The 144179-nt window shown below is 43.8% G+C and overlaps 1 protein-coding gene across 2 annotated transcripts; it reads right to left on the bottom strand.

Moving 5' to 3' along the window:
* Nucleotides 1-26130: 26130 nt before the first annotated feature.
* On the bottom strand, nt 26131-105298 carry LOC311248040 (spermatid perinuclear RNA-binding protein-like; the record flags this gene model as incomplete). Of its 2 annotated transcripts, none has more annotated exons than XM_084337958.1 (18): nt 105190-105298; nt 80866-81025; nt 77906-78315; nt 77359-77524; nt 74285-74432; nt 69760-69884; nt 68299-68394; nt 65034-65145; nt 63162-63259; nt 56279-56372; nt 56127-56195; nt 47624-47832; nt 43619-43768; nt 42006-42140; nt 40373-40513; nt 39938-40061; nt 32302-32412; nt 26131-26219 (listed from the first exon to the last, which is right to left on the bottom strand). In XM_084337958.1, exons 2-18 carry the CDS (start codon nt 80866-80868, stop codon nt 26131-26133), a joined length of 2280 nt encoding a protein of 759 aa, XP_084194084.1. In that variant the 5' UTR covers nt 80869-81025; nt 105190-105298. The 2 variants fall into 2 exon arrangements, with proteins under 2 accessions (XP_084194084.1, XP_084194083.1); XM_084337957.1 differs by lacking the exon at nt 26131-26219 and adding an exon at nt 27098-27477.
* Nucleotides 105299-144179: the final 38881 nt, after the last annotated feature.

Genomic DNA, 144179 nt, shown 5'->3' with positions numbered 1-144179 from the left:
ATAAAAGGAGAAATAAACGATCCAGGACCTCACCCCCGGTACCGCCAGGAAATAGTTTCAACCTACTCTCGGAAACACGCATATCAACACCCAAGGCAAAGAGACATAGAAGCGTAGCTAACAACGCTAACGAAGAAAACAGCGAGCGTAACGGAGCTCACGCTAACGACGCTAATAGCAAGAATACCGGAGCTCACGCTAACACTAGCGAAGCAAACAGCTGGCATGCCGGAGCTCACGCTAATGCTAGCGAAGCACACGCTAACGACGAGACGACGAGGAAAACAGAGCCACTAGCGACACGGCTGGCAAACACGACCCAGACCGAGCGAACGGCTAACAGCGAAGAGACTATCATGCGCCGAGAACGTCGCGGTAGCCAACGCCGAAGGTACGGGACCAGCGTTAACATGCCGGCTACTGAAAAGGCTAACGAGGCTTCACCAAGGCCACAGGACTGTGGAAAGAACCGGCAGACTAGGCCTAGCCCAAAAACAAACGGCCCCAAAACTGTTGGAAAGAAAAATGCTAACCTCACACAGAAAATAGACTGCATACTGATTGGAGATTCCATAACAAGGTATGTGGAGATGGCAAACACAGAAAATATCTGTCTAGACAATACAACTGTGAAAGAGCTAGCCGAAAAACGTCCAACACTAATCAGACCAGGAATAACAAAAATTGTCATTCACTCTGGATCGTTTGACATCCTGCGAAAGAAGACTGGCACAGAGACTTTGAAAGACGATTTCACACGTTTAATGAACACACTAGACAAACATCAGTCTGTGTACACAAACACTGATGTGTCCATCAGTGGACCAATTGCATGCTTTCGCAGAGGACAGGAAGCATTCAGTCGACTCCTAAATTTTAATTCATGGTTAGGGGCTGCATGTCTCGTACACGGCCTGAAATTCATTGACAACTTCAATGTTTTCTGGAATAACCCAGAACGTTTTCAAAGAAATGGCTTCTTCCCAAATCGCCTAGGTTCAAAGCTCCTATCAGCAAACATGCGTCATGCCTTGATGGCCTCCAAGAATATTAAGCTCATACCAGCACGAGAGATGTCATGAAGGACACAATCTCACCACGAAGTACAGCACAAGACGTCCCCCCCCCCCCCCCCCCCCCCCATATCACACAAGGCCATCTCGTCTGATCAAATGTCCCCGAAAGCACAGTGCAGTCAGTACGGTACAGTATAGCACAATTACCATGCCATCTCTCAAAACATACAAGTAATCATAACTAGCCAATGGCATGGTGAAAAATATACGCCACCAATGCGTTTACCTGCTATTAACCTCAGGGCCATCACGGTCAAACCAAAGCAGACCTCCTCTAAAGAAGTCCAACAAATAAAATTAGCTTTCCTAAATGTCAGATCACTGAATAATAAAACATTCTTAGTAAATGATCTGATTAAAAAAAATAACTTAGATTGCATCTGCCTAGTAGAGACATGGATAAATAATGACACAGCTACATCAATAATGATAGAAGCTTGTCCACCAGACTATAACTTTTTTCAAATACCCAGAAAAAATAAAAGGGGCGGAGGAGTTGCAGCAATCTTCTCCTCAAAACTCTTGTTTAGAATCACAGAACTAGGCGAGTTCATGTCAATGGAATATCTTGCCATTGAACTAAAAACAGAATCAACTATTATTGTCACAATATACCGCCCGCCTAGACACTCACCAATATTTATACAGGAGCTCTCTGAACTGATCTCACTATGTGTTACCGGATATGATAAGGTGATCCTAAATGGAGACCTGAACATCCATTTTAATAAGAAAACAGACTCCAAAACTATGGAACAAAAAAATCTACTGGATAGCTTTGACCTAATACAGCATATAACAAATGCAACTCACCGGCTTGGGAATACACTAGACTTAGTTATAACAACAACTGGGCTAAGCATAACAAATATCTCAATAACTGAATTACCTCTCTCCGACCATCACTGTATATTTTTTGATACTCAAATAACCCTTACTAAAACAAAAAAAGAAATCATAGTTAAAAAGAGGCTCCTAAACGACAAAGCTGAATCAAAGTTCATTGATCTTATCAGATTACATGAACCACACAATCATGACAGCTCTCTAAATGAAATGGTAGAAAATCTCAATGATGCAATGTCATCTATATTAAATTCTGTCGCCCCATTAAAAACGAAAAAGAAGAAAACTAGAGCCTCGCCCTGGTTAAACTATAATACGGTCAACGAAGAAAAAAGGAAATGTCGTGCAGCGGAGCGAAAATGGAGAAAAACAAAAACCACCATATGCTGTGATATATACAAAGATGCTTTAACTGCTTATAATAAAACCATCCGCTTAGCAAGGAAAGATTACTTCTCTAAAATCATTACAGAAAATGCTGGAAACTCCAGAATCCTTTTTTCCACTATTAATGTACTACTCAACACTGCCCCTACACCTCCTCAGTCATCAACGGTTAAGTGTGAAGAACTTGCACTATTCTTTAACAACAAAATAACCTTGATCAGGGCCAGCATTACTCATGATGGAAATAAAGTTGATTGCGGCAAACCGTGCAATGTAACCATGAGAAGTTTCACATGCATCACATTAGATGTACTCTGCAAAACTGTCTCAGAATGTAACTCCTCCACCTCAGACATTGACCCTATACCTACAGCTTTCTTCAAACGGGTATTTAATAGTGTTTCAAGCCCTGTGCTAGATATCATAAACACTTCCCTTAGGACTGGTATTTTCCCGGATGCCTTTAAAACAGCAGTTGTAAAGCCATTACTAAAAAAACCTAACTTGGATAGTAATGAAATGGCAAATTATCGTCCAATATCCAACCTACCATTCATTAGTAAAGTACTTGAAAAGATAGTTTCAGTTCAAATAAATTCCTTTCTTGAAGAAAACAACATCTTAGAAGAATTTCAGTCAGGATTCAGAAAATATCATAGCACTGAAACTGCCCTCACCAAAATAATCAGTGACCTCAGACTAAACTCTGACGAGAATAAGATCTCCATCCTTATCCTGTTAGATCTCAGTGCAGCATTTGATACAATCGATCACGATATTCTAATCGATCGTCTTGAAAACCATGTCGGTTTCTCAGACCATGTGCTGGGCTGGTTTAAAACATACATCAGAGGGAGGAAATTCTATGTTAAACTAGGAGATCACATGTCTGATATATACGACAACAACTATGGAGTTGCACAAGGGAGTTGCTTAGGTCCTTTACTCTTCTCCCTTTACATGTTACCGCTGGGTGATATCATCAGAGAACATAATGTAGATTTCCATAGCTATGCGGATGATACACAACTGTACATATCTGCTGAACCAAATGATGCAGCGATTAGCTCCATTACAGACTGCTTACTGGCAATAAATAAATGGATGAGTAAGAACTTCCTGAAACTAAACGAGAACAAAACTGAAATTCTAATTATCGGCTCCAAAACTAATAAAGAAACATTAATAAAGAACCTGGGGGGACTAACCCCTTGGATCAAATCTGAGGTCACTAGTCTTGGGGTTATCATAGATTCAGAACTGAACTTCAATTCTCATATTAGCAAAGTGACGAAAACATCGTTCTTCCATCTCAGAAATATAGCAAAAGTACGACCATTTATTAATCAGAACGATGCTGAGAAGCTAATTCATGCATTCATATCTAGCCGGTTAGACTACTGTAATGCACTTTTCACAGGTCTCCCTAAGAAAACCACAGAGAGGCTTCAGCTAATCCAAAACTCTGCAGCCCGACTGCTAACTAGAACCAAAAGGAGAGAGCACATTAGTCCAGTCCTAGCCGCTTTACACTGGCTTCCTGTAACATTTAGAATTGACTTTAAGGTCCTTCTCCTTACATACAAAGCTCTAAATGGACAGGGACCTAGCTACATCGCCAACACTCTAATAAATTACACACCAGCAAGAACACTGCGATCATCAGCTGCTGGACTACTAGAGGCTCCCAGAAGCAGTCAAAAGAGGATCGGTAATGCAGCCTTTATCAACTATGCCCCAAAACTATGGAACAAACTACCCCAAAACATCAGGGAAGCCAACTCGCTAGACATCTTTAAAAGACAGCTTAAAACCTATCTCTTTGCTCAGGCATTTCACTGATAGATATCTGCTACCACCTAGTGGCAAGAGGAAACATCAGGGATATCCTGACACAACTTGTATTTATTCTTACCCTGCCTACTCTTTTACACTGCCTATCAAATTCATGTGTCGGTTATTGCACTTTTTACTTCTTACTGATGACTATTTTTAAACTGAATCATTTTAAACTATTATTATTTGCTAGATCCAAATGTGAAACACTGATTATTTATGACTATTTTTAAACTGAATCATTTTATTCTTATTATTTGCTAGATCCAAATGTGAAACACTGTGATTATTTGTTCATGAATTACAGGAGTATTACTGAATAGAGAGCCTATTAGGATGCTAGATCCTAATGTGAAACACTGTGATTTGCCATATCTTGCTATGCTCGCTCATGCCTGTATTTTTTATGTCCGTTCTATTTTATAATTTTTTGACTATTTTTAAACTGAATCATTTTAAACTATTTTTACTATTTGTGTTACTGAAAACTGTAAGCGGAGAGCCTATTGGGATGCTAGATCCTAATGTGAAACACTGTGATTCTACCTGTCTATCTTTTTATGCTCGCTTATGCCTGTATTTTTTGCTGTTGTGAAGCACTTTGAACTGCAACCTCTGTATGAAAAGTGCTATACAAATAAAGTTATTATTATTATTATTATTATTATTACATGGCACTACAGGGAACTACTGTCACCCCTCCGGTTCTAATGGACCGGTCATCGGACTTGCAGCACCACTCATGAACAATACACCACTGCATTTGTGTTTGTCTATGTTAATTAATTTGTTATCTGTTATGCTCACGTATCTGTTGTCTGTGTTGTGCCCCATTGTCTAGTCTAGTGTATTCTCCCCTTGTGTCTGTATCTATGTGTTATTTAGTCTCGTCATGTTTCAGTATGTTACCCCAGGTTGTTTCAGTCTTTTCCACACAGCTGTGTCTTGTTCCCAATCACCCTCATGTGTCAATTAGTCTGTGTATATTAGTGTTGTCTGCCCTGCCCTCCTGTGCTGGATCATTGTTCATGTTACCCTCGTCCTGTGTGCTGTCAACCTTTTATGTTCTCCGTATTCCCCGTGAGTCAGTTTTGTATTGTTTTCCACGTTCAGTAAAGAACTTATTACTTTCATCCACGACTCGTGCTTCATCTATTTCATCCGCCACTACCTCAAGTCTGCATTCTGGGTTCTACTCCTCTCTACCACCGACATGCCAGCGAAACGTTCCAGGAATCGTAACACTACATGGCAATACAGGGTACTACATGGCAATACAGGGTACTACAGGGTACATGGCAATACAGGGTATTACATGGCACTACATGGTACTACAGGGTACTACAGGGTACTACATGGCACTACATGGTAGTAGTAATACCCTAAGTGTGACTGACTAGATGCATCGGGCATATGTCTAAAAATGGACACTATGTCAATTCACCTGAAGGGGCATATGACCGTTTATGGCTTCACCACTTTTTAGCTAACAACAAATCCTGATTTCACTAATCCTATGCAAAAAACACCTATCCCATCCTTTACAATGATTGTTCAACTGCAAAAATGAGTAAATGTTATCAATTCACCATGACTTGTTGAGGAAATAATGGATTTTGAAGAGTAGAAGTAGAAGGAAGTTGCAGATCCCCAGGGTCTATCCTGATTGGTCAGATGGGATGGTGACAATATTTGTGTCATAGCCTGACCTGTGCTGATTGGCTGGAAGAAGTTGTTTTCATAGATTAAAGATACCCCCTCTCCCACCTGGCTAAATATATTGTATGGGGAAGTGGCCAAAAATGGTTACTTGGCCGATAAAGGGTTAAGAATACTTTGACTTGTTAAGCCCAGCCTCAGGCTATTATTATTAAGAATACTTTGACTTGTTAAGCCCAGCCTTATTATTAAGAATACTTTGACTTGTTAAGCCCAGCCTCGGGCTATAATTTATTAAGAATACTTTTGACTTGTTAAGCCCAGCCTCTGGCTATTATTATTAAGAATACTTTGACTTGTTAAGCCCAGCCTCGTATATTTATTATATGGCTATCATATTTATTGATGGCAATGGTGATAGTTGTACTGTACCTACTTAAATATGCGTAGGCTTGTCACTTGTGGTTTCGTTTCGCCGATGCTCTCACACGGTGCTACACAGTGTGTGTGTGCGCGAGTGTGTTTGTGTGAGAGAGAGAGAGAGAGAGAGAGAGAGAGACTGTCTTATCTCTTATGCGCACTCATGTTTTGAAATGTGTGTGTTGGTTTACGGGAAATTCGTTTTCTGAAGCCTATATTTTATGTCACTGTTTGAGTTCTTGAATGGGAATGTATGCCTCCCGCTGTTACCATATGGTCTGACAGCAGTGGAGGCAATACAATATTATGTATGAACTATGAACCAATGTGTACCTTGCATTCATGCAAATACTTGAATCCCTTTCATGTCATGGGGCAACTTGATAATTGAGTGAGAAAACACTTGTTTAAAATACTTTTTGTTTGATTTGTAACCAGTTGGTGGCAGTACAATATTTGAAACGATGCATGTACCTTTCACTCACATGCAAATACTTGAATTAATATGAATGAATAATTTCATGCCATGGCCCATGGGGCAACTTGATAGAGTGATACAATTAATTTAGTTTATTATTAATTAAATGTATTGAGTGATAAAACACTTTAAAATACTTGTACAGCACTACAATGGCTAACATGTTTTAGGTTGGTTAGACAGCCCTTGGGTGACCAATTATTGTTGTAATTAGGAATCTCTTTTGTAATGTCTATCAATATAATTACATTTGTATTTCTGTTTTAATTCTATTTATTCTATTTTATCTCTATTGTCTTGTCATTGTTGCAATACGTTTCTGTCCTGTGATGTCTTATGTATTATTATTATTGTGTTGTTGTGTCTTTCATGTGAAAAAAGAGACTTGTACAGCAGTGGTGCCAATAAAATATTTTCTATGAACCCCAATGACTGAAGAGTTGTCTGATCTGCTATTGGTCAAATAATGTAACCTAATATACTTACCTTTATACCTACCTGCTACACTTAGGCTACCTGTCTAGATACACCCAACTTCCTTTATACTTACCGGTCATATGTAGCTATTTTTTTTGCCCCCCCCATACTAGCTCATGCCCCCCCCCCCCCCCCCCCCCCTTGTTAAGAAATTATTAGAATCGCCACTGCCGGTAAAGGGTTAAGTGATGTTGTGTTTCTTTTTCAAATGTAGCTAAGAGTAAAGACAAATCAAAACAGCAGTCAAAGTGTATATTTTCAGCACTACGTTTGTTTAGCAATGATTTTAAGTGTTATTAGCTAAATATGAGCTTGTAAAAAATCTCCATCATCTGTGCCTGTCCCTGTCCCTGTGTCCACCAGACCTGTGTCGGTCTGTGTGGTGGCTCCACCTGGAGTTGACAATGATAATAACGGTCTTCGTCTTTCAGAAGAGAGGTAGAGGGAAGACTAAGGAACTCTGAGTTTTTATTATTTTTTATTTAACCTTTATTTAACCAGGAAGTCCCATTGAGATACAAGATCTCTTTTGCAAGGGAGACCTGGCCAAGATGACAGCAATAACATTTGCAAGTTGAGGAGTTGTTGGACGACCTTGACTATCATCCTAGCCACTTGATCAGCAGGATGATATTATCTGTTTAGTTAAGTCTCATTGTGATTTGTTTTCTGATGTTCCTTCGCGCACTACAGTGTTACATCATGATTTAGATGTAGGTGATGCACTGCCTATCAAGCAGCACGCGTATCGTGTAAACCCAGAGAAGCGTGCACGTTTACAGAAGGAGGTTGAGTACAGTACATGCCCCCTAATAACGTTGCTGAGCCCAGTTTTAGTCCATGGAGCTCACCTTGTTTATTGGTTGACAAGTCGGATAAGACAGATCGTTTTTGTACTGATTTTCGCCGTGTGAATAATGTCACTAAACCTGATTGTTTTCCTTTACCTAGAATGGAGGACTGTGTTGATAGGTTGCTCTGACACTATACACTCCATCACAGTGACAAGTGAGACACCCCATATTGCCTCATCACTGGAATGATGGACTTGAACTTGATCAGTATTACATAGTATTACTACTATTATATAGTATTAAAATAGTATTACATATTTATTACATTAAAAGCTCACTTTTGCCTTCCCACACGTATTGATTATATGGTAATAGATTTTCTGATGTTAAACACTTATTCCCTGTACTTATAAGCACGGTGTAACAATGTATTTTGATGCAAATCAAGATCTACATGGGGTGCTTCCTATGTGACCAAGTTAGACTTATTAAAAGGCTACTGTACCACTTACTGAACGGGCTAAGTTAATTTCTGCGTTCATGACTCCAGACAGTTTCCTCCAATATACTGTAATGCCGTTCGGCATGCGTAATGCACCCGCAACTTCAGAGGTTGGTTTACTATGTGTTATCTGGTGTATCTAACTGTGAGGCCTATCTTGACGATCTTGTGATTTATTCTGACAAATGGGGTGGGCATATGGATAGCCTGAGGGAGGTTTTCGACCGGCTTAGCCATTCAAACTTCACTTTGAACTTGGCCAAGTGCAGGTTTGGCAGGGTGACAGTCACCTATCTTAAGTTGGGAAGGTAGTGGGACGGGGAGAGGTCCGTCCTATCCATTCCGAGGTAGAAGCTATACTTGCTTTTCCAGAACCTGGTACTCGTCGAGACTTCAATCTTTCAGCTGTAGCCACACCCTTACGGATCTTTGAGCCCAAATATTCTTTGCCAGTGGACTCCTAGGGGCACCTTTGCATTTCAACATATCAAGTCCATCTTGGTTAGTGCTCCTGTCCTTGTTGCGCCCAATTTTAACAAACCCTTTAGATCGGCTGTGGATGCTAGTGATCTTGGTGCAGGCGCTGTGCTGCTCCAGGATGATGAAGCTTCCTGTTTCTTACTCAGTGGCGTCATTTTGGTATGGCAAGGTATGGCTCTCGGAATGCAGTGTGCACTCCGTAATATGATCATTATGATCATTATGATCCACTGGAATAAAGAAATTGGTTTACTACTTACATACTGTAGTTGTCTCCTTTGTTCATTAATGTTACCTAAATGTCATATAACTTAGTGAATTGTATAGAAACAACTCACAAAAATGTACTATTGCACAACTGATTTGACAAAAAAGAATCCCCCCTTCACATCCTCCCTTGCCATACCTTGGCTTTTACTGAAATGACGCCACTGTTCTTACTTTTCCAAAAAGTTCAACAGACACCAGTGGGTCTGTTTATGTCGGTTCATCCCAAGTGCCACTTAAAGTGCACACTGACCACAACCCATTGGTTTTCATTGGTAGGATGCGAAACGCTTGATGCGCTGGAGCATTTTTCTCCAGGCCTTTGACATCGAAATTGTTCATGTCAAAGGTAGAGATAATGTGTTGGCCGACGCGCCGAAGTACCTCTAGTTTTTTTTTTATATTCATTCCCACTGTCGATTCAACCACGCAACCATACAAGGTGCCAACCTGCTCATCATGAGCAATTAGGGGTTAAAGGAACACGCCAACTTTTTGGGAAATTAGCTTATTTGCCATCTACCCACCCTGGAGTTAGACAAGTAGATATACTTTTCTTCTATGTGCATGCATTAGGCTTAGGGAACAGAACTTTCCTGTAAACATGTTGTGACCTGTGTTTTCTAAGCAGATATATACTCTTTTTTGCAGAACCACTGCTGCAAAAAAAAGCCCTGTTGCTTTTTGAAACTGTATGAATGTTTCCTGTAGCCACATTTGTCATGGCTAAATCACAAATTATATGTGCTTGTTTTTCTTTTTGACACACTCAGTTACTTCCAAATCCATCCTCTCTCCATTCCTTTTGGGGGCTTAGGAGGGAGACCAGATGACTTCAGTGGCCCAGACGGATCGCTTTGCCCCTGGCTTCTCTGTGTTGGCCAGCCCAAGCCTACAGGCTCCCTCAGTACAATACCGACCAGTGTTGGGTAGCAGGGGCATCTCCACAGTTTGAACTTCAGGGCTTAGCTCCCTCTACTAGGGGGGCCCAGGGGCAAAATACTGTTTAGGATCCACAGTATGCAGAAATGGGCAAATACACTATTTTTAAAATAGGCAAATGGGATGCTGCATGGGATTAGCATAACTCGTGCATGTATGTAAAGGGGGGACTCATGGATATCCCATGTTCATTCATTTATTGAGGTGAGAAGTCAAGGGACCCCTTTGACAATGGTCTTGCAATTCTTTTCCCTCTCAAAAATGTTGTCTAACTTTGCGACAGGCTAGCATGACACGCTTGACATCTATGGATTCTTTAGATTGTCTAGTTTGATATCAACCCCAGCCTGAGCCATATTTTCTGAAAATGTGCCTAAAAGTACATACCTAAGTAAATAGAATATTGCTCCACTTCTACAAGGTCCATTTGCATGTTCTTGGTATCTAGGGAAATCTATGGACCTCTGGGAATGTATTCCTGGCTAGTGTCAGAAATATTGTGTCTGTTACTAGGCTTGAGTAACTTGTAATGAACCAAAGGAGAATATAAATTATTCTTTTTTATTTCCCCCCCATATTTGACAGTGAATAACATCATGCTAACATTGACCAGATGTGAAGAATTGCCACTGAGCTCATTCAGCACCTTCTTGAGATCAAGTGTACAAACAATTTAAGCAAATTAATAAAGGGCAGATGATTTACAGGGTTTTTTGTAGATATAGTACTGAATTTTGCCATCCGGACACATGCTATTTTAAATATGAATATAGAATATCATATCAGGCCTATAAATGACCATATTTTGGCCAGGTCATATATCTATGGATTGGGTCAAATCTCCTCTTTCCAATGGCAGAGTTAAATCTGGATTTAATACCACCAGGTGCCCATTACAGAGCAGCAAAGATTGTGAATGAAATCTACTGTAAGTAACTTTTTTATCCAAAGCTCCGCCATTTTTCATCAGATTGAGACATTCACAGAAAGGTAAACAATATACGTTGTATTTTATGGCAATAACGTTCAGGTTTGCTCGACCTGTGAGCTATAATCATGAAAATAACGTAAAATCATCATTTTTCCGCAAAGAATATTTTCAACAGCTTTGATAGAGGCTGGTGTGAGCTGGGTCGTGTCGTTTTATGAAAGCCCTGGGTCTCCTCTCTCTTAGGACTACAACGATTTCATGACGCGTTATTTCCTTGCGTCTAATTCATCCAGTTTCCACCGGGATGCGCTGAGATATTTATGGACTCATATTTAGCTAATAACACTTAAAATCATTGGTAAACAAACGTAGTGCTGAAACAGGGTTAGGGTCTTTACTCTTGGCTACATTTGAAAAAGAAACGCAACATTAATTAATACGGACTGTATTGATCTATTTATGACGAGATATTAAGCTTAAGGGGTTAATAGATGAGCATGTTCTTTGGGGGAAAGAATATTTTTAGGGGTGACTAAAATGAATTAAAGGGGGGCTTGAGCCCCCCTAAAAAGAGTCTTTGGACACCACTGTTGGGTAGATGAGACAGCTGCCCCCGTTATCTACTCCACAGTCTCATGCCATGACTAGCAGGTGCACTAACTGCAAACCCCTTTGTGCATGATTTAAGAGCTTTGCCTATGAGAAATACAGAGAGGATTTATGGGCAGCGGTCAAAGCAGCTCATTCACCCTTATTGACTTTTGGAAATCTCATAAATGCTGTTCTGTGCAGAACCAAGCGATTTCAAAAGTCCATTGATTTGCTGGGTTCTATTTCAAGTAGGCTACAGTTTTAGCTGCTTTGTGAGTTTCAAGCACAGCGTGTTCTCTTGGCCACTTCCTGATGATTCAAAGTCTAATATTTTGTGAAGACAATAACGTTTATTATTTGCGCATTTGACTGTAGGCTTCATCAAAAGTCATGTAGGGGATTGCTTAGAGAGATACACAATGTTTTCAGTATATCCACAGAGGACTGCATTACACTGTAGGACTCCTATGGAGGACTCTATGGCAGAGATATGTGTTGCCATCTAGTGGCCAATATCTGTAGGAAGACATTGTAGCATCCATGATGCTGCAATACAATGTCCTAAACACAAAGACAAAATGAGACGTCTTTTCCATAAAATACCACCTCAGTGGCTTTGGTGAAAGGCAATTGTAAAGCTGAGGATCAAAGGGGTTCTGGTTTAACCTGTTAATCTGTAGACTTTTTTCCAAAATTTCGCCTAAAGGTACATGCAAGTAAATGGAAGATTGCTCCACTTCTACAAGGTCAATTTGCATGTTCTTGGTATCTAGGAACATAGAAATATTGTGTCTGTTACTAGGCTGAGTAAATTGTAATGAAGAAAAGGAGAATATAAATTATGATTTATTTTTGCATCTTTGACGGTGAATAACACCATGTTAAATCTGCGGGGTAAGCAGATGAGCTCACTGAGCTCATTCACCACCTTATTGAGATCATGTTTACAAAAAATCTAAGCAAGTGGATAAAGGGAAGATGATTAAACAGAAGGATTTGTAGATACAGTAATAAATGATAATCGATTTTAATTATAAATTCATATTTGACCTTGAACTTGACCTTGACCTTATTATGGCCAAATCATACATCTATGGATAGGGAAAAGGCTCCTCTTTCCAATGGCAGGGTTACATCTGGATTTAGTCATTTCCTCACGTTTTACGATAAAAGAGATATAATTAGCAGTTTTCCGATAAATTCTTATTTTCGGTAAATCGTACAAGACATCGGTAAAAATGAAAATATACACTTTGACTGCTGTTTTGATAGGGTTATGGTCTTTATTCTTGGCAAAAAAAACTAAAAACATTAACCTCTTAACACATGTGGGCCCTCATGAGGACGCACCACTTTGCTGACCTCTAGCGGCTCAGGTGTGTATTTCTTTTGATACAATATATAGATAGAATTAAAGCCCTATTTGTTGCCTGTCAGTTGCCCTTTCAGATGACAGAATCCGTTCAGCGGTTCTCGAGTTACATGCCGATATGTGAGGCGTGCGCCAAAGTACACATTACCACCCCCGAACTCCGGGGGCTCTAGCTCCGTCAATCATTTGGCAATCTCAAAGAAATTTGGACAGCGTTGTAGCCAATGAGGGTGGCTTTCCAATGATACCCCATGATATGATAATTGGGGATCTAATACGGTCTCTATTGATCGATTTATGATAAAGAAAAGCAGGGTCCCCCTATAGGGGGACTTTAAGTCTTAACAATTAGTGATACAAACGTAAACAAATGGGATTCATAAATTAGGGTTAATTTATTTGAGTTTCAAATTTCAAGTCCCAAACACGTACTGGTGAGTTCTTTACAATGTAATGCCATTTAAAAGCCAACAGTCATAGTATACTACATTTAAACTGACGCACAACTTCCTTCTCTGCTCACGCAACTTTGGTGCAAAGTGGAAATGTAATCAGGGAAATTAAGTTGATTAACTTTTTGGGGGGGGGGGGGGGTCGAGTCTGAAGTCATCAAATTTCAAATCATGTGACTTAAGTCTACACCTCTGTTAAATTGTAATTGCTGTATTTTGTGTCTGTTGCATCCTGAGATGCGGGTTCTCAATATCAATAAGTCAGCTTCACTTTAACCTCGAGTGTCCATTTATTTTCTTTAGTTACTCGCAGTACATAATGTAACTCCTTCAGTTCCCTAATTATCACAGACCGTGACCGCCCTTACCTCAACAGACCGGTCCCTGGCTGTTTCAACCAATCACCATAGAGGGCATCAAAACAATTACTCCGATTGGTTTTATACGACACAGTTTTTAAACCGGTAGAACGCTTATTGGTTTATAACCAAATACATACACGATTTCGTATTTCAATACACCATATTATTTTAGTGTCCGTAATAATTTTTTATCAGTAATGTTTGCAAACACTAACATTAGTGATTTTTGCACCCTAAGATGATGTTGCACTCCTTCCTTTTTGATGACTACTACGGTCCTCATCTGAACCGGTTTAACACGTGAATTCTCGTAAATTAGATCTATATTTTGATTTACAACATGTAAAGTTCCAAAATAGCGTATTTTTCATCTACAGATCAAGGTCTTCAAAAATGTACACGAATATACGGTGGGTGTGTGTATTCTTTGATTGATTGATTGATTGAAAATGTTATTAACAGATTGCAGAATGGGTACAATACAGTACGGCTCAATACACTTGCAGGGGATGCAGACCAGAGAAAGACTTTCGTCTTGTTTACATCAGGGTCCCCCATTTTCAATTCATCATAACATAATATGACATACATGACATACAGATAGACAGTACTGCTACATCTATACATTTATGACATACCAGATTTACAAATACAGTACGGTTTGTGATACAAAAAGAGTCTAAAAAAGACGAAGAAACTGTACATTGGAGGAGGTTGGGTAGGTGGGGTGGGGGGGGGGGATTACATTGGAGGTGGTTGGGTGGGTGGGGTAACTGTACATTGGATTATCGACGAAACCTTACTTGGTCCCAAGAAGAGGTTCTAGTGTATTATTGGGTTAGGACATTTACTGTACATTGGAGGGGGTTGGGTTAGGACATTTACAGGGGCCAGTTTCGAATTGCAGTCTCCTTTCTTAGGCGCCTAAGGAAGTTCAAAGTGAGTCAGAAGATCCTTAAGAACTTCTACTCATGCACAATAGAGAGCATCCTGACTCGTAACATCACCTCCTGGTTTGGGAATAGACTACAGAGAGTGGCCCGATTGGGCTTCCCAGGACATTTATACCAAGCGTTGCAGGGCCAAGGCTAAGAGAATAACCAAAGACTCTAGTCACCCAAACAACTGCCTCTTTGCACTGCTGCGGTCAGATAAGCGCTACCGGAGTCTCATGGCCAGTACAGAGAGACTCAGAAGGAGTTTCTATCCCCAGGGCACAGTGTGTATTGTATGAATAACCTGGACAGAACCGCTTGCAGGTGCACGCAGCATGCGCAAGCAAAAAAGGAAAAGGGAAGAATGTTGCACGCTCCTCGCGACTCCCAACTACAGAACTACAGCCTCCCCTAATGTCCAGTTCACCCGCCGCCTATGAATATACCCCATCATGCACTGGCACAGCACTATAAAGTAGTGCGGAGATACTGTAGGTCTGGCCATAATGAGACTAATCCCACATTGATATGGTGTAAAAGAAAAAACAATACATTTTCAAGTCAATATCCATGTATGTTATTGTGGTCAACTGAGTCCAGAACTTTGCTGCCAATGTCGATTGAGCTGTTTGGTGTGAGCAGACTGATTATACTAATGTAGCCTCCAGTAGATCTACATGTCACGGCCTGTAGAGGGAGCCACGATCTCGCTCCAACTACTAAAGCTTAGTTAGAAGAAGTCACACTCCCTTTGGGCTGGGGGGGCGTACTGTTGTGTTCAAACAGTATTTGGATAATACTGGTTCATCTCATCAGTCTCTGCGTCCACATTCTAATTAGGTTCCTACATTTAATTTGTGTTCCATTACATTCATATACGACAGGTGGTCTAATAGACCATAAACTGACAGTTCACCTCGTTGACAGACACTCTAAAAGAGCACCTACGAGAGACTGCAATTCGAAACTGGCCCCTGTAAATGTCCAAACCCAACCCCCTCCAATGGGGGACCCTGATGTAAACAAGACGAAAGTCTTTCTCTGGTCTGCATCCCGTTAACAATTGTGTGTATTGAGCCGTACTGTATTGTACGGTTGTACCCATTCTGCAATCTGTTAATAATGTTCAATCAATCAATGACCATTGTCCCCCAATATGTGGGAGTAGCCTACCTCGGTACATCTTTGCATTTATCAATACATCAAATAAAAATACATATTTTCATTGCCAATAGAAAACTAGAGACCATAAAAGACAAAGTCAATCTTGTCAAATCAATCCTAATAAATTCACCTCTACTTTGCGATGTTTGAATGAATGAATGAATGAAAACTTTATTTAACAGATTGCAGAATGGGTACAATACAGTACGGCTCAATACATACAATTGTTAAGGGGATGCAGACCTGAGAAAGACGTTTGTCTTGTTTCCATCAGGGTCCCCCATTTTCAATTCATATAGACATATATGACATACATGACATACAGATAGTCAGTACTGCTACATCTATACATTTATGACATACCAGATTTGCAAATACAGTACTGTTTGTGATACAGAAGGAGTCAAGAAAAGGGAGTATATACATTTGACGTAGAAACTGTACATTGGAGGAGGTTGGGTGGGGGGGGTTGGGTACATTGGGATATTGACAACCATACTGGGTAATTTACATTGGAGGTGGTTGGGGGGGGGGGGGTCCGGGGGGCACACTGTATAAACAAGTAACACTGTACATTGAGGGGGGGGGGGAGGAGACACTGTACAAACAAACACAATTGTACATTGAACTATTGACAAAACCATACTAGGTAAATGACTGTACATTGGAGGGGGTTGGGTTAGGATATTTACAGGGGCCAGTGTTGAATTGCAGTCACCCGTAGGTGTCCCTTGAGAGAGGTTTTGAAAGTGGGTAGTGATCCACATTCCTTTACAGCTTTGGGTAGGGCGTTCCACATTGATGTGGCATAATTGCGAAACGTGTTTAGTCCCTTATTTGAGCCGAATCTGGGTTTAACATGATTTGTGGAGCTCCCTCTGGTGTTGTGATCGTGGTATTCACTGACCTTTGGGAAGTATTTTGACATGTACATGGGTACCTTGGTCGTGTAGTGTATCTTGTAGACCAGGCCCATTGCAAGTTGTTGTACTCTGTCGTCTACTCTAAGCCATCCTAGGTTGTCAAAGTGGGCAGGGGTGAGGTGGGTTCTAGGAGTAAGGTCAAGCAGTAGTCTGACCAGTTTGTTTTGAGATGTTTGTAATTTAGTTTTTAGCGCCTTTGAGGTGCTTTGGTACCATGAGGTGCAAGCATAGTCGTAGTACCCCTGAATGAGTGCTCCTGCCAGAGTCTTCAGGGTGTTCTTGTTTACCAGAGAGGAGATCCGGTACAAGAATCGAGTTCGTTGGTTGACTTTTTTTATTACATTGGATGCCATTTTGTCACAGGAGAGATTAGCCTCTAGGATGGAACCCAGGTAGGTAATTTCATCTTTCCTTGTGACAATATTGTCACCCACTGTAACTGAGAAGCCGTCGGTCTTGCTGAGTTTGTTATTTGAACCGAAGAGAATGGACTCTGTTTTGCCCATGTGTAATGATAGTTTGTTATCAGCGAGCCATATGCAGATTCTGCCTAGTTCCGAGCTGAGGGTTTTTTCAACCTGTAACTTGTTCTTGTCAGAGACCAGCAGGGCTGAGTCGTCCGCAAACAGGAACAAGTTGCAGTCACAAGCTGACGACATGTCATTTGCATAAATTAGGAACAGTAGCGGTCCTAGTATGCTTCCTTGTGGAACACCACAGCTCACTGTGAGGGGGGGGGATAGGGTACCGTTTACCTCCACCATCTGTTCCCTCCCCTCAAGGTAGGATTGCATCCAGCTCACTGATAGACTATCAAAACCAATTGCTTTTAGCTTGTCAATCAGAATGGAGTGATTGACCGTGTCAAAGGCCTTTTGTAGGTCCAGCATGACCATGCCGCAGTATTTGCCTGCGTCCACCTCTTGTTTGATGTGGTCATTCAAATAGAGAAGGCATGTGTCAGTGGAGTGGGATGTTCTGAAGCCAGATTGGAATTCGTAGATTAGATTTTTTTCCGCTAGGTACTTTTCGACCTGTTCGTAGACTATTTTTTCCATGACTTTCGAGATGGAGGTGAGAATAGAAACAGGGCGGTAGTTGCCTGGGTCTAATTTGCTGCCCTTTTTGTGCAGAGGGGTCACCCTCGCAATTTTGAAGTCCTTGGGGACGTGTCCCTGTTTTATGGAGAGGTTTATTATGTGTGTGATGATTGGTGTGATGGCGGCTGCTGAGTCTCTGAGGAATTTGGAGGGGATGTTGTCATGGCCAGTGGCCTTGTTAGGTTGGAGGGCGCTCAGTTTATTGAGTACCTCATCTGTTGTTACCATTTCCAGCTTGAAGTCGTCCTTGCGGACCCCTAGGTTTTTGTAGTAAGCTACTATGTGTTCTACCCCATAAAGCCCTGAGTGGGAGGGTAGTTTGTTTACCAGTGTTGTGGCTATGTTTGTGTTGGCGGTCTCGAAGCTGTTGAGTTGCGAAACGACATGTTTTTAATTGGGCTGAAGTCATCGGCAGGGAGGTTGAGTGACACACGGCCATTATGCATAGGGTGCATGCGCCAGCGTTGCGTAATCGTACACCTTCTGGCTTCGCTCACACCGCTAAAAATACCAGTAAGATCTGGGCATTCATTCGATAGGAATGGATCCTTGCGAGCAGGGCCGTTTCTAGCTTTTTGGGGGCCCTATGCAAAATGTTGTTTGGGGGCCCCTATTTTGTGAAACTATGGTAGGGGGATTCCAAACCCTCTAAGGTGGGCATGCATTTAACATATAAATGCATCAATCTGGTGCACTTTAAGAGGAAAAGAGGCTAGATCCGTGAAAAACGTGTATATCTTTTTTTCCTCACAAATTCAAATCAAACAAGTTGACCCTAATGGGGGAAAATGATAATAAATGTGAAACACTTTTCCAAATCGGCATAACATCTCCCAAATGACAGATGTCCTTAAAATGTTTATTTTAAATGTTGAGAAACGCCCAGTTGCGGTCATAAGCAGTTGCCTATCGGTTAAATGTTTTAAGCTGATGATTTGTTACATCCCTACAGGATATTGTATATAATATATATTTTTTAGCATATAGGTGCTTTCACTCAACACACGAGAGTGCTTGGCTACCAAGAGAGACTGGAATTCTTTTTTTTTAAAGGGGAACTATTTTACTATTTTTTTCACTATTTGGGCACTTTTACACAATTCCTGTGAGTCTATGGAACACCTCTGTAATATATATATTTTTTTTATTCATTGTTTTGTATTTCTAATCAAGTCCTCAAAAACAGCATTTTTCTACCTCAAGATCTCGAGCTGTTTTGAGCTGATGTGGACTGGGGTGCAGGTGCTGGTGCCTGAGGAGCCACATTAACATGCAGCAGTGACTATATGACATCACATATAGGCACATTTTCAAACGACTCAGTTCAGTGAGGGTGAATATTGTGAGAGGAGAATTGGAAGAATGCGCCAATATGAGAATTTTGAGACATAGATCATATTAATATAAGTTCACATAGCTAGGAAACAATGCTAAACACTCAAAAAGGCCATTTATAAGATAGTTCCCGGCTAAAATGGCAGCTTCGGGGGCCCTATGGCAAATGGCTGCATTTATATAGCGCTTTTATCCAAAGCGCTTTACATTTTGTTCCTCACATTTTTACCCATTCACTCACACATTCACACACCGATGGCAGAGGTTTGATTGATTGATTGATTGAAAATTGTATTAACAGATTGCAGAATGGGGGTGGCTACGTGGCGTAGTGGGCAAGGCGCTCGCCACGAATGCGGAGACGCTGGGCTCGCCTGTTCGAGCCCAGCGCTCCACATTGCTTTCAGTTTAGCTGGTCGTTCATACTAATACACATTGGCCGTATTAGGGGGTGGGAAACTGATGGGTGGGGATCGGGCGTTGTGGACGGCGACTCCTACAGGTCGGTTGGTGCGCCTGCGCAGTAGAATCAGGAAGTGTCGGGGGCAGCGTGAGCCTCCCACGCGTTACTCCTCGCCACTGAGAGATCGAGCTGCGCAGGTGAAAAGATGCGACTGCTGTTACCTCAAGTACCGGAGGGGACTTGTGCTATGTATGACTTAGTCCACATTGCAGCCGGCTTGTGGGAGGCGAGAAACAGCGTTCGTGACAGGGGAGGGTTGAATTGGATGATACGAAATTGGGATGGGAGAAAATATAGAGAATGGGAGAAAAAGTGGATACAAAAAAAACAGATTGCAGAATGGGTACAATATAGTACAGCTCAATACACACAATTGTTAAGGGGATGACCAGAGAAAGACTTTCGTCTTGTTTACATCAGGGTCCCCCATTTTCAATTCATCATAACATACAGTATATGATATACATGACATACAGATAGACAGTACTGTTACATCTAGACATTTATGACATACCACATCTACAAATATACAGTACTGTTTGTGATACAAAAATAGTCTAAAAAGAGAGTATATACATTTGAGGGGGAATAAACTGTACATTGGAGGAGGTTGGGTATAGGTGGGGTGGGGGGGGGTGGGTAGGTGGGAAACTGTACATTAGAAGAGGTTGGGTAGGTGGGGTGGGGGGGGGGGGGTTGGGTAGGCGGGGTGGGGCAACTGTACATTGGAGGGGATTGGGTTTGGACATTTACGGAGGCCAGTTTCGAATTGTAGTCTCCCGTAGGTGCTCTTTGAGAGTGGTTTTGAAAGTGGGTAGTGATTCACATTCCTTTACAGCTGTGGGTAGGGCGTTCCACATTGTTGTGGCATAATTACGAAACGTGTTTAGTCCCTTGTTTGAGCCGAATCTGGGTTTAACATGATTTGTGGCGCTCCCTCTGGTGTTGTGGTCATGGTATTCACTGACCTTTGGGATGTATTTTGACATGTACATGGGTACCTTAGTGCTGTAGTGTATCTTGTAGACCAGGCCCATTGCAAGTTGCTGTACTCTGTCGTCTACTCTAAGCCATCCTAGGTTGTCAAAGTGGCCAGGGGTGAGGTGGGTTCTAGTAGTAAGGTCAAGCAGTATTGTATATTAGTATACTGCACAGTATTGTATATTATATGGTAACTCAGTTACGTCTATTCTGCATCGAACATTGTACATATGTCTATACTGAACACTGTGACCTAATTTTTTTTACTTCTAATTTACATGCTATACTATGTTATTTTATTTCATACTTATCTTGTCTTGCACAGTCTCTGGAGCGCAACAGTAAGAAGCATTTTGTATAAAAGTATTCTGTACTTCTGTATGACAACTATTAAAGAAACTTGAAACTAGTCTGACCAGTTTGTTTTGTGATGTTTGTAATTTAGTTTTTAGCACATTTGAGGTGCTTTGGTACCATGCGGTGCAAGCATAGTCGTAGTACCCTTGAATGAGTGCTCCTGCCAGAGTCTTCTTGTTTACCAGAGAGGAGATCCGGTACAAGAATCTAGTTCGTTAGTTGACTTTTTTGATTACATTGGATGCCATTTTGTCACAGGAAAGATTTGCCTCTAGGATGGAACCCAGGTATGTAATTTAATCTTTTCTTGTGACAATATTGTCACCCACTGTAACTGAGAAGCCATCGGTCTTGCTGAGTTTGTTTTTGAACCGAAGAGAACGGACTCTGTTTTACCCAGGTGTAATGATAGTTTGTTATCAGCGAGCCAGGTGCAGATTCTGCTGAGTTCCGAGCTGAGGGTTTTTTCAACCTGTAACTTGTTCCTGTCAGAGACCAGCAGGGCTGAGTCGTCCGTGAACAGGAACAAGTTGCAGTCACAAGCTGACGACATGTCATTTGTATAAATTAGGAACAGTAACGGTCCTAGTATGCTTCCTTGTGGAACACCACAGCTCACTGGGAGGGGGGGGGGATAGAGTACCGTTTACCTCCACCATCTGTTCTCTCCCTGATCGGCCTGTTTGAGGACACCAACCTGTGCGCCATCCACGCCAAGAGGGTGACCATCATGCCCAAAGACATCCAGCTGGCCCGCCGCATCCATGGAGAACGCGCTTAAATCGGCTTTGTTTTTCTACATTCATAACCCAAAGGCTCAAGTCAAGTCAAGTCAAGTCAAGTCAAGTCAAGTCAAGTCAAGTCAAGTCAAGTCAAGTCAAGTCAAGTCAAGTCAAGTCAAGTCAAGTCAAGAGTTTTATTTGTCACGGCATACAAGTATACAGTGAAATGCGGGGGGGTCTCTTTTAAGAGCTACGACCGTAATCATGAAAAGTACATTCCATTAACTCATTAATTCGACATGCTTTTTTCCCCCACCTACCCAACCGCCTCCAATGTACAGTTTTATTCCCCCTCAAATGTATATACTCTTTTTAGAAACTCTTGTCTATTAATCAGACGCCAGGGTCTATATGAAAGGCGTTGCAATCTTAAACAGTACTGTATATTTGTAGATCTGGTATGTCATAAATGTCTGGATTTAATAGTACTGTATATGTATGTCATATGTTATGATGAATTGAAAATGGGGGACCCTGATGTAAACAAGTCTTTCTCTGGTCTGCATCCCCTTAACAATTGTGTGTATTGAGCCGTACTGTATTGTACCCATTCTGCAATCTGTTAATAAAATGTTCAATCAATCAATTCAATCAATCCCCTCCAGGTAGGATTGCATCCAGCTCACTGAATGGAGTGATTGACAGTGTCGAAGGCCTTTTGTAGGTCCAGCATGACCATGCCGCAGTATTTGCCCGCGTCCACCTCTTGTTTGATGTGGTCGTTCAAATAGAGAAGGCATGAGTCAGTGGAGTGGGATGTTCTAAAGCCAGATTGGAATTCGTAGATTCGATTTTTTCCCGCAAGGTACTTTTCGACCTGTTCGTATACTTTTTTCCCCATGACTTTCGAGATGGAGGTAAGAATAGAAACAGGGCGGTAGTTGCCTGGGTCCAATTTGCTGCCCTTTTTGTGCAGGGGGGTTACTCTAGCAATTTTGAAGTCTTTGGGTATGTGTCCCTGTTTTATAGAGAGGTTTATTATGTGTGTGATGACTGGGGTGATGGCGGCTGCTGAGTCTCTGAGAAATTTGGAGGGGATATTGTCATGGCCAGTGGCCTTGTTAGGTAATTGGAGGGCATTCAGTTTTTTGTGTACCTCAGCGGTTACCATTTCTAGTTTGAAATCGTCTTTGCGGACCCCTAGGTTATTGTAATAGGCTAGGATGTGTTCTACCCCAAAATGCCCAGAGTGGGAGGGTAGTTTATTTACCAGTGTTGTGGCTGTTTGTGAATAATCTTTTTAAATAATTGGCCACATCCAGCTTGTCCGTGATGAGCGATTTATCGGTCTTTATGTTTATGTTTGAAAATCTGGTTTTAAGTTTTTTACTGCAGCCTAGTTGATTGAGTAATTTCACAGGTTTATTTTTGTTTCTCAGTTTTGTCATTGATGAAATTCTTTTTTGCAGTTTTGATCATGGAGTTTACGTCATTTCTTAGTCCGTTTCTTTGCAGTTTGAGTTCAGTCACGTGGGCTTGGAGTTCACTGCTCACGCTTTTGGTAACCATGCAAGGTGCCAACCTGCTCACTGGGAGCAATTAGGAGTTAAGTGTCTTGCTCAAGTACACTTCGACATGCTGCCCGGGAATCGAACTGGGAACCTCCGGATTACCAGACAACTGCTCTACCTCCTGAGCCACTGTCGCCCCTATGCAACCACATATGGCAAGAAACGGCCCTGCTTGCGAGTGTGTTTGCATCCCTCTCTAGTGTGTATGTGCATATTCTATATACTAGGATCAAATGAGTTCACCATTCCTCCGTGTCAGCCGGCCGCCTGCCAGGTCAGTTTGCGCCGGAGTAGCATTCCAGGTCAAAGTCAGGACATGAGGAGTTGGTGGTGACGAGGGAGGGCCTTTGCCTGCTCTATGTAGCTGAGCACTTATGCAGATGACAGCCTGCCTCTTTCAGGTCCCACAGCCTCGATTCACTGGGACGACTGCCAAATAGGATTTATACACAAGTACATAATGGTCTGTAGTATACATAGCCTACACAAATAACACATAATATTCTCAACAAAAGCTGTTGGGCAGGTGTTGTTTTGTTTTTTTCTCTCCATACAGCTGGCCACACAAAATCTACGGCGGCAAAGAACAAAACACATAAAAGTCCTGAATTGATATTCAGCATGTTGCACAAAATGGCTCCCAAAGGGATTTTGAATGTTTATTTAATTGTATATTCCGATCACAAACCCGCCACACAAAACGTCCATTGTTGAATGACTGGTATTTGAATTATCCACCCTTTATTCTAACAATGAAGAGAATAGCACACAGTTCAAAGGCAACAACATGGAAGCTACACTGACAAAAAGGTCCCACTGAATGAGAGTTATGTCATTATGCGAAGTCCCAGCTTAATTGCTTACCCTGTTTTTTTGTAGTGGCTCAGATATTGTAGCGTTTACATTGTTCAGATTTGTGTATATTTCAGCACCCTAGTGAAAATATGAGGGGAAGAGTATAAGCTGCCTAGAATGTTGCTTCTTCTTTTGTTACAGATCAAATGGCTGTGATTCATGAAGTGAGGAAGAGACCCATGGTCATTTTACTGTTAAATCCACCAGAGAACAGGAGCAGGACAATAGTCTTCATCACATGACACTATATACGTATGTGTGTCTTTACACAAAACGGTACTTTGGTTAATACATTCCACCAAACATTCAATAATCAGCAATACAGTAGCCTACTCATAACAATGGGTAATCTATGGCAAATATCCACGAAAGGCATTCACATTTTCTGTCGAAGCATTATAGGCCGACATGACTGAACAAGGTACATTTTGTCTCTCTGGTCCGTTTTTACACCAGTTTGCTTGCATGTGCACATCATGCACAAGGGAAAGATGCAGATTAAGTTGCAATTTTTTTTTTAATGGATTGATATTAGAATACTGTAAGCTTACTGTAAGTGTCCTGCCCTGAGTAGAGTATTGCTTTAGAGACGTTGTGCTTCCCAGCCAGGCTACAGAGGAATGATGAATAAACGTAAGAGATGGATACAAATAATATGTAAATCCAAAACATAGTGCAATTGTAGCAGAGTGCAGGGTAGGCTAACATAAACCTCCAATTAAAAGGAGCTTATTGGTTGGACAAGTTGTTTAAGGTCATTTCGTTGTGTAATTATTACTTGGTGCTTTTGATTGGTAAAACTACCCATTTATACACAATAAAGGATCATTCGTTTTTTTAATACCACTAACAATTATGGATGGGAAAATATATCGCAATTCAATAGATCACGATACAAAAACATGACAATATTTATCATGGGGCAGAAAAAAATATGTCAGCTAGGCTACATTTTATTCTGCCATGGTAGTAATCACAAATTAAATGACTTGCCATCACATTTACAAGCTCTCCATTCCCCATTAGCCTACAGTTTGTACAGAGTACACAATCACCATTTTGTATGCAATACATTTGCTTGATGTAAATTTACAGCATCAGCTCCTTCATCTCATGAACCCCATTATTGCGTATCAAATGGCATCGTGACATAAGCATATCGTCCCATCCCTACCAACAATACATTGTTAGATTTTAAAATGTGTTAAAATGTAGAACTTGGATTGTTAATTCAGTTATTTTTGAGATTAATTTGAATACAAAGCTATATTTCATTCACTATTGTATTTACATTCAGAGATATAATTATAAATACGTTTGTTTACCCGTCCTTGGGTTTAACCATTATTCAGAAAACACACACATCCATTATTTACATATACTGTACATACATCCGTCACATTTTGTGAATATACCTGTATTGTGCTCAAAGTCTTTTTGAGATCTGCCCCCTTCGCCGTCTCAACTAGAAAAGGTTAAAAAATAAGAGTGGAATATTGCGATGTGTCGGGGAGTTCCTCGCCTGATCCCACGGCGGAAGATGCAAGTGCTTCTATCTATTCCTCTTTTCATCTACGCTTTCTCAGCGAGGCGGGTTAAGCCAAGTATTGAGGGTGACCTCCACCTCCTCGTCTCCGTTCTGCATACAACAGCCCGACCGGGACTGTACGAGTGGATTCACTTCTGTATTGCTTTCGACTATCCGCATATCCTCAGATCGGTGGCATTTCAGGGGAGAGAGGAACCCGAGGAGGAGGCCAGAGAATAGGAAGAAAAAGGAGTCAAAGGTTGTGGCTTTTGCTACATCTCGTCCCCCGGTAGGGTTAGGGGTGAAGGTGGGTCGGTGGAGGGGTCAGAAGAGATCCTGAGGGCCCAGATGTATGATTATAGGTGTGGCTATGGTCTGTGGCTGATAGTAGGCACTGTCAAGGTACAGACCGCCTACAGACAGAGACAAGAGCATCCAGGGTTAAAACTACCATACATCATCACAGGGCATTGTTGAGTATTGTTATTTTGACTAGCCGCCCCACCCCCTCCCTTACAGATCACATGTCGACTAATTGGTTGTTAGGGTGCTGGGTGAGGTATTTCTTGGTAAACGATTAGCACATCTGGAAACACAATGATCTGGAAACACAATGATGTTGGTAGATGTGCTTCGGCCGTCGAAGAGATTTAGTTCTAAAAAGGTCCTCAGACTGCATTGGGTCTATGATGACTATTAGACCATGAGTTTCCTTCATGGAGGAGGAGTAGGACGTAAATCTGACCATGGAATGATGTGGTTTTGGATGATGAATTGAAAGTAGGAGCGTATGAAACACAGGTGAAGCATGACATGAATCTACATGAATAGACCCGTTCGCTGTATAAAAACAAACCGTGTTCGAGCCAATCAGCAATACCAACTGAGTCACGTGACCAAGTCGTCCCCTACCTGCGCGAGCTGCTGCGCTGCAAAACCATGACACTCCCCCCGGACTAAAAGTTGTTTAAAACGAAAACGGCTGGATGTCATTTTGCCAAATCAGCATGGCTGTGAGTGCGAGTCTTTCACCTTTTACAGATCTAGCTTTGGCATGGATTGATTGTTTAGATCGCTAGCATGGCTAACAAATGCAAATATATTGTAGTCTGCCCTGTTGTTCTGACTGGGATTACCTTCCTTGAGTCTGACGTATACAGCAAACAGGTCTATATGACACGCTATATGAAACAGTGTACTCAAAGCTGTTGACAAAAATATTTATTTATTCTTTTTCTTCCAAAGAACATTATCTACAAACGGAGCTCAAAATCAAATCTCTTCCCCCAAAGATATTATCAATTGAACACAAACACAGGTCTATAACACCATTATCATAATCAACAACAACAACAACAACAACAGAAAAATCTTGGACAATCAATACCCAAAGAAATAAAAAAAAAAAACAGTTTCACAGTGCATCCAACCTTTGTAAACCTATAGCTTTCCATCTCTATATAGAAAGATATGTCTGTAGAAAACAGAAGAAATATACCATAAAAAAAGATTTTTTTCCTTCCATTCATGAATGAACGTAAAAGAAAATGTGCGTCTCTGAAGCGGGTGGGAGGTCCTAGTAAGGATAGAGGTGGGTGACAGGGTACTGAGGGTAGGCTGTGGGGAATCTCATAACTGGGACTATAACTGAGGGCATTCTGGAGGGGAAACCTAAAAGAAAAGGGAAAAAATAAGGAAAAATAAATAACTCAAAAGGTTGGGATAAGACAAATGGTTTGTATGAATGAATGACTGAAATGCTGGAAATAATGGTTTTACAGGGTTCCCACACTTCTTTTTCACCTTAAATCCCAAAGCCTTTCCATGACTTTTCCACTAGTTCATACCAAATTTCCACGACTTTATTTCTCTGGTGTATTGAATGAACGACCATGGTACATTTGTTAGAAAAGCTTTACTGTAGCTAGAGGTTGGAAGCGCCTAAAAATATTCAAACCGCCTCTCCTCCTTATAGTAAGGGCATTTTATCAGATATTTGACCGATCTGCAAACTAAATCCTTACCAATCAATTTCTTCACTAATGTGTTTGTAAAGGTGTGTAGCAAGATGTATTAAAAAGTTGAAGTTCAAATCCTGTATGTTTTTTCGTAACAACTACTCAAAGTTGAGGTACCGAATACCGATTTTCGAACAATCTAAAATGTTCAGTTTGGCCTTGGGTAACTTGTGAGGGGTCAAACTAGGGGGTTTTCATGATTCTGAGTTGATTGCAATCATTTATTTTTCACTAAAATCATTCCTTTGTGGAAAAATGGCTATGCCCACCTTTCCCGCTCGGCCCCCCACCGCCCCACAATGCCTTTCCACTGCTAGCATAAAAATTGTTTGATTACTTTACTATTTGCCCTTTTAGGACTTTATTATTATTATTATTATTATTATTATTATTATTATTATTATTATTATTATTATTATTATTATTATTATTATTATTATTATTATTATTATTATTATTTATTATTATTATTATTATTATTATTATAGTTGGTTGGCATTCAGAGTGAGGAAGTTTAGAGTTAACATGCTGAAGCCATTTGCAACCATCATTTGATCATGGACAGACTGCTTTTTACGCCCGATATGCAAGTATTATCTACATTTTCTACTTGAAATATTTCATGTCACTACTTTGGTAATGAAATGTAACATACTGTACAAGTTGTCAACTTTGCTTACTTGTTAGCTGTGTAACAGTAGGCGCAATAATATGGTTAGCTAGCTAACGTGAAATCCATGATGTATTACTCCATGATTGTATCCAACTACCATGTATTACACACCTCAAACTGAATCTTATGATCATTTTATTTTCTTGAATGCTAGCTTTCTGGCCCATTAGGTTACAGTGGTGTATTGTCTGACAGGATCTTTTATGTTTAACGTTACTGTGAAGCAGATCTTCTATTTTCCTTTGCAATAATATCTATTACAATGTTAATCATCTACTGTACATGATATTGTCTTTAATGTCACAAAATAATGATATTATGACTGAATAATACAATGTTTATTCTACTTTGTAGGACATAAGTCTAGCTGCAGTATGGATGGACTCGACTCCACCTTTGCTAAATTGTTTCATCTGTGAAAGCCCGGAGACACCAGCTCAGAGGCTGATACAGCCAACTCCTAAAGGCTACCCTACTTTTTTGGAACAAGCACAAGTAGTTGAAAATGCTAAGATTTTGGAGCGTTTGAAGGAGGCTCAGAACATAGGAAGACTCAGGTACCACAAAAAGTGTAAAGATGATTTATACAACAGATTTGTTGAAGTTACCAAGAACTCAGGCCAAACATTAAAGGCAGAGAAAGAGTCAGCAAAGAAGAGAAGATGCACTTGCTCTGACTTCAGTGCAGCTTCTGCATGCAGTTCTACAAGTTCATGGTCCATTCAGCTTCTGTACAAGAATGTATGCATTCTTTGCAACCAACCTGCACAGATCTACAAAACTTCCAGAGGAAGCTAGAAAGAGATACAGAGTGCCAGATAATTTGACTGCCGATAGACTGAAGGCAAGCTTGCGGAAGACAGCACAGAGTCGCGGGGATGACTGGGGCACTGAAGTTGTTGGACGTCTGGAAGGGATCAATGACCTTGTGGCAGAAGAAACCCTGTACCATTTGCGCTGCAAAACTCTTTTTGAGACAGGTGGCCATTACTCCAAGACTGAAGATAGAGGACAAAGGAAGAAATTGATGAGGAACGAGAGGCTGTTTTTGTTGAATTCTGTGATTGGTTAGACTCAGAACGCGAGCATGGGGTGATGACTCTTGACCAAGTCCACAAAAAGCTACAGCAGTTTGATCTGTCACCAGATAAGAGCCTCTCTTATTCAAAGTATTGGCTAAAGAAGAAACTACAAGATAAATTCCATGACACCTTGTATTTCACATCACAGGAGAGAAGGGCAGATGTGCTCTGCCTCAAAGATGACACAGACAACATTCTGTGAGAGCATCATGCTAATATTGAGCATGGAGATGAGAAGACTCAGATCATAAAGACTGCACTAAAGTTTGTATGCAACGACATTGCCATGGTCGATCTATACCCAAAGTCATATCCCACAGCACACAGTATGACTGACATCCTGTCATAGTCACGGCGAGAGCCTTCCTCACCCCTCATCCTCTCACACCCTTGTATGGGCAGCATCCGACCCCAGGATTCCCACGCTGCCAGTGGGACACTAATTGACACGGCTGAGAAGGATTCCCTCGTCAGCGAACTACTACTTCAGCCTACGGATCCTGCTCTACCCTCGTCACAGTGTTAACCTAACTTCCTAGGTACGACAACGAACCCTAGCCTTGCTACTCTATCCTTGTTGAAATACCTTGTCCTAATCTTGTTCTCTCTGTGCCCAGGACCACCGCTCTGGTACACCTCCCACCTGGGCACCCTGTGCTGCACAAGGAGTGCACCTGCTCTCGTCCATTGCACATTCTTGTACCTGTTGCACATTCTGATGTTGTAAACCTGTCTGCTTGGGGGTAAACATTAAAGCCAACCTAAAACGCTCCATTCTCTCTCCACCTGTGTTCTGCTATTGGGCTCCGCCAACCCCTGCCCTAACACATCCAGAGTCAGATGTTCCTGAGGCCAATAGTGAAGACCGACGAAAGAGTAGCCATTTGGGGGCAGAACTTCATAAAGGCCTGTCGGCCTCGATCAGGAGTTTTGCCATAGATGGGGCTTGCCATACAACTTGATCATAGATTTGGGTCAAAATGGATGCTCAACAAGTTACACCAGCTGGGATACACAGAGTCGTATTCCGAGACACAAAACTACAAATACTGCTTCCTTAATGACAGGAATGGAGATGGCATCCAAGATACTTCTGATACTCTTTATACCATTGTGGAAGAAACTGATGAGCAGATCGATGATGAGGTTGCCGTTGACCTTGAGGATCTATCATTTACGATAGCCAGTGGAAGTGAAACTAGCCATCACAATCGGGTGGTCATGGAGGTTGGGGAAACAACCAATGTATTCACTCAGTTTGTCGGAGACAATATAGATTTAAGAATTGTCTCTATTCAGGGAAACATTCCTTTCCATTCAGTGGGTTGGATCAAAGTCACCTCTCCGGCACCATCTTTGCCAGATCCCCAGACGACAGCAGCTGTGAGTGAAGTTGAAGGCACTTGACAGAGCTAAGATCCTGAGAGGAGCTGAAGTGAAGATTCTTCCATTCACCAACAGAACAAGGACAGGGATAAACACCATCACATTTCTTCCCATTACTAAGCTCGCCTCTTCTGTGACACAAGACCAGCTACTCCTCACTCCGGGCGATACACTCTGGTCAGCAGAGTATGTCTCTGAACCCCAGTGACTATGGATGGACATTAGGTGTACATGGCTATGAGCCAGTCCCAACACTAGACCCCATGGCTCCTGAGGAGCTACTGCAGTTCACAAGCTGCAACTGTGACAGAGATTGCAGCAACCGGCGGTGCAGCTGCAAGAGGAATGGCGTTAAGTGCATCTCAGCATGTGGAGTCTGTAAAGGAATTTCATGCAAGAATTGTGGTCATGATGGTGGTGAGTCTGGAGAAGACTCAGAGATTGACTCCTGAAGTGATCAGCACTTGTAACTACTTGTAACTACAAATAAAGCTACTTTCGAATTTAAATATAAGAGTGGGCGTGGCCTTTTTTCAACCAAGGAATGATTTGAATAAAAAATAAATGATTGCAATCAACTCAGAATCATGAAAACCCCCTAGTTTGACCCCTCACAAGTTACCCAAGGCCAAACTGAACATTTTAGATTTTTCGAAAATCGGTATTCGGTACCTCGACTTTGAGCAGTTGTTACGAAAAAACATACAGGATTTGAACTTCAACTTTTTAATACATCTTACTACACACCTTTACAAACACATTAGTGAAGAAATTGATTGGTAAGGATTTAGTTTGCAGATTTCCATATATTTCCCTTACTATTACATCTCCAATAATTCAATATTTTCACATACAAATTTACATGAATAATAAATAGGCCATAAGGGGAAGCCTGAGAAGTGGCTAGAAAATTATTCTCGTTCCCACCTCGGGGGACTACGCAATTTTCACTCTGGGTGAAATATCTATTGGTGTAGATTTAGGAATAAAAAGTTCTCCATTTAGAATCCACCCAGTTTTGTGCAATAATAATTTAAAGTCAGGACTAGATCTTTCCTCGCGAACGGATACTTGAGTCATCGCGTAGTTATATTTGGTGTAATTGGAGCGCAAAACCGGGTGGATTCTAAATGGAGAACTTTTTATTCCTAAAACTACACCAATAGATCTTTCACCCAGTGTGAAAATTGCGTAGTCCTAGTCCCCCGAGGTGGGAACGGGATGAAACGATAACAGGCTTCACCTTATGGCCTAAAAATTATGATTTGTTCATTTTCCACAACTGTTGCAGGATTGCCAAAGTGTGGGAACCCTGGGTTCATAGAGAATGACTTACCATAAGCAGGGCTGTAACCCGCAGGGCTGTAACCCGCAGGGCTGTAACCCGCAGGGCTGTAAGCCGCAGGACTGTAACCAGCAGGACTGTAACCATAGGCAGCGCCAAAACCTGGAAGGAAAAAAACATCTGTGTGAATGTGGTAATCCAACTGCATCCACCTATAAAATTGATCATCAATATTGATCAGATTCATGTATATGGCTGTGATTGCGTTCATGTATAAATGTAGCAGTGTGATGCTTTAGGAGTGAGGAATTGCTACTGTAGGTTACAAGTGCATTATGGGATTTTGGCACACGTTGAGAGTGTATCTCAGGCAATCGTAATTTGGTCAAATATTATTGTAAACCGCTCATGCACACACGCCTGCACACATTTGGTACAATATAATTGTGCTATTCCATTGATTTACATTGATTCCCAAACTGTAACCCCTTTCAGGAGCGACAAAATGTCTCACTTTGGACGCATTTCCTCATCCTTCTATCCTTGTGAGGATACATTTTCTTACCCTTCTATCCGTGTGAGGACACATTTCACACTAGGGCTACAACTAATGATTATTTTGTTATCAATTAATATGTCAATTATTTTATTGATTAGTCAAATAATCTAAATCAGCATCCAGAAAGTACGGCTATGCGGACGATCTTGCCATCATGCTGAGAAGACCCACATGGAAGGCACTGGAGGACGGTCTTAACCAAGACATGGACATCCTAGTAGCCTATAGGATGCCTACAGCTCAGCACCAGCAAGACCGTTTCAGCAGCATACCATCTCTGCAACAGAGACGCCAAGAGGGAACTGGAGGTATATGCTGACCACAAGCGTCTGGAGTCCCAGCAAGCCCCTAAATACCTTGGCGTGCGTCTGGATCGGACACTGTCCTTCAAACAACACCTCGAAGATGTCAGGGCAAAGACAACATCAAGGGTTGCGCTGATCCGACGCCTCGCAGGTACAACCTGGGGAGCCACTGCCAAGACCCTTCGGATATCCACCCAAGCCCTGGTCTTCTCGGCAGCAGAGTACTGTGCCCCAGTCTGGAGCAGAAGCCCACACGTTAAAAAAGTTGATGCGGCTACTAACAACGCCCTCCGGATCATCACTGGATGCCTGAAGGCTACACCCGTCTTCCTGCTGCCAGTCCTTGCAGGAATCGCACCAGCTGGCCTACGACAAGAGGCTGCCACTCTCGCCCTAGCAAGGAAGGCAGTGAAGCATGACTGGCACATCCTACACAACACCACAACAACAACAGCACCTATGAGCAGACTCAAGTCCCGCCACCCCTACAACAAGGTGGCACAAGAGATGCTCCGTTCCACCACTGAGGACCTATCCAAAAATGGATGGCTGGCGGCAGCCTGGAAGAGAGAGTGGGAGAGTGCTGGGCCAACCCGTATCCACCACCACATCTGGGATCCAGGAGATGGCGCCACAGGAGACGATCTTCCACGCCGGCAATGGGTTCTGCTGAACCGTTTAAGATCTGGGGTTGGTCGCTTTAAAGCATCATTAAAGAAGTGGGGCCTGGCAGACAGCGCTGCATGCGAGTGTGGAGACCCTGAGCAGACTGTTGACCACATCCTGACCATCTGCCCCCTATACAAACCACCCTCGGAAGCCAGCCTCTTTGATGTGGGACCAGAGTTAAGGGCATGGCTACAAGATACGGAGTTGGACCTCTGACGTTACACGAAAGAAGAAGAAGTAATTTGGTCAAATATTATTGTAAACCGCTCATGCACGCACGCCTGCACACATTTGGTACAATATACTTGTGCTATTCCATTGATTTACATTGATTCCCAAACTGTAACCCCTTTCAGGAGCGACAAAATGTCTCACTTTGGACGCATTTCCTCATCCTTCTATCCTTGTGAGGATACATTTTCTTACCCTTCTATCCGTGTGAGGACACATTTCACACTAGGGCTACAACTAATGATTATTTTGTTATCAATTAATATGTCAATTATTTTATTGATTAGTCAAATAATCTAAACAATTAATTTACCAGAATTTGCAATTGAACATTTAAATTGATTGACATGTTTTTTCAAGTGCGGTACTACCATCCCACATGGGTAGTTGCCTCTCTGACACCACTTACTGAATACCCAGAGTAGGAGATGAGCCATGAAGTTTATTTATGTCTGTAAATTCTGTGTAGTGTGTATGCCTACTGTACCCGAGTAGGGTGAGTAACTTTACATTCCATTACTGCTTTTTATCTATTGACTCATTATAGCTACTTTATTATCTTGAAATAATATAACACCAGTTACTATGATGTTGTTTATCTATCATTGTTTGCCTGTAGCTAAATGCTGAAAAACTAAAACTTTTGGGCTTTATTCTTATTACTTGTATTATTGCACAATCGCTGCAGGCATGACCGCCCGCATTTTACTGTATGCCCTGTATGCCGTGACAAATAAAACTCTTGACTTGACTTTAGATTTGAAAAATCTAGAGATTTTTTACCGGCCAAAAATGATAAATAGGTTTTTAGTATATCTCCATGTGTTATGTATTATGTGTTATCTCTCCACTCCACGCTATGGTAGTACTTGTGCCAGCACAGGAGATATGATTATAAAAAAAATAATCCCGACATGTATACATATATGCATCCTTTTGAATAAAAATAGCCTCAGGAATCAGGATTGCTAAAGCTAATTTGCCTAATCCATGTCAAACACACACACACACACAGTCAACTCATTGCTGCAGCCCTATTTCTCACCCTTCTATCCTTGTGAGGACACATTTTCTGACCCTTCTATCCTTGTGAGGACACATTTTCTCACCCTTCTATCTCTGCGAGGACACTTGTTTGAAGTACTGTATGTCTTTGTTCTTTAGAGCTCATATTTATTTCTGAAACAAGGCTCTAATGGACCCTCACTACACTTCCTCTACAGCTTCAACCATACCGTCTACCATGCTGTGAAAGATACTGGTGTACATAGTATTAGTGTGTGTAGCAGCATATGACTTGCACTGTATGTGTGTAACCTATGTGTTAGTATATGTTGTGTTGTTGATGTTTGCAGGTTTCCGCAAAAAACACTCTACTGAAACTGCCCTCCTCAGAGTCTCAAATGACATTATGATGTCATCTGACTCCGGCGAATGCTCTGTCCTGGTCCTGCTGGATCTCAGTGCAGCGTTAGACACAGTAGACCACGGCATCCTGTTAGACAGGCTCAGGGAGTGGGAGGGCCTCACTGGAGCGCCTTACGTTGGTTTACCTTCTACCTTCAGGAGAGAAGTTTCGTCATTGGCTGTTGGCCCTTTTAAATCTGACCCTTCACCCCTCTCGTGTGGTGTATCACAGGGATCTGTGCTTGTGCCAATCCCGTTTGCCCTCTACTTAAGAAACCTCCGGGTCATTTTCGAACAGGCCATGAATCTGGACAAACATGTCAAAACTCTGACTCGCAATTGTTTCTTCCATTTAAGAAACATTTCAAAACTCCGGTCCATCATATCGCACAACGAACTAGAAATGGCTGTACAACGCCTTCATTTCATCCAGACTCGATTACTGCAACTCACTCTTTACCGGTCTAAATAAAAAAATCCATTGATCAACTTCAGTTGGTCCAAAACGCAGCTGTTGCCAGGCTGCTCACTAGGTCAAAGAAATCATGCCACATCACCCCCATCCTGGCTCCCTGTAAACTCCAGGATCGATATCAAGGTCCTAGTGTATGCCTACAGAGCCCTCCATGGGCAAGCCCCCCCCCCCCTACATTAATGAGCTCATCCATCCACTTTCCTCCAGCCGGTCACTGCGGTCATCCCATCAGGAGCTCCTGGTGGTGCCCAGGACCGGACCGAAAGGGCACCGAGCTTTTGCGGTCCCCTCTGGAACACCCTCCCTTTCTAAATCTGAAAACCGCTCCCTCAGAGCTATTTTTTTTTAAAAGGCAGCTAAAAACGTACTTCCACAGGCAGGCTTTTTAAACAACCATAGGCATTTCTTTCTGTTTATATATTTGTATAGTCTATTCTGTTGTTTTAGCTTATTTTAATGTTTTTTCTTCTCTTCACATTTTTTATTTCTTGTATTTTGTTTTAAAACTCTGTGCACTTGTGCTGAGAAGGGCGCTATAAAAATTTAGTTTTACAGACTTACTTACTTACTTATGGGTTTCTGTACCAATAGATAATTTTTCGCAACAGAATGTTTGCGTTAGTCGTCTCTCTTCCAACATGGCTGCCTGTAACTGGTAACCCCTTTCGAAAGAAAACGCTTACTTTCTGTGCAGTGGTAGGGTAGTTAAAATACTGGAAAAGATATCACTGGGTCTCATTCTCGAACGAAGTTAGGACAAAATATTTCGTCTTAGCCAGATTTCGGCCTATTTAAGACATATTAGGGCTGGGAGTGGGAGTCCTCAAATTTTCCTGAGATCTTATTTGAGAGCAGATCTAAGAGTGCTGAGGAGCACACTTAAATATGCTCTCAGCCCACGATCAAATCTCATGATTGATTGACTAATTAAACATTTTATTATAACTTGACAGACTGTGTTCTCATAGTGATTCCTTCATGTTAACGCTACAGGCCTCATTGGAATTAATTACTTGATCATAATTAAAATAAATATGACAATATTTGTACGATAAGAAATTACGCATTTGATGTCGGAAAAATAAATAATATGGATTCATCTGATCACAGGGCAGCTGGATTAACCATATCTGAACCAGCTATTTTGGACAAATGTATAATTACTTTAATTACTCAGATATTCAAACACAATTATGCAATTATTGTGAAATGATTGAAAATAATAATAATTTAATGCCTTCTGTGGAATTTGCATTTCTTATTTGTTACACATCTGTTTTAATGATTAATTATATACATTTGAAAGAATGCAGGTCAACATGCAATGTATCCCATTGATTGGTATACAATGGGACAGACCTTTGTTTGATTGATTGAAAACTTTATTAACAGATTGCAGAATGGGTACAGTACAGTACAGCTCAATTACATAAGGGGATGCAGACCAGAGAATTTCGTCTTGTTTACATCAGGGTCCCCCATTTTCAATTCATCATAACATATATGACACACACGACACAGATAGACAGTACTGCTACATCTATACATTTATGACATACCAGATTTGCAAATACAGTACTGTTTGTGATACAAAAAGAGTCCAGAAAAGAGAGTACATTTGACGTAGAAACTGTTGGAGGAGGTTGGGTAGGAGGGGTGGTAGACTTACACTGTACAAGCAAAACTGTACATTGGAATATTGACAAAACCATACTTGGTCATTTACTGTACATTGGAGGGGGTTGATATACCCTAATTCCTCTAATAGTAACCGGGTCTCAAATACAAGCCGGGTCTCTATTAATGGCCGGGTGCGCTCTTGAGCTAAGCAATTATAAGCCGGCCTCCTAATACAAGCCGGGTTACTAATATACTGAGCTGCATACTGAGCTGCTGAGGTAAAGTTACTTGATTTCACTTTGAAAACGTTGAAATGACCAGTGACCACCTGTAATTGCACTGTTTACTATTTCATACAGTACTTGGTTTCAATAAATGAACCCAGTACATTTTACTGGGTTCAAACTGACACAAAATTGATTTATTCATTATGATCCGTTTGAAAATTTGAAATATAGGCCTCCCTCTTATACAGGCCTCCTCCTAATACAAGCCTGGTACCCGCTACAGTTGAAACAAATACAAGCCGGGGTTACTATTAGAGGAATTACGGTAGCTATAAACCTGCATTCCTTCGAATATATCATTAATCAATTAAACTTATATTGAAATACACTATATAGCCTATACACCAACACTGAAATGACAGTGGATAAATAAATAAGAACTAAAGCTAATCGGTGGAAATAGACTGCATTAATATTCCATAACAAGTCTTGTGTGCGCCTACGAATGAACAGTAGCCTATAGGCTTAAAATTATGGAATAATAAGCCATACTGCGTTCATTCATTACGCCGGCCGGCCCGTAGGCTATATATATTATATGTCATTCATTCATTCATATACAGTACTGCGCGCACATGTGTGTGTGCGTGCGAGCGCTGCGGCAGGTGTGTACCGCAAGCTGTATATGATGCCAATAATCTAGTTTTGATGGGCGCAAGCGTGATTATGAAACCTAGCCGCATTTCTCGGAGACGCTCTCTGATTGGCACTGACTGACGCTAGGTTTCGTAGTCACGCGGCTCTCAAAGCACTTCCGCCATTCCATTTCACACAGCTGCGTCACCAGTTGCTTTATAAGGACTGTCGGGGGCATGGTTTGTATGCAAATGACCTGAACGGGAACGCGCTTTGGAGTTTACGACAGAATGCCATTCTCCAAGCAGATATCAGATCATATAATTTCTGCGACCGTTTCAGCCACTTAAGACATATTACCAGCACATTCAGGACTCAGAGTGTACTTGTCATAGATTATGTCTCAGTGGTTCCAAGATAAGTCTTCCAGAATATATCTTTGAAAAATATTCGGGAATGAGACCCACTGTCTTTATTACTGTTGTTCACAAGATCCAGTAATATAGTTCTCATTATATCAACGCATAGTAACCATTGTTTTGCATAGCAACCGTTGTCTCTTCCAACATGGGAGGAAAAATTGAAAATCTAAACATTCTGATCCAATATTTATGGCTTAAAACCAATTTCCGACAATTAGTTAGACTTTAAATAAAAAAAAATGTATTTCTTGATTCAGAACAATTTTATAATGGATGAACAAAACTCTCACTGCGAATGGTTGATTGCAATTTCAAGGACTTTGTAAAAATTGGCTGTTTAAGGAATTCCAGGCCTCGATAAAAAAAAGAAAAATTTATCAAGCACTTTAAGCACTTCCAAGGATCTTGTGCGAACCCTTCTCTATACACCTCTAACACTCCTGTACCCCTGCTCTATACACCTCTAACACTCCAGTACCCCTGCTCTATACACCTCTAACACTCCTGTACCCCTGCTCTATACACCTCTAACACTCCTGTACCCCTGCTCTATACACCTCTAACACTCCTGTACCCCTGCTCTATACACCTCTAACACTCCTGTACCCCTGCTCTATACACCTCTAACACTCCTGTACCCCTGCTCTATACACCTCTAACACTCCTGTACCCCTGCTCTATACACCTCTAACACTCCTGTACCCCTGCTCTATACACCTCTAACACTCCTGTACCCCTGCTCTATACACCTCTAACACTCCTGTACCCCTGCTCTATACACCTCTAACACTCCTGTACCCCTGCTCTATACACCTCTAACACTCCTGTACCCCTGCTCTATACACCTCTAACACTCCTGTACCCCTGCTCTATACACCTCTAACACTCCTGTACCCCTGCTCTATACACCTCTAACACTCCTGTACCCCTGCTCTATACACCTCTAACACTCCTGTACCCCTGCTCTATACACCTCTAAAACTTGTGTACTTTTAGTGTATTTGGTGAATAAGGTAATTCTGATTTTGAAGCGCATAAGAATACATAATGGAACACAGACAAGCGTTCCATGTGTGTGCACACGCGCACACACACACACACACGCACACACAGCTTGACTTCCAAGCTCCATCTACCTGGTGGGATGTAGCCATGTGTGGGCGTAGTGCTGATATATGGTGCTCTGGGTATGACAGGAACAGTCCGAGGTCTGGCAGCATGGGCTGGGATGGTCATCACCGAGGACATTGGTCTCTTGGGCTACACACACACACACACACACACACACACACACACACACACACACACACACACACACACATACAAACTTAAGCATTGTGCATCACACCATAAAAGCAGTCAAAAACAGTCTCGGCAGTCAAATCACTCAATGATAAAAGCATGGGTAACTGCTAGTGATGGCACTGGCGTTGTGGGTGAGCTTAAAGCAAAAGAGGTACGCATGTCCCCCCCCCCCCCCCCCCCGCCCCCTACTTTCAGCTCACCCACAATGCCAGCGCCCTTTGTACCCATGTCTCCAGTGACGGGCTCCTAGTGGTCATCGTCCTCACCGGGGGAATGGGCCGTTTCTTCTTGATAGGTGTTGATTTGGAACCAGTGAAGAGGCTCTTCAGAGCAGCCAGTGCAGCGCTGGCCTTGGCTACTTTCTTATTGGGCCCCGTGCCACGGAACACCTGCTTATCCACCTCTACCTGTAACACACACCAGACACCGTTCAGTCACATGACATAACACACCAGACACCGTTCAGTCACATGACATAACACACCAGACACCGTTCAGTCACATGACATAACACACCAGACACAGTTCAGTCACATGACATAACACACCAGACACAGTTCAGTCACATGACATAACACACCAGACACAGTTCAGTCACATGACATAACACACCAGACACCGTTCAGTCACATGACATAACACACCAGACACAGTTCAGTCACATGACATAACACACCAGACACAGTTCAGTCACATGACATAACACACCAGACACAGTTCAGTCACATGACATAACACACCAGACACCGTTCAGTCACATGACATAACACACCAGACACAGTTCAGTCACATGACATAACACACCAGACACAGTTCAGTCACATGACATAACACACCAGACACAGTTCAGTCACATGACATAACACACCAGACACAGTTCAGTCACATGACATAACACACCAGACACAGTTCAGTCACATGACACACACCAGACACAGTTCAGTCACATGACACACACCAGACAGTTCAGTCACATAACACACCAGACACAGTTCAGTCACATGACACACACCAGACACAGTTCAGTCACATGACACACACCAGACAGTTCAGTCACATGACACACACCAGACACCGTTCAGTCACATGACATGATACACACCAGACACAGTTCAGTCACATGACACACACCAGACACAGTTCAGTCACATCATGACATACACACCAGACACAGTTCAGTCACATGACACACACCAGACACAGTTCAGTCACATGACATACACACCAGACACAGTTCAGTCACATGACACACACCAGACACAGTTCAGTCACATGACATGATGCACACCAGACACATTGAGTTCATGAAGTTTGTGTTTGGTAATATAATGGGTAGCTAGCCAGGCAGTTTGGCAGAGACAATGGTCTTCATTCTTGAACGTGTTCGTAAGTGCCTTTGTAAATATCTTGGTAAAAATTTCACGATTTGTGACTGATCTCAAAATGAGATTAGATTCAAATGTATTGTTATTATACAGCACAAGTACAATACACCATCGAGTGGATAAATAAATAAATGCGTGAAGGCTTAGTGAGGCAGCCTCAGCGCGCGAGCACACACACACGTACTCTATACGTGCAAAATGAATCGTTCCAGCAAAGTAGGCTTCTAATATTCTAATGACTTGTTTTATTAGGTATTATAGTAGTATGTCCTACTTTAGAACATGACATATTAGCATGACATCTCATTTAGTAATGTCAATACTGAACGACGATTGGCTGAACATTCATATATTTCAGATAACTGAAATAATAGATAGCTGCACCACTAGGTATAGTTAAGGTTCAGATAAGAGGTTTATGAATGACATCAATGCTATGTCCTCACAAGTGTGTGTGTGTGTGTGTGTGTGTGTGTGTGTGTGTGTGTGTGTGTGTGTTTAGGCCGGGCCTCACCTCTATGATGAAGCGCTTGTCGTAGCTGCTGCCGCTCTCCGATATGAGTTCATATTTGAGGCCTCTGCGTTTCTCGTTAAGCTCCATCACTGGGTTCTTTCCCCCGGCCGTTAGAATAGGACCAGGCGCCCTGGACTAGAGACACAGAGAGAGAGAGACACACAGACACAGAGAGAGAGAGAGAGAGAGAGAGAGAGAGAGAGAGAGAGAGAGAGAGAGAGAGAGAGACAGAGAGAGAGAGACCAGCACACATCACCCAGTTAACCAGCAAAGAGGAAGAACAGAGAAGAGGCTATAAAGACATAATATGCAAAAGCGACTAAACATATGTTGTATATTTTGTTAAGTTGTATATTGCTAATAAAAGAAATAACGATTAAAAAACAAGTTTTCTAGTTTTTTCTCGGGCCTTGGCACTCAACGCATGGCGAGTTAAAACGACTAAACTCGTCGTTGGCACTCAATGTGTTAATGTTGATGCATCAGGGTGTATTTGTTATTCTCGACACCCATAGATGTTTTATGTTTCCAGTCAAATAACTCACAAGTTGAAATAACTCACAAAACACACCTCTAACTTTGATCCAACCCAACTTTCTGAATATGAGTCAATCTTATTCAGTGTTTTCTTTATTTTCATTTATTATATGGGGGTATATATTAGGGGTGCCACAATTAAATAAAATAAATTGATTAAATATAATTGCATCGATGCTTCGAAACATTTCATTGGTAGCAGTTAAATGTTCCAAAGTGTCTAGTCTAATGGAAATACAAAAAAAGGAGAATCATTCAATTGAGAAGCACAGAGATTGTTCGAAAATGCTCTAAGACAAGTAGACCCTGTTAACCCTTTCACTACCACTCTACTAAAGGGTCAACCCTTTCACTGCGACAATACAGAAGGTTGACCCTTTCACTGCCACATGACAAAGGGTTAACCCTTTCACTAGCAATCCACCAAAGGGTTAACCCTTTCACTGTGACAATACAGAAGGTTAACTCGTTCACTGCCACACGACAAAGGGTTAACCCTTTCACTAGCAATCCACCAAAGGGTTAACCCTTTCACTGCGACAATACAGAAGGTTAACCCTTTCACTGCCACACGACAAAGGGTTAACCCTTTCACTACCACTCTACCAAAGGGTTAACCCTTTCACTGAGACAATACAGAAGGTTAACCCTTTCTCTGCAACACGACAACGGGTTAACCCTTTCACAACCACACTACATAAGGTTAACCCTTTCACAATCACACTACAGACGGTTAACCGTCTGTAGTGTAGTAGTGAAAGATTAACCTTATGTAGTGAAAGGGTTAACATTCTGCAGTGTGGTAGTGAAATGGTTAAAGACCCTGTTAGATTTCAGTGTGCATTCATGGGGAAAAATAAAACACAAGTACATTTACAGTAAATGTTCAATCTGGGTATTTCTATCCACTTTACATTGGTATGTGTGTGTGTGTTTCTGTGTGTGTTTCTGTGTGTGTTTCCGTGTGTGTTTCTGTGTGTGTGTGTGTGTGTGTGTTGTATGTGTTGTGTGCGTGTGTGTGCGTGCGTGCGTGCGTGCGTGCGTGCGTGCGTGCGTGTGTGTGTGTGTTCCCTCACCTCCGGTGCTTCTGTGGAGGAGGCGACAGAGTTTGAGCTGGAGCTGGTAGACATCCGGTCGTTCTTGCCCTCTCCGTCGGACCTCTCGTCGGCACTCAGCGAGTCCAGGTCGCCATCGCCGCCCCCGACGAAGCCCAGCGCCTGCAAGGCCTGGAGAGAGAAGGAGGAGAACGCTTTTAGCCCACACGGGTCCACATAGGCTTTAGATGGTAATGGCCAAATCAGAATCCATCCACTCTTGGTTTTTCCCTCTTCTGCTTTAAAGGGGAACTATTTTGCTATTTCTTTCACTATTTGGGCAGTTTTACACAATTCCTGTGAGTCTATGGAACACATCTGTAAGGTTATTTTCAATACAATTCATTGTTTTGTATTTCTAATCAAGTACTGTAGAGCACCACTTTCTGCCCTTCAAGATTCCAAGCTGTTTTTGGCTGGGCTCCGCCCATACTCGCAATGCGCTTTGAGTGACAGACTGTCACCCACCTGCACTGGCAAGATACCTTTCTTTGGGGGGGAGAGAGAGAGAGCGACCAATTAATTTTGCTGCGGGGAAAACAATGCTAAACACTGGAAAAGGCCATTTATAAGATAGTTCCCCTTTAACAACCACACTACAGAAGGTTAACCCATTTCACTACCACACTACAGACGGTAACAGTCTGTAGCGTCATAGTGAAAGGGTTAACCTTCTGTAGTGTGGTAGTGAAAGGGTTCATTCAATTAGATCACACATTTCATGGAGAACCATCAATCACCCGTGGACACCGTGGTACCAGTGTTGTAGAGGAACGCTGTCGTGTCTATTCACCTTTCCATCACAATAATCTACTCATCTCTCTCAAGTATCTATTTCTTCAAGTATCCATCAATCTTTCCAGCCTTTTCATCATTCTTTTAAGTATGTCCGTATGTCCATCTCCCCCTTCCCCACAATATTTGTCCTCTAGCCATCATCCTCAGAGACAAGTCTCTCCTGCTGTCCGTGCCATGTGCGTGAACACTAGTAGCAACGCTTATTGCATTTCTACCACCATGGAAACGTGTAAAAAGAGCTAACGTCTACTCTTGTCATATGAGATCAATAGAAGCGCTATTAACAAATGCCATTTGGTGGAACACGTTTATCCAAAGTGCCTTATAGTATCATGAGTGCCCTGCATACTGTGCTATAATACTACACTGTTAATATGTCCACACAGCTCATAGTTTTCATATTACTGTACATACTGCACCACTGACTTTACTGCTGTTGCTACTTGTGGTGCCGCCACTTTACTGCCGTTACCACTTTTGGTGCCGCCACTGCTGCTACTGTTGTTGCTACCTACTTACCTTGCTACCTAATTACCTTGTACTAGCTTGTATTTTGTACTTTTTATATTGTATCTTATAGTATATTATCGGACTGTGAAGCTCTGTATCCCCCATGCTGCTTTGACACCTGAATTTCCCCAAGGGGATTAATAAAGGATCATCTTATCTTACATTTCTTTAGCGTCTGCGGTCCCCTTGTGAATGGAATAGGGACGCACAGATCCGACACGGATATCAGGCCGATACTGGATAGATCAGACACCTCATGCTTCACTAATATCGCAGCAGCGTGTGATTGAGAAGAGGAAAATTGTGACCAGCTTCCCTGAATGAAGTCTGCTTTTTTAGCGTTTAGCATCAAGCCACGTCTCCCCCTCCTGCTTGTGTGCCTGTGTCTCTTGAGCACTACATTAACCCTTTGCCATGTGGCAGTGAAAGGGTTAACCTTCTGTAGTGTGTGTAGTGTTCTGTAGTGTCAAAGCTGAGGCAATGACTGTTCTTTAGATCGCAAGGTAAACTAGACCTACCATTGTGGCTCTTCAACTCAAACGTCGGTACTATAAGTCCATTTTCACCTTGATTAGTCCAAACAGTGCGTGCAGGAAAGTCATCACTAGGCTGTCCATCAAAGACATTGGGGAGGGACTAAACTCTTGAACTGGCCAGGCTTAAAGGCACCACAGATGCCATGAACCTGGTTACACACAATAAGTATTGGCTGTTACATTTATGTACAAATTGAAAATTAATGAAAATATCTTACTTGGGTTGTTTTTGATTGCTTTTAGATTGGTCATAATGATGCATGTAGTATGCAGCTGTTTTATCATTTGAAAAGATTAGACATGCACATAAAACAAAAACAACAGGTCACAGACAACTTTGCATATTGTTCATAGACTATTGATAGAGTTGCCGTTCCATGAGCAGAGACACCTGATGCAGACAGTGCAGGTAATGTAATTATTACTAATGGTAAATTAGTAAACCCACCATGTCACCTGTGGTGTCCCTCAAGGATCAGTCCTCGGCCCCACCCTGTTCACTCTCTACATGCTCCCCCTCGGCTCTGTCATCAGCCGGCATGGAATATCATTCCAGTGCTACGCTGATGACACCCAACTCTACCTAAAAATAAACCCTACCCCATCCACAGTTCTGCCATCATCCACTCTGACCACCTGCCTGGAGGAGACCAAGGCATGGATGAAGCACAACTTCCAGTTAAACAGCTCCAAAACTGAAGCCATTATCATTGGCACCCCACAGCAGGTTCGCTCATCCACCATCACTTTTTCACTCCTCATTGGGATCCCTAGCAAGAACATCCAAAGGCTACAATGTATCCAAAATAGCGCTGCTAGGATCCTGATGGGAGTGCGGAAATACCACCACATCACACCTATCCTCAAGTAAGTAAGTTATTTTACCAGTTTTAGCCCTTCTTATTTATTTTATGTTTTTTTTTACTCTTTTACTAGTTTTAGTGTTCTTTCTACTCCTTACTAGCTTTAGTCTTGCTTATTTTATATTCTTTTTTCTTTTACTCTTGCTAGTTTATATGTTCTTTTAAAATGTAACGCTTTGAGATTTGCTCCGCAACTGTAAAGCACACTACAAATCAGATATAATGTAGTGGGCACTTACATGGACATTTACATGGACTGGACGCGTGAATATTTTAGGCAACCAACTTGTGTTCAGCGTTTCTCTGATTGGCCAGCGCGAGAGAGCGGCAGTGCGGAAATAGGCTGCATTCTATTGCCATTCTCTGCAACAAACTCTAACCTTAACCAACTCCGAAACAATGCCTAACCTTAACCCTAACCTTAACCAACTCCGAAACAATGCCTAAACTTAACCCTAACCAACTCCGAAACAATGCCTAAACTTAACCGGCGAAAGAATGCACGTTAAAAAAAAAAGAAGAAAAAAGAAATTGAAGGGATTCGAACTTGTCACAAACACACAGCAGGATCCACAGCAAGGCGGTGAACCAGTTGAGCTAGCAGTCGATGTTAAAAGAGGGGGAATTACGGCTACATAATGCTGCCGCGGGGGCGTGGCTAGACGCAAGTTGGTTACCTTAAATAATTACGCGGACTGGACATAATCCACCTACACTGTCACTTTAAGGACACTGGGCATTGTGGGTAGCTAGAGTGGCCATATGAACTCTTTGCTTAGTTTGTTGTGGTATGCACGCTATGCTAATAAATGACACACTGATGTGTGGTCAAAGAAACTTTACTCTCTCTGGTCGTGATTTCCCATCTCCTACAATATTATCATTATTATTAAATGTCCATGGAGCCAGACATAATAAAACTGATAGCGTGTGTGTGTGACCGCGCAATATCTTGTTATTGCCGCTGCAATGTGCTTTAAGATGCGTTCTAGAAATAGATTTCCCTAAACAATTGCTCGAGCACATGCAAGTAATTAATGTGAGTACTCACTCTGGCAAAACATTACTCGTGCCCATCCCTAGTATCGGCACATATCCAAAGCCAGGTATTGGGACTGAAAAAGTCAAATCGGTGCATCCCTAGAATCAAACCCCCATCTTTGGCATAGTGCTTTGCATTATCTCATCTCAATTCATCTTAATCTCCATGAACATATCCCAAGTAATCCCTCCATTTTCTTCTTCAGATCCTATGAATCTTCAGTCCTGCTCAGATCTACCTTGAGTGCCACTTGCAGCTTGGCCGTCCTCTTGGAGTTCCCGGTGGCCTGGTGAGCGGTGCCCTGGATCTCCACAGACATGGTGAAGACCGGGGCGTGGACGGGCCCCGACTGGGACAGCAGGCGGTACTGTAGGCCCGGCTGGATCTGGTTCAGGCGCATCAGGGCGTTCATGGGGTGGTTGGGGTCCGTCATCCTCCAGTCCAGAACTAAGGGGAGGAGGGACATAATGGAGGATGGTTGAAGAAAACCAACTAAATGATGGTGGTTTCCACCCTGCTGCACTCACTACCCCACCCCAATCTGTGGTGACAAGTACACACTACCCCACCCCACTCTGTGATGACAGAGTACACACTACCCCACCCCACTCTGTGGTGACAAGTACACACTACCCCACCCCACTCTGTGATGACAGAGTACACACTACCCCACCCCACTCTGTGGTGACAGAGTACACACTACCCCACCCCACTCTGTGGTGACAGAGTACACACTACCCCACGCCACTCTGTGGTGACAGAGTACACACTACCCCACACCACTCTGTGGTGACAGAGTACACACTACCCCACGCCACTCTGTGGTGACAGAGTACACACTACCCCACACCACTCTGTGATGACAGAGTACACACTACCCCACACCACTCTGTGGTGACAGAGTACACACTACCCCACACCACTCTGTGGTGACAGAGTACACACTACCCCACCCCACTCTGTGATGACAGAGTACACACTACCCCACCCCACTCTGTGGTGACAAGTACACACTACCCCACCCCACTCTGTGATGACAGAGTACACACTACCCCACCCCACTCTGTGGTGACAGAGTACACACTACCCCACCCCACTCTGTGATGACAGAATACACACTACCCCACCCCACTCTGTGATGACAGAGTACACACTACCCCACCCCACTCTGTGATGACAGAGTACACACTACCCCACCCCACTCTGTGATGACAGAATACCCTTTTGTGTGCAATATGGAAGGAATGTGAACCACTACTAGGGCATACATTGTGACATTGATACAAATATGAAGACAATAGCATAGATCAAGTTTGAGGATGGTTAAGCAGGTTTATGTATGGGGGGGGGGGGCAGGTATAGTAGTGAGAAGCCAACTACTTTTGATTCAGTCATCTGGTAAATATGTATTTGTTATGCAAGTCATAAAATTCTTCTTCTCTGGTTTTGAGTGGCCCCCGGCTGGGGGCTGCTCATTCAGAAGCATCTGAACGGTGTGAGTGGTGTAGTGGTTAACACTGTCGCCTCACAGCTAGAAGGTCCAGGGTTCGATTCCCTCTTGGGGACCAGGTTGCCAGGTACCCAGGTGGGGTATCTCCCGGGCCTTTCTGTGTGGAGTTTGCATGTTCTCCCCGTGTGCTCGCAAGGGTTTCCCCTCCCGATACGATGAACCCAATGGAAAAACATGCACAACAGATCACCAACGCTGTCGCGTTCCCTGACGAAAACGGACAGGAGCACTTGGATTGGTCCCCGGGGGGCGGCCCCACGTCGCAGGCCCTATCTGCTCCCGGCTGCCCTTGGGGGGGGGGGGGGGACGGGATGGGTCAAGTGCAGACTCAATTTCATCGGCGACCCCAAAAGATTGCATGTGTGTGTGTTCCTGTGTGTGCCGCCCATCGCATGCGTGTGTCACTGCATGATGAATAAAGACTTATTCAAAAAAGGTCCAGTTTATTATAGTTTACATTATTATCTAGGATGCTTTTGCTGCCAAGAGTCAGCCTTGCATGAACTGGAAAATAAAGAAACGGTCCGTATGTCGGGAGACAAGTCTTGATTAGCTATATCCACTAAGTTTTCACAGCACCATCGTTCCCCTTTCTCATGGATTTAAGATTCAAATAAAAATAAAAATAAAAAAAAGTTTGTTTTGGAATAATAAAGCCTGAAGCATGAAATCAAAAACAGTGTTTGATTGCACAACAGCACTGGGCTGCGCTGGCCAGAGCTCTAGGAGCCGTTTAGTCTGGTAGCCAGTAAAGACGGTTACTCCAATAAGGTCCAATCCTCATCCAAATGTAAACAAAAAGGGAAGGCCTCCCCGCAAGATTCAAAACATGAGGATTGGAGATTTAAAATCCAATATTTGGTTTACATTCACAGCAACCTGCAATTCATTAACAAAACACAGGTTGAATACATTCTTAGATTTATTCTATCTCTTCATGATAAATCAAAACAAAGTAGATGTGAGTCACTGTGAACCAAACATGAGCATAGAAGCTACAGTACTTCAGTCCCATTCAGTTAGGAAAATATTACACAGATGTTTTTTTTCCCACTTCTCCACGTTTCAAATTTCATATTCACTTCAGGCGTAGTATCACATCCATCACAAGATTGATTTAGTAAAATAGAGTATATTTTAATTGACTATACACATTTGGATACAACAGCCTTGCATTTTCAATTATGATAGGCTCGTCTGACAAACGGGGTGAAAAGCTTCAAAAGGTCATCCAAAGGTCATCCGATCCATACCGATAATAGATACCACATATCCCAATATACTGGATTCAAGAGACAAAATAAAGGCTTTTAAAAAGGGTATTTAAAAAAGGGGCTTTTACATTTACATTTCGTCATTTAGCAGACGCTTTTATCCAAAGCGACTTACAAGTTTTGAATGACAAGTCAGTAGGAAGGGTACAACTCTATCAGCTGAGTAACAATGTTCATGTAAACATTGTAAAAGTGTTCAGACTTGAGTGCTACAGTGTTGATAAATGGGACGGATTTCGGCTGTCCTAACTGTGGTTCTTCTTCTTGTCGTGTCCACAAGACACTCAACTGTGTGAACTCTGCCATGTCCGATGCTGTGCAGGGCTGTTCTAGCAGGGGGCATATCAGGAGGTGCTGCATGGTCTGTGTTTCAGTGCCACAATCACACACAACGTCACCATCATGTAAGTATCCCCATTTGGCGCGTGTGGCTTTTGAACGTCCAACACCAGATCTTATTCTGTTGAGGCATTTCCACACTGCATAGTTGGTGTCTGCTCCAGGGGGCAGTGCCTCGCTCGCCTTTAGCTCCATTGTTGTTGCTGGTGGGAGGTTGTCAAGTCTTTCTTCCCACCGAGTGACTCTTTCACTGCTTGTGCTCGGTATTCCGAGGGGCGGGACGCTCTTCAGGAAACCGTTCCTGGATTTAAGGCGGCTTTTAGCTGGCACATGGCCGAAGAGTAGGGTTGGGCATCGTTTGGATTTGAACGATTCCGGTTCCGATTCTCCATATCGATTCCTGTTCTAAACTATTCTCGATTCCGATTCTTTGAGGTGCAGGTCAAAACAGGTCACAGCTTATTTCGCAGGAGATTTTTTTTTTGTATCTTTAAATTTGTTCATACTATTCACATTTTCAGTCGACTTGATACAGTTTAATTTGGTTGCTGTACTGTAATTAGGGTATTAATTAACAAAAAAAAAAGTAGAATCGAAATTAAGAACCGGAAGTTAGGAACCGGTTCCTATTAGAACCGGTTTTCGGTGCCCAACCCTACCGAAGAGAGGATGTCTTTGGTCAATAGACTGCTGTTGGCGCTCTTTCTTGCTTTCTGCATTTCGTCGTATCTCTGGTGGGGCTATGCCTGCCAGTCTGTACAGCCTGTTGCGTACCAGCACTTACCGTCCTGTCAAGACGGGCCCAATAACAGATACATTCCTCCTCTTTCCAGCGACACTACAGCAGTGTGCCTGAAATCATAATGCAGTCACTGTACCGTGCTGCCAGACTCAAGTACCTTACAAAGGGTATGAATATGGATGGCTCCTTAAGACAAAAGTAAAAAGGACAGTGATGGACAGGTGGTGGAGCAGAGCAGAGGAGGCGTTAACGCACACAGTGTGTCTGCGTCTCTCCTCGAGTGGGAGGAGGCGTTAATGCACACACTGTGTCTGTGACACTGCGTCTCTCCTCAAGTGGGAGGAGGCGCCGAGATCATCTCCGTGCGAGACAGAGAGACTGCCTGGAAGCCAAAAGTATTAACCCTTTCACTACCACACTACCAAAGGGTTAACCCTTTCACTGCGGCAATACAGAAGGTTAACCCTTTCACTGCCACACGACAAAAGGGTGAACCCTTTCACAACCACACTACAGAAGGATAACCCTTTCACTACCACACTACAGACGGTTAACCGTCTGTAGTGTGGTAGTGAAAGGTTAACCTTCTGTAGTGTGGTAGTGAAAGGGTTACAACCCCACTCCATCTCAGCCTCCTCCTCCTCCTCCTCCTCTCACTCCCGGTCACCTCCTTTGAACTCCGGCAGATGAAAAGTCCCCCGGGATGGTCGTCCTGGTGAGGGGCCGTTTAATTACTGCGACACAGTCTCTTGTGGCCGTGGGAGGCCAGATACGAGCTGCAACAGCCATGAAAATGCTCATCACTAGGCCCGTCTGGAAGTGTTTGGTGTGCGCTTATGGAAGGTGATATTAATTTCAAAATGGGATTTTTGGCTTTGGTTACAATAGGAGATGAAATTTGTTGATATTGTAGATTTTGAGTCCAAAAGGTAACGTTAAGTGTCGCACACACATAAAAAAGTTTATCCTGTGATTTCTCCACTGGCCTGCATCTGTATTTACAGATTTAGGAGAGTGATGATTTATATTTTCTTTGTTCCTTTTTTAACACTTTCTATGCCACTCACGAGTTTTCTCGGAATTATTAATATCACGTTGAAAGCCACTCACGAGATTTCTCTGAATTTTTTTAAGCGATCTGAAATCATATTGCATCACGCGAGCCTACCCTAGTCTACCCGAGAGCCGCCGGCGATCAGATGTGGGAAAAAAGCGCCCCCTATCGTCTCCCAGATGACATAAGGGATTTTGGAATGGACTCAATGAAAATAGATGGGTAAAAAAATCCTGTACTCCACATTTTCCAGTCCACTGATGCAGCCGGGGTTACCACAGTTCATTCTGGAGCCTCTGAGCCCCGCGGAATCATGTGTTCTACTGTACACACGTTGGATCTATACACTTATCGATTTTTTCGAATGGTGATCAGGAATTGGAATATACCAGTTGGATACCATTTGATGTCAGGTAAGGAATCTATGTTATCAGTGTTAGGATAATCAGACTCATTTTGATGAAGATATAAGCTGTTTTGTGAAATGTCCTCTATCGGTTTCACTGTAAAAATCCAAGAGGAAATGAACAAGGCTATTATCAGCGCGCGGCTCGAATGTGCGTGCGTGTACGTATAATATTGATCATCTAGCGTTTATTTGAAAACGATTCATAAATAGGCCGACAAATATCAACGTTCTGGAATATTCCAGTAAAAGACGATTATTACAGAATGGCCCAGAATGGGCTGTTTTTTACCTCAAACCGGGTGCTTTTCAAAATGCTCTCAAACGGAAATGAAGCGATAAAAAACCAATCTGCCTTGACAGCACTGACTGGAAAAGGATTCATTGATAAGCGACGGGCAGATTAGACACATAGCCATAATTTAAAACATAGATTAGGCGATATTAAGGTTAACATTGGCGCCGATGGTGGCATTCAAGCGCTAACTCTGGCGCCACCTGGTGGCACTGAAAGTGTTAAGTCCCATTCAAATGTATTGGTCTCTGCTCTGTTAACTCATTCTGCGGCAATGACGAAAAGTCGGGTTAACTCGCCATGCGATTCATGGGTGCATGAGGAAGGATAATAACTATAATCTAGCGTTGATTTCAGGAAGATTCGATAATCAGGCAAAAAATGACAATGTGATAAATGGATTCCACTAAAGGGCTATTTTCGCGTCTTTTCCTGGGATTACTAAGAATCACCCAAACTATACTCATATTCAAAACGGTATAAAACGGAAATGTACCGATGAAAAAACAATCTGTTTTTTGCATGTTGACCAGAAGCAACTCACTGACAATCGACTGTGTTATTAGATCCATAGCTATAATATTTCATATATTTTAAGCACTCGCAAGTGTGGCAGTCTCCCCATTGACTTACAGCGATGGCGTTCTACCCAGAAGGTAAACAGCGACCCCTGGCGCTGAATGAGTTAACAGGAAAGACAGAAATTTCACGAATAACCACTTTGCAGTCATAATAATAATAATGTCTTGGATTTATATAGCGCTCTTCATGACACCCAGAGCGCTTCACAGAGTCCATTATTCGTTCATACACAGTCATACCGGTGGTGGTAAGCTACAATTGCAGCCAGAGCAGTCATGGATTTGCAACCAAATATTATATACGACAACTTTATCTAAAGGTAGAATGTGTAATGTCGTCAAACAGCGACCTCTAGGCAAAAGAGCCCTGCTTGGTATTGCATTTTATTTAAATGTTTTTTGTTTGTTTTGGTCTAATGTGTGGGTTGGAGTTTAGTAACTGCTGTGAATTTCTCCAGACCTCTCTTGGCAGAGCCTGAGGTGTGGCCAAGCAGTAGCAACCCCTCCCCCTACCCCCACAATGTCTCTCTTCCCAGCTCTCCATAAAACACAAACATTTAACTCAAATGTAAAATCGGTCCTACTCTACCACAAAAACAAGCACCAATAAACTGCACGTGTTCATTAACCCTTTCACTACCACACTACAGACGGTTAAGGGTTGGCCCTTTGCCGTGTGGCAGTGAAAGGGTTAACCTTCTGTATTGTCGCCGTGAAAGGGCTAACCATTTTGGTAGTGAAAGTTAACAGTTAACGACTGCCTCCGAAGCAGACCGGGGACACGGTGGCCTGGCAAAACACCAACACGTGCCGATCTGTGGGAACAGACAAACCAGGAGCAAAGCAACATTGAAATCAAAAGGAGAAAGTGGAGATGGATCGGGCATAGACTTAAGAAAGGAATCAACATAACAAGACAAGGCTCTGGACTATATAACCCGCAAGAAAAGAGGAAGCCAGGGAGGAGTACAAACACCAACTGGAGGCCGGTCCACGCCTGGCGAGCTAGATAAGACCAGGACCTCCTGGCAGGAAGCAGAGACCACCGCTCAGAAGAGAGAGAGCGAGGTGGAGATCCGTGGTGGACGCTCTCTGCCATTCAAGGAGGCCAAGAGGATTAAGCAGAGTACGTCAAGCCTATCCCCACTCAGTTCCGCACATCAGACCGAAACGAAATAATTTAAACAAAGCGCACGACAGACCAAGCGGTGGCTCCTTTTGCCCAGAGTTTGCCGCTTGACAGCGTTACAGATTCTACCTTTAAGGTTATGTTAATTTGTATGGGCAGACTATGTATATATAAAAAAAAAAAAAAAAAACTACAATTCCTACATGGTTCAAACAATAATGGATGTAAACACCCTCAAATTAAAGAGGAAAGTCTGCACTTTAACCTCACAGTCCATTGTTCCATTTAAAATGCAATGTACTGAGAGTACAGAAGCCTAAACACTGCACTGTGTGTGTGTGTCTAACTGATCCAGCGGGAGTTTCCTGTGCAGTGGCAGATACAAAGCTAGGCTGCAGTAACACCATTCTTATCACTCTTATCCACCCATTGCCTATAAAGCCTTTTACCAACTGCCTACCCCCCCCCCCCCCCCCAATATCTGACAGACCTCCTCTCCTCCTACCAACCCTCTCCGTCCCTCAGATCCACCTCAGCCAGCCTTCTCTCCAACCCCCCAAGTCCAACCTTCACACTTCAACATGTGGTTTTGGAGACAGAGCTGTTTTCCAGGGCAACTCCCTCCAACCAACACATTAGAGACTCAAGAGTCCCTCTCCGTTTTCCAATCCCTCTTCTCTACTGCCTTCTCTTAGCCCCTCTATCTTTGTGTGTTTGTCTAGAGTTTGTCTCGCTGCCACTTAGTGTAAAGTGACGGAGTTCTAGAAAAGCACTATATAAGTCCAATTTATAAATTATTACATTTCTCAAGAAACTTGGGGGGAGGGGGCTCTGAGTTTGGGTTCGTAGGGAAGCAGCTTGGCAGACGAGTGAAATCCACTATTATTAATAAAAAGGATGGCTTTCACTTTATTGATCGTGGCGTCTGTGTAGGGGCATGTCTGCCTCTCTGTCTCTGTTCTGAAATGTAACCCTCGTCTTAGGTGCTTACATTTATACATGACATTTTTTTATTTAGAGACTAAATATGGTGATGTAATATATGACGCTGCAAATATCTGAAGCTTTGTTAATGAACCTCATTCAAAGCTTCGACTGGCAAGACATCTGGTCCAGCCCTGCTTGTTAAAACACACACTTTACTTGTCAGCCCACACTGAAGCAGAACACTGGCATCTTCCCACGGAGCTTCTAAAGGCATCATCCACAACAGAGAGAAAGTGTATGAAAGAGATGCTGACAAAGCGATATTGAAGTGGCTCTTGGGACACGGACTTACATGCGATTAGTTGGAAGGGTCTTTTTGAATTTTAACATCTTTCCCTATTTGATATTTCCTCCCATTTCAAAAAGGGAGAGGGGGAGTGTGTGTATTAGTGATGAGCTGCGTTTTTGTGACGACCAAAGTCACCTTTCATCCTCTTGATGGAGTCTCTGTCATCTCCACCTCCATCTTCACGGTGCCTCTTCTGACAGCTCCCTGGAGAGAGAAACAACATGGATCACCTGGCACACCCAGCCATACACCCAGCTACACACACGCACACACACATATACACACACCTTCCAAGAGCCTAGTTGAAGGCTTGCTGGCAGGGAGGGGATCCATATTCAAGACTTTGTAAAGCTGTCCAAAGGCCAGGAGGCGTAGCGCATGCTGAAAAAACAAGAGACACACATACACACATATCATTAAACCCAAGAATACATCACTGTATCACCAGCTGGAGACGTAGTAATACCATTTAGACCACAATCAATAAGCTTAACTTATCATGGATACTATCCAAATGCCCCCTCCCCATAATTAGCGTAAACAAAGTCACTCTATTGGCTCCGAAGATGGCCTAATGCATTATGGAACAGGATATACACATTAAAATAAAAAAATCCCAGAGTTCTGTTTTTTTTCCTCTCAACAGTTTTCATCTCGCACTAGAGTAAAACCGGAAGGGAGAGAAAGAAAGGAATGGCGAACATCTTCCTCTTCCTCCGCTGAACCCACTATTCCACCTGGGGGCAGACTTTGTTGTTTCATGAGGTAACGTGTGGTAACGTGTGGTAACGTGAGGTAACATGAGGTAACGTGAGGTAACATGAGGTAACATGAGGTAACATGAGGTAACGTGAGGTAACGTGAGGTAACATGTGGTAACGTGAGGTAACGTGAGGTAACGTGAGGTAACGTGAGGTAACGTGAGGTAGCGTGAGGTAACGTGAGGTAACGTGAGGTAACGTGTGGTAACGTGAGGTAACGTGTGGTAACATGAGGTAACGTGAGGTAACGTGAGGTAACGTGTGGTAACGTGTGGTAACATGAGGTAATGTGTGGTAACGTGAGGTAACGTGTGGTAACATGAGGTAACATGAGGTAACGTGAGGTAACGTGTGGTAACATGAGGTAACGTGAGGTAACATGAGGTAACGTGAGGTAACGTGAGGTAACGTGTGGTAACGTGTGGTAACATGAGGTAATGTGTGGTAACGTGAGGTAACGTGTGGTAACATGAGGTAACATGAGGTAACGTGAGGTAACGTGTGGTAACATGAGGTAACATGAGGTAACGTGAGGTAACGTGAGGTAACGTGAGGTAACGGGTAACATGTGGTAACGTGTGGTAACGTGTGGTAACGTGAGGTAACGTGAGGTAAGGTGAGGTAACATGTGGTAACATGAGGTAACGTGTGGTAACATGAGGTAACGTGAGGTAACATGAGGTAACGTGTAGTAACATGAGGTAACGTGTGGTAACGTGAGGTAACGTGAGGTAACGTGAGGTAACGTGTGGTAACGTGTGGTAACGTGAGGTAACATGAGGTAACGTGTGGTAACATGAGGTAACGTGAGGTAACATGAGGTAACGTGTGGTAACATGAGGTAACGTGAGGTAACGTGAGGTAACATGAGGTAACATGAGGTAACATGAGGTAACGTGTGGTAACATGAGGTAACATGAGGTAACGTGTGGTAACGTGTGGTAACATGAGGTAACGTGTGGTAACGTGTGGTAACATGAGGTAACATGTGGTAACGTGTGGTAACATGAGGTAACATGTGGTAACATGTGGTAACATGAGGTAACATGAGGTAACATGAGGTAACATGAGGTAACGTGAGGTAACATGAGGTAACATGAGGTAACATGAGGTAACGTGAGGTAACATGAGGTAACATGAGGTAACGTGTGGTAACGTGAGGTAACGTGTGGTAACATGAGGTAACATGAGGTAACATGAGGTAACATGAGGTAACGTGAGGTAACGTGTGGTAACATGAGGTAACGTGTGGTAACATGAGGTAACATGAGGTAACATGAGGTAACGTGAGGTAACGTGAGGTAACGGGTAACATGTGGTAACGTGTGGTAACGTGAGGTAACATGTGGTAACATGAGGTAACATGAGGTAACGTGTGGTAACATGAGGTAACATGAGGTAACATGAGGTAACATGAGGTAACATGAGGTAACGTGTGGTAACATGAGGTAACGTGAGGTAACATGAGGTAACGTGAGGTAACGTGTGGTAACATGAGGTAACATGAGGTAACGTGAGGTAACGTGTGGTAACGTGAGGTAACGTGAGGTAACGTGAGGTAACGTGAGGTAACGTGAGGTAACGTGAGGTAACATGAGGTAACGTGAGGTAACGTGTGGTAACATGAGGTAACGTGTGGTAACGTGTGGTAACGTGAGGTAACATGTGGTAACATGAGGTAACGTGAGGTAACATGTGGTAACATGTGGTAACATGTGGTAACATGCGGTAACGTGATGTAACGTGATGTAACGTGTGGTAACATGAGGTAACGTGAGGTAACGTGAGGTAACGTGTGGTAACGTGAGGTAACGTGAGGTAACGTGAGGTAACATGAGGTAACGTGAGGTAACATGAGGTAACGCGAGGTAACGTGAGGTAACGTGTGGTAACGTGTGGTAACGTGAGGTAACATGTGGTAACGCGAGGTAACGTGTGGTAACATGAGGTAACATGAGGTAACGTGTGGTAACGTGAGGTAACGTGAGGTAACGTGAGGTAACATGAGTGAGGTAACGTGTGGTAACGTGAGGTAACATGTGGTAACGTGAGGTAACGTGTGGTAACATGAGGTAACGTGAGGTAACATGAGGTAACATGTGGTAACATGTGGTAACGTGAGGTAACGTGAGGTAACATGAGGTAACGTGAGGTAACATGAGGTAACATGAGGTAACGTGTGGTAACATGAGGTAACGTGAGGTAACGTGAGGTAACATGAGGTAACATGTGGTAACGTGTGGTAACGTGTGGTAACGTGAGGTAACGTGAGGTAACGTGTGGTAAGCACTGCGCAGCAACAACAGCAGCAGCCACGGCGGCAGAGGCTGTTCCCACGCTCATTAGCCCACTAATTAGGCCCCCTGTTCAGGCGGTCTCCTCCGCACTGAGGGGCTGGTTAGCAGAGGTCAAGGTCTGAGGCGCTGCAGATGGCCACTCAGCTAAAGATAGTGCTGATGCGAGCAGCGGAGCAGTGCTGGAGCGGCCGGGAGGCGGCTTTAAATAAACCTCCTTCAATCAATCGGGGCGGCGGATGTATCGGGAGGGGTTACTATTGTTGTCAAAGTCAAAGTCAAAAGTCAAAGATTTTTATTGCCATGTATGGACAAATCCACATTGGAATACGGGTACATGAGCAAACACTGTGTAAACAGTACAGGTGCAGTTTGGTGCAGTGAGTGGTAGATGTACCCTAGTGAGATGTGCATCCAAGCCCGCATCCAAGCCCACACACAGCCCCCCCCTGCATCCGTTACTTTTAATGATCATAATTTCTTATTCTGGGAGTACCTATTAGGCTTGGGTTTCTAGGCAACAAGGACAGCACTCGCCAACTCTGTCTTTCTTCCTGTGAGCTTGTGACACTGTATCTATGAAAGGGATATTCTATACTTCAAAGTCTGTCAATATTTAATGGAAAAAAACGCCAAGCACCTTCTTCTGGAAGGGTTGTGCTCAGAGATGCATTATTTATTTGGTTTGAGAATATATACACACTAGCTAGCATCTTTATCACAAAGTTAAGCTGCAAGAAATAAAAAGAAAACAACAGCAGAAGTGGGTATGAGGTGGAAATGGTAGATTTTACCGCTGGCCCACAATCCACAGAGACAGTTGGCTACTAGGGCTGTCTGAATGAATTGCAATATTTGAAAATAAATGTATGCATTTGAATACCATACTCCCAGTCGAATGTAAATAAATACATAAAAAACACATTATTGATATGAAGTGGAACTGAAAATGCATCACTGGTCCCTTTTTTGCAATTTTGGAAAAATGCCTGCAATACAAACCAATAAATGGGTGTTAAGAAGCACAGCCCAATGATAGTTTCCTATTGGCATTACCAATAATAGCAAATACAATTAACACAATTAACTTGTTGTTGCTAATGAGCATTTTACGCCTGCTTTGATGTGGTAAAATTAAATTGTATTGGATACAGGAGCACATTGCACCTTCATAATAACCAGATCAATGACCCGACATCGTTGTCCCCAAGCAGGAAAGGCTCATTCGGCCAGTTCGATTTTACAGTGACAGCTTCCCAGACTTGGAACACACTTCCAGTGCATATAATCACCCACTGCGCCTTCGTGCATAATCTTAAAACCTGTCTGAAAAGCAACCATGTGCGTCAACCTAGCCTCTACATGCCTGCTCCGTCTGTCCGGCTTGTCCATCCGTGTGTCATATTGATATCTCTTCACACCAATCCCTCTGTCTGTATGGTTGTACTGCATGGATTCCAATCGTTTTATTCCTGGCCGTGTGTCGTCTGCTAATGCTCATTGTGCATAACTGTGTCTCGTCTGCTAATGCTCATGTCTTGCTGTTTATAACTGTGTCCTGTCTGCTAATGCTTATGTTTTGTTGTTTATAACGGTCTTGTCTGCTAATGCTTATGTTTTGTGGTTTATAACTGTGTCTTGTCTGCTAATGCTTACGTCTTGTTTATAACCGTGTCTTGTCTGCTAATGCTTATGTTTTGTTGTTTATAACCGTCTTGTCTGCTAATGCTTATGTTTTGTGGTTTATAACCGTGTCTCGTCAGCTATTGCTTTATTTGCTTATGTTTTGTGGTTTATAACTGTCTTGTCTGTTAATGCTTATGTTTTGTTTATAACGGTCTTGTCTGTTAATGCTTATGTTTTGTTTATAACGGTCTTGTCTGTTAATGCTTATGTTTTATGGTTTATAACTGTGTCTTGTCTGCTAATGCTTATGTTTTGTGGTTTATAACTGTGTCTTGTCTGCTAATGCTTATGTTTTGTGGTTTATAACCGTGTCTTGTCTGCTAATGCTTATGTTTTGTGGTTTATAACTGTGTCTTGTCTGCTAATGCTTATGTTTTGTGGTTTATAACTGTGTCTCGTCTGCTAATGCTTATGTTTTGTGGTTTATAACCGTGTCTTGTCTGCTAATGCTTATGTTTTGTGGTTTATAACCGTGTCTTGTCTGCTAATGCTTATGTTTTGTGGTTTATAACTGTGTCTTGTCTGCTAATGCTTATGTTTTGTGGTTTATAACTGTGTCTTGTCTGCTAATGCTTATGTTTTGTGGTTTATAACCGTGTCTTGTCTGCTAATGCTTATGTTTTGTGGTTTATAACTGTGTCTTGTCTGCTAATGCTTATGTTTTGTTGTGCATAACCGTGTCTTGTCAGCTATTGCTTATGTCTTTTTTTCCCTCCCATCCCCCAATTTCGTCGGTCTCCACTTCCTCTGATACATGGGGAGTCGTCAGCCGCTTCTTTTCACTGGGAGAACGTAATGCGTGCAGAGGGTCACGCTATTTCCCCCCAGATACCCTCCCTGCTGAACAGGCGCCCTGACCGACCAGTAAAGAGTCGCTGTTTGCAATGACCAGGACCGGCTTCCCACCCGCGAACACTGCCATTATTGTGTTAGTAGGGACGACTGACCAAGCCGGAGAACCCAGAGAGAGTGCGTCTCGTCTGCTAATGTTTATGTCTTGTTGTATATAACGGTCTTGTCTGCAAACATAATTGCTTATGCTTGCTCACACCGACAGCTTCCCAGACTTGGAACACACTTCCAGTGCATATAAATCACCCACTGAGCCTTTGTGCATAATCTTAAAACCCGTCTCAAAAGCAACCTAGCCTCTACATGCCTCCTCCGTCTGTCCTCATCTGTCTGGCTTGTCTATCTGTGTGTCATATTGATATCTCTTCACACCAATCCCTCTGTCTGTATGGTTGTACTGCATTGATTCCAATTGTTTTTATTGCTGGCTGTGTGTCGTCTGCTAATGCTCATTGTGCATAACTGTGTCTTGTTGTGCCTAACTGTCTTGTTTATAACCGTGTCTTGTCTGCTAATGCTTATGTCTTGTTGTATATAACGGTCTTGTCTGCAAACATAATTGCTTATGTTCGCTCACACTTAGCTGCTCTGCCCCGTAGTGGCATCCCACAAGCATTAGTTTGATATCTCGACAACAACAATCACCACGACGTGCAACACTTGCAGACCACACCAGCACGGGGGAACCCAGAGCTAACCATCTCAACACCCATGGTACGAAAGTAATCATTACACCCATGCTCTGGAACGCCTTACCCTTGGATCTTAGGCTAGCAGAGTCAGCGTCCTCTTTTAAAGACGCATCTGTTTTTTTTTTATGTTTTTCCTAAAGTTATGGGTCTAGGTCAGCTCTGATTGCATAAGCTGTTTTTATTGTTTTATTTTCTATTTAGATTTGTTCACCTTTCCTGATGTTTGCCGTTTGCTGTATTTAACATGTCTGTAAAGCACTTTGAAACTTTGTTTGGAAAAGCGCTATACAAATCAAATGCATTCATTCATTACATTCAGTAGAACACCATTACATTTGACTGACATTCTGAGCCGTGTTTACAGGTCAGTGACCCGAGATGTGTTTTTTCCCCCCATTTGGCCAACTTCAAGGTGGATGCGCGATATTACGTTTCATGTGCGTGTGTGTGTGTGTGTGTGCTGGCAGATCAGTGCGCAAAGTGCACTCTGAGCAGACCGTCTCCACACCACACTATGAAAGCCTATGTGCTGTACAACATGGAGCGCAGCTCGCCCCCTTAAAGCCTGCAACGCTTCTATGACACTACGTGTGCTGGTTATTCTCTAGCCGATTCAATTCTTGATACAAGAACTAGACGACAGGTAAATATGCACTGTTAAATATGTGTGGTATTTGTGGCTGTAAAAGGTTTGTTTACATTGGTAATGTTTGTAAACCGAGATTTAAAGGAGATTCATTTTAATAAAACCTTTAAAACCATTTCCATCTACAAATCAAACACTTTCTAGAATGTATGTAAATATACCCCCTTACTTATAATTACTTTATATGGTTAAAAAGATTGGATTGTGGCTTTGAAAACGACACAGTAGGGCTGACTAACCTGTGCGCTGTATGTGATGGCGTCAGCCTGCTGGGCCGTCAGTGCTGCCAGGGTGTCTGTGGGCTCCCTCTCACACGGGTCCTGGACTCCTGGTCCACCTGGAGTAACACAGCCACAGTCATTAGAACCTAGTCAAACTATCATAGTTGTCAGTTGTGCATGAATCCTTTGAATGTGGAATCCTGCCTGGTGCGCCTGCGCTGTGATTGCATTTGTGACATGATGGGTGGTGCGCCCAGCAATCACAGCGCAGGCGCATCAGGCCGCCATTTTGAAGTAAAGCAGATTGTGGTGATGTTGACAAGTTTATTAAATTATTTTAAATGTTCATTAGCAACGCAGAGCTTTCAAACCCGAGCGTTTGTCTGTCCGAAACCCCCAACTGTGAGTGGGGTCATCCCTATGTTCCCCGGGTTCTATGTTGCCCACTCACGAAAAAAGGGTTCTATGTTCCCCGGGTCCTAGATCAGCCATTCTCAAACAGTGGGCCAGTGAGCGCCATCGAGTGGGCCGCGGAGGCAGCCTAACCTACGGCCAAAATCAATGGTTACATTTGTGCGTTAGTAGTCGCCGCAACGAACGGTAGAATTTCGCCGGCACGGAAACAAGAGAAATGGAATTGAGAATGTTGCTGGAGGAAAGACAATAATATTGTTGGCTAGGTGGTAGGCTATCGATTGCGTGCGTGTGGTTCAAACGTTAAACTTCTATTCCTAAAAGAACACTAGCAACAGAGTTGTGTGAGGGTGTAGATTGTGCTTGTTAGATGGAGCGGAGGACATAGGACCCGGGGAACATAGGACCCGGGGAACATAGATACGCTCCCCTATGAGTACCTTTGAAATTTCTGTGCGACACCTGACTTAATTGTAGGATTTTTTACATCATCGTATAAGGGACTGTGTATTCACGGAGAGAGTAGCGCGTCCAACAATGTTGCCGTGATTTACAGTCCCGAAAGGGGCTACATGGATACCAGCGGTCCTGTTTAGCTGAACAGGTAACAACATGGATACCAGCGGTCCTGTTTAGCTGAACAGGTAACAACATGGATACCAGTGGTCCTGTTTAGCTGAACAGGTAACAACATGGATACCAGCGGTCCTGTTTAGCTGAACAGGTAACAACATGGATACCAGTGGTCCTGTTTAGCTGAACAGGTAACAACATGGATACCAGTGGTCCTGTTTAGCTGAACAGGTAACAACATGGATACCAGTGGTCCTGTTTAGCTGAACAGGTAACAACATGGATACCAGTGGTCCTGTTTAGCTGAACAGGTAACAACATGGATACCAGTGGTCCTGTTTAGCTGAACAGGTAACAACATGGATACCAGTGGTCCTGTTTAGCTGAACAGGTAACAACATGGATACCAGTGGTCCTGTTTAGCTGAACAGGTAACAACATGGATACCAGTGGTCCTGTTTAGCTGAACAGGTAACAACATGGATACCAGTGGTCCTGTTTAGCTGAACAGGTAACAACATGGATACCAGCGGTCCTGTTTAGCTGAACAGGTAACAACATGGATACCAGTGGTCCTGTTAAGCTGAACAGGTAACAACATGGATACCAGTGGTCCTGTTTAGCTGAACATGGCCGGTTAGCCTTCGGTAGAGGTGTTAGTTGGACAATGCCTAGGCTAACAGTCCATGTCCGCTTCCATTCATTATGCTAAGCTAGGCTAACGTGCAGCCAGATACCGGTAGCTTTCTACTGAACGCACAGAGAGGAAACTGGTATCTATCTTCTTGTCTCTCTCTCTGGAGAAGACGGTAAGCTAATTTCCCAAAATGTCGGCGTGTTCCTTTAAGTCCTCTGATTGGGTGCATCATGCCTACGGGAGAGTGACTGCTGGGAGCTACTGACCAGGCAGCAGGAGCCCCGTGGCGACACACTCCATCACCCTGCGCAGGGCCTCCCCGGGGCCCAGGGGCCGGTGACAGGTGGCGAGGGCCTTCTCACAGATCAGCTCCAGAGGCTGCAGGGGACAGACGAGAGAGGAGAACTCAACACATCACAAGACCTTAAGACGTTAGCAATGGTTTCCATTTCTGAAACGTTGGGCACAGGAGGTGGGGACCCACAGTCACGTGACCTGGAAAAGAGTCCAACTCGGGTCATACATTCAGACGTGTTGAGTTGATGTGTGGGGGAAGTTATGTTGAGAGATCAAATGAGATTTATGTTCCACTGAATTTTTTACTTGATACAATGACTTATGAATGACTTGTGAATTAATGAAAATATGATTTGAGAGATATTTGTAAATGTACTGTTCAAAAAGCTAAGAAAGGGATTAAAAGGAGGTGTATTTCTATTATTGGGGTTAACTTGTGGAACAATGCTGATATACAGTTAAGAATGAGTAATTCGATTTTGGTTTTTAAGAAAAAGGTTTGTAAAGCTATTTTTGAAAACTACAAGGGTGAATAACTGTTTTGTTTTCTTTTTTTTCTTTTAGAATACTGTTTTGGAATCTAGATTTGTATTTTTTTTGTAAAGCAAATTTTACAAAACTACAAGGGTGAATAATGTTTTGCCTGCTTCCCCCCCCCCCCCCTTTAGAATAATGTTTGAGTCTAAATTTTTTTATTTTTTTGGTAAGAATATAGGAAAAGCACATATAAGCACTATGCTTCAGTCTGTACCTTTTCAGTCACTGTAAAAATCGAATATTGATAAATGATGGTGTATATTGTATTGTTGTTTGGATTTAATATTATAATTATTTCACACACTATAATTTCAATCAAAAAGTGGCAATGAAAGGAACAAAGAAAATATATATTGCATTGTAAATGTTTTGAACGGTCTTTATTCTTACTAATATTAAATTGATATTGGAACCTTGGCTTGATCACAGTTTCCCCAACACCTTCTTAGCTCGAATATCAACTTAGTGTCATTCTGAGTCAACGGGCGAAGATGTTTTAGTGCCAAGATGCTGTTGGGAAACTGGGCTGACATGTACTTGATGAAACGTGCTGCAGACTCTTTGGACTTGACTTGAGACTTAGACCTCATGACTTCAGGCCGTTGTGGGAATTGGAACTCAAAGAGGGATCGATATGGTCACACCTCTGGCACAATATACTGTTCCTCTACATCCCCATGGAGGGCTTGGAACCACAGGGCCCTTAAGTGGACTTTGACTGATGTTAAGAGAGCCAGGATACATATTTCATTCTGCCTGAATAAACAAACTGCACACAGAGGACAGTTGCTTCCCTGGATCACCACTTTTAAGCTTGAAAGCTACCTGAACATTTAATTCATCACTGTTGTCGTTTACAAAAACAGGGCCCACAAAATGTATACACACACACATGGGTATTCTATTGAAGACGTATCTTTTTGGATCACGGTGCCCCAAAGTAATTTTTATTTAGATTTATGATGACCTAAGATAGTATAATCCTAAGAATGACGTGTGTAGTAGATACCTGTTTTATTATAAGTAGGGCTGGGACTTTATCGCATTAATTTCGATTAATTAACTACAGAAAGAAATAAAAGTTAAAAGAATTGATGCATTTAATCGCATGATGATTTTTCTTTATTGTGTAAGAATGTTACCTTTCAAAGAAGACCAGACTCATGCATGTGCTATAAGTATAAAGTATAATACATCGCAAATACCGTAATTCCTCTAATAGTAACCGGGTCTCAAATACAAGCCGGGTCTCTATTAATGGCCGGGTGCGCTCTTGAGCTAAGCAATTATAAGCCGGCCTCCTAATACAAGCCGGGTTACTAATATACTGAGCTGCATACTGAGCTGCTGAGGTAAAGTTACTTGATTTCACTTTGAAAACGTTGAAATGACCAGTGACCACCTGTAATTGCACTGTTTACTATTTCATACAGTACTTGGTTTCAATAAATGAACCCAGTACATTTTACTGGGTTCAAACTGACACAAAATTGATTTATTCATTATGATCCGTTTGAAAATTTGAAATATAGGCCTCCCTCTTATACAGGCCTCCTCCTAATACAAGCCTGGTACCCGCTACAGTTGAAACAAATACAAGCCGGGGTTACTATTAGAGGAATTACGGTAACCTTTTTTCTTAGTCTGGTTTGTTTTTAAAAAAAAACTTAAATAAGAGAAATTGAGATCAATCAAGAGTTTGTTTTTTTCAATGGTCAACTGTTTTGGAATGTACTTGAAAGTACTGTGTTTTACTTTTACCTCGAAAGTGCTTGAGTTTACAAAAGGTGCTTTGCGCTATATATATATAATTCCTAAAATTGCTACACTTTGTTAAAAATTGCATTTATCTGTTGGTCTGTAGTAGCTAATACAGGATTTTGCTGCTTAAACATATGTATAATGTATATTCATTAGGGATGTCCGATATTATCGGACGATATTGGCATTAAAATGTGATATCGGAAAATATTGGTATCGGTTTTCAAAAAAAAATTAAAATTAAAATCTTTTTACATTTATTTAACCTTTATTTACCCAGGCAAGCAAGTATGAACAGATTATGATTTTATTTATTGTCAAAAGTATGCATAATGTTGTGTTAATTCCACGACAAGAGATATGTAATGTTAATTACCTGAAATTATTCCGTTTTTTTGGGGGGGGGGGGACCTTGCATATATCGGTATCGGTTGATATCGGTATCAGAAATTAAGAGTTGGACAATATCGGTATAGGTAAAAAAGTCAATATCGAGCATCCCTAATATTCATTGATTCACTCGTATACCAAAATTCATTTGAATTGAAAATGTTTGCTTTTCGCATCAAATATTGATATGCAATTAAAATGGGATTAATTTAGATTAATTAACTATAAAGTCTAGAATTAATTCGATAAAACATTTTAATCGAGTCCCACCACTAATTATAAGTAATTGCAGGCTCTGCACATTGTCTCAAATGTCTCTCCCCAAAGCACCTTTTAACGTCTCCTCTTTGTGTGTTTTAATTTGTCGATTCATTAAGTTCTCGTCAACATTTCAACAACACGCTTATAGCACTGGATACATCTCCTCTACAGCTTTAATATGATGCACAGTATAGAAGTCATTATTGCCATGAATGTTACCTAAAGCCCCTTCGAGCTCCAAGGCCTCCATATCCACAAAAACAAAACACTCTTCCTGCCACCTACCCATCCCTTGAGAGGCTGCCACACGGACACCGTGTTGCACATGTCCCTGAGGACACGCGTGACGAGGATGCAGGACTTCAGAGCAGTCACTCTGGCCTGGGGACAACAGACGGAGGAGATGGATGGCGTGAGCAGCATTTCAATAAGCCAGTGGTAGTCGAATTACCACACAGTGACACGAACATAACTATAAATCAGACGTGAAAGCGGCTTTGGGCTTTAAGCGAGGCCCTGTTTAGCAAACACGAAGAAACTGTATGTTTAGAAAACTCAATCTTAGCAGGTACCGCCGTTTTAAGCTTGTATCGAGTAGTCTTTTCTCTTTAAGAAGTGAAGAAATCTGCCAATGGGGTGAGAGAATTGACCTATCTCAAACCTGCCTTCTTTTCTTGATCCTCCAATCATGACAGTTGCTTTTCATCGGAAGCAACAGTTGTAATTGAAGGGTCAAGAAAAGAGGTCAGGGATTTTTCCTGAATACAACTGAACTTAAAGATCCAGTACAATGAGGTTTTAATTCAGTCATAAATAGCTTATTGTGGAATGTTAATTTTTCCAGCTTGAGATGAATCACTTGATTTGTTATAAGTGTTTTAGGTCACCCTCTCTAAGCAGCACTAAGCAGACTGTTAGCAGACTGAGGGGGCGTGGCCTTCTGTTGACTAGACACTATAGATGCTTGATTGTTAAGGACTCAGTTTAGCCCATTATGCAATATTTCAGAGGAAGCCGATTGGATATCTGAAATGGCTCGATTTTGTTGATATCCAGGGGGGATCGACATCAAAGGGCTTTAATAATAATAATAGCTTCATTTTATATAGTGCCTTTCAAAAGACCCAAGGTCGCTTTACATAGGGGGGGGGGGATAACAAAAGTGACAACATAGTGGACAGACGCAACATACAAGCAAGAAATTAGGGGTTAAAGGCCAAGTTGAAGAGGTGGGTTTTGAGCAGTTTTCTTTAATGAGTCCATCATAAACTAAACACAACATTTTGGGTAATTTTACATCAACATACCTTCGGTTAAAAGCAACAAGACTGAAAAACACACTTTTCATTGTACTGGACCTTCAGGCAGGAAAACCAGGCAGGTCTCTGGTAATTTGTTTGTTTTGAGAAAATACCAACACTAATTTATATCGGAACAAGTGAAATGATCTCACGGCACTGGCACCATTTATTTCCAATTGTTTTAAGAAAGGAATACCTTTAAGATTCAACACGAGACTAATGCCCCTTTTCCACTGCATGGTACCTACTCGACTGTACTCTACTCGGCATTTTCGGTTTTCCATTACCAAAGTAACAGGTACCTAAAGCGAGTAGGGTAGAGTCGAGTAGGTACCATGCAGTGGAAAAGGGGCATAAATGTACTAGTCGTTAAGATGCAGATAGTATGCGGGCGGTGTACAGATGGTGAAAAGAAGAGAAACCCGTCGGTTCCAGCTGTGCCCACCTGGAACCACTTGGCGTGACGGAGCAACGCCAGAGCGGCCTGGCAACTCTGCCCATCCAGGACATCCTCGCTCTCCGCTGGCTCCTCATTCCCCTTCGCCTCCTCCTCTGCCTGCGCGGGGTCCTCTGGGGGATGGGGTGGGGGGGTGGGGGTCAGGATGAGATGCAACAGTCAGAGTGTGACCCCGCTGACCTGGCCACACTCAGAAAAAAACACAGATACGCAGGCAGCAGGGTGGACGGCTAAAATTAGCGTTCCCACTGATCTGACGGAATGAGCTTGGAGGGGGAAATTTGAGAGTTTGTGATTTGGCGGGGGGCAGAAAGGGCAGAGGGGGGGGGGGGGGGGTCGGTTTTGTCTCATGCACAAGGCAGATTATTTCATAACATTGGACAGAGAACCGGAGTAGGCGTGGAGCGCATGCGTCCTGCTGCCCGGCTGGACTCTCTCTCTCTCGCGCTCTCGGTGCAGATCAGTGGCTGGGGGTGATGGAGCGCGACAGATTAGTGTGTTATTATCAATAACGTTGCAGGACGAAAATGAGAGCATGGCACCAGATCGGGGGGGGCAACGGGCCAGATTGGAGGTTTTAGGACACTTAGATAAACTTGATATACATTTCCAGATTTGTTGTTTTGGAATCCCTGGCTCAGGAGTGTCTTATAATCAATGGAGGCAGAGTAGTGATTAAAGCATCAGTTACAAGGTGAAGAAAAGGCTGGATTTCAGCACGGGAACAACTCCGCCATCGCGTCGGGCGCCACGCTGGGATTTTCGGTCTTGCCGGTCGATCAGATGTTTATGTTTTTTTTTTAGAAACGGTCTCGACACTGGCTTCCTGTGGGAGCGGCCACTGCCATGACGAGCCATGGGAGAACGACGACAGAAGTGAGAGCAGATGAGAACATGACATAAACATCTGAGAGAAGGTCGAAGATGCCACCCTGGAAAGGAAGTGAAGGCTCTTTTTTCTCTCTGGAGCAGCTTGGGAAGGTGATCGCTGTGGGATAGTCAGGCAGACCAACAAGGAAGGGGGGGGGGGGGGGGGGGGGGGGGTCGACAGACTGCAGACCACACCACAGAGCTCAACGCAGAGTCAAAAGTGACCAGAGATATTTTCTGGCAATCTATGACACCTAAAGATTTGACTTTAGTTCAAGAGTTTGGCTGATTGTAGATGTCGCATGGGACGTGGATCAAGCTCAGTCCTGGATTAAAAAGTGTCTTACATTGGGGATCTCCATTGGGAACAAATCCTTAAGGACTAGATGCTTTATCCATATCTGCAAAACCAGCCCTTAATAATAAAAAATAAAATAACCTCAAATTGTAGCAAAAGTTATTTGGTATTGATATTTAAGTAAGTATCCATATCCGCAGACATTAAAATCATTATTTTAAATAGTTATCTTCCCAAAAGGTTGTAAGTAACATGGATACATTGAGATCTACTTTTATTTACATAACAGTCGAGCTTGTTACACCGTTACATTCAAAATGAGATATCTATTAAAATTCCAAATCGATTTCCTGCGACACAACTCAAGTTGTGTGAACTCAGGAGCCCTCTGTGGGTGTGGCGCTGCAGTGCCGTCGCTGCAGAGACCGCTGTGAGAAGCTGAACAAGATGGAAGAGGTGGAAGACCTCCTGAGACCCAAGACTGAGGACCTTCATGTTCTGCCTTCAGGGAGATCTGGGTTCATGTAGGACCTGGATGGTGGAACCATACCTCATTTAACCATTTCACTACCACACTACAGAAGGTTAACCCTTTCACTACCACACTACAGACGGTTAACCCTTTCACTACCACACTACAGACGGTTGACCCTTTGTTGTGTGGCAGTGAAAGGGTTAACCCTTTGGTAGTGAAAATACTTGACAGCTGGAAAACGTTCAAAAACATTTATACATGTAAGTATAGTATACGACTATCGTGGTTCCTGCTTGAACCTCCCTCGTCGATTCAGAATTCAACACTGCGTCTTTCTTTGTTGTTTTTCTCGCCCAGAGGCAGGTCATGAAGGAGCCATCACTCATATGTCAGGACCACATACAGATAGAGACAGCCTCCCAACTAAATGCTCCTTGACATCATCAGCTTGGGGGGGGGGGGGGGGGCTTCGATTAGTAACCAGAACCAACATATGAAATTAATAGCACTGTTTTTACAACATGAAATTATGGGATGTCATTCTGAGCGAAATATCAACTGATTAACCGCGAGCCCGGTCAGCTCTCATGTTATTGTGACACAAATTTGTCACAAATATTGATTTTCTAAGGTGCTGCTGGGTAATGTAGTTTAAAGGTCCCGTATTGTGGGGAAGCTCACTTTGGGGTATCTGATGGGCTTACTAAGACTCAAACTGTGAAATAAGACAACCCAGTCAGGTTTTGCATCCAGCCCGTATTCTGAAACTGTGCCTTTATAAGCGAGTCCATTGGTCCTGACTTGTGTGTGTGTGTGCATGCACATGTACAAAATGTCCGCTTGCTCGTAAACTTTATTTTCTCTATCTAAAGTTGAATCTAAAATATTTTCCGGCATTATTTGTACAATGAAGGTTAGCTCGTTAAGACACAGCAACAGCCCGTTGAGAATGGGACTGAAACAGAGGGGTGTAGAGAGACATGCTCGAATGCATAATTGGAGTGTTTTCTTCTGCACGTTTTCTTCTATAAGACATATTATTTAGGGGACCTCAAAGACCTATTAAAATTGTCGATTAAGGACAACAATATGGGACCTTTAACCTTTTCTTTTTTGACATGGACCAGAATTTCATGGAGTACAGCGTTCCCAGAGAAGAGAAGTCCAGTCAACAGAGAAGGGAGGGAGGAGCATGTCTGAGGCAGAGAGTGAGTGGTTTGGGTTGGTTTGTTGGGGAGGCCCCTTGTACCCGGGGTGTCCTGCGCTGGGAGGGGGAGGGGCCTCGTCGGCAGCAGGCCAGTGGGGCCTCAACGATAATCCACACAGCAGGCTGACCTGGGAGCTGTGGCAACATAACCAATAGTCAGTGAGCAGAGACTAGGAAGAGAAAGCTAACAGAGGTCAAGTCAGTGAGTCGGTCGGTTCTGCTCTAATATGGGTAGTCTTGAAAGGAACACGCCAACATTTTTGGATATTAGCTCATCGTCTTCTCCAGAGAGAGACAAGAAGATAGATACCAGTTTCCTCTCTGTGCGTTCAGTAGAAAGCTATCTGGCTGCACATTAGACTAGCTTAGCACAATGAATGGAAGCGGACAGTGCCGGTTAGCCTTCGGGAGAGGTGTTAGTTGGACAATGCCTAGGCTAACCGGCCATGTCCGCTTCCATTCAGAGTTAGCAGCGTACCCTTGTGTATCACCGTTTTACGTTGTGTATTAATGCTTCACGTTGCAGCCAAATTAAGTAATATATTTGCGCTGGTATAGCTATTGACTAAATTCACACTGTGGCAATTTTTGCTCTTATGTCATGCTCAGGTTGGGATTCTTTTCCACATGGGGAACAGGGTGGACGGGAATCCCAACCCGAGCATGACATAAAAGAGCAAAACGGCCGCCGTGTGAATATGGTAAATTGTGCCACGGCCTCAATGCCAAATTGAACAGCCGCTCTATGGGACTCTGTACCGTTTTGGCTGAATCCCATTTTCTGTCTTTTGTGAAGGCCTGACTCTCAATCATTCCCAGCGGGACCTTGGCTACAATGGGACAAGGTGTTACATAATGGAAGCTGTTCACGTCTGACTCACCTTTCATTCATTTTTTATTTGAATGAAAGGAGTAATTTTTTAGGGATTTTTTTTTTTATTGCGGTGAAAGCACCTTCTTCCATGAAGCCATATTTCGGCAGATGCTAATGCTCTGTTGGGAGCCGACAGAACGGCGGCTGAGAATATATATTTTTTTTATTATGTAAAACCGCAGTCAAAGGGTTTTTAATTTTCCTCCGCCACTAGTCAAAGAGGACGTCTCGAGGGATTACTTTTCCCTCAAATGTCTGGTCTAAAAGTGATTACTGCTACAGTACCTCCCCTCAAAATGGACGGCTGTACTTTTGTGGTGAGAAAAAAAGATGAGCAATACCCTACAGGCGAGAACACCGGAGACAGACGGCTCCTTTTACGCACATCCCCGGCCCAGAGCAGCCACCCCCCAGGTGGAAGTCATCTACCAACCATCTGCCACCACAGCTGACCCAGATCCATATCGTCGTCCTCTCCTTTTCCCTGATCAGCTCTAAAACCACCCCTCTCGGCTTTCAAACACACTCTCCGCTATCGCCCTCCCCATCTTCCCCCAAGATTCTCCCTCCGTGGCTTTTTCCAGCTCGGGTTTCAGATCTCATTTACACCTTTTACATGTTCCGTCCATATCCCGCCCACCGGCCTCCTCCTCCTCCTCCCTCCACCCCCGTCCTCTGTCCCAGTCCCACACCCCCTCACCCTCTTCCCTCCCTCAGCCCTCCCTTGTCATATCAAAAGGTCAAATACAACAGTGTATTCTCAGAAGGGGGGGGGGGGGGGTGGTCTACCTTGTTCTGCGGTCTTGTTGCGTCGGTCCCTCATGGCCAGGGAGGAGAGAGTGATCTTCAAGGTGAGCTTGGGGTCTTTGGAGTTGAAGACCCGGATGGCCGCCTCCGGTACGCATGAGCGCACCTCGTACTTGTCCGCTGTCAGCATCTGCAAGGGCAAAGCTCCTCTCCTCATCGCGGTGCTTACATTGGCACATTCAGTCTTCATACATATTTTGCTGATGTATGTCAAAATCTAATATTGGCCTGTATTACTTGTATTTTCCATTTAAAGTAAACAGATCAACATATCTCTTAATTTTCGTTTACATTTTACAGATATTTAAAGATGCACTACTGTACGTAGTTTTGGGGATAGAAAGTTTAACCTCGGAAAAGTCTAAATAGTGTGATGTATCTTTACAACTGAATGAATAAAGTATCCCTACCCTCTCACTATACAAAGAAGCATCTTCTAAAGGTAATTTATTGGATTTGTGTCGAGATAAGAAACCAGTTCTAAGCATTCATAGCTAATTGTTCTTGGTCATTTCTTTCCAAAGCTACGTAGGAGAGCTTCGATATTCACACAAAACATCGGCAGCTTCCATAAAGAAATTATATATCGATATCTGCCTCTAATAACCCATACCGGTTAAAACCCTAATGACAACATTCCAGTATTCAACTAGGGTTTTTATTTGTGTATAATTTTTTTTTAATTTCTCTGGGAGATTTGTGTTTAAGTGCATTCTCTCCTATCTTTGAAGGATGAACCAATCCTTCAGCTACTCTGCCTGACAACCTCTCCCAGTTTAGCCCAGGAAATGAGGTTCGAATGGAATCCTCCCTTGATGATAAAGTGCACGCGGCAGCCGTGGCAGGTAATTAACTGTGTGCCGGGGGCATCGGAAGCACGTTTACAGTCACATGTGGTGTTCTAGAGGTAATATTCTACTCTGGGTAGAGCAGTCACATGTGGTGTTCTAGAGGTAATATTCTACTCTGGGTAGAGCAGTCACACGTGGTGTTCTAGAGGTAATATTCTACTCTGGGTAGAGCAGTCACACGTGGGGTTCTAGGATATATAGGATTTTCTGAAAACCCCATTGTGAACAGCCATTTCTATTAAAAGCATGCTTCAAAAGAGATGTATTTTCACTTAACCCTGAAGTTGCTTTCTCAACTGCTTTTTTACGGTTAACAGAATCTGGTATCAGGCTGTTACCAGGCTAAAACAGATTTTGTATCATTAGGTAAATGGTAAGACAAGACACATGCGTTACATGGTAAGCAAGGCAAGGCTACAACATTCTCTGCATTTCTGTACACATGAAAGCATGTTAGAATCTTTAATGCATGATTTAATGCATGATTTAAATTTCTACTTCCTTCCCACTGACTGCAGCGTTCACTCTCACACTGTCCGACGCTGGCGTACCCACAAACACACACACACACACACACACACACTCCTGTCTGCAACAGCGGGGGAGTCAGAGAGAGAAGCAGCGCTGTTTTAAGTGAGCATGGTCTATTGAATTGATTGATTGGTTGATTGCTAATTTTATTACTGTACCCCTGGTTTCCAACTGGTTAAGTTTAGGCTAAAAGAAATAAATAAAAAAATAGGGCGAAGAAAACGTTTTTTTTCCTATAGGGCAAAGAAAACCTTTTAATTTGTTTTACCTATAGAAGCATCTAAGAATGAAGTTCTATGGAAAGTAGGTCTGCATTCCCTTAACAATTGTGTGTATTGAGCCGTACTGTATTGTACCCATTCTGCATCTGGTAATAAAATTTTCAATCAATCATTCCAATAATACACAGTTGGATGTGTTAGTTGGTTGGATGCACTTCAAGCTGCTTCCACATGAGGCAACTTCTCTCAATCATTCCAATAATACACAGTTGGATGTGTTAGTTTGGTTGGATGCACTTCAAGCTGCTTCCACATGGAGGCAACTTGTCTTTTTTGTAGTTGTGGGAACTACTTTTTCTGGCGGATGGTTTTTTCAATAAATCTTCGATTAATGTGTGTTTATTGTATAGAAATAAGGTTGGATGAATCTGGCAGTTGTATAAAAGCTTTACACCACGTGCAGTCGTGATTTGTGACCAATAAACCATGCCTAGGGGGGTCTAACGACCACCCCTAGGCATGGTTTATTGGTCACAAACCACTCCTGCGCGTGATGTAATGCTTAAATAGAAGTAGACAAAACTTCAAACATAAACGTTCTAAATTGGTTCCAAGTTTATTTTTTGTTTTACTAATACAATAGTGGACACAGGAAATAAACTTGGGACCCAAAGCTGTTCCCTAGCAATGCAATTCCACTGAAAAGGCCTAATCTATAATGCAGGAGTGCATCTCTGCTAGTTTGTAGTGGAACACCCTCTCTTCAGGTGCTTCAGCATCATGTCAGCCCTGCACGCTGTACTGTACCTGGATCTGTAGGGGCAGCCCTGCACGCTGTACTGTACCTGGATCTGTAGGGGCAGCCCTGCACGCTGTACTGTACCTGGATCTGTAGGGGCAGCCCTGCACGCTGTACTGTTCCTGGATCTGTAGGGGCAGCCCTGCACGCTGTACTGTACCTGGATCTGTAGGGGCAGCCCTGCACGCTGTACTGTACCTGGATCTGTAGGGGCAGCCCTGCACGCTGTACTGTACCTGGATCTGTAGGGGCAGCCCTGCACGCTGTACTGTACCTGGATCTGTAGGGGCAGCCCTGCACGCTGTACTGTACCTGGATCTGTAGGGGCAGCCCTGCACGCTGTACTGTACCTGGATCTGTAGGGGCAGCCCTGCACGCTGTACTGTTCCTGGATCTGTAGGGGCAGCCCTGCACGCTGTACTGTACCTGGATCTGTAGGGGCAGCCCTGCACGCTGTACTGTACCTGGATCTGTAGGGGCAGCCCTGCACGCTGTACTGTACCTGGATCTGTAGGGGCAGCCCTGCACGCTGTACTGTACCTGGATCTGTAGGGGCAGCCCTGCACGCTGTACTGTACCTGGATCTGTAGGGGCAGCCCTGCACGCTGTACTGTTCCTGGATCTGTAGGGGCAGCCCTGCACGCTGTACTGTACCTGGATCTGTAGGGGCAGGTTGGCGCTGATGGTGTGGAGCAGCACCTTGGTGGGCTTCTCTCTGCACATCAGCACCAGCTCCAGGTCCATGTCACCTTTGATCAGCAGGCCCTTGGCCAGCAGCCCCACGCGCAGCACACCGCACAGCACCGACGTGCCCTCCAGCCTGGGGGTTGTTGTCAGAGAGCCAAGAGTCAAATTCACTCACAGCGGCCAACGCGGATGCCTCGTGACGCGAGCGCTTTTTCAAATGGCTTTTTCAAATTACCTTTTCATGTCTCGTGTCTAATTGCAATTATATTTTCACGCATATATATTTATAATAATAATAATAGTGGGTGGATTTGGAACAAACGGTAGCAGATTTTTATTTAAACCTAAAATTAAGCCAAATCTCCCGTCTCTTTAAAAGGCAGCTGCTGCTTCCCACAGGCAGAGGCATCTGGCTCACACAATTCAAACTGTAAAATTAGGCGTTGCCAATCAAATATGAATGAAGATCCAGAGAGAGAGAGAGAGAGAGAGAGAGAGAGAGAGACAGACATACTTGGCGTCGGGGAGGTCTCCGGCCCCGGCGTCTTCGGCCTTGGTGGTGCCGTCCTCGTCGGCCCCGGCCTTGGTGGCGTCCTCGTCGCCCCCGGCCTTGGTGGCGTCCTCGTCGCCCCCGGCCTTGGTGGCGTCCTCGTCGCCCCCGGCCTTGGTGGCGTCCTCGTCGCCCCCGGCCTTGGTGGCGTCCTCGTCGCCCCCGGCCTTGGTGGCGTCCTCGTCGCCGCTAGCGGAGGTGTTCGCCTCAGGGGGCTTGCTGAGGTCGTCCATCCAGTCGGAGACCTTCTTGAGGGCGCCCTCCACAGTGGACACCAACGTCTGCACCGCCTCCAGCTCCTCTGGCTGCGGATACACGCTGGTGTGCTTGGCCATGACGTGGCGGTCATCGCTGGCGAATGATCGGAATGACCTCTGGATTTGGCAGGTGTTAAAAAGAGAGGGATTATGACCGTTAGTGCCGGCATCATCAGCAGCTCGACGCTCGCTGCAGAGCAGCGCCGGTATTAACTTGCTTCAGACGAGACTAAATCTATAGCGAAAATGGATTTCTTTGAACGTCAGTATGTCATTGTTAATTCAGCACAACACTCTTGTCTTGTTTTTTTTTTTGCTTTCTGCCGCTGCAGTCAACGAAACAGCCACCAGACACTGCATGATGACGGCAACACCTGAGATGAACTGGGCCCCGTTCCCCGTACCTGGCTAACTGAGTTAGCCGGATAATTTCCAGCATAGCCTGACTTAAGCCGGACCTTTCTGTTCCCCGACGCTCGATTGTCTAAATCACCATGACAACAGATCAAAAAGTTTGAGCCTGGTCGAGAGCAGGGTTAAGTTCAGTTAGCTGGATGAACCATGGCCACGCCCCCGCAAATAAATGCCAGCTCGCTTCCTGAAATGATTCTCACAGTCTAGATCTGCATTATACCATTCTGAATTATGTTTCTGTGCTTCGTTTTCCTAGAGGGGGCTTTTGAAATGTATAATAATAGAACTAAATGCTGATAATAAATCATATTCAGCCTATAGATTTACTTTGTCCTAAATAAAATAATGCGCGTCATATACGGCGCTCGGAGTGCGATACACGCTGCATGTGGTTATTTTAATAACGGCGCATTGCAAATGTGAATCCCGCGGGGATATTTTTAATTAATGAAACCTATCGGCCATTTGGCTCTGATTAGTTTCATATATTCTCCGCTGTAGATTTGCTTAACGGAGCGCCCGGATTGTGTTTCATTCAAGCATAAAATTGAAGTGTCTATGCGTGGATTGTGGTTTTTGTGGATTATGAATTACGAGGACTCTGAGGATTGTTGAATTGTATCATCACTCACACGTTATTGTGATATTGTAACTGGGATTAAAATGTCTGATGAGATGCGCTGTTTGACGGATTTGAGAAATTGAATGAGCCGTTGACGTCACATTAATGCATTTGAGAATAAAAAGATAAAACTTAATTCAAAAGAAAAAAATATATTCGAAACACGGGTCTCTTGTGCATTGATGGATACACAATGGATATATCCCGTCTGGCACAGTGGTGCAACGGCCAGTGTTCGCTCCTGGCAAGCGGGCGACCCGAGTTCGAGACCCCGCGTTTCCAATATAATTTTTTTGGAATATAATATTAATGATTATACGCAAAAGTAGCCTAGTTTTAAGTTAAAATATTATAAATCTACATGCATTGAGGATGTCATTCTTTATATAGCTCTCAACGTGCACCAAATTGAATTATTCCTACATTGCAAAAAGAAGAAAAAGACTAGAAGAAGTGGGATTCGAACGCGGGCCGTCTGCGTGAAAGTCAAAACGACCAACCGTCACACCACAGTGCAGATAAGTAAAACATCCACCATACATCAATCAATGGGTAAGAGAGCCGTATCCTTATTCTGTATAACAGTTGAACTAATTATTTTCGCTAGCAAGATCTCATTTGATTATCCATTCCATAAACCTACTGCCAGCAGGCAAGTTTAAAGAAATATAATCTGATTGATTGGGGTAATGAGGGACTTAAAATTAGCCTATAGATTATGCATTTACATTTACATGCATTAAGGGATGACTGCCTCTCTCTGAAGGGGAGGGGGGAAAACACAAAAAAAAACTGCTGATGTGCCTAGTAACCGCAAATGCAAGCCAAGCATCACGTGAGCCGAGGTTCAAGGTCAAACGGCTCTTTCTCTCCCTCTCCGAATCCTCTCTTTCCCTTCATCTCATCTCCTCTCTCCCTTACCCGTAGTCTCCCCGCTCTGCCTGCAGCGTGCGAGCACCTCGCTCTCATCATTACGGAGAGTTATTTATGATGGGCCTCTTAATAATTCATTGGGCGGGAGTCTCTGAAGCTGGAGGTACGAGGGTCATTTATCATGACCTTGCTAATCTCTCGCTGCGCCACCGGGGGCCTTTTTCACGGCTCTGAAGCAGCCAAGTGCAGGCTGCTGCTTCAGCAACAACCATAACACACACAGAGACACAGACACCATCAAGATTATCAGTTGTACCCCCCCGATACTGATACTGAGTGCCAGAGCTACGCCAGGCTCAGGTACCCGTGTGCCGGGGTGTTATTGAAGGTCAAACACACAGAGAACTGAGTGCCAGGCCAGCGCTCTGCTATTTGACACTGTAGAAATCAATGTCCCGTCTAAATTACATTACAGGACGGGACTGGGTGGAAGGATGTCATTTAATTAGAGAAGACACATACAACATCTTAACCAGCCTGGATCGAAAGGCCCATATATCATGATAAATACTCATTTAGCGCTTGATATTGATGGGTACTCAAGATGAAGTAGCCTTGCCAATTAAGACATACAGGGAACGTACAGGGAACGTACAGGCCGTTACAACATGTGTAACAGAGGCGTTCATACGACTTCAAGGGGAAAGACACAGATAAACAGACGATCAGACTAAAAGAGGCATTAATAGGGAGCTCACCATGTCTGGGACGGGGAAGGGGGGGGACGTGTCAGTGGGAGGGGTCTGGGTCTAGGTCAGGACCGGGGTCCCGTAACTCCACCTCTTCATGCAGTCACCTCTAGCTCTTCAGATGTCCTCTCAGCCCGGTGGTGCACTGTTGTTGTTCGACAGAGTCTAACTGAGGACATTAGAGGAACAAGAGAAAAATAAAACATTTTGACAATCATTTCACAAAACAGGCCTAAGCATAATGTTAATCATACAACTTCCGGAGCACGGCTGTGCATCAATGTTACTCTCTCAACCAGGGTTTCCGTTATTCCGTTGGTAATTAAACATTTTTAACTGGCAAAATCTGTTGATGTCTGACGGTTTTATCTCTCCAGTCATACTGTCCTGTGAAAATAATTCGTTCTCATTTTTATTTGGTTACAAGTGACGTACGTCCAGTAAAAGTGGTTGATTTTGCCACTGAAAACAGAAATCTAGCTCAAACATAGGAGTCTCTCTGAAATTCCTTTAGGGTTGTGTGTGTTTACTTTTGCAATGCAGTTGGACTTGTGAGATGTGCGTGTGGTGTGTGTGCATGCATGCATGCGTGAACCAGGAAAACAAACATGGACTAGAGTAACATTTGTTGTGTTACAGCTACCTTAGCTTTATCTAAAAAGATTAAAAAAAATAAAATAAAAAATGGTTTGCGTTTGTACTGTTGTGTAACGTTCAATAGACTATCAATATGGACGGACATGTTTAAAATTGTTGCTAGCCGTTGTGTTGCATGGACCAAAATACTCAAGCCACCCTGGTTGAGCAGCCGAAACCACTTTTTTCCTCAAGAAATCTGCCATTCAATGAGAGAGATAACTGTTGCAGTACAGACAGAGTGGAGGTAATGCAACGTTAATTATTACTATTACAGACGGACACACTGAAATTGTGGCTAACTGAGTTGTGCTACATGGACCCATCTTCCCGGACACCCTGTTCTCAACCGCCGTGACCAGTGATGCAGTGGTGGTACCACTCGGTACTAGAGATGTTCCGATACCATTTTTTCCTTTCCGATCCGATTCCGATACCTAAGCTTTGGGTATCGGCCGATACCGATACTTATCCGATACCAGTGCATACATATATATAATAAAAAAAAAAAAAAAAACGTATATAAATTATATATATATATATATTTTTTTACAGATACTGTTTTATATATACTGTTTTTTACTAATAACTAGAAAGTAATGGTATTTATTCAACAGGTGATTGTATAGATTTGTATTAGTATCATTAATCAATGAGTATGGGGCTGCAGCACTGCAGATATACCCTACTCCAATGATCCACTCGCTTTGCACTCGCTACCCAGTGGCTCTGCAGATATACCCTACTCAGTCTACAAGGCTCCGTTGAAGTAGCAGAGGAACTGTTGTGATTTTTGCACAATAAATATTCAACATTCTCTTTTGAGACTCCGCCTCAGACTCTTATCATTTGGCACTAAAAGCTAAACATTGTCGCCGATATGGCTGTCCGCAACATGTCATTAATTGTGTACGCGACGTGCAATTGTGCAATGACGACGTTACCGTGAGCTAGGTTAGCTAGCAGGAGCTACCGGTATATGGAAAGACCATAGAAGACTGTAACGTTACTGGTGACATTGTGATTTAACTTGGAATACTCCTTTGCCAACTTGCTGTACTTTGCTTGCAGGTCTGCAGCCATTATTGTTGGATTATGAATAGCCCCAACTAGGCCTGCCACGATAACACATTTTGCTGGGCGATTAATTGCCCCCGAAAATATCGCGATAAGCGATATTATTGCGACCGGTTAGAGAATTTTTTTTTTGAAATTTATTTCCCCAAACTTTTATTTTGAAGCCCACCGCTCCGTCTTTTCCGGTGTTTAGACTTTTATTTTGAAGCCCACCGACCGGACCGGAAGTATTGTTGTGATTATCCTAAGCAGAAACTATGAGCCGACAACTTGGGCTAATGATATGATGTTTTTGAGCTAATGATAAAACAAATTGTTGGTGAACAACTAACTTTAGGTTAGTTTTAACGTTAGCTACTAACGTTAGATGCAGCTACTACAGGCAATCAACGATGAGGAGGAAGCGTCAAAGCAGTATATAATATAATAGCTGTGGTGCGTAAGCACTGCAGCACGACTCGAAACTACCGGAGTGTTATAATAAATTAATTCATGTTTAACTTGTCCCCGTGTCCAGTCCTTTGACTAGCCCCACCCGTTAATTGTAAACAATGATGCATGTAATTGTATTAACGTTATTCTGTGTTGTACTTGTAGCTATGCTATACGTTGTATTTCGTTTGTAGCTAATGTTGTTAGCATTGAATGAGCATCAACGAACGCTAGATCTTTAATCTTTATTTAGCAGTCCAGTTTCTCCGGGCAGTAGCGAGTAACTACTTGGGTCTAAAAATAGCTAACGTTACACTACAAATAATGCTACTTGGTTAAAAGGAGCAACACTATTGAGAAATGTCTATGTGGCGTTGCCCCACGGAGCTCCCGTGCTGTACTCTAGTAACGTCAGCGGCCCGCCTCCCAACACGGACAGTGACTGAGGGGCACTGGTTCCGCCTCATTAAAACAAACGCGCAAATAGCAATTAATCGCGCCCGTCAAAATCATTGCATTCATTTTAATTATCGCAGCAATTAATCGATTTATTGCTTATCGCGGCAGGCCTAGCCCCAACTTTAGCCAAGGTAACGTCAAAGCTAGCTTTCGGTTAGCTGTTCAATGCTAATAACACCAGCCACCAAGCGAACTCATCAGAGCTCCCTGTCAACAGCGCTCTGTCGGGACGATGGCATTTTAAGAAAGTATCTGCTCTGCTGTTAAAATGACAAATGGCAATTGACACTTTAATTCACGGTCGATTAAGCACACGTTTGTTTTATAATGCTCACTCAGCGAGTAGGGTATATCTACAGAGCCCAACGTCCGCAGTGTTGTTGATAAATTACGTCATATGGTATCGGAGCGCAACATTAGAGGGTACTCGCCGATACCGATACCAGCATTTTAGGCAGTATCGGCGGCATTTCCGATACTGGTATCGGTATCGGAACAACTCTACTCTGTACCACGCCGTCCTAGCAGTTCGCTGAGCAGAAGTGCGCGCACGGATGTGCACGCGCGCGCACACAAAAGTGGGTTCACAACTTTCACTCTACTGTCGCACCGTGCGCCAAGTACCCGGCACTTATCACCTAGTATTTGCATAGCATAACAAAGAAAGAAGTGCAAGACCAAAATACAAGCCCTGTGGGGGGTTTGCTTGAGCTGGTCTGTGCACACGCGAGGGAACATGTATGCGCGTGCACGTGGCGTCCAGGCAGTTCTGATATTACGACTGCACCCCTGGCTGTGACCTCTCAACCACCGTGACCTCTCAACCATGTGACCTCTCAACCACCGTGACCTCTCAACCACCGTGACCTCTCAACCACTGTGACCTCTCAACCACCGTGACCTCTCAACCACTGTGACCTCTCAACCATGTGACCTCTCAACCACCGTGACCTCTCAACCACTGTGACCTCTCAACCATGTGACCTCTCAACCACCGTGACCTCTCAACGTCAGAGCACAAGCCTAGTTAGGAATGATATGGTGACCATATCGGTATCGATGCGATGAGGAACACTGGGCTCGTGGTAGTGATTTCTTTTATTGATTTTATCAGTCCGATGAGCAAAACTGTGCCGATAATAATAATCTATTATATTTATATAGTGAATTTCTAGACACTCAAAGCTCTCCCCACAATGTAGGGTGGAAAAATGGCCTCCTTCACCATCACTGGTAGCACCCAACCTTGGACTATGCAGGCTCAATGGCTGCCATACACTGGCACCAGGCACACATCGCACTACACAATGGCTGAACGGCTCAGGAGACAGGGATTGATATCAGCCAATTAAGATGATTAGGTGGCCTTGATGTCAGAGACCTGATTGGGAATTTGGCCAGGAACGTCGGGGAGCCCCCTACTCTTTGCGATAGGTGTCCTGGGTTCTTTAACGACCGAGATTCAGTCAGGACCTCGGTTTAGAGTCTCATCCGAAGGACGGCACTCACAGCTGTACGGTGTCCACATCACCGTAACAGGGGCATTGTTACTGACTAGTCAGAGGACAGAGTGCCCCCTGCTGGACAACAACACCACCACCACCACTTTCCGACGGCCTTGACCGGGGCTCGAATCGGTGGTCTTCCGGTCATGAGTCCGGAGCTCTACTCATGTAGCCATGCTGCCGGACATTTCGATCACAATCCGGTGATTTCCCCATCTAGCTGCCGTTGTGCGTTTGTATGTTTTACCTTTTTTGGCCACACAGCTCGTTTGGGTAACGTTACTTGCATGCAACAATGACGTGGCACAGCATTGTGGGCTAACATTGTTTCAGTATGTACAAAAATAGTATGTGTACTAGTTTGTTATGCTGCCGCAATTTCAGCAAAGATCAAAACAAAAAGACACCTTTTTAACCCCTGAAGAGAGAGAGGTGATTATACAGTAATGCCTTTTTAAGGACTTTTGACAAGTGCTGCAGTAACAGCAGATGGTACGCACAGCATGGGGCAAAAAGACAATGCAGATTCATAAAGACCCAGTCAGTAGTGTGAAAGCACTCCTACACAACAGGCCTGAGCAAAGAAGAGTCCTAATGTTCCTTTCTATATATATACAGTATATATACCTATTAAAGAAAGCTTTTCATCTTGACAACCCAAAACCTAATTAAAGACAGTAGAGGTTGAGTACTTTATTATCTAAAGATGGTAGGAGTTGTGTTGTTCATTCATAGTTAAAGACAATAGAGGTTGAGTACTTTATTATCTAAAGATGGTAAGTTTGAGTGTTGTGTTCACTCATAGTTAACATCATCATATCACAAAAACAAGTGTTCACAGCAATGAACGTTAAAGTAGAGAAAATTAATTTAGCCTAATTACGGTTTAGTGGCCAGGCCATACAAATGCAGCACTCTGACAGTCTGACTACATTACTGGCTTTAGTCAGGGAGAGAGAGTGGGCACAGATGGTCAGTCCATTTGAATGTTCTCTGGTAAACAAAAAGGGGGGACAAAAAGTCACACAATTCAGGTTGGTCTTCCCATAATATCTACTCCAGGCCTTCCAACCCGTTTTCCTGTCCTCCGTTTGGGGGGAGGTTGATACGAACTGGGAGGTTTATTTTAGGCTGTGTTTATTTAGGTCAATTTCACTGCAGGCAACGTTTATGAGGCGAGCTGGGCATTTATGTTAGAAGCAGGGGGCTCCAAATGATGCCCTGTATCATCCTTCTGGACAGTCGGCAGCATTGAGGTCGAATTAGACTTCAACTTCAGTCTATTGCGGCTCCCATCTCCGTGACACTAAGAAGACCATTGTCCACACCGTCCTAACGCACATGTTAAATCTTGGCCAGCTGCGCGTCAGGTCTCGAGCGAGGCTACCCTCGGGCCAAGCATCGATCACCATCAATTCGACACTCAAGCGTCATAGTTGGGCCTTCAGACACCAGGCGGGACAGGAATCGCACACGGCTCGTTGTGTGGTTAGCGTAACAGATGACCAAACATCATAATCCAAGTGTAACGGCACATTTTCATGTTCCAATGTCCTGTTACCTTGCACGTTACTTCACAGGTAGGGTATGGGAGTGATCCTACGCAGTAGACACAGAAACACACACACACAGATTGATGTCCAGTCATGATTCCAGGTGTATTTATTGCGTTGAAGTTGTACATTCCATTAACACATTCGGGGCCATTGGGATGAGTCTAATTAATGTCAAGAGGACCGGGGAATGTAAACAAACGTGGGGCTGTTTGTACAGATAAATCTATACTTTATAGTATTGCTATCTGTCCATTCTCATTGTCAATTGAGTCCATAAACCGTCCCTTCAAAATGGCTTAAAGAAAACAAAAATTCATCAATAGGTTCTCATTTTATAGCGCCGTGAATATAAGCGTTATACGGGATTTGGGACTAGTATATTTTCTGGAAGTCGAGATACAGGGCTAATAGCTAATAACGTTAAATCCAATGGCATTTCGGTTATAGATACGCTCCAGTTAAAACTCAAACTGCATATGATCAGTACGATCCTCACGCACAGGGAGCGAAATTAACTTTTTGACTCACCGGCCAGTGGCGGGTAGATGGGAAGAATCTACCCGCCAAGCATATTTCTTACCTGCCAAATTTTGTTTGATTAAAAAAAAGATATATATATTTTATATAAAAAAAAAATTAAATAAAATATATATTATATAATCATACTTGTAGTTGTATTATCTGCGAGACATCGCCACATAAGTCAAAATGCTCGCTATCTGCAAACAGCTCCACTGTCTGTGTGTATACTTGAGTAGCCTCCAGCTCCAGCAAGGATTCTCCGGCCCTGCAGCTAGACCCTATATTCAGCTAGACCCTACATTCAGTATGCAAGGATTCTCCGGCGATGCAGCTGGACCCTATTGGTATAACGCTACGGTTCTTTTGTCAAATCACATTCAACATGCCCTCAGCTAGAATACGCATTCAATCAATGTTATAAGACATTGATATCAGGAGCTATCTGTAGCTACTGCTAGCCCGGTAGATAACGTTAAGACAATTTAGTTTACTGGGACAGATAGATCTAACGGAAGCTAGCTAATGTGAGCTAGCTAACGAGGGAACGGAGGTATTATGCACTCGAGTCGACTATTGCTGGAGCATTTGTTGATATCAGCAGCTATCAGTAGCTAGCCAGCTAGATACCGTTAGACAATGCCTCGTCATGTATTAAACTAAAAGTGAATAGTTGACTGGGTCATTGTTTAAACAGTAACAGACAGAGCAGACTGCCCGCATATCGCAATGGTGGCGTTTCAGGAAGTAAACAAGCCAAATGAGAGCTTCCGATTGGTCATTTGCTTTCTTTCTCATGAAACTAGTCACGTCACTCTACTGTGATTGGACCGTTGACTTGAGTGCAATGTGGGACTTGTAGTTTTTTAACGATCTCGCGGCGGAGAAAAAAAAAGACGAGAGAGGCTATAATCTGTACTCGCACAATCAAAATAAGAGTATCGTTATGAACTACACGTCTACACGCCACACCCTCTAAGTGTCAAGCGCCAAAGGTAACAACTGAGCGCCCCTGGCGGGCGGCGGGCTTTAGTTTCGGTCCCTGCTCACGCATGTATGCATGAAAGGGGGGGGGGGGGGGGGGGGGGGGGGCGGGGGACGTCGTTTCTGATAATCGATTACCAATAACCGCGTTAGCCTCATTAGCCGAACGCCTGGTTGGCTATCAAAACAAGGCCCGATCGGGATGTACTTTACGTGAAAAAGATCCTACCGTGGTCCGGTGGGATGTCCCCGAGCATTTTCCCGTTATCGATCGCCATCTGGTAGATCGATATGTCCATTGGCTGATGATAAATCCCCTTATTGCATGGTGAAATCTGCGATCCAAAACGTAATCCAAGCTACATGCTGCACATCTAGAATCCTGCTAACTGAAATCTCCATTGAAAGAAAAAAAGACTGATCCGTTCCGCCACAGGGCACACTGCATTATCGCGATAGCGCCCCTAAGAGGATCTGGCCGGTATTGCACCTTGTCAAATTCATAGAGTAGGGTAAATCTGCAGTGCCGCTCGGCGACCTTGAATACGTTATTAAAATGGAATAAAAGCAATAACAACTTCCCACGGATTTATCCGTGCCTCTGTCCACAACGCATGGACTCGAAACACGGAGATCTCCGTGCTTGGGCGGGATTGTGTTAATGCCAGTGTGGGTTCTGTAGGGATTCTCGTTATTCTGTATTTATTTGATAACGTAATTTATTCACAACACGGCACAGCCGGCGCCTCATACCACCAAGTGATAACCTTGGCCACTATGACTATTTGGAGCAGGGTACATTATTTATTGTTCATGCTAATTCTCAGTTGATTGGATTTGGGTGAATTAGTGTGTCCGAGATGTCCGACTCATGGTGAACAGCCAGTAAAACGGACTGTAAACGAGAGCCTCAGCTGGCACAGAGTGAGCTGCATGTGTGTGGAGGGGAGGCAGACGGGACAAAGCTGTCTGTGGAGGCCAGTGTTGTGTAGGGACAGGGAGGGTTATGTTTAATCTCACAGAATGCTCCACACGCCACATATTATCACAGCCCGGCAGCAGCACCAGGGCCAACGAGGAGACAAGTGGGTTAAAATCTGACTGTACCCAGACCTCACTGTGATAAAAGGGAAGTGATAGACACTAGAGTGACTAGACAGACTAAGCACCGAGGTGGTTGTAAGGATAATGATGCGTGTGTGAATTTGAACCGTTACCAAAAAATAAATGTTCATATCAATTAACACCCGTCCTTCTTCACGCTAATGCTTTTCAGACTACAGCAGCGTTTCCGTTAGCCGGTAATTACCGGTATTTGACTGGCAAAATCTGTTGAAGTCCGACATATTTAATCTCTCCGGTCATAATGTCCGGTGAAAATAATTCCCTCTAAACACAATTAGATTATTTGAATTGTATTAAAATAGGCTAAAATTATATAGCCTATGCGATGAACGAAACAATCTCACCAAGCAGCCGGTCTAATAATGACATCCTGCTGTCAGCGCGAGCTGGCTGCTGATATATTTACGTGAAGCATGGCTTGGCAGGGTGCAGTACTCCAATTCAGCCATTGGCAATTCAGCTGTTGGGTGGGGGCGCTGCTGACACCACTGCTCTGCTCTGCCTGCTCCAAGTGCTCCATGCTTCACGTAAATATATCAGCAGCCAGCTCGCGCTGACACAGCGGTGCCAAATTTCTCAGTTCTTCGCTTGATATAATTAATACAAATGTCCAATATAACGGAATTAGTTAGCTCATAAAAATGTGATTATAACAGACTGCTGTTTATTAAGGTCGGGCAGACTGCCCACCGACACCTCAAGTCGGCAGCAGCAGCACGAAGTCTCGAGGGACTTATTTTATTTGGAATATATTAATGACTGATACGCAAAAGTAGCCTAGTTTTAAGTTAAAATATTATAAATGCCTTGATGATGTCATTCTTTATATAGGTCTATCAATTGTTTTTAAGCTCAATAAACTCTGACCGGAATTTATCCCATTTGTCCGGTAGATTGAAATCTACCGGACACTCAGACCTGCAAAAAAAAATTCTAACGGAAACCCTGGACTACAGGCCTGTTTTCTGGAGAGACAGATGAGACACTGCAGCTATTCATTAACGAGGTGTCACTCCGCACCGGGACGATCCTACCTCTTTCTTTTAGAGCCAGCCAGGTGAGATTAGGAGTCTGGCAAAGTGCTTGAGTAGACCCAAGTGTTCCATATACATCAGCCGTCCTCATGGCCTCACAAGCCCCATTCGTTTTAACAGTCTCATGAGCCTCGGTACATTCAAGCAGCTATTTGCATGTTATTTCTGTCTACAGGCCACCTCCTCCCCCAGAGGAAGCTCACAAGCTGTGGCTGGTGGCCGGTGGGTCACATGTCCATCGGTAGCACCCAGAGAGCGTAGACCCGTGAGGTCCTGCTGCCTCCCGCCACAGAGCCAGAAATAATACCCTGCTTTGTTATGATTCTGAAACATCAGCTTCATAGTTAAAAAGCGATGGTCATTTTATTTTGCCGTCGTCGGTTTTGTAAAGCAAGGATTAGGGCCTTCGTGAGCATTAATGGATTTGCGCCGCCTGCGCTGTGGGCCGGAAAGTATCCAAGTAAGCACAATGCTTTTATCCCCTGTGCGCTCCTGAAAGCAGTATCGGAGAGCATGCCCATTCCCCACCGCTCCAGAGAGATGTCGAAAACAAAACACTCTTGCATTAGGCACTGACTCACAAGAGACTGTCTGTCTCAGAGCCTACGTGGAGGACAGGTGTGTGTGTGTGTGTGTGTGTGTGTGTGTGTGTGTGTGTGTGTGTGTGTGTGTAGCCTTATCACTGGGAGGCATCATTGTGTCTCGGGCAGGTAATGGAGACATCATGTGCCAATGCATGAATGAACAGCAGTCCCAGTCTGTCACCTCTCGTAAACACATCCCACTGAAGCACAGGGTTCTGGTCAGATGGCTGAGGGATGGTTGATGTGTGTGTGTGTGTGGTGTGTGGTGTGTGGTGTGTGGTGTGTGTGTGTGTGTACCTGATAACCACTCACAAGTAGGGGATGCACGATTAATCCTAAAAATAAATTAGATCTCGATTCATAGACGTATGCGATCTCATTTCTAAATGACGACGATTCTGATTTATTTGCATTTGCGTCAAAATGGAGATCAGTTGCATTAAAACACTCGCTCCTATTCCCCTATGCATTCATGTCAGCTGCATTCACGCGTTGACTTAGTTGCTTCGGAACAATCCAAGTTGCGATATAAATCACACTTAACTTAAAGCAAAACACGCTATTAATTCAACATTCAATATATTTTCTTACTTTTGTGTTGACTTGTCGTCAAGATTCCTGTTTTTGGGTTCCAGGTGAGAGGTAGGAGCTGGACAACAGTGTTGGGTCGCTTTCACATATAGTTTGTGGACTCGGTGCGGTTCTGGTGCTGAAGTTGCAACATTGTTGCATTCTTCATTTGGTTCGTCTGCGTTCTCATAGCAATTTGTCAGGCGCACCGAACTTTCTGAACAATGTCACGCGGTCGAAAAGGGCGCTCGTCTATTGGACGGAAATGTGTGTGTGGCTGCGAGCCTGTGTGTGCGTGCGCGCGTGTGTGTGTCTGTGTGTGGACTGCGAGCCCTCCAGATCAGCGGAGGCGGAGTTGTTTATTTTGACGTGACATTGATCCATTGTTCTATTGAAGCCCATTACCACCATCCTCTCGCTAAACAACTTGTACACAGCATTTTTATGAGTGCCCACAAGTAGCCGTTTTATTTGGTCTTCTGCCCATATGTGTACAGTGTGCTTGTTTTGCAGTGAATGCCGAGCGCCTCGGTAATAAAATACTAAGCCGCGTTTTTTCTTCCTTCTATCCAAGATGCACAGTTAGATAGATAGATAGATAGATAGATAGATAGATAGATAGATAGATAGATAGATAGATAGATAGATAGATAGATAGATAGATAGATAGATAGATAGATAGATAGATAGATAGATAGATAGATAGATAGATAGATAGATAGATAGATAGATAGATAGATAGATAGATAGATGCAGTGTGCTTGTTTTGCAGTGAATGCCGTGCGCAGTGGTAATAATAAGCACTTCCTATATTTGGTCCGAGTTTGGTCCGTTGAAGCAAACCGAGACCTACGTTTTCAGGTGGACCAGAGTTCGTGTGTTTGGTCCGCGGACCGAGTTCGACGCGCATTCACACACACCCGAAAAACCGGACTATCGAATTCTGGTCCGATAGTCATCCCCTGTGTGAAAGCGACCTTAATTTCGTGAGCTATTTTTAATTTTAGTTTTAATCTTAGTCATGTCTCAAATGCTCTTTTTCGTTTATCATATTTAGTCACCTTTATCTATTTTTCGTTTAGTCAAGTTTTAGTCAACTACAGGTCTGAGCATTTTCATTTTAGTATTTTTTGTTTAGTTTTGATTTAGTCTTTTTTGTTTAGTCTCACCAATCTGTTACAGCCTCATAAGTTGGCGTGAGCTTTTTCTAAACAAAAAAGCTAACGTTAGTGCTAGCTGGTTAGACTTATGTAAGCCATTTAATATGTTCTATTGTGGTGGATCAAGTTCAACATAATGTACCGATCCGTCATGAAGTAATGTAGGGAAGAAAGGGGTTTCCTTTTCTGTATGGTGCTTTATTTCCAGCTCAATATGGGGTTTTACAGTTTGATAATTCCCTTCTCATACACAACACAGCTGTGTATGAGGTAAATGTATTTCATTTACCTGCTAATACTCTAGCTTCATAACAACAAGGTAACATCTGGGCCCTGTTCCTCGTACGTGGCTAACTGAGTTAGCCGGATAATTTTCAGGATAACTTGACATAAGTCAGGCTTTTCGGTTCCACGAAGCAAGTTTGGCTGAATCACTATAGCAACACATCGATAAACTTGAACCTGCTCCGGCGCAGGATTACTTAAGTTAGCTGGATACGCTTGCCACTCCCTTGGGAAAAAATGCCAGCTCCCTTCCTCAGAGATCCCATACCATTCTGAATAATGTTTTTGTGCTTAATTTTTCTAGAGGGGTCGCGAGCAGCCGGGGGGGGGGGGGGGGGTCGCAAGATGAGTTCCAGAGTGTATTGATTTCATAGAATGTGTAAAATAGGCCTATAATTAAAAACAATTAAAATACATTAAACTGGTAAAAGAAATACTTTTGAAATAAAATGCTGATAATAAATCATATTCAGCCTATGGATTTCCTACATACTGCACGCTAGGGCACGGCACGCGCGACACCCGTTTGAGCTGCGGGATGATAAGCGCTTGTTTCTGACGGAGAATGCGTCCCAGCTCGCTGCCTACTCGAGCACTGGAGTAGAAATGGGCCGGATTTATATCTTTCCAGAGCTTGATGGATTTATGGAGGAAAGTTAACACAGTGAAGATGTCTATAACTCACCTCCAAGCCCTTCTTAAACGGTTTAAAAAGTATTTCCCAGATTAAATCAAGTGACGAACCTTAAAAACTGTGTTTCAGTCCAAGCCGCTGGCTGATTTCTGGATATCAATTTTGAGGGGGAATACGCACAGCTATCCGCCATTTGTACGCGGCTTTCCCAACAATAAACCCTGGATTGATAAGGACATTTAACACCTGCTAAACAGGAAAAAGAGGGCCTTCATGGCAGGGGACACAGAGCAGGCCAAGGCTGTCCAAAAGGAGCTCAAACAGGAGCTAAAGGCAGCCAAGGACAGCTACAGACACAGGCTGGAGGGATGATTTACAGGCCAATAACACCAGAGAGGTGTGGGCGGGATTTGACCAGAGTAGCCTCCCCTAACCCCTCCCCCCACCAATCATGTGCTGGTGAGCAACACTTCCTGTTCACCCTCTACACCTCAGACTTCTGCCATAACTGAAGCGGGTGCCACGACTCCTCCATTGTAAATTACATCACAGACGACAATGAGGATGAGTACAGAGCCCTGGTGGAGAGCTTTGTGGGGTGGAGCGATAGCAACCACCTCCAACTCAACATCAGCAAGACCAAGGAGCTGGTGGTGGACTTCTTATTACATCAGTAGAATAGTCTATTTTCAACGCATGTTTCAATGAACAGAGATAGAGGGCGCAATATAACTATGATGAGGAGGCAACCACCTCTGTGTCTCAGGGCTCTACAGTAGGAGCATTTCACTAGCATTTGCCCCTAAAAACAGAAACATTATTTAGGAGCACAGTGTGCGAGTAATAGTTTTGCGTAGTGGCCGTGTCAACGCGCAATTGTCATTTCATATTATACACAGAGCAGCGCGGACCAGCTCTGTAACAACTCATCTCGCGAGTCACGCTGTTTCTATGTGCAACGAAAACTCTGCGAGCAACGGGTCCAATGGTCTAACATGCTTTGCATGCTCGCCAGTCCTGTATACATTACCCACGTCTCGCTAAACCTTTTAATGTTAGCTGCTAACTCTAACTAAGCTAACATGCTAACGCTAACTACTGTAAGCTATCCCTGGGAATTCTCAGAGGCATCCAATAGTGAGGGAAGGGGGGGCTGAGAGTCTCTCTCGCTCAGTAGCTATAGTATATAGCTCAGCAGCTGTAACAGAATAATTATATTATTTACATTTCAATAGCGTTTAAATTATAATGAATGAAAGAATATAAAGAATTTTCCATGTTCTGTCATGATCATCTAATAATATATTCCATTACCTTGTATCGAAGTCAAAATGTTGGTATCGTGACAACACTACAACATACAAAAGCTCCTTGGGAAAAAGGTTAGTGTAGAGCCCTGTGTCTGGAAAATAAGAGAGGGAAAAAAACATGAAAGACTAAGAGAAGCGTTGTATGAGACCATTGAGGTGTGTGATTCTGAGCTGTGACTCACAATGGGCCGAAAAATAAGTCAGTCTGCGCATTTATCGAAAACGACATGATCGGTATGGTTGACTGCGAAGGATTTAGTCAAATGATACACCTGCTTGAGCCAGCGTACCATATCCCACCCTGAGGCACAATCACCGTGCGCACCGGTACATGAAGTTCAGCGTTGCTCGCGCAGCTAGCTAACGTTACCACTGCTAGCAAGGCGGCCATCAGGCTCCACAACAGTAAGTAAAACCTTATTTCTATAGCACCCTTCCCAGCAGGAATGCACAGAGTGCATAAGGTCTGAGATGTAAGCAGGGTCTTGACTGTGGAAGGCTCTGTAGGTGAATAATACTAAGACCAGAATACTAGTCCAGCCTTGATTGTCGTGTGAACAGACATTTCCAGCTCTGCATGTAATGAAATAGATCGGAGTTTAGCTATATTCCTGAGGTGGAGGAAACGGGTGCGGGTCAGGGATTTAACATGTTGCATCCGACTGATCAAAGGTTACGCCAAGAGTTGAAATATTTGAATGAACATTTCCCTTGAGCGGTCCCATAAGATTTATTAGGCAATATTGTCCGCAGCTATAATTAAAACGTCAGTCTTTGCCGCATTAAGTTGGAGGAAGCTACTCGACATCCATTCCTCAATGGCAGACAGACACTCCTGCAGGATGCAAATTTTCTCAATGTTGTTGGGGTTAAAAGAGAAACAGCGGGATATCGTCTGCATAACAATGATATGAAACACCCTTAAATGTGCTTATGAGTCCTAAGGGGAACATATAAAGGGCAAATAAAGTTGGGGCCCCTGAGGCAGTCTGCAGTGTAGGACAGGGGCCACTGCCAGCGGCCGGAGAACTAGCGGCAGCAGAACTCGAGAACTGCTAGGAATGTCTGATCACTTATGTGTCTTACCACCTAACCTGCACAGACTACAACGTATAACGTATGACGTATATCATGCCAGTTATGGTATCTTATGTATACTGCATACTTTACAGATTCTAAGTGTTATTGACCATATTTATTGTAAGGTATAATATAACCAATAGCAGGGCATACAGACAAAAAAAAAAAAAAAAAGTTAGGGGGCTAATAACCCTTGCCATAATTTCAGTGCGCCCCCTAACTTTTGATTGCAAGGTCTGACATTGACCCCCTTTTCAGGAGTTGACCTAGAGCCCACCAAGGTCATGCATATCAAATTTGGTCAATGTCAGACCTTGCAATACACTGTAAGGCACTGTAAGGCTACTGTCCTGCCTCACTTCCAGTGATGAAGCTAAGCTATGCTAACGGAGCGTCTATTCCCAAAGCTAAAATGCACGCACAGAGACAAAAAAGGTATGTATCTTCTTGTCTAACTCCAGGGAAGATGTTAAATAAGCTAATTTCCCAAAATGTTGGAGTTCCCCTTTAATACAGTATAGTTTAATAGCTCCTGATATCAACAAATGCTCCAGCAATAGTCTAGTAGACGTGCATGATAGCTCACGTTAGCTCACGTTAGCTCACTGTTCAAAACGAAACGTCCCATTAAACTAAATAGTTCACTGAGGCGTTGTCTTAACGTTATATAGCCGGCTAGCAGTAGCTACAGATAGCTCCTGATATCAATGTCTTATAACAGTGATTCGATGCGTATTCGAGCCCCGGCTTGCATCGCAGTCACAAACGGGGCTAGCTGAGGGAGTAGGGTATATCTGCAGAGCCTAGGGTATATCTGCAGAGCCGCAGATATACCCTCCTGAGGGCATGCTGAATGTGATTTGATCAAAGCAGAGTATACACAGACAGTGGAGATAGCGAGCATTTTGACTTGTTGCGTGGTGGCGATGTCTCGCAGATAATACAACTACAAGTATAATTATATAATAATAATTATTTATAAAAAAATATATATATATTTATATATATAAAATAATTTCTTTTCTTTTTTTATCAAAAACTATCGATATCGGATCGGTATCGGCCGATATGGCTCAAGACGATCTGTGATCGGTATCGGTGGCAAAAAACGTGATCGGGGCATCCCTACTGCCGATACCGATCGTTTTTGGTTTTCTTATAGCTAGCAGCTGGCAGTATTATACTGTAGGTCTAACACAGGCACTCAAAGTCCGGTCTAAATTATCTAATCTAATCTTAGAAATTAAGTAAAGTGAATAGTACTGGGTGTTAAGCATAACAGTATCTAAGTTAATTTATAGTCAAAGTATTTTCCTATGAACTGAAACTTATAAGATGTTCGCAGTGTTCAGTTATGAATGACGATAGCTAATTAGCCAACAGCTGCAAAAATGAATGATGTCAATTATGTTATAAGACATTGATATCAGGAGCTATCTGTAGCTACTGCTAGCCGGCTAGATAACGTTAGACAACGCCTCATGTATTAAACTAAAGTGAATAGTTTATTTTGTTTAAACAGTAACGTTAGCTAGGTAGCTAACGTTAGCTCACTGAACAACAATAACTAGTTAGCCACCGCTAGCCAACAACTGCGAAAACGAATGCCAGACGTTGATATCAGGAGCTATCGGTAGCTAGCCAGCTAGATAACGTTAGACAATGCCTCATGTATTAAACTAAAAAGTGAATAGTTGACTGGGTCATTTTGTTTAAACAGTAACGTTAGCTAGGTAGCTAACGTTAGCTCACGGAGGTCTCATGCACTAGACTATTGCCGGAGCTTGTTGACATGACGGGTCTGGGAGGGGGAGGAGCAGTGTGCAGCAGAGAGAAGTCAGCGAGTGAGAACTCCGCTGAGAATTGGATCATGTTTTTCGCACGTGTCTGCGATGGGTTTTCACGATCGGCGAAAATAAAGCATTATCGGAATTCACCAATCTCATATTTATACTGAATATCGACCGATACCGATCGCTGGCCGATCGATCGGGGCATCCCTAAGTGAGACTGAAACAAGAAGGAAGCTTCTCTCTGGGAGTCTATTTCAGTGAGACTGAAACAAGAAGGAAGCTTCTCTCTGGGAGTCTATTTCAGTGAGACTGAAACAAGAAGGAAGCTTCTCTCTGGGAGTCTATTTCAGTGAGACTGAAACAAGAAGGAAGCTTCTCTCTGGGAGTCTATTTCAGTGAGACTGAAACAAGAAGGAAGCTTCTCTCTGGGAGTCTATTTCAGTGAGACTACTGAAACAATAAGAGCTAGACCACCTCCTCACTGAACCATGTTGCACTTAATAGTATATGGTGGGAGATCTTAAACCTGCTTGTCTCTTTAAAAAGCATGTCAAAAAGGTGGCCAGCAGCACTATCAAATTCAACCTGGCTAATTTTAGGTATACACGTAAAACCATATCTAACATCAGAGGCAGCCAACCTCGTTATGCGTGCTATGGTATTTCCCAAGTAGCATACCGTTTTACAAGCTGGTCACAAGCAAGCATGACGACTCAAACTAATCGACTCCCTTTACAAACAGACACTAAAAAACTTGACCGAAAGCCCAATAGCTATCACCATTGCCATATACTGTAATACAAAGTACAACTTATTTAATTTAGACATTTAAACATTTTACAGATGCTTGCATCATCTTTAACCTCTTAACACATTGGACGCCAAAAACTAGTATACTCGAGTCGTTATTGCCCGCCATGTGTTGTGCGCCAGAAACGAGTCAACTCGTTTTTGGGATCCATATTTCATTTTTTCGCCATGGCATTCATAATTCATCCAGCCTCCCTCCGGGACTGCAGGTGGACCCTGTCTGATATTGCAACGCCTCAATACCGCCGCCTGGTGGATGTCGGGCGAGTTACACTCCAAGCCAAACCGGAAGTGGCGCTCGGTGCATCGAGGAAATTCCTCCGGCAGTAATATCTTGTAACGTGGGTCTAGATACACACTCGAGTGCTGAGCCAGTGCATAATGCAAAAGGATAGCAGCAGCGGGGCAACCGGGGCAACCAGGGTAACTACCAGAGGGGACTGTGTTGTTGTTGTGCAACACAGACGAAGCAAGTTTGGGCAAACACACAGTCGGAGACACCCACTACTGGAATAGTCTACCTATTGAATTAAGAGAGAGCACTAATCCCCTTGGGGAAATTCAAGATTACTTAATTACCTAACCTTTAAAACATAAAAGATATATGGCTTAAAGCATCTTGAATAATCATACTACCTCATCTCTGGCACTGGCTGCCTTTGCATACTCTACTTGTTGAAGCATTGTAGTGATACCATTAGGTCATAAATTTGTCATGACCTGCCCAGGGACTACAGATGAAAATTAGCTCATTAGTTCATAACTCAACATTTACATTGTTGTGGAAACTGAAATGTTGATTAATGTGCATTGTCCCTGGTAAATAAATAAATGCATCAAGAATTGAACACTTGAGTTTGCGATGTCATGAAGCGACACTTTTTGGAATTGGCCTATTGACAAGTGAATTGGTGACAGAATTTTTGGGGGGGGCTTGTAGAATTTAGTTTTAGCCATTACTAGGGCTGCAACTAATGACTAATTTGGTAGTCGACTAATCTGCCGATTATTTTTTCGATTAGTCGACTAATCGAAAACCAATGTAAACAACAATTTTTTTTTTTCTTTTTTTTTTTTTTTAATTACTTATCTTTGTGAAAGTGGCTTCTCAGCTCTGGTCCAGCTGAAGACAGAGCAGAGGAACAGATTGGACATTGAGCATGACCTCAGAGTTGCTTGTCTACCATCACCCCAGACTTTGAGACTCTTGTCAGGACCAAACAACAACATCATAACATGATGATCCCATAGCAAATTAAAATAATGACTCATGAAACATTTGAATTTGGATCTTTAAGCCACTTTAAATGAAAATTTATTTGAAGAACAATACAGCAATCACTCATAACAAGATAAATAAATTAAATAATACAAATTAAAGTGGAAGTGTACTTTAAATAACTTTTGTTTGCTGTGTGTGAGAGGAGTCCGTGTGTGTGTGTGTATGTGTGTGTGTCTTACTCTGATCGCTGTGTGAGTGAGAGGAGTGTGTGTACTGTGTAATTTGTGTGTGTGTCTTACTCTGATCGCTGTGTGAGTGAGAGGTGTGTACTGTGTAATTTGTTTATGTGTGTGTGTCTTACTCTGATCGCTGTGTGTGAGAGAGAGGAGTGTGAATGTGTGTGTGTCTTACTCTGATCGCTGTGTGTGAGTGAGAGGAGTGTGTATGTGTGTGTGTGTCTTACTCTGATCGCTGTGTGTGAGTGAGAGGAGTGTGTATGTGTGTGTCTTACTCTGATCGCTGTGTGTGAGTGAGAGGAGTGCGTGTGTAATGTATTGTGTGTCTAGTCTGATCATCATCTCCTGCAGGGGAACAATGTTTTCAATGTCCAAAATTTGCTATGGGATCATCATGTTATGATGTTGTCTGGAACCCTGAGAAGCCACTCTCACAAAGATAGGTAGTGCAAAAAAAAATTAAAAATTAAAACGTTTTTTTTTTTTTTTAATGACTAATCGACGCAACAATTTCTCGTTGACGATTTTTTATAATCGACGTCGTCGATTATGTCGACTAATCGTTGCAGCCCTAGCCATTACATCCAAATGCTAAATGGAGGTCTTAACAGCTCTGGGTCAGAACATTTACCCATATCCCAATTAGGGTAAAGTGCCATGGGTACTACCATCATCATAGTGTCCCCTAGGTCAGGGGTTCCCAAAGTTTTCAGGCCGCGACCCCCGAAATAACGGTGTCAGAGAGCCGCGATTATAGGGGCTTAAAAAAAAATAAAAAATTATATATAAATTGAAATGTATGGTTGAAACATGCAAACGTTCAAACGCACACACACTAATAAGCATTGGAGGCTTTTAATCACGGCCGGACTGGGGAAATCATTCAGGCCAGGAAATATAGTGTGAAATATAGCCCCAGTCAGGCCAGCGGAGGGTCTGGGGGTCCCCCACCAGGAATTTCTTTGTTACAAAGACTTCATTTCCTGCATTCTGGTGCAGGAATTTTTTTATTTGTACCCTTTAACACTTTGAATGCCCATCACGAGATATCTCGGGTTATCAGCCCGCCCCCTGAATGCCCATCACGAGAATTCTGTTTTATTTTTATTTTTTATTAGCGATCTGAATTCATATTTCATCAACCGAGTCTACCGTTGGTAAACCTGCCCCGCCAGGCGCTCAGATGTGAAAAAAGCGCCCCCTATCGTCTCCCAGATGGTAATGCACCCTTTTGGATTCGACTCAATGAAAATAGATAAGAAAAAAAAAACTCCGGAATCCACATTTTACTTCTCACGCATGTAACCGGAGCCGATCAGATTCATTCTGGACCCTCAGCACAGCGTGTAATATGTGTTTTACAGTATACGCGTGGGATCAATAAAAGGATCGATTTTTGGAATGGCGATCAGGAATTGGAATAATCCATTTGGATACCATTACCATCTGATCTCAGGTATGGAATCTATTTTACCAGTCTTAGGATAATCAGACCTGTTTTCACGGAGATATAAGCTTTTCCCCTAGGAACTGAGAGAATCGATTTTCAGCTTGCGGCACCAGCGTGCACACGTACACATATACTATCGATAATCAAGCGTTTATTTGAAAACTATTCATAAATAGGCCGAAAAGTGACAACGTTCTAGAATATTACAGTACAGGGCGATTATCATGGAATCTTTTTTTTCCCCTTGAAAACGAGGGCTTTTCAAAATGCTATAAAACGGAAATGAACCGATAAAAAAACAATCCGCTTCGACAATGTTGACTGGAAATGAGTCATTGATAAGCGACGGGCAGATGGTGGGCATTCAAGCACTAAATGTGCGCCCCCTGCTGGGCACTGAAAGTGTTAAATGCCAGTGTTTGTGATGGCATCACAAATTATTGTTAAAAAACAGGCTAGCATATATGATTAGCAACAATGTATTTTCTGTTTTTTTGTAATGTACAATCTTTTATTCAACTTCAGCCCTGATCATAACACCGTATATTCATTTTATAATTCTAACCCTTTAAATGCCAGTGTGTGTGATGGCATATATTTGCAATATATCAAATGCAAAGTAGATTTTTCTGGGGGGGATTATTACAGGCTAGCATGTGTCAATGATAGCAACAACACTGATTTTGATGGATTTTTTGTTTTTTGTAAGGGTCCCACCTCCACCAATCACATGTGGCTCCCTTTGTGTGTGTGTGAGCAAGAGAGAGAGAGAGAGAGATAGTTCTCCAACTTGTGTGAGTTGCAGTGATCTCCTGGTTGTTCCCCACCTAGGTTATCTAACTATTGCGCTGCTGCAACTAGAAACACTGGAGTTCAGTGGCCTGACTGCATTAAAAAAAATATATATATATTTATTTATTTTTTAAATCATCTGGCGACCCCCCTGCCGCGGCGGCTCACGACCCCACTTTGGGAACCACTGCCCTAGGTGTTGTGCCACTATTCACAGTCTATGGAGCGGCTTCAGGACTAGTCTCTTGATGACATCATCATCACTACAGTATAGACCACTGCACTTCCGCGTTACATTGAGCTCATGGAGGAGAGAGCGGGGGGAGAAAATTAATGAATGTGGATGAGAGCCTTCAGCCTCGACATTAAGTGGTTGTAGCTACGGCTGTGGGGGTGCTGGAGACATGATCCAATATACTTTTATAGGCTACACGCGAGTCTCCTGAACACGGAGAGACCAATCCCGAGTCGATCGGCACTTTCTCAGCCGAGCTATGGTCACTTTTTCACACCTGCTACTCCCGAATCAATGGTCTCTCCCTCGTTCAGCTTTATGAAGAGACGTGTTCTTCATATTCACAAATTGAAATTCAGGGTGGATTTCTCCTTGAAGGGGAGTGCATTGACTGGATGGGGATTTGTCTCTAAATTTGAGAACAATCAGGTGGTGGACCTATTCATCTTGGGTCGGTTTGCCAGTTTGCCCCGAAGCCAAACACACCGGCCCTATGAATGGAACTCCACGAGGGGATTAGGTGACTATATGAAACAGACGCCGCGGCTACAGACTACAGGCACACACGCTAATGGAAACATCACTACAGGTGCAGGATTTCATCTGCCCACACCCTTCTGTTTTCAGAACACATTAAAAACTGTGGAGTTCAGGGAGTGGAGAGAGAGGCCCCCTCAGGGACACTCATATCAACCTGCCGTCTCCGGGACAGAAAGGCATTTATTTCAGACGGGTCAAAGTCGAAGATGGGATGCCACTGCCTGGCTGGACTCATTTCCGTTGTAGTCTTGTGTTTTTCTAAATAAGATTACTTTCTCTCCGTTCTATAGATAGAGCAACATGCACTTGATAGAGACGGCCCTGCCTCAATGAAAATGGGGCAGGGAGGGGGGGGCGAGTTGAAATGAGGCAAGAGGGATGGGTCCGCTGATGGCAGCAGGCAAGGTAATACTCAGCTTGTGTTTCACAGTGTTACCCTAACAGCTGCTCTCAGTTACACACACCAATGGATGCAGCCATTCCAACTGACTGAAACCAAGCACTGCGCCATCTGAAAGACAACAGATTTCTCAAACGAGCTCCTTGTGATATCCACTCGACCGCCATGTAGCCATGCTACAAATGCACTCTCTGAAATGCAATGCCAGAGACTTTCCCCGTCAGGGAGAGACAGAGAAAGCATCCCGAGTCCCGAACCTTGCACACTTGCATCGCAGGATACTGCCAATAGTGAGCCATGGCAGCTATGGTTTCAGTTATAAATTACCACGCGATGGCTTTCCCAATAACAGTCCCTTCTGACTGAGTAGAAAAGCCTTGGGCATGGAAAGGCTGGAACACACCGATAGTGCTGAGGGCGTCATACTGTAGGCTACAAGGCAGGCTTACATCAAGGCCCACAGAAGAACCGTGAACTACACAAGTAATGGTAGGCTACTAGTCTACATAAAAAAAGCTCAAATTACAAAAAGGACCAAAAAAAAGTGATTCTCTTGACTTTGACATGGATGTACCCGAGCCTTTGCAAAGGTCCAGGGTTGAGAAAACAGTTGCATCTTCCTAAACACGCAGGACGCCGTCGCCACATCACACTAATTGAAAAACAAAATGTCACACTAGTCCAGCACTCGAGCCTCGTAAACAAACACTTTAGGTAGGTAGTCCCGGGGAGCCATGGGAAATTAGGCTCATGTTGCTATTTCTATTTTCATTCCAGAGGTGAAGAGCAGCACCCGCTAGTCTGTGCCCTCTGCTTACCCTGCAACACACACCGATCTGAAAGCTGACACGGCACCACCGATGGGAGGATGTTTTACAGGTTTTGGTAAATGCACCTTCAATCAACAGGTAAACAGCCGCCTGCCTCTCATTTCCCAACACAATGCAAACTGTAGAAAGCAGCGTTGACTGTCTCACTTTGTTTTTCTTAAATTACCGGTGTCAAAATATAAATGTCAACATCAATGCAATATTCATGTGATCATTTGCAATATCAGTCTATTTTTATTTTAGTATAGCCTACATTTGATATAGGTCAGTCCCCTGTATATACAATACTACACAGAATGTAATTGTTTAAATAAACAAGTGTGCAACAACAATTATGATGTGATGAACTTCTCACTGCCTAATTTCTGTGAATGCCTCATTTCTGTGAAGTGGTACAGTACTAGGTAAACACTGGAAAAGCAAGATATTATTGTTTCACTATGACTTGTTTAGATCCTGTAATAAGACAACAAATTATTATGTTTCGTTATATTTCTCCAATATCTACACAGTATACTGTAGCAACCGTTGTCTCTTCCATTGCCATGTAGAAAACAATGGTTGCTATGTTACAGGCAGCCATGTTGGAAGACCGAGAACTACACAAACATTCTGTGAAAGTCCTCAATTAGCTAGGGGGCTATATATATACTACTTACATTTCAGGCGAAAAGTGTATACGTATATTAACGTACTCGTTTAAACTCAACAGCTTTTATCTTACAACGGCAACAACAAATGGCACAACAATACACTGGGACTGGCCCTGCAGCAACTAACGTTAGCTAACGATTTTTAACATGTGCTCGGTTGTAGGGGCCCATTGAAAAGTTGTGGTTCAAAATATATAAACCTTGACACCTCGCAAAACACGATATTGATTAGTTTAAATAATTATACATGCATTTCATACAATAACGTAAAAATGAATGAAGCAATAACCACACCACACTAAAGGAGCATTTGAAGTTGCAAGCAGCGATATAATTCCAGCCGTGTGTGTGATCCATTCATCCCTCCCGCGACACCGACAAAAACTGTCATAAAAGCGCGTAACGTTTGCTACTGTACTTACAGATTGATCAGTTCTTGAACCAGGGGCAGAGACTGTGGTGTTAATTAATAAACGAGCTGACCCTCGCATGTGTCTCAGAAAGCACTTTGTTTTCTCAAAAGGATAGTCCGTGGTTCTCCTCTCGGTGGGTCCAGGACAGCACCGTCGACGGGACACACAGCGTGGACTTAAAGGCAACACAACGGTCCGCTGTCAGCGAGCTCCGGAGGTAGCGTTTGCGCACGCGCATTGAGATTGCAACGGTGCGAAAATACAAACGCCCCCCCCCCCCACGCAAGGCAAGGCTATTCAGGTGAGGAGGAGGATACATGTCTACTCTCGAGTGAGTCACCACCTCGGTGATCAGGTAATGTTGTGGTACTGTACTGGTGCTCTACTACCATCGCCACATTTCAGCCTGCAACATTGCGAGCTGCAGGTTTACGGTTCACCAAGAAGGCACATGGCAAATCAATGTATTGAATAGAATAGAATCTTTATTGTCATTGTTGCTGCTGGTACAACGAAATTGAGTTTAGAGCATCACCACTGGAATTACAGACATACTGAATATAGCATGTACAAAATAATAATATCTAATATAATATCAATGTCAAATGGCATATCAATGTCAAAATAATAATATCAATAATATAATATCAATCAATGTATAATAATTGTAGTTCTAGTAATGGACTAGTTTTTCCATGCCATTTCATGTCTCGTTGATTAAAAGGTCTGCTACAGAATTACAGTATGCAGTTCTAGCCTAAAGTTGCACCCCGATTTTTAGGAAATTGACAGCTGATCGTTTAGGCAACAGAGACACAGATCTGTGTACTCTCGTCATCGTCACCATCTTTCTCCCCCCCCCCCCCCCTCCCCAGGCTCTACCGCGTGCATACCTCTTATCTCTTTCTCTGTCACACAACACCACACGCACTTATAAACACAGACTCGACAACTACCAATTCCCTCTCACGACACCACTGACTTCCTCCATCTGGCTGTAAACTAGATCTTGGAATACACACACATCATCTATAAACAGCCAGGCACCACTAGTCATCCCAACCCGTCAAAGTACAGAGGAGGTGTTTTATCTGCCGCTTGGCACCACTCATTACTTGTGCATACTGAAAGTGCTCCTCCTGGTTATTGGAGAGACGGTGTGTGTTGTTCTGCTGCATCAGCATAGTGATGGGGGGAGGGGTGTGTGTGTGTGTGTGTGCGTGTGTGCGTGCGTGCGTGTGTGTGTGTGTGACGTATGACGTATACCGCATCCATCTGCGACAGCTATCAGCAGGTGGACCGTGGGAGTGAAAGCCACCCTCACTGCAGTAAGTTAGGTGATAAGCCCCAACCTACACACAGGGTACTTAAGCATTACATCACGTGCAGGAATGTGTTATACGAATTAGATCATGCCTATTAGGGGTGGTTGTTAGGCCTGAGGCGCAGCCGAGGGTCGTTAGACCCCCCTAGGCATGATCTAATTTGTTAAACACACAACTTCAAGTGATGTAATGTCTTTTATACAATGGCCGAATTCACCCAACCTTATTGCTATACAATAAACACACAGTAATTGAAGCATAATAGGGATTTATTCACAAAACCATCCACAGAGAAAGTAGATCCAATAATAGATCCACTAGTAGACACCAGAGGGAGCTCCACAAACCATGTTAAACCCAGATAGACAGTACTGCTACATCTATACATTTATGACATACCAGATTTACAAATACAGTACTGTTTTTGTAGGGTGATTATGGTTTATTTACATTGAGGTTCTGGGGTCACGTGGAGTGTGTTATACGAAATACCCCCTCCACCCCACCTACTAATCTCCTACCTACCAACCTCCTCCAATGTACAGTTTCTTCGTCAAATGTATACTTTTTTAGATTCTTCTTGTATCACAAACAGTACTGTATTTGTAAATCTGGTATGTCATAAATGTATAGATGTAGCAGTACTGTCTATCTGTATGTCATATATGTCATATATGTTATGATGAATTGAAAATGGGGGACCCTGATGTAAACAAGACGAAAGTCTTTCTCTGGTCTGCATCCCCTTAACACAATGGAGACGAACAACGGATATATACGTGTTTCAATTCCACCCGTTGTGGACAGAAGCACGGATATATCCGTGGCAAGTTGTTTTGGCTTTTATTCCATTTTAATATTCCACTGCAGATTTACCCTACTCTTTGAATTCGAGAAAGTGCAATACCGGCCTGATCCTCTTAGGGGTGCTATCGCGATAATGCAGTGTGCCCTGTGGCTGAACGGAGCATTATATATTTTTTTACTTTCAATGGAGTTTTCAGTTCGCTGGATTCTGGATGTGCAGCATGTAGCTTGGATTACGTTTTGGATTGCGGATTTCACTATGCAATAAGGGGATTTATCATCAGCCAATGGACATATCGATCTACCAGATGGCGATCGATAACGGGGAAATGCTCAGGGGGATCCAACCGGCTCATTGTAAGATCTTTTTCACGTAAATTACAGCCCGATCGAGCCTTGTTATTAGGGATGTCCCGATCCGATCACGTGATCGGGATCGGCGTCGATCACGTGCTTTTCAGAGGATCAGGGATCGGGAAAAAATAATAATAAAAATCGGCAGTCAAAAAAAGAAAAATTTTATTCAACAAACATGACCATGTCCACGTCTTAAACTCATACGGAGGCCTTAGTTTTGGTTTTAAATTACATATAATATATCATCATTAATGTATTTATTGTCACACAGAGCAGAATAATTGTCCACAACAAACACATTCCCCTTTAATTTACACCGTTGCAACAAACACATTCCCTTTTAGACCGGCTACACGCTACCCCCTCCACATCACAACAACAGTACAACACGTCGCTCCCGAAACACGGTTAATATCCACTGACTTGAGCAGCTAGACTTAATGTCAGAGGTTTGGAACTAAGCATTTTAAAATAGAAAGTCAAGCCAGTTGCAATGTTTGCAAGGAGGCAGGCCATGTGAGCGGATCGGAGCGTGAGCGGCGCGGGGCGCGGAGCGGGCGGTTTTGACGTGAGCGAGGAGTGGGTTTTAAAATGGGTCGGCGCGACGTCCGGAGCGAGAGTTCTCCTCCGCTCCAATCCACTCCAGGTCGCTCACAGTGGTTTAACACTGTTGATGTAATATACATGCAGTACAATGCCAAAGCAACAGATGGCGATGTACAAACATGAAGGCCATTTTCAACCAATGAGAAGGGTGAACCTGTGATATCCGGTTCAGGCTTTGTCACTGTAGAGACGCCCACACTCACTCCTGATAGAAAACGTATCGACGCCATTGTTGTTGACGTTAGCTTACATGCTAACGTTAATGGCAGCGACCATAGCATTGTGGCTCGGCTAGCCTATCATCGCTTAATAGAGCTAGTGGATGGATAAACAACGTTATTTAACATTGCAGAATGGGTACAATTACAATGCGGCTCAATACAAACAATTGTTAAGGGGCCCAGGGGGTGTAGACTGTTGTAGTTTGAGCTGATTTACACCATGCTCCAAAAAAAAAAAAAAAATCTGCCGAGCGATCTGGCGCGGGGCTCGATTCAAGGTGAGCGAGGAGCGAGCGGAGAGCGACTTGGGGGCGGGGTCAACATGATCGATTAGCGGAGCGGACCAAGCTTTAAAGAGCGAAGAGCGGATTTCTCGGCCGCGCCGATCCGCTCACGTGGCCTGCAAGGAGGACAGGCTGGAGGCGAAGTTTTCAGACTAACTTTTCACCTGGAGGATAACGTGACTGAGGATTATCGTCGGCGTTTCAGACCAGAATGGACCATTACGTAAGTGGAACACTGAATGTATACTAATGTGCAAACATATATTGAAACTTTTAATATTTCTCATATGAAGCAGAAGCACATTTCTCAGGGTGAATGTAATAACAAACGCCTCCGCGCTCGCGCCCCGGACTATAGGCAACAGATGGGCTTGTCTCGCTCTGCCAGTTTCTGACAAAAATGCGTCAAAATTGATTACTAATGTGAAAGATCGGATCGGAAACGATCGGATCGATAGATATTTAAAATCACATGATCGGGATCGGATCGGGGGCAAAAAAAGGCGATCGGGACATCCCTACTTGTTATGATACGATACGATCGGCCTATGTGGCTACTTAGGCGAACACGCTTATTGGTAATCAACAGTGATGGGAATAACGGCGCTATAAGTAACAGCGTTACTAACGGCGTTAGTTTTTTCAGTAACGAGGGATTACTCTTCCAATCTCAATAACGCCGTTACCGTTACTGCAAATAAATCCGGCGCGTTACTATGAATGAACCTGTTTCTTTCATCAGACAGATATCTGCGCTGAGAGGCAATATTATGTTCTTCCTTGTTTAGTGGGCAGTGCGCGAGTCAAGCGGATACATGCTGACGAGTGACGATTGGCTGAGGCTGAGTAAAATGTCATGGTAAGCCAATCAAAGGTAGAGGTGGGCGGGTCTAACGCATCCAGAGTCTGAGCCACAACACAAGCGATTCAGTCAGCAGAGACCGCATGTCTGTGTAGTGTACGGTTTGAGCCCAAATAATCTAAAACGAATCCAACGGAACAACATAATAAGCGAGCAGTCAGCGTGAGACCGCGGTTCACTCTTGTGTTGCAGCGCAGGGCAGTAGTGGCTCTACTGCTGACAGGCTCAACCATACAGATACAGTATATATCTATGGGCTCAACATAGTGCTGCACTTCCTGGTTTAATAGCACAGTCTGGTGCACAGAGATATATATCTGTATGTCATGCATGTCTTAAATGTCATGATTAGATTGGTTTAGAATGATTCAATTAGATTCTTATATCTGTATGTTGTGTATGTCATGAATTGAAAATGGGGGACCCTGATGTAAACAAGACGAAAGTCTTTCTCTGATCTGCATCCCCTTAACAATTGTGTGTATTGAGCCGTAGTGCTGTACCCATTCTGCAATCTGTTAATTAAAATGTTCAATCAATCAGTATATATTTGTTATTTATTTTTGGTATAGTGCTTAACAAGCATAATTTAATGTTGCCCAGTTGTGGCCTGTTGAGGGGCAATACATATCAAAAGTTCCAAAACATCTATTGTATTTGTATGATCCACTATATAAACATAGTAATTATAATATCTACATACATGGCATTTGATTGGAGGCTAGTCTCACTTTGTCCCACAGCAACATTAAAATAGTTTAGATTTGTGTATGTTGTTTATGTAAAAAATATATATATATTGAAAGTAACGCAATAGTTACTTTCTGAAGTAACTAGTTACTTTTATAATTTGTAACTGAGTAAGTAATTTAGTTACTTTTTGGAAGAAGTAACTAGTAACTGTAACTAGTTACTTTTTAAAAGTAACTTGCCCAACACTGGTAATCAATAATAAGAAACGACGTCCCCTGCCCCCCCCCCCCCCCCCCTTTCATGCATACATGCTTGAGGATTGTGCCGATCATATGCAGTTTGAGTTTTAACTGTAGCATCTGTATAACGGAAATGCCATTGGATATAACGTTAGCAGCTACATGTATTAGCCCTTTATCTCGCCTTCCAGGAAATATACTAGACCAAATGCTGTATAATGCTTATATTCACGGCGCTATAAAATGTATTGATGAAAAAATTATTTCTTTAATCCATTTTGAAGGGACGGTTTATGGTCCCAATTGACAATGAGAATGGACAGATAGCAATACTATAAAGTATAGATTTAGCTCTACAAACAGCCCCAAGTCTGTTTACATTTGCCGGTCCTCTAGAGATTTATTAGACGCATCCCAATGGCCCCGAATGTGTTAACAATTGTGTGTATTGAGCCGTACTGTATTGTACCCATTCTGCAATCTGGTAATACAATTTTCAATCTATCAATCAATCAATCAAATAACAACCGGTTTGATTGATTGAAAATTTTACTAGGTAACTTCACTGTGCTTCTTAAACAAGATGTAGCAGTACTGTCTATCTGTATGTCATGTATGTCATATATGTTATGATGAATTTAAAATGGGGGACCCTGATGTAAACAAGACGAAAGTCTTTCTCTGGTCTGCATCCCCTTAACAATTGTGTGTATTGAGCCGTACTGTATTGTACCCATTCTGCAATCTGGTAATAAAATGTTCAATCAATCAATCAAATCTGACAAAAAATACAAATAAAAAAACGTCTGCCATCTTTTTTGTTCACGATTTTTCTTTTGTTTCACAATGAGTCATGACAAATTAATTACATAATCCATGTGTATGTAACAAACTAACATATTCCAGTTGAGTATCTTTTTTGGAGGATTCGTTCAAAAGCTATTCATATTTCCATTTTTCTATATGGCGGATTGATTCAGACAGAAAAAATAAAGTAATTCGGTTGTGGGAGGGATCTGGGGTCACGTGGAGTGTGTTATACTAAATAACAACTGGCAACTTCACTGTTTCAGCCAATCAGAATCAAGAAATGTGCATGCCATTGTATAAAAATGCCTTATCTTTGTCAAGTCCACACTAGCACCACAGACTCTGAATACCGATGTTGATGATAGAGCTACCTGTATCCTTTTAAATCCTTTAAAAGACGGTATAAAAACTACAGACAACGGGTATATCCGTGAATGGCCTGAATTCTCATTCCACCCTTTGACCATGCCCCTACATTATTAATGTTTTTAGTTTTATGAGAACAGAAGGTTAACCCTTTCACTACCAGCCACCCTAGTGAAATGTTAACCTTCTGCAGTGTGGTAGTGAAAGGGTTAACACAAATAGGGAGCATGATTTGTATCTTAGGTTCGAAATGCAGGACTTTTCTTTTAAATGTAACAATGTGCAGGAGACCATTTTAACTACTGATTGGACAGGCTGGTGGTTGATTCAGTCACATTTAGACACGTAATGCACAAAGAAATCCACAGGCCCAGATGGCATCTCTGCTCCACTCTTAACGCTTGTATTATGTTCACCTTTTTGACCCTTTGATTCTGTTCGGGGCAAATAAAACATTTACATAAAATAAAACACTAGAGCATACATAACCCCATCCAGACTTAAAAACTTTGCCCAAACCCTCTCAGGTGTATGCTGGCATGGTTGTGGGGAGGTGGGTACACCTGCACACTCTCTATGGCTCTGTCCAGTTGTTAAGGCCCTTTGGGATGGTAGTTAGAGATGTGCTTTTTAAGATCTTGAACATAGATGTAGATCTCTGTCCGGCTACATGTTTGCTGGGCATCAAGCCCAATGGCACTCTTTGTACATCTGCAAAAATAATCATATCATGAGCATGTCTTGCAACAAAACACACATAGGCCCACTTCTTGTGAACAGGTGGACAGTTATAAAAGCGAATTGTTTCAACTTAAATAAATGGTTGGAGGACCGTCGGAATCAGTCTGTACAGTATGGAAAAAACTGCATCATCTCTGGTATGTCTGGATAGGAGAGGGAATGGTTTATTATGGATCACAATAAGATCATTCTGGATTCACAACGCCTTGTTCTCTCCTCTGGCAGACGGTATAGAGTACCCCAATGTAAACAGTTTTAAAAACGAATGTGTGCCAGCCTCAATTTAAATAATGTTGTTAGGGGTTGTGTAGTAGATTACTACTATATGAAGGTAGCTATGTATGCAGCATTTGAGTCCAAGAAGAATTTCCCTACAGGGACAATCAAATATATAGTATCATATATTGACAGATATATCTGTCTATCCAGCTACCATTAAGTCTACACCACTACAGACCTATAGAGCCAGTTGAGTTATTTAGACCTGATTGGACAAACATTATTCCCATTCATAGAACATGCCAGTACTTATTGTAGTCAAACCCCATTAGCTCATTGACAAGGTTGATCATTTGCGGTTTCAAACAGTCACACCTGTGCAAAGACAAAGTCTTGCTCACGTCTCTCGTGAGATGATTTCTGTGAGTGAGTAAATACTGTACTTCTCTCCCTGGAATGCCATGTCTCTACCTGGAACCTGGAACGCCATGTCCCTACCTGGAACGCCATGTCTCTACCTGGAACCTGGAACGCCATGTCCCTACCTGGAACGCCATGTCCCTACCTGGAACCTGGAACGCCATGCCCCTACCTGGAACGCCATGTCCCTACCTGGAACCTGGAACGCCATGCCCCTACCTGGAACGCCATGTCCCTACCTGGAACCTGGAACGCCATGCCCCTACCTGGAACGCCATGTCCCTACCTGGAACCTGGAACGCCATGTCCCTACCTGGAACGCCATGTCCCTACCTGGAACGCCATGTCCCTACCTGGAACGCCATGTCCCTACCTGGAACGCCAGGTCCCTACCTGGAACGCCATGTCCCTACCTGGAACGCCATGTCCCTCCCTGGAACCTGGAACGCCATGTCACTACCTGGAACGCCATGTCACTACCTGGAACGCCATGTCCCTACCTGGAACGCCATGTCTCAACCTGGAACGCCAGGCCCCTACCTGGAACGCCATGTCTCAACCTGGAACGCCATGTCCCTACCTGAAACGCCATGCCCCTACCTGGAACGCCAGGCCCCTACCTGGAACGCCATGCCCCTCCCTGGAACGCCATGCCACTACCTGGAACGCCATGTCTCTACCTGGAACCTGGAACGCCATGTCCCTACCTGGAACCAGGAACGCCAGGCCCCTACCTGGAACGCCATGCCCCTCCCTGGAACGCCATGCCCCTACCTGGAACGCCATGTCTCAACCTGGAATGCCATGCCCCTACCTGGAACCACTACCACACTACAGAAGGTTAACCCCTTTCACTACCACACTACAGAAGGTTAACCCTTTCACTACCACACTACAGAAGATTAACCCTTTCACTACCACACTACAGAAGGTTAACCCCTTTCACTACCACACTACAGACGGTCAATCGTCTGTAGTGTGGTAGTGAAAGGTTAACCTTCTGTAGTGTGGTAGTGAAAGGGTTAAAGAACCCAGCTCCTGAACCACCATTTGTCTCCTTACATCTTGTGTTGTTTTGTGATGTCAAACAAGCCTGCGCTGAATGTCTCTGCAAGGCACATCTCATCTGGCTCGTCCTTGCACCGATGGCTTCATTCTCCAATTGACCCATCTCAAACCCCACCCTCTTTTTATGATCCTCCAATTGCTTATCCGAGGGAAGCAACAGTGATTGAAGGATCAATCGTGTCAGCGTCTCCGAGCTCTAGTTGATTGATGATCATCTTCCATGACCATTTCCCATATCAAATAAGCTCAGTGACACTATATATTAGGGCTGACCCCTATTAATCGATTAGTCGACTAATCGGTCGAAAGGGGCCGTAGTCGAATATAATAAATATATATATATATATTTTTTTATCTTTTTCAAAAGAAAAGAGGCATAGAAGCATGGCTAACGCTAATGGCACACATACCAGAGGCTAACTGCCTACGAAAACAGGCACAGAGGCACTGAAAGAGGATTTCACCCATCTAATGAACACACTAGACTAGACAAATATCAAGATGTATCCATCAGTGGACCAATTGCATGCTTTTGCAGAGGACAAGAAGCCTTCAGTCGACTCCTTCAGACAGTAAGCACCCCCCACAGCCCAAATGGAATGATAAAAAATAAAATATAAAATTATATATTATTTTTTATTTTTTTTAAGTCGACCAATAGTCGACTAAAGGCAAATTTTGGCCAATCCTAGTCGACCATCCAAATCCTTAATCGGGGACAGCCCTACTATATATATACGATTCTAATAAGATGTTATCCTTTTGGTTTTAAATCCCCTCTATAGGAGAAACACATTACTGAGATACCTAAAAAAAAGTATCACTACCAGCGCTGCTCGTCCTAACCATGTCATCACTACCAGCGCTGCTCGTCCTAACCATGTCATCACTAACCATGTCATCACTAACCATGTCATCACTACCAGCGCTGCTCGTCCTAACCATGTCATCACTAACCATGTCATCACTAACCATGTCATCACTAACCATGTCATCACTACCAGCGCTGCTATCAGCTTGGCTGTCCTCTCACGCTGATACAATTGGCTGTATCAGGGGGTGGGAAGCTGAAGGGTGGGTCCTGGGCGTTGTGGACAGCGACCCCTACAGTTCGGTCGGGGCGCCTGCTCAGCGAGGGTTGGATCTGAGGAGAGATAGTGTGGCCTCCCACACGCTACACTCTCCCCGGTGAGAACCTGCGCGGCCAGGTTGGCCTGCCCCAGGCTGCACATGCGTCGGAGGAAAGCATGTGACAGTCTCCGGTCTCCCGGACCAACAGTAGGGGAAAGTACGCAACAACCAGGAAGGGTGGGATGGGAGAAAAACCGGGAAAAAGGAGGGGAAGAAAGATAATAAAAATAAAAAAAAAACCATGTCATCACTACCAGCGCTGCTAGTCCTAACCATGTCATCACTAACCATGTCATCACTACCAGCGCTGCTAGTCCTAACCATGTCATCACTAACCATGTCATCACTACCAGCGCTGCTAGTCCTAACCATGTCATCACTAACCATGTCATCACTACCAGCGCTGCTCGTCCTAACCATGTCATCACTACCAGCGCTGCTCGTCCTAACCATGTCATCACTACCAGCGCTGCTCGTCTTAACCATGTCATCACTAACCATGTCATCACTACCAGCGCTGCTAGTCCTAACCATGTCATCACTACCAGCGCTGCTAGTCCTAACCATGTCATCACTAACCATGTCATCACTACCAGCGCTGCTAGTCCTAACCATGTCATCACTAACCATGTCATCACTACCAGCGCTGCTCGTCCTAACCATGTCATCACTACCAGCGCTGCTCGTCCTAACCATGTCATCACTAACTGTAACTGAGGGGTACAATTCCCTGACTGTATTACTAGATATGATACTTACTACCACTACCTTTGTACTTAATATTCGGCCACCCAGTACACGGCATAAATATATTATCATGAACACTCTCACGTAGATGAAACGGATCCAACACAAATGTACGAATTAGAAACAGGTCTTTATTTCCTACACAGCGATGGTGTGTAGAATAAGCACTTAATCATTTAATTACATTTATGAATTGAAATAGTATGCACTTTTATGGCAAGGAGTATTCGTCGGTATATCAATAGATAATGTCCAATCTCTGAAGGCGCAGGTGGTAAATATACGACCTGGAATAGTTAAGGAATAACAGCAATGATACTTTAATGATTATAGGCTGGATACACTAGAGGGGGTTAATCCGGTCGCTTGTAAGCCGACAGGAGTAGGAGGGGGGGGGGGGTAGAATCCAGCTGCCTCGTCCGGCCAAGGGTATCCCAGGTGAACCCACTGTAGTGCCGTTCAATGCGCCGGCGATCCTTGGACCACAGATGAAAGCAGGTGGACTCTTTGTGGGCCGGCTCTCTCCGGTCCACGGGGGAGAGATGTGGAGAGACCTCGTCTTGCAGAGCGTCTCCTCACCTTGCGTCCTCTCCAGGGGGGGGGGGGTTCCAACACACGGTAGTGTCGGGGGTCTTTATCCATAGAATAATCAAAGTATCCAAAGCATAATCCGAGCCTGGGAAGGCGGGCTGTCGTCGGTAGAATAATCCGGTATACAGGTCCACTCGCTCGTCGGCTCTGGGGCTCCTCGGGTGCAGCTTCACATAGGGTCAACCACCCTGGGTAAGCAGCCAGTTCTCTGCCCGAAACGATGGGGTACTGACTACGGTAGTATTCTCACCGCACGAAGCACTATATATTAACAGACTATTATTAGCTTAATAGACTACGTCCAACTCGACGATATAGTGCCAAATATGACTATTCAAATATTAATATACACGATGTCTCAATACCGATGGTAGGCCGAACTTGGCCTTACTCCCACACGTGGCATCGCGGGGAGGCTTTACGTCTGTGACTCTATTGGAGGGTAAGAAACTGGACTGAAAAGAAAGTCCTACTTTAGTAGCGCAGTATATATACGCACTATGAACAAATAGTCCCATTAGTGGTGCGGTAGCCAAATTCCTACGCGGAACTAGGACTTGTTCGTACATGTCGAGCGGTACGTTTGAACTGGGTCTGAGGGGTATGGCAGCCTGGCACCAAGGTCTCGACCAATAGTAGAATGGAGACTATTATGGGATGTTCAGTAGGCTAGAATGGATATTCAATGCATATTGTACAAGGAATATACAAGGGATATCAGGGAATATTAGAGAATATACAAATACAATTAAATATATATATATAAATAAATATATATATTCGGTTTAATCTGGCCCTTCACAACAGCCACCCCCTGAATAGGTCCCAGACCTAATCAGTTAAACGGAGACAGATTAATCGCGTTGTCTATTTACACATAAGGGTTTGCTGTAGGGGTCAGTCAACTTCACAAAGTCATAGGGTTGTAGGGTCATGGTCATCATCGATTGTGTCTGGGAGTCGAGGCAGTTCTATGAGCCTTGCCACGGGACGGGTGTAAGTGCGACCCTGGACGAGCACTTCAGCTGCTCGGACCTTGCCGTCGGCACCGGTGATCACTTTGCTTACGCGGCCGGCCGGCCACATAGCTCTGGGCAGTGATTGATCAATAATCATGACGACTGTTCCTTCTGTCAAATTGTCTCTCTCCTTTACCCACTTCTGGCGGGTCTGTAGAGACGGTAGGTAGTGCAGTAGGAAACTGTTCCAAAACTTGTCGGCTAATACTTGGCTGTACCTCCACATTCGTCGGCCGTTCGCTTCTTCAGGCCGGTACATTGTCTGGGGTAATGTGGGATCTAGCCGCCCCATCAGGAGTGTGTTGGGGGTAACTGGGTCGATATCCGCCACATCACTGGAGACATATCCGAGGGGCTTCGAGTTAAGTACTCCCTCAATCTCCGTGAGGACTGTCATTAGGACTTCTTCCGCCACAGTCTGGGCCCCAAGTACTGCGTACAGGGCTGTCTTTATGGAGCGCACTTCTCGTTCCCAAGTGCCACCGAAGTGGGGTGCGTTTGGGGGGTTGAATTGGAAATCAACCTGTGCTGGAGCGAGGTGGGTCTTAAGTTCTGGGCCCATAGCTTGGAAGCTCTCTCTCAGCTCTCTTTCGCCGCCTTTAAAGTTTGTCCCATGATCGGACAATAGGGTAGACGGTCTTCCTTTCCGTGATATGAATCTACGGAAGGCCATAAGGAATGAGTCTGTGCTCATGGTCGGGAGAAGCTCGATGTGTATCGCTCTGGTGGTCATGCATTTGAATACAATACCCCACCGCTTCTCGGTTCCTCTTCCTTTCTTTATGTGCAGCGGGCCAAAGCAGTCCATACCCGTTGAGTGGAATGGCTTGTCATCTTTAGAGCGAATGTCTTTCTTTCCATTCTTAAAGGGCATTTGTTCCAAGCTCCATAGCCGCTCTACGTGTTGCAGGAGTGCGGTTTCTCCCTCTGTGACTCGGGAGTGGAGACATCTAGTGGCTGTACTTCGGTTGAGAGATTTGGCGAGCGGGCCTTGGAGAGTCCATCCCAAACGGGTCTCGACTGCTGCAGGACAGCCTCGGGGTCCGGTATGAACCCGGTCTATCGGGACAATGAGGTCTGCATGGTCGGAGCCTATCAACAGGGTCGGCATAGCATTGTCTATGAGCGGGATCGGTAACTTGCGCAGATGTGCATATTTCTCCATCAGCTTGGCGACGGGGTATGTGTACCGCGACAGTCCTATTTCTTGGCTGGTGAAAACGTCTGCAATCTGGTACCGTCGCTCAGGCTGGCCGCTTGCTGCGATAGAGAATGAGACATTCTCGCCCTTTATCGTCTTCAAATCTCGTCTTATTGTCCGAATTGTCATTTGGGTTTCGCTTCCCCGCAGCCCTAGCTGGGCCGCAGCGGAGGCGAGCAGCAGGGTCTTCTCTGACCCGTCATCGAGGACGGCGTAAGTGTCCAGGACTTTATTCTGGTAGCTTAGTGTCACACGCACTACTTTTAGGAGTACTCGGGCTCCACTGCTGCTGGCGGGATCGATGTACATGACGCTCGCTTTGCGGCTGGATGGTGCAGGTGAAGGGCGCCGTCTGTTACTGTCGTGAAGTATGTCCAGATGGGCTCCATCGCACTTGGTGCACCTTTTCTTTAAGTGGCATTCGGCTGCCATGTGTGAGCGCGCACAGCGAAAACAGCGCTTGTTGGACTTTATCCATTGACCTGCTTCCTCCGCGTTCAGCTTGGGGAAGGAGTCACATTGCGCTAGCCAGTGTTCTTTCTCACAGTAGGGGCACACTATCTTCCACTTCTCCGTTCTGGAGGGGGTACTGTGGCTCCTGCTGCTCGGTACTGACTCCGATTGGTGCATCACAGTCACCGATCTTCTTCCATCATTTAGTCGTCTGGTTCCTTCTCTGGAGCCAGGGGTGCTCCGTCCGAATGTATCTAGCCGTAGGCTGCTGACTTCTCTCGCCAGGAAGTCTGCTAGATCGAGGAGGTTCGGTTCGGGGCCATTCGGGTCTCTGTGGTCCCTCTGCCGCCTAAAGCGCTCCTGACGAGCGGGCGGCAGCTTCTCCAGGATCCTTTCCACATTTGAGTTGGCGTAAAGTTCATACTTCCCCTTCTCTCTTTGCGCTCCCAACATCCCTACCAGGGACTGCACTCTGATGGACAGGTCGTCCAGTGCTCGATTGTCTATTGCTGGGGGTAAGCGGTCGATGTGTCGGATCTCCTGGATCACGTAATCCCATATGCGCCCATACCTCTGGTCCAATGCTACCAGCGCTGCTGTGTATGGGGTGGTGGAAGTCGCGTAGGCGAGCGCTATATTATGTGCGCGGGGCACCTTTAAGTGCTGCAGTAGGATGGCGTATTTGTGGCGTTCATCCAATACATCCACCAACATGGTCTCCAGACACATGCGGAGTTCTGTATACTGGGCCCGGTTCTCTTGGGTGAAGTCGGGTACCATAGGCGTGCCAATGTATGACGCTGACTGTGGATACATCGGCGAGCGTTGGGGGGGAGGCCTCCTAGGCGAGTCTCCTCCCGCTCCTTGGTATGGGCTGGTACCGGCAGTGTACCATGGCCCGCTTGTCCGGGTGCTGTTCCTCGGTGCGGGTCGTGCGTCGTGCTCACCCGTGTATAGAGTCGGGGGTCTGTAGCGCAGCTCCGCGGGAGTATAGCCTGGGCTGTACCGGACCTCCTGGTCCGGTAGAGTACTGTGCTGTCTTCGGGCGCGGTTCTCCTCCTCTTCCTCTTCGTCTTCAGTTAGGTCATCCAGTGCTTGTAGTCTCTGGTTTAGCCTCTCCACAGGATATGCTGCTCCTTCCCGGTTGCTAGGTCTCGCTTGGACCGGTGGGGGGAGGTGGTCTGTGGGGGGTATAGACCTCGTCTGTTGGTCAAGTTCAGGGTTGTTTACTCGGCTAGGGGATGCCGCCCTGGAGGTGTGTCTAGACGAGTTCCTGGAGCCTCTGGCGGAGGGAGAGGGTGTTGTCCGTCTGATCAGCTGTTCTATTAGTTGCGCTTGCTGTCTGTCGCGCTCTGCGTCCCGTAGAGCACCAGCAGCTGCTCGCTGGCTGTCTGCTCGGTCTCGGGCCACATTCTCTTCCATCTGAATGCGTCTTATTTCCAGGCGTATGTGCTCTTCTTCGCTCCGTTGCTGTATCTGCAATCGATCGCGTTCACCCTGGAGTCTATCGCGTTCAGTAGAGGCTTTCAGGCTGACGAGGAATGCCTGCTGTAGGGTCCTCTCTGCCTCGCTGGGAGAAGGCGGTTGTATAGGGGGGCCTTCCCTCGGGGTACTCCTTGCGGAGCCTTGGAGCTCTATCTCCACGGTGCTCTCCCCGTCTTTTTCCGTGCCGAGTTCTCTCTCGGTAGCGTTGTATTCCTCCCGGGACTCATCGGGGACTACTTCTTCAGTACTGGCGGGGTGTGAAGTCATGTCTGGTTCCCACTGGTCCCCACCGTGAACTTGGTCAGTTACATTAGAGCCCGTAGGGGCCTCTATGGTCTGGGTAGTCTGGGCGTTGGGGTTAGACATACTTTTACTTTCTAGTTTTACCGCGTTTACTGTTAGTAGAAGACTAGGTTGTTGACTGACAGCGTAAGCCTCTAAGTACTGAGGGAGCCGTCGTTCGCGCTGCGGGCGTTGGTTAGGAGGATCGTTTCGTGGAGTGTTCATCATAGGCCATTTCAATATTAATATACACGATGTCTCAATACCGATGGTAGGCCGAACTTGGCCTTACTCCCACACGTGGCATCGCGGGGAGGCTTTACGTCTGTGACTCTATTGGAGGGTAAGAAACTGGACTGAAAAGAAAGTCCTACTTTAGTAGCGCAGTATATATACGCACTATGAACAAATAGTCCCATTAGTGGTGCGGTAGCCAAATTCCTACGCGGAACTAGGACTTGTTCGTACATGTCGAGCGGTACGTTTGAACTGGGTCTGAGGGGTATGGCAGCCTGGCACCAAGGTCTCGACCAATAGTAGAATGGAGACTATTATGGGATGTTCAGTAGGCTAGAATGGATATTCAATGCATATTGTACAAGGAATATACAAGGGATATCAGGGAATATTAGAGAATATACAAATACAATTAAATATATATATATAAATAAATATATATATTCGGTTTAATCTGGCCCTTCACAACACTAACCATGTCATCACTACCAGCGCTGCTAGTCCTAACCATGTCATCACTACCAGCGCTACTAGTCCTAACCATGTCATCACTACCAGCGCTGCTAGTCCTAACCATGTCATCACTACCAGCGCTACTAGTCCTAACCATGTCCTCCTCCCCCTCATGCTGTTCAAGTAAAGGAAACGTGATGATAACAACTCTGAACAGCTCATTCAGATGTGACAGATTAATCAGCTCCTGTGTGTGTGTGTGCGCGCATGTGCACGCATGTATGCCTCCTTCCCCCCCGCTTCTCTTGTTTGCTCTCTTTCTTCCTCTCTCTCTCTCAATCCCCCCTTTTGTCAGAGTAACCTTCAACCTCTCCGTTAATCACCCCTTTCACAGGAGAACTTCTCTCTCTCTCTCTCTCTCTCTCTCTCTCTCTCTCGCCCCCAACAACAACAACAGATCTGTGCATCAGCTCTGCCCTTCACCTCTTTACTGAATTCCAATCGAGGGATCAGGACAGAGAGAGAGAGAGAGAGAAAAAAGAAAAAGAGGAGGCGGCAGCCGAGCAAAGCACTCTAGTAAATCAACAGGGCGATGCAGTGGATGCTGGGCCTGTGACAGTGTGCGCCTGGCCGTGGCCACATTGGCTGCTGTGTGGGGGATGCTGCCGTTTAGCACACGGGCTCACGTTACAGGGGAGGGCCAACAATTACATGCAACATTAACAGCTGTTGATACAGCCTACTGTATGCACTGTCACTTATTATGGATGGAATGATGTGAGCCTGAATGATGTTGAACCTCCTGGGGTCGTTTAAAAACTCGAAATGACAACACTTGCCTGTTACCCCTCCCATTCCCACTCAACCCACACGTCGGACCGAAAACCAAAACCAAATCTACACAAAGTGCAATACTTAATGTTTGGAGAAATGACACGATTCTACCTTTTAAAACAGAGGAATGACGTCGGAGGAGAGTGCTTTCGATCTCCCACAAAATTCCGCAGGCCGTGGGTTTCACGTGTGAACAGAGTGGAAGTGGAACGATGACGCACAGGCGGGAAGCCTTCAAACGTTCCGTTTTGGTGCGTTTACACATGTATGCCATACATACCGACGTGTTTCTCTTACTTCTCTCAGGCCCTAAGACAAGAGAGCCTAGGGGGGAAAAGCCCACATGATGAAGTCCTGAATTAGATGGGGAGGGGGTGTAAATATTTGATGAGCTGCCGCATGTTTCACACATCAGCCAGGCGGCTGCCTCATGGGCGCCCAAGGTCACAGGAATCTGTAGCCACCATGAAGGTTACACAAACACACACACACACAGAATATTTAGTTTAAGAATAATCTGTCATTCTGTAATGAAATATTTTTGGTGTCCATGAGGGTTGGGGCACTTTGTGTGCGTGACGACATGAAAATAAAAGAACCAACATCATTGTTGTGGAAAATTATTTGACCAAGTCCACTTACAGAAATTGAGAGCGAGTCAATGGTTAGGAAAAAAAAGATTTTTTATTTATGCATAAGATGTTTATTTTGTGCACAGAGTCTCAGTTCGATGGAGAGAGCGGAAGACACTCTGCGGAGTGAGGAGCCCCGAGCCCACAGATACACTTTCAGCCTTGTAGTAAAAGAAATCAAGGTTTTGCATACAGGAATAAAAAAGTCTGGCGGTTCTCATAACAGTGTGGGATGAACACTGATAAGCTGCATCTGGATATTTTGTTTGCGAGAGAATTGGTCGTTAAAAATGGTTCCAGACAAAACATGCTGTCTGTACGCTGTCTGTACGCTTAGGCCCAGTAAGCTGGTTTATCGTACAAGCAGGGATATAGCACACTAATATTGTACAAAGAATTGTAGGATGAACATATGCTATTTCTATAATATCATCTCACACACACACACACAAATGAAGGCACACAGTATGTGCATACAGTAACACACCCACACAGATGTTTGTGCACATGTTTACACGTACTGACGTACACACAAACTGTTTGGTTGTTGGCGACTTGGATCTATTGACCATAATGACTATAGGATCAATAGGCTCCACGCTCATACACCATTGACACGTCATCGATGCTCCAACTCATTTATCTACCTAGAGAGCAGTGGGAGATCTGTGAAAATAGCTCTGTGCTGAATATCTAATCGCCAGCGACTCTGTCTCAGCCGGCGGCTGGGCTGGGCTGGCACCTATCCATCCATCTATCAATCAGTCTATACTCTATAGATGTCTCATCCATCTGCTCTCACACCCAGGAACCATTTGAAATGAGCTGAAATACAGTATTAGATAACAATTGATGGCTTTCTGCTGCCCTTCTTTCCCTTGAGAGAGAGAGAATGCAGGGACGTCTGCGTATGTCTTTGAACGGGGGGGGGGGTTTGCCATCCGTTTTCTTTTTGAGCACCCATCGTGGCTCCATGGTTCTTCTGAGCAAGGCAACGTGCTGAACTCGACACTCGCGGTTAGATTCCGCTGCATAACAGCCCGTGGTCACGGCAGCAGTACATGCAGGGGCCTGTATGGGAAAAAGAGAAAGGATATTCTCACACCCTCCGCAGCCCCGTGTTCGGCCGATAAATCTTCCTATTTTTGGGGGGTTGTTAAGACAGGTAACATCACCTGGGAATTACCAGAGAGCCTGCTGGCCAGATGATAAATCACTGCGGTAAAAAGGAGCGATTGCCTCAGTCAGTGTCGACTCGCGGAGCATGAAAATATATTTACACTAGACGAGACACAGAGGGGAAGGAAGAATTAGTGGGAGAATGTAGCTCGCTACACGGCCCACTGGGTACAAATAAGAGGCTGCATGTAAAGCCGAATATCAGTGTAGGTCTGACCTCGACCAGTCGACTAATTGATCGAAAGGAGCCGTAGTCAACTGCCAACCTCTCAGTCAAATGCAATATTTTTGGATCATTCCATTTGGGCTGTGGGGGGTGCTTAATGTCTGATTTAAGTTAAATCGGGGCTCTTAATTTCCTGCATTCTGGTGAATTCTAGTGCATGTGAATCACAAACTAATGAGCCAACAACTGCTTAGTACAATCTACTGTTATAAACCTCAAATAAAACCAAAGGTATATCACTAAGGAGGGAGACAACACAAGCACTGCAGTCTTTAAAGGAAAACTCCAACATTTTGGGAAATTAGCTTATTTAACATCTTCCCTGGAGTTAGACAAGAAGATACATACCTTTTTTGTCTCTCTGCATGCATTAGGCTTAGGGAACGCCCGCACTGTTAGCGTAGCTTAGCTTCATCAGGGTCAGACCTTTACCCTGAAGTTCCCTACAGTCCCCTACAGTTACGAAATACACTCCAAAACGTTCCTGTAAACATGTTGTGACCTGTGTATTTACCACGTGGAGAAATAAGAAAATATACTCTGAATTTTTTTTTGCCGAACGACTGAATGAATGAATGAAAACTTTATTTAACAGATTGCAGAATGGGTACAATACAGTACGGCTCAATACACACAATTGTTAAGGGGATGCAGACCTGAGAAAGACGTTTGTCTTGTTTCCATCAGGGTTCCCCATTTTCAATTCATATAGATCTCTGGGCTAAGTGATTTCACATCACCAGTGCTACTTTCTAACGTGAGGGCAGTGTTTGTTTACATTTTCATTTCATTCAAAAGATCCGAGGATCCGGAAGTTAAATCAGACATTAACTCATTCTGTGCCAAAAACGGAAAATTACATGTTTGCTCGACAAGTGTCGAGTGCCAAAAACGAGATATTACGTTTTTGGATCGTTTGATCTTTTTACTTTGATCCCCGCTCTACAGACTTGCCCGGAGCGATCTGCATCATTTTGGCACACTCACATACACTAGAACTGCAATGCCGATCGACTATCACCAGGTGGCAGTATCGTCCATGTCTGAACTGCAATGGCTTGGGGTTGATACACAGCCTCACTTTTTTTTCTTTCTTGGTAGTGGCCCCTCCTCCCGCTTGAACAGAAATTCACATTGATCGCCTCGAAATTCCGTTGCCTAAGCGTATTTGACCATCGAAACGTGTTTCGACATATACACTGGTAATCACGATGGCGATGCGGAATTATCCTTCTTGGAATACCTTCTGCTAAGGTAAGGTACATTCTATGTCTATTTTACAGAATCTGAAATAGGGCTGCACGATTTTGGAAAATAATCGAATTGCGATTTTTCTGACAGATATTGCGATTGCGATAAAATTTGCGATTATAATAATTCTTTTTTAGCAGCCCCACAGAGGTTTATGGTAAAATGCGGCTTGCATCTGGCCTACACGGTGGGTCTGTTCGGGACACCGAGCCTGAAAATTTTTCTTTTTACCTGGGAATCGATACCGGTACCCAACGGTACCTTTTTTTCTGTACTTTATTCTCCCTCTCTGAAGTCTAAACTTCACAACACACAATCTAAAACCCCTTACCTCCCTCTCCCAAACCGTTCCTACAACAATAACAACTTTTTTTGCGATTAGCTAATTGCATCATTTCAAATCGCAATCTAGATTTAAAATCGATTAATCGTTCAGCCCTAATCTGAAACGTGTTTTTCTAACGATCACAGTTCTGTGTTTCACCGGACGAAAAACATGCTCGGCAAACACGATCACAGTTTTGAGTTAAAACGACCCCCCCCCCCTTGATGATTTTGTTAAGGTACATATATCCATGTCATATACCTCTGATCTGGGAGTATTTGGGGTTTCAGGGGATCAACCAGAACGGTTTTGGCTTATTGCACATAACGCGTTTTATCTCGTGATCTATGAAAAAAGACTGGATTATCTTGGAAATGCGCGATGTTTAGCGTGTAATAAACTACAAACTACAGTGTGTGGAAACAAACTATTATTCCCATGTTGCACTACAAGTAATGTTTGTCAAAATGAGCCACACCACGGGGCACCCGAGTGGCGCACCGCATACAGCACTGCGGTGCAACACGGCCGACCCGGGTTCGACTCCCGGACCCGGTGATCTTTGCCGAATGTCTTCCCCGGTCTATCTCCCATTCCTCCTCTCTCTCTCTCTACCGGACTGCCCGGTAGCAAAAATCAATAAAAAAAACTACAAAAACATAACTTGTCCGAAAGGACAAGTAACATTTAAAATGAGCCACACCACGTCTCCACAGCTATAATACAGAACACACACACAGCTTCGCAAACATAGTGAAACGACCGCGGAAACGACTCAAGCTGGCATTCTAGCTGTAAAGATAAGCGATACGCCCGGCACTGAAAGAGTTAAGCACCCCCCCACAGCCCAAATGGAATGATCAAACTGCCAGTCGACTATTGGCAAATTTTGGCCAATCAAATTCGACCATACAAATCCTTAGTCGGGGACAGGCCTATATCAGTGTAGTGAGATTGCAAAGCAGTATGTTTGGGAGATGTTTTTAATAAGATGATGAACACAAAATAGTTTTGGATTAGAGGACGGTTCCCGTCGGCTCCAACATGAACACGGTCTGTGGGTATTGTTGTCTGTAAACCGCCATCACTGTTTTCACATGATCTGGGGTCTCACCCCCCCCCCCCCCCCCCCTGATGTCGCTTAGAAAAATACCATCCGCATTCATCCGTCAGAGGCATGAGGAACTCATCAATATTTCAACGTGTACCATAACAAAGAATGAGGCCACTGGCTTTATCGTGACCTTTCTGCGTCATTATTCACAAATGAGACGTTATCTCCCTCCTTCTCAAATGCCACAGGAGAATAATGCGACCCAGTTGACAGACACCAAGAAAATACACAAGGAGCGTTTGCCTTCGCAGTTTCAAACACAAAGCTTCGGCTACCTGTAAGAGAGAGAGTACATTATGAATGTCAACAGGGAGGGGTGGTGGGGGAAAGAACCATCAGCGAGGAAAGGAGCCATGAATGATGCTCTTTTCAGTCGACTACAAGATAATCCCCTGTGATGGATTGGGGATACGGCTTGATCCTGTATTTCATTCAGAATTAGTTTAGCCAACTGCCATGGGGGGGGGCTTACAGTGACAACATGGGTTTAATTAATGTGCAATGATTCAGCATTTATTAGCCAGAGCCGGCAAAATGTAATAAATTATTAAATTTACAGCTCTGTGGCCCAGCTGGTGCTGCGGTGAGGGACACATTTTAATTTGATCAGCCAGATGTCTTCATATACTTCCTGTATATTCGTATTAAAGAGACCTTGACAATGTCACACATCAGATGGTTGGCAGATGCACGTAGATGTAATGAGTTTTCCAGAATCATCAGATAAGAGTTTAAAAAAGGAAATAAAAAATCGCAAAGAAACATTGAACTCATTTACCAGACTGGAGGTACAAGTGATTTCTCTCGCATGTGGCCAAAGCCATCTCTGCTCAGAAACATTGGCAAAGGAAGGGGCTAACTTGGTAGAGTTAAACGAACAAGTAAATGGTAGAAATGGCGTAAACTGCCCCCCCCCCCCCCCCCCCCCCCCTAGTGGGAAGTTGATCTAGAAATGATTGGGTATCAGGAAAGTACATTGCTGTAGTTCTTTGAAATTGAATGATCGTTTTGGCCAGCCATGTTGAGATAATTAATCAGTTGTGCCTAAATCTGGTGAATGAGTTTAATCGTACTTTGTCGTGGAATTCCCCTTTAAAGACAGGTATAGTACTGTATGAAACATAGATGTCAACATCACCGTGTAACTGTATCATCCATTAAATAGGCCAGCTGTAGAGGAACTGATGATGACTTCATTAGTGTACAATAAATAATTCACACCCCTTTGAAAAGCATTTATAAATTAAACGTGGACTAGACCTTCATCTGAGCTAAGCAATAGAAATTAACCAGAAGAGTCAGAGAGAGGACTCAACCAGAGCTTCTCTGTGGAGGAGAGGTGATCTCTAAGTACTGGACATGTCCCCTTGACCATCTCATTCATTCATGGTATAAAAGACCAAACTGATCCTAGATCAGTACCCTTGTTGTCCGACACAAACACCGGTCCAGGGGATACATAGTACATTCTACGAGGGCTACTGCTGCCACCTAGTGACTAGAAACAAACCAACATTCATGACCCAGAGACCCATAGGTAGTCTAACAGTCACTGACGCTTTATTTAAGAGAATACAATATCCACAGCCGCGGTGATAGTAGGACGTGTGTTCCTACTGGAGGCTGGAGGGGTCGTTCAGTGCCTGTGCGGAGATGGCAGGGAACCACTGGCTGTGTCCGTTATCGGAGGCACCTGGCTGTCTTGTTTGAGGGAACTAGCCTTCTTCTGACTGGATGGCTTCCTAGGAGGGAGAGATTTATTGTCAGAGAGGGGCTGTTTTTTATATATTTTTTTATGCAACCAGCAGCCCTAGCTCGCTCTCTTGGTTGGTCAGTTGGTCCACAGAAGTGCCACACCCTCTAGTGGGCCACGGTTTTCACCCTGGGAGGCTGAAAAGTGGCACGGAGGTCAAGCTTGTGTGTGAATGAATGAATGAATGAATGAATGAATGAATGAATGAATGAAAACTTTATTTAACAGATTGCAGAATGGGTACAATACAGTACGGCTCAATACATACAATTGTTAAGGGGATGCAGACCTGAGAAAGACGTTTGTCTTGTTTCCATCAGGGTCCCCCATTTTCAATTCATATAGACATTTATGACATACACAACATACATGACATTTATGGCATAGGGACATATAGGTATTTAGTACTGATACATTTGTGACATAGGCGGTATTCAAATATACAGTACTGTTACCCCTAGATCCTGACAGAGTATATACATATGATGGGGAGGGGACTGTGCATTAGGAGGGGGTGGGTGGGTGGGAGGGAAATATACATACGGCGGGGAGGGAATATATACATGCGGTGGGGAGGAGACTGTCTATTAGGAGGTGGTGGGGGTTTTGGGCATTTACGGTGGCCAGTTTCGAATTGCAGCCTCCCGTAGGTGCTCTTTAAGAGCGGTTTTGAATGTGGGCAGGGATTCACATTCCTTTACAGCTTTGGGTAGGGCGTTCCACATTGTTGTGGCATAATTGTGAAACGTGTTTAGTCCCTTGTTTGAGCCGAATCTGGGTTTAACATGATTTGTTGAGCTTCCTCTGGTGTAGTGGTTGTGGTATTCACTGACCTTTGGGAAGTATTTTGACATGTACATGGGCACCCCGGTCGTATAGTGTATCTTGTAGACCAGGCCCATTGCAAGTTGCTGTACTCTGTCGTCTACTCTAAGCCATCCTAGGTTGGCAAAGTGGGCAGGGGTGAGGTGGGTTCTGGGGTTCAGGTCAAGTAGTAGTCTGACCAGTTTGTTTTGTGATGTTTGTAATTTTGTTTTAAGCGCCTTTGAGGTGCTTTGGTACCATGAGGTGCACGCATAGTCATAGTACCCTTGAATGAGTGCTCCTGCCAGAGTCTTCAGGGTATTCTTGTTTACCAGAGAGGAGATCCGGTACAAGAATCTAGTTCGTTGGTTGACTTTTTTTATTACATTGGATGCCATTTTGTCACAGGAAAGATTTGCCTCTAGGATGGAACCCAGGTAGGTAATTTCGTCTTTCCTTGTGACAATATTGTCACCCACTGTAACTGAGAATCCGTCGGTCTTGCTGAGTTTGTTATTTGAACCGAAGAGAATGGACTCTGTTTTGCCCATGTGTAATGATAGTTTGTTATCAGCGAGCCATATGCAGATTTTGCCTAGTTCCTTGCTGAGGGTTTTTTCAACCTGCAATTTGTTCTTGTCAGAGACCAGCAGGGCTGAGTCGTCCGCAAACAGGAACAAGTTGCAGTCACAGGCTGACGACATGTCATTTGCATAAATTAGGAAGAGTAGCGGTCCTAGTATGCTTCCTTGTGGAACACCACAGCTCACTGTGAGGGGGGGGATAGAGTACCGTTTACCTCTACCATCTGTTCTCTCCCCTCCAGGTAGGATTGCATCCAGCTCACTGATAGGCTATCAAAACCAATTGCTTTTAGCTTGTCCATTAGAATGGAGTGATTGACAGTGTCGAAGGCCTTTTGTAGGTCCAGCATGACCATGCCGCAGTATTTGCCCGCGTCCACCTCTTGTTTGATGTGGTCGTTCAAATAGAGGAGGCATGTGTCAGTGGAGTGGGACGTTCTGAAGCCAGATTGGAATTCGTAGATTAGGTTTTTTTTCCGCCAGGTACTTTTCGACCTGTTCGTAGACTATTTTCTCCATGACTTTCGAGATGGAGGTAAGAATAGAAACAGGGCGGTAGTTGCCTGGGTCTAATTTGCTGCCCTTTTTGTGTAGAGGGGTCACTCTCGCAATTTTGAAGTCCTTGGGGACGTGCCCCTGTCTGTGCATTACAGAATTGCGCTTGTTAGTTAACAGGACTAAACATGCTTGAGGGGAAACCGGTTGAGGTCCGTCACCATTACGCTAGTATTGATGACCCCGTTTAAAGCACGGTTTAAAGGTTTTATTGTTTGTTTTCAAAGCCCTCAATGGCCTGGCTCCCTCTTAACCCTTTCACTGCCACACTACCAAATGGTTAACCCTTTCACTGCGACACTACAGATTAACCCTCTCACTGCCACATGACAAAGGGTTAACCCATTCACTACCACACTACAGAAGGTTAACCCTTTCACTACCACACTACATACGGTTAACCGTCTAGTGTGGTAGTGAAAGGTTAACCTTCTGTAGTGTGGTAGTGAAAGGGTTATTTAACAGATCTCCTCTTACCCCACATTGCACCTAGGTGGCTTAAGTCCTCCAGTCACTCTTTTCTGGTGGTCCCTTGATCTCTAGGCTAAAGACTGCCTTTGCAGTTGCTTCCCTAAAGCTGTGGAATGGCCTCCCCCTGCACTCCCTCCCTGTGTGCCTTTCAATCCAGGTTAAAAACCTACCCGTTTACCTAGGCCTTTAAGCTTTTAAACTGGACTTTTTAGTCTCGATAGTCTGGATCTCACACCTATCCTGTTTTTTATTGTGTATTTTTTTTATTCAATCTTTTTCACATTTGTCGTTATATTTGTTGTATTTGTATTGCTTTCTTTACCAATGTTTTTACTGTGTTTTATTATAGTGCCATTTATATGTACAGCACTTTGGTGCAACTGCAGTTGTTTTAACTGTGCTTTAGAAATAAAACTGGACTCCAACCGGTGCCCCCTGCTGCTGAAGCGCAACATGGAGACTGACAGATGACTTGTTTTTACATTTAGTCATTTAGCTTGTATCCAAAGCGACTTACAAGTTTTGTACGACAAGTCAGTAGGAAGGGTACAGCTGAGTAACAATGTTCATCAAACAGTGTTCAGACTTGAGTGCTATAGTGTTGAGTGTATGTTAGTATATTAGGAAGAGTGCATGACAGTAAGAAGGTTCATTTAAAAAAAATAAAAAAGTATTATTTCAGATATTGATTGAAGAAGTGTGTCTTTAGTCGACGGAGAAAGATTGGTCGGGTTTCGGCTGTCCTAACTGCGGTGGTTTAGTAGCCAATTGCTATGGTCACTTAGTTTCTGAGGGCAAATATTGAATATTTGTACAGTCATCTTTCCAGAGTAAACAGCCAAGGGGCATAACGTTCCCTGACGACATGCTTGCGTAAAGCCAGGGAAGCGCCTCATGTGCTGAAAGTTCCCTGAAACCTCTGTGCAGAGTGTTAATTGACCTATCTCAAGCCCCGCCCTCTTTTCTTGATCCTCAGGGTTTGAGATTCAATTAGCAATCTTGCAGGTTGACGCATTCGATTTCTTTCCACATTGATATTGATGGATTAGAAAGCATTCTTACTTCTTACACCCTTAGTAGTATATCACATGCATCTCACCATCTTTGCAAACCTCACGGATGACAAAAAGTAACCTGGCATACCAGGTAGTAAGTAGTTCATGATCATAATAACATCAGCGCTATAAGATGACCGTGATCCTACGGCAAACCTTTTCAGACGGTCGCTTGTGTGCTTGGAGGAGGGTCCCGTTTTGGACGGTACAACAGCAGAGTTTGGCACCCGTCTGGGCACGAGGCCAAGGTCCCCCAGCTTGTAGTGGGCCAGGTCGGACCTCTGAGCGGGCCTCCTAGGGTACAGGGATGGGTAAGACACCAGACGTAAGGAAAACCATAAAGTAGCTCACACAAGCCAGTGATGCTCCTCAAAACAGTTAACACTGTGACTGAATTTGGAAATGATTGCAGCAAAGCCAACACCAACTCTTCCTTTGTCCGACTTCTTTTCCAGTCCACTCTATAGTATAGTATAGAATAGCGTGCGGTAAGTGCAACATATCAACATAAATGAGACCATTTCAACATGATCCATTAAAACTATACTAACGACACCCAAAGGCTGATGCATGTGTGGTTTCACAGTGACGCTGTTTTCTGCGATCGGCCAGTTTTACCTTCACTCATTATGTCGCAAAGCATTATTAGTTTTCATAGGGGTGTAACGGTACACAAAAACCACGGTACGGTACGTACCTCGGTTTTGAAGTCAAGGTTCGGTACGGGTTTTCGGTACAGTGGGGGAAAGTTTGGCTTTCCATGTTCCACTCAGGGGTGATGTAGTAGTGTGCAGTAACTAATTGTACTTGTAGGGCTGTCAACGAATATTCTATATTGAAATTAATAATTGAATTAAAATATAAAAAAAAAAAAAAATTATATTAGATTGTGAAAAAAACAGCCCCGGGTGGGCGGTGGTTAACATACCGTTGTATTCGTTCGGTACACGACTACACAGCCGTTCGGTACGGTACACACTGAAATGGTTCGGTTCGGTACGGATACGTGTACCTTTACACCCCTAATATACAGTGTTTCACTCCGATGTTGGAGGGGGGAAAGTTGTCTTGTCTGACAGACATAACGATGTGCAGTTGACAGATGAGTGTGTAAAGGAGTGTGATGCCAGTACACCTCGCTGGCGTGGGATCTAAGGTCTGAGGCTGTTGCAGTGGGCTGTTCTCCGGGATGAAGTCCACCAGGGCGGGTCCCGTCCCCCGCTGGGCAGCACTGTTCAGGAGCTTTAGCAGCAGCAGGCTCCTCCTGGATATGTTCTCCATCTCAGGAACCTCCCGGAGTCCCAAAAAGAAAGGGTTTATTTGCCATATAACGTCACGGTGACCAATCGCAGCCACTTTTATTGTCTGGGACCAAATACGGCCACGCCCCATTCCCAGTAAAAAGTGGGAATCTCTAGAATGGGTTTCGGGCGACGCTGTATATGGAAGTGACTCTCAAGGTGACGATTAGACAACACTTTCTGTTGTCAGTAGATGGCAGCATTGGTTTAAAATTAAAAGGTGAAAATGTTGAAAACTACATGAATACATTTCCCAAGAGCGTTAGCACAGGTCACATGTCACTGGGATGTGTCCATTCTTCGCCGTGATCTGAACAGCGGTAAACTATTACTGCGACCTCGGTATAGCGACCGCGACTAATTATCTTAACAAAAGTGCGCTGGTAGCGTTACATATGTTGTCTAAAGGGGGACATATGGTACAATTTAAGATTTTAATGATAATCGGCATATAAAGGACAACATAAAGCATCGTTAATTTGTAAGAAACCTCAATGAAAACGGTAATATTCGCTATTGTTATGAAAATGTGCTAGAATCCTATAAAAATGTGGACGCATTTGGTCTACGTTCCGTTACAATGTTATACCATCATCCACAATATATGTAAAAAAATTAATAAAATCAGAATCAGAAAGGTTTTTATTGCCAAGTAGTTTTCACATACAAGGAATTTTCTTTGGTTGCTTTTCGGTGCGACATTAGCGGACAGACATTAACTCATTGAGCGCCACGCCCCTTCCGGGAAATTAGGTCTAGATGGCCACCGCTTTAATCAATGGGAGGATGGGGATATTTGTGAGTGCTTAAAATATATCTTAAATTATGGCTATGGGTCTAATACACCCGTCGCTTATCAATGAGTTGCTTGCAGTCAACATGTACAAAACGGATTGTTTTTCATCGGCACATTTCCGTTTTATACTGTTTTGAATACGAGTATAGTTTTGGTGATTTCTAGTAATTCCAGAGAAAGACGCGATAATAGCCCTTTAGTGGAATACACAAAACACGTTTTTCGGCTGATTTATGAATAGTTTACAAATAAACGCTAGATTATCGATAGTATATGTGTCATCATGCACGATACAGAAGCGGGCTGAAAAATCACTTATCCGTGCATTGGTCGGCGCCAACGGCACGCACACACACACACACACAGACACGTTGTGATCGCTGTGAAAAAAACATCTGATTAACCCAAGATTGGTAACATAGAGTCCTTACAACACACAAGATTAATCCAATTCCTGATCGCGTTTATTGATCCAACGTTATATATCCAAAACACATAATCCACGCTGGTCAGAGTGTCCTCAGTCAATGTGGTATAACGATACTGCATGCCCGAGAAGGAAAACCTGGACCGGACTTTTTTTTTTATGCACAGTCCCAGCCAATCCAATCCAATGATGTGCAATACCATCTGGGAGACGATAGGCAGCGGTATTTGCCCTTTTGCGAGCTCAGACCCATTCCCAACGATAACATCAGGTTGGATGGATGAAAATTAATGGATATCGCTAATAAAAGAAATAACGATTAAAACCGGACTATACTCGTGATTGGCGCTCAAGCGTCGGCAAGTTAACCCAACTATAGTCGTGACTGGCGTCCAATGAGTTAACAGACAGATAATACAATAAAGAGGTGGAGTAAGATCAAATGAAATATGAACTAAGTTAAGCACAATATAATATAATATAATTATAAATACAATAATAATAAACAATAATAAATATGTATTTTTTTTGTTATTTCTATTGTCATGCTATCATCATTATTGTTATTGGTATTATTATTGTCCTGTGAAATCTTGTTTATTATTATAATTATTATTATATTGTGTTATGTTTTATGTTTCATGTAAAAAAAAAATATATATATATATAGAGCCTATTAGGATGCTAGATCTTAATGTGAAACACTGATTTGCCATATCTTGCTATGCTCGCTCATGCCTGTATTTTTTATGTCCGTTCTATTTTATAATTTTTTGACTATTTTTAAACTGAATCATTTTAAACTATTTTTACTATTTGTGTTACTGAAAACTGTAAGCGGAGAGCCTATTGGGATGCTAGATCCTAATGTGAAACACTGTGATTCTACCTGTCTATCTTTTTATGCTCGCTTATGCCTGTATTTTTTGCTGTTGTGAAGCACTTTGAACTGCAACCTCTGTATGAAAAGTGCTATACAAATAAAGTTATTATTATTATTATTATTATATAATATAATTATGAAATAAAATATATATTATAAAGTTAAGTAATATTATATTTTAATACACTTGACCTTATAGTGTAACATTATATTACATTATGTGTACCTCTACCTCAACATTGAGTAACTGCTTCACCATCATCTCATTAGTCTATGTTAATTCTTTCAATTAATGCAAAATAATCTTTTGGCAACTTTTTTGTGTCCATTTTCTCAGGAAATGGGGAGCGGTTGCCACCATTTTATCTACATCGTTTGTATGTAATGACATTGACATGGGTGCATTTACATCACTTGAATATCTTGCTATTGAGATCAAAGTTGAACTGTCTTTGCTCATCATCACATTATACCAACCACCAAAATACTCATCAGTATTCCTGCAGGAATTCTCAGAGCTAATATCAGTTGGTCTCATTAAATGTGAAAGATTAATCACACATGGAGATCTGAATATTCATATTAATAAGAAGAACGACCCCAAGGCTATTGAGCTTATCAACCTACTAGACAGCTTTGAGCTAATACAACATGTAAATTAACCCACTTATCAACATCTTGCTGTCGCTCCAGGTAACAAAATAAGTCAAATGACAAAATGTCCCCATGGATAAATAGCAATGTTGGTCAGACTAAGACAATCTGTAGAGCTGCTGAATAAAGATTTTGGAAAACTAAGCTCACAGTTCACTGCAATATATATAAAGAAGCCATGACTACCTGTAACAAAGAAATATGAGTGGCAGTCCTCTGCATCAAAACCCTAACTCGCATTATTCTTCAATAACAAAATAACTTAAATTAGAGCCAGCATAAGTCCTGACTCCTGATGCAAACACAGATACCATCTGCAAGCCCTGCAAAAAAGTAACCATAGGTCAACCAAAGCTCTTTTGGTAAATGAGCTGATAACAGACCTAGTCTCAATCTACTGGGCCTGAGACATGGCTTAAACCTAATGATTTCCTGCCTTCAAACTTGGCTTACCCCCCTAATTTCAGTAGCTCTCATATCGCACGGACCTCCAAAAAAGGAGGCAGGGTTGCTCTGATTTACGACTCCAAGCTCAACTTTCTCTCCGACTCAAACCGTACGTTTTCCTCTTTTGAGGTGCTCCCCCCCCCCCCCCCCAGAAAGTGTGGCGGTATGGTTTCTACCTCCACTGCATCCTTTGTAATGGCTGTCCTTTATCGTCCTCCAGGCCCTTACTCCCTCTAGATGAGTTCTCCACTTTCATCTGAGCTTGTTACTCGTACGGATAACCTACTAATTGTTGGTGATTTTAACATACGGTTATCCTATAACCATAGTTATATGAGTAATAGCGGCGCTCTGCGCTGCCTACTGGAACATATCCCATATCAGCCTAGATGCTGAATAAATTTCTCAACATGTACCTATACACCATCCGCCTGGCCACACCCCCATCCGCTCCTCTACATAAGCAGGGGTGTGGCCATACTAACAGCTCCTTCCCAAGTCTTTCACCACCGAAGGCGAAGACCACGGGGTCCTCAGAGAGTCCAGCGCAGAGCGCCGCTATTACTCATATAACTATGGTTATAGGATAACCGTATGTTATATATCATATAGCTTACGCTCTGCGCTGCCTACTGGAACACAGGAGCTGAGCAGAGTGGAAGCTCGACAAATGTACCCGCTGAGGCACCCCACAACTATCAGAACCGGGGAGGACCCGAGCCCCCGGACCCCCCTAGTGGAGGACGGGAGGGAATCGGATCCGACTGTGCGAAGAGGGTATAGCAACTCAACGCACAGGGTGAGCAGACCGTGGGACTTACCTTCCCACAGAAGAACCCACGACTACACAGGCGCGCAACCCACATGCCACTAGGGAACGAACGGGAAGAAACAAAACCCCCGTTACAACCCCTAATATCACGGGGTCAAGGTCAAAAACCAAACCCCGTGGCAAGGCCGTAGCAGCGGAGCGCGAAGGAGGACCCAGCCCCAGGAAGGGACTGGACCCCCCGGAAAAAAAGGGGGCCTGGTGAGGCCAACGACGCCGCAGCACCGAGACCCCACCAGGCGGTCACTAGTGACAACACCCCCCAAATCGCCAGCGTATCGGAGAGGGCCCATCCAAGAGCAGGCCCTTCCCCCCTACAGCACGCCGCCCTGAAGCACTCAAGAGGCTACACCCCTACAGCGGGACCAGGCAGCGCACCGGGGAGACAACCCCCAGAGAGGTTGATCCCTCAATCCAGGTAACAGGTCAAAGGACTCGACCTGAGCCTGGAGCACTGCGGACTAGACAGGCGCCAAAGGGGTCTGCTGAAAACAGCACCAAGGTAGAAGGGGCGTACGGTATGCTGTGCACAAAAAAAACCCACCCTCTAGAGGGGCCGAGGCAGAGAAGGCTGACACGATTAGCAGACGTCATGAAAGGTGCGGGAGCACACTCGCAGGCAGACGGGGTCAAGCCTGGCCTAACCCGAGAGTCGACTCCGCTACCAACACACCTGGAAACCAACCACCACCTAACAGGAGGCGGTTGTTCCTATAACCCCCCAAGAAAAAACTCCAAAACACAATTGCGGGTATACACCGGCTATACAGCAGTACAAGTGTTTCAGTTCTCAAGAAGGGGTTAACCCAGGCCAACAGGTCGACGAGAACGAGTCCGGACCTGGGCCCGGCGGACCGGGACGTACACAGGGATGCCAGAGGGGTACAAGAACCACCTCGACAGCCCCCTCCCAGCCCCGCCAAGCAGGAGAAGAGAGGGGTGAAAAAATAATGGAGAAGGACCAGACTCCTTTAGCACAGCGCAAGGTACAACACAATATGGACCAAGCAATAGTGAAGGATAACACGCAGTGACATAACCACGAACACCTCCATAACATCAAACCCTGCAACGCCCGGGCCAACCCGGCATTTTCCCCCCGAAAAAGCACAAGTCCTTCAGGGTACCAGAACAGCAGATCTGCGCCCCGGCGGTCAACGGGTTAACTGACCTGGTCCGGCGCGACCAGAACCAGTCCTGTGTCCTAATCATGCCACCATCCCCAGTCCCAAGAGGGGGGTAGGTACGCGTGTCGATCCAAAACATCACAGAGGGCGCCACCAAGACGGTCAGAACATAAAGCACCGTGCCCGGTGGCCCACCCCAAAAGCGTGAGACCCCTCCGCCAATGCTTTGATCTATTCCGTTATCTCCCCCCAGAGATGAACGAGAATTCATCGAGACTAACCTAGTACACTGGCGCTCGGAAGAGACAAAACTCCATCCTAGTTGCCCCATAAAAACGCTGTTTCAATGATGAGCAACCAAGGCGTGCAAGCCCATGCGTGGTTCCACACAGAAGCACCCAGGGCCAGCACTATGTACACTATGCACTATGTACACCCAAAACATATCAATGGTAATTCTAACAAGAACCCAGATAACGTTCCCTCCAAGCCGCCTGGGAGAGCGGCAGGAAGCTGGCCAAGACACAGATATGGGTCCCATATGACGCGTCCGAGGGAAAACACCCCTGTCAACCCTGCCCTGTATAAAAGAGAGGAGACGGGGAACCCCCAAAGAGACTTCCCACATGAGTAATAATTGAAAAGATATATGTAACATTGAGCTACGTGACCAAGCTCAAGACATATGCAACAGAGCGCAGAGCAGAACTTCTTTTTAAGTTCTCACCTTTCAGGTGGCTAGCCGACATCGCCGCAGACCCCTGACGCCATGTTACGAGAGCCGATCCCCGCCCGGGCGACGTGACCCCGTGAGGGGGCGGAGAGAAGGCGCAGTGAGCACTGTTCCACGGCCCGAGAAGCGGCGAATTCCAGCCAGAGGCGCTGTATAGCACGCGGCCGGAGCCACCATAACTCATCTTGAAAATAACAGAGGTCCACAACATGGAGCCTGAAAAGAACTCACGGAAGTCTCACAACCAATAGAAACGCGCCCAGTGATGTACTCTATGGTGGGGGGAATTCCGTGACCTGTCCAAATATGGCGTGGGACCAGGGAACCCCCCCCCCCCCCTCCCTACCCTGTGACACGCTGACCCAGCAACGTGACAGGAAGCCCGAAGGACAGGAGGTCCAACCCCCTGACTAATCAGAAAAAAGGGGAGGGATGGTTTATCAGTTCACCCCCTCATGACCCCTCACCCCTGATACGATGCAATGACAAAGCAGAGCCATGACATCAGTCATAGCGTGCTACAGGAAGCGCATGTATACCTGTCAAGGTAACTGCTTCACATAGGCTCATGTGCGAACCTGCCACCTGAATTTTTACACCTTTACCCTAAAGGAAGAAAAAACACAGACCAAGAGTACAAGAGCTTACACATGTAACTTCTGTAGGCCAACATCTAACCCAGTTGTGGATCTTAAACGTGAAAACGACACACACAACCCTCCATCACAACAAAAAAGGGCAAAAGTACACTCTCTGTTTTTTCTGTAAGAGGAACGCCGTTTTTCATGACGAGAGAAGACACAAGTCCTTGATTAAGTACTGGTCACAGGCCTTGATAAGTCCACATGACAGCGACCAAACCATTTTCAGAAATAATTGCCTCTCTAAGCAAGAGCACAACCCCAGCAGAAGCTGAGGGGTTACACCGTATCCCCAAAAACATAGTGAAACAACACACATCTTGTAAACAAAATCATGTTTGAGGGGAGGGGGGGGGGGCCCAGGGGAAAACCGGGGAGAACCCACCCCTCACCACCTTACCCCTGATACGAAGCCAATGTGTAGAGTAAGCATTACATCATGCACACCAGCACAGCCGAAGACCTTGTTCGAACAGGCACAGCCCTGCTCATGTGTGAAAAAACTTGCCACTTGTTATTGTCATCACAAGCTGAGAGAGGGACTCATCCCTCGATCACATGCCACTATGCACAGCATTGTAAGGTAACCCAGCCAGTGGTGGGCTCAGCCACGTTGTCTAACATTACATGAACACACACAACTTCTCATCATACAACAAAAACCCAGTTCATTTTACTCACGTAAAAAAACAACGCTGTTTCTAGGTAGAGAGAAAAGCACAAGCTTTGGCCAACGCTACCCAGGCTATACAAGCGACCAAGACAATTCACACACAGCACATGTCGTATCTCCAAATGTAGCGAAGTAACATATGTTTTGCCTGGAAAAAAACATCGTTATTAACAAAACATTCGGGAGGGGAAGGAAGGAAGAGTGGGGTAATGTCCAATGGACATCTTACCTGCACCAAGGAACGCAGGGCGAAAGGCCGCAACACAGGCTGGTCTCCACGTTGACGAAAGGCCTCTCACTGGCGGGGAAAAAAGAAGCTATGGCCGGAACCTTGCTCCGGCGAGACGCCCCCCCTCCTGCAGCCGGTCATGGTGCAGGCCCGACTACATCTTCTGTCAAAGATGATGTCGTAGTCAGAGTGCCAGGGCCTGCTATTCTCACGGCTAATGTTTAATGGTTGTAGCACAAGCTAACAGCTAACTCTAGGCTAACTGATAGCATCAAGCTAACGTTCCCAGCCGAGCGAAAACGGGCAGCTAACGTCGTAGCTAAACAGCTAACTGGCTAACAGTTAGCTTAATCCGGCTAAGAAGCAAGCTAAGCGGCTACCACTGAAAAACTGTACAACGTGAGAAAAGCAATACAGGCCAACACTTCAGACAGCCGCTGTCTTCCCCTCTTCTCATCCGAAGAGAGAAGGGAAAAAGAAGGCAATACACGTCCCACTACAGAACGGTGTTTACCATAGCGGTGCCGGCAACAAGTCCCTCGCCGACTTGAGCATGGAGATATTCTCATAGTGAAACACCAAGCTCACCTCCCTCGCACCGGGGCTTTTAATTTTTTTTTATAAACGGGGCCAGCGTGGCGACAGTGGGTATCCGTTTGTCCAGAGACCCGGGGAATTGAACCGCAGATTTGGAATCACGGTCCCAGGAAAACAAAGCTCTCGATGAGGAGCTCATGTTAACGTGGGCATCAAACCAGAACCCCCTCCACGCCGCCAAGTGGCAGCGAAAAAGGATACCAGCCTGGAGCCGGACCTTCGTAAGCTGTGTAGCCGTTCCCCCCACAACCAACACACCTGGCGCCCGCGTTGCGAAAACATCACCCGCCCCAGAGAGGCCGCCAGCCCTCACACGGCAGAGCGCCTCCCAAGCAAAGTGTCCAACTGCAGAACCGGAGGTAATGCCGGCGGGGATTGCTCAGCGATGCGAGCCCCTAATACGAAGCGCCGGTGGAAGTCAGAATGATCATCATCTTCTAGACACTCCGGTGGCGAAGACATTATCGCTGTATTTCCTCGAAAAATAGTGAGAGAGAAAACAAAGATATAATGTCAACGCAGCTCCTTCTCTTCAACGTAGCTCCTTTCCAACTATTTTACACTAAACTCAAGTGGTACAGACACTCGCCGTGGTGAAAATAGGGAAGGAACTGTTAGTATGGCCACACCCCTGCTTATGTAGAGGAGCAGATGGGGGTGTGGCCAGGCGGATGGGTGTGTATAGGTACATGTGGAGAAATTTATTCAGCATCTAGGCTGATATGGGATATGTTCCAGTAGGCAGCGCAGAGCGTAAGCTATACGATATATAACATTAATTTCAACAAAACTCTGGATCCCTTAAACAAGGCTTTTACTGACATCATTGACTCTTTCGGTCTCATTCAAATCGTTCACCAACCCACTCACCGTGGTGGGAACACCCTTGACTTAGTCCTAGCCTGTGGTCTCACTGTGTCAGACCCGACAGTTTCTCCTTATGCTCCTGCCCTATCAGACCATTACCTCATAAAATCTTTAATTGATTTGACGGTTTCTCGCCCAGATAGTGTGGAATCCTACATGAGCCGTCGTATTAATGCCTCCATTGTCCCAACGCTTGTTCAATACCTACCGGGTACCCTCTCTCCCTTCCTTTCTTATTCCGGCCCCCTTGATCTCTTTACAGATAAGCTTAACGCCACCCTTTGTAGCACACTTGACACCGTTGCTCCTCTTAAGCCTAAAAAGAAACGTGGTATGCAAAAACGAATTCCCTGGTTTACGGAGGAAACTCGTACCATGGAAAAGGCATGCCGCAAACTTGAACATAAATGGCGTTCGACCAAACTCAGTGTTCCTGCCTTGCACAATTTTACTGTCTATTCTATTTTACTCTTTTATTACTGTCTATTTGAAAATGTCCATAGAACTGTCAGACACCATTGAGTCCTGCCGTGTGCACTTGTTCTATAATGTATTTTAGAACTGAACTTTGCAATGAAACTCGAAGTACTGCTCTGGGCTTTCTATATACTATATTTCTATATATAGAGTATACGTATGACTGAGAAAGACCTATGGCTCTGACAGCACTAAACATCTAAAATACTGCTGTACTGAAGCACTTTGTTTTTCAACCGTATTGTGTAAACATCTAAATACTGGGTTGATATGCCTAATTTATGTGTATTTGCCAATTTCAAATGTCTATTTTATGTGTATCAGTGATAATCAAACCGTAAAAAAGAGGCATAAGATGTTAGATCCTAATAAAACCAATGTGATTTAATGTCCTATGCCTTATATCTTGACTTTGTCTATTTTGCTGTTGTCTATTTTCTGCTAATTCTATGTTTATTCGATGCCTAATTCTATGTCTGCAATTTTGATTTATGACCTACCAATGTATATTGTATATTTTGTATATATATTGTATATTGTTGACAGACGTTCCTTGTTTGAAGGGCTAAATTCTTGTTCTGGGAACAAGCATTACAATATATAATACGTAGATGTCTAAGACGACGTGAACTTATAGAGCACTGTTTTTGTCTGTTTTTGCTGTGTGTTTGTTCTGTGGTGTTTCTTCCCTCGGCTCCTTGCTCTAAAGGCATCATCTGAAGGGACTCTTCATGGTCTGATGGTACTTTGTACAAGGATTATATTTGGACTATGTGGACTGAATGGCTGTCTCTTACACAAAGCCATGTAAAAATACTTTGCGTCTACTATAGATATATTTTTCAATCTTTAAGACTTGATATGTCTAACACTGGTAGGAGGCATGAAGGAGTGACTGGTTGTCTTGTTTTTTCTTTT

Source organism: Notolepis coatsorum (assembly GCF_963971535.1).
Source record: "Notolepis coatsorum genome assembly, chromosome: 2".
In the NCBI taxonomy this organism is placed as follows: domain Eukaryota; kingdom Metazoa; phylum Chordata; class Actinopteri; order Aulopiformes; family Paralepididae; genus Notolepis; species Notolepis coatsorum.
Note: the sequence above shows the minus strand (reverse complement) of the source record. Positions and strands in the feature narration are given on the sequence as shown.